The sequence below is a fragment of the Haliotis asinina genome, chromosome 11, assembly GCF_037392515.1.
Source record: "Haliotis asinina isolate JCU_RB_2024 chromosome 11, JCU_Hal_asi_v2, whole genome shotgun sequence".
NCBI lineage: Eukaryota > Metazoa > Mollusca > Gastropoda > Lepetellida > Haliotidae > Haliotis > Haliotis asinina.
This window is the reverse complement of record NC_090290.1, coordinates 45751850-45865125: the sequence shown is the minus strand read 5'-3', so window position 1 is coordinate 45865125 and position 113276 is coordinate 45751850. Positions and strand designations below refer to the sequence as shown.

Sequence of the window (113276 nt, the reverse complement as noted above, 5' to 3'; positions counted from 1 at the left end):
AGATTAATGTTATATTGGGTGTTTCAGAAACAAATAAAAAAGAGTTGACGCTTGTCAGGCGATACAAACACAATCGCTTCTATGGACAATGTTTTGGCTTCGTAGTGTAAGCCCTAGGTGTTATGTAGAGCAAGAATGGCTCACAAGGTCACACATGCATGAAACTTGGCACAAATGTTAACAAGAACCTACTAAACCATTTCAGTGGTGGAGCCACTCTGATTTCAGTGTTGCATAGCAGCACCATCGATACTGTCTCTTTAATAGGAGGAAAGTACACCAGAGTAGCCCCTGTCTCTTCAGTAATTTGCTCAGGTGCATTGTGCAGCTCATAGAAAGTTGTTGTGAATTCACTATGTGTCTCCCAGATTTTGGACTCTTCAGTCCAAAGTGGACAAGATGGGAAACAGTATGACAGCTTCTGTAAACGTGAAACAAGGATCTGTTGAAACAAGTGCCAAGGGTATTTGTAGACTGAGTGAAGCAGTGGTGGAATGTACCTAAAATCCTTTCCACAACCAAAGGCAATCCAGGGTTTATTATGTCTTCGCTATAGCTAGCTGCAACTTCTGTCAACGCTACAATCAGAATCTACTAAACGAACAGGGATCCTGTATAGGCCGTGCAGAACAGCGTCTCCGGCATGCCCCATTAGCCTGGAATCTGCTTCCTCGTGGTTGCAGGGAGCTTCTTGTATAGATGCAGACGAAGCACTTGCCATTTCTGGGGATATTCAGATAGACTACTTGACTATCACAGCCAGTTAGTACGTCACATCTACACTGCCACACCTACAAAATATATACTAGGCCACGATCCGGACGTCCACGTGTAACAACGCCAAGACAGGACAGATGGATAAGAGTGACCCATCTTCGCCACAGATTTCAGACTGCAGTGGTGACTGCCCGGACCATCCCCAGACTTCGCCGTATTCACCCCAACACAGTTCGACAACGTTTACGTCATCGCGGGATCAGACCACCACGTCCCGCCATACGATCTTTCCTGACACAACGTCATCGACAAGCTCGCCGAATGTGGAGCCAAAATCATGTCCACAGACCCCTGTTTGGTGGAGAAATGTTGTTTTTACAGATCAGTCCAGGGTAAACATAGTGATGGATGTGAACGTGCCTATGGCCGCGAGGGAGAATGTTATGCCTGTGTCTTGGAGAGGAATCGGTTTGGTGGTGGTGGTTCCGTGATGATTTGGGGTTGAATAACAGCACGCCAAAGAACTCCTTTGGTGATTGTTCATGACCACTTAACTGTAAGCTACGGGGATCAGATTCTTCGACCTGTGGCAATTCCTTTTCTGCAACGTCATGGCCCTGAGTTATATATTTCAACAGATCAATGCCGCCCTCATACGACAAGGGTTGCTATGGATTTTCTGCAACACAACAACTGTGACTTACTGCCTTGGCCTGCAAATTCACCTGATAAAGCATGTTTGGGAAGAGATGGATCGACGTCTACGCCGTTTTCCTTATCCGTCAGATAACGTCCTTGACCTTGCAACAGGACTTGGGAAAATCTGGCGTGACATCCAACAAACCTTCCTTGCAAGTTTGATAGGCTCTTTGCGTCGTCGAGGTACTGCTAGTGTCTATGTCGATGTGGACAAATCCGTTATTGAGCTTGTTACATGGTCTTTTTACCCCTGTCCGGGTTGAGGACACGTGACGTCATTGTGATTGACTTGACTCAACTGAAACGACTTTATGGTCTCATGATCCTATCATTAAAGTTTACGTGTACCTTTGACATAATTATCGTACTTATCCACTGTCATAACGTTTTGACAATGCACAGTATCTTCATGTAGCTAGAATAGGAACTTAATTTGATTAAGGACACATTAAACAAATAGCACACATTCATGTATGAGATACAACTAAGGTCATTCACCGTGGACGTAGACCGATCAGTCAAGTGTCATTGAAGTCCCGTGTGATATGTACATCGTTCTGGTAACTGAAGTCTCATTACCTATGTCTCGGCTCAACATATACTAACTGCAGGCAACTAACTAATAGACATGGGGCATGTAGACAGTCTTTGGGACACTTAACTAAACTATACTGCAACAAGTCTAAAGTGTTAGTATGATTATCTAGATCAGCTGACACTGAGCTCCATGCAAGGTACACAGCAGTGACGTGACCAGTGTGCCCTAGTGTTGTGCGGACATGCACTCTATTTATAGGCTTTTACTAAGGCATACAGAATTCATGTTTTGTCTTTGATATGATCATCTTTGAGCTCGGGGTCGGAATCTTGTAGTGCTGGGCATATACACTTAAAATAGAGGCAGGACTGTGATATACCAGCACTTCATGGCCAGTATACCTCACATGTGATGTCTTCAAGAAGAACAAAAGCGATGATTTAACTCATAGTTTTCATATTAGAGCAACAATTCAGGTGACCTCACTGACATCACATATTGTAGTATATGACTTCTCCAAGCATTTTACAGTGATTTTAGTGAGTCAAGATACGGATTCACCGCGCCTCACAACTGTTCATAAGCTGGATCGTTGGTGCTGGTTGCTAAAGAAAATGTTTTGCCTTGCAATGTTTGCCATGTAACACTGAAATTAGGGCGGCTAGTGGCTCCATCCCTGAAATTGTTTAGTAGGTTCCTATCACCATCTGTGCAACGTTAGATGCTTGTATCACCTTGTGAGCAATTCTCTCACCAATTACCTAGCCTGTAACACGAATTCTTACCCTCATCTTGGGTTCAAATTATCAGATTTGCATATGCGTCTACCCTTTCCTTGTGTGTATGTTGTCTAGTGCTGCACACAGCTATATTCCACCTGTACGTAGCGGATCTGTAAATGATCGAATCTGATCCAAACAATCAAATGATTAACATCTTGAACATCAATCTACGGTGTTGGGATACGATGGCGTGTGTCAACAGTCTAACACGCTCAGCCACGGCAGCTTTCAAGCTATATAATCAGGCATTACAGGTTCATGTAAGTATATGTTTTTTGTCGTTCAGGTGAAAACAGAATACACTGTACCTAATGCTCATTAACAATGTGGAAATACCTTAAACCATTCAGTGATATTTATTCATAAGTACTTGGTCGCCGATGTCTGACACTATAAATGCGTAAAAGTTTGTGGTCCGCTGAGTTAACTGTTAACTGTAAGATTCCTACATAATTCATATTCCAGAAATGTGTGTGTGGGAATGTCTATGGAATGAAAAGATAAGCATATGGAAGAGAAAGCAAAGGCCACACTGTGAGTGTATATGTGTATATGATCACAGATACGTAAATAGATATTAGAACGTACATCCTTGAAGCAGATGTTGATGACGTGCACCGCCATAACAACAGGACAACAACGAGTTCATGGCGTAAAGCAGCAAAAGTCGGTGGACAGCGTATCTATGCTAGACAGGCATGGGCTTATATAGCTGCCCTGTCTTAATCCAAACGAAGGACCATGTTTTGGTTACTTTCTCCTCGTCATGGGACGTCAGGTTTGTCCCTTAGACCACAGTATCTGGGCAGCGATGACTGTACATCTATCATGTGATGAAAAAATGCGACTGTTATTACAGCATCATCAGGCTTTTGTTTCTCGGTGGTACAAAAACCATCTATTGAGGTAGACGATCTCCAAGCCAAGGTGACTATGTGGCTGACCTAACATTCACACTTTTACCAGAAGCGTGATGTCGCGATTGCTTACAATAGTGTAAAGATCGGAACAGATGGAAATGGAAACTGTTCACAGATAGAGCACACTTGTCAATCGATGTCAGATCAGTAACATCAGGTTCATCTTGGAACTGTCAACATCAAATTGAACGGAACTCATAAACACGAGCTCTGGAGTGTAGTTCTAAAAAGTGGAAGCTGTCTAAACCGCCACTCACTGGGACTGAAGAAATAATCCGGTTTAGACAATGTGCCAGATTGTAGAGCTGATGATAAATGTACAAGCCACAATGAGACTGAGAATATGTACCAGTGTTGACAACTTGCCGGATTGGACAGATGGCGGTTTTGGCAGAGACTTCAGTCTATTCACTGGACGAAACTCACAAACTGTATTCATATGAAAAGGATTCCGCTCACTATACTGTAACTACTGATAGGGGAATACCATCCCCCAGGAATTTACAGATATGGTTAATCAAAACTAATACATTAAGTCAAGTAAAACTTAGAAATAAAGAAATAAATGTACGTTGGCATTCCTCACTCATGTTTTCTTTACTTTATAATCACTGATCGAGACTGTACAGCAACAATGTATACTATAACTAACTACTATAACTATAACTGTATTCTAAAGAAAAGGACTCAGTCTGACTCACTATAATTCAGTTCAGAAAACCATCTCCCCAAGAATACAAGTATTCTTATCACAGAAAACAGGGGGAAAACGTACATTGCACATAACATGTTTTTGTTTCTTCACATAAGTGTGCACATCCTTTAAATTAGTTCCTGTCTACCTGATATATAAGCCTGTCAATATATGATACAATTACATGGATTTTACACATGGGGCGCCACATTGTCAAATTAGATTTTTAGAATCAAAACACATCATGCAATCACTACCATATCTCAATATTGTATGTGGTGTGACAAAGTTCTGACACCAGACTAGAAGCGTGGTAGCACTGTATTTGAAATCATCAACAATACTCACACTCAAGTGGGTGGTATAGTCCGGTTGAATCAGCCAGTGACAACTGGAGGGAGTGTTCAACACACATCCTCTTGCAACATCCGGATCGTATTTTTGTTGCACTTACATGTTTGCCTGAGTCAATATCTAAAAAATGTAGGAGTTCTCGATACATGAAAGTTATGATCGGCCGCCAAACAACGTGAACGGTATTTAAGTACAAAACGATTGTAAGTCGCAAAGGTTTTAGAAACAAAGCCACCAGATGATCACGTTAGAAGTCAATGGCAAGCATTGTGACTGTAAACAATTCATACACGCTTCTTTACGAGTCGTAAAACGACTGATCTAAACACTTTATTAGGAGCTGAGTGAATGTATATATATCTTGTCGAAATATTCAAGTGTCTTTGTCCTGTTGAAGCACAATTAATGATGCCATTTTTTCAGTTGATGAATGGTACCTTGCATTAGTTACCTTATCAATCTGAATGGTTGACTATGGGTTTTTAGCTACATTCCAGCCCGGCGGCACAAAAAATGGGCTTCGGCATTAGTAGCAATCGCTTGAACCTCCACCCCATCAGCCCTTTACACATGCAAGCACGATCAGTCTGTGTGCATTTCAAATAAAACAGAGATCAAATTTAATTGGCTAGTAAGGACAGGACGAGCTCCGCTTCTTCCACTTTGATGTGAAGGTACAGTCTTACTGATATATATCAGTACTTTCAGATGATCATTCAGTCTTTGTACAGATCACATGAACAAGATCAATCTGCGTTAGCCAGCACAGACAGGACGGCCTACACTTTAACCACTTGGATGTAAAGAAACATGAAACAAACTTCTCTCAAGATGGAATAGGTTTTATAGAAGATTTAGTTTACAACAACTCTGATAGCAGGAGCTGGTTCAGAAGAAGCTGAAGTAGCTGTTGTTGCTGTTGCTGTTGCTGTTGCGGTTGCTGTTGTGGAACAGGCAGAGCTGTAAACAAAGAAATATTCAATCAAAATATATCTGTCCCTAATGGGTAACGAGCACAGATATTATTTTACACAGAGGACTATGCCTTAATCATTAATGCACATTTACATCGCCCTATGCCAATACAAGTACAAGAGGTAGGTGGATTGAACCATCCCAAAATATTTTTACTAGCTATCTTGAATGATTTGTAGGGCGACATGGAAGCCAAGTGGTGAAAGCGTTCGCTCATCACGCCGAAAACATGGGTTCGATTCCACCCCTATTTCCAGGGCACGTGTGTAAATCCCATTTCTAGTATCCCCGGCTGTGATGGACCTGGAATATTGCTAAAAGCGTCCTACAGCCATACTCATTCACTCACATATATGAATTATACTGACGTGAGTTAATAAGTGAACTTGACACAACTTACGGAAACAAGTCTTGTTGTCGAAGGATGGCAGGGATAGGTTGGGGTTGCACTGACAACTGTAAGACCCGGCATTGTCGACACACCTTCCACTGTCGACATAGGTACGAAGATATGGCTCATAACTCACCCCACAGAGGTAATTAAATTCTGAACACTCGTCAACATCTGAAACAAAGGAATACATATTCATGATGAGACTTGCTTGGATTGTCACAAAGCAGAGTAATCAGGAAAGGATCCCGTGTTAATGCTTCGCAAAAGTAAAGACTGTCCACGTCTTGACATGTTTGTTCACACGTCTTGTGCTACGACGTAGGCGAAATGTCATGTTTAAATACAGCTTAAGAATTCATGTATTGTCTACTAAACGATTTTGCAGCTGGAAAATAGATACAGAAATGTATATCGTTAACATATCTGATGTTGTAAACGGACAGCCTAGTGATCTTATTGTTTGCTGGGGAAGAAAATGAATCCATTTTTAGAATGAATGTTGAAAGGAGTTCTTGTAGGTATTTAAATGGCAACATTTCTGAAACACCCATCAGATGGTTGCGAAAACTGTATCAACACTGGGGAGGTTACAGAATATATACCATAAGAACACCATCAGCCCATTTACTACAAAATGAATGTACGTATACTTTTCTTGGTTATTACTTAAATGACAAGGATATCTGTGACATATTACTTACTGGCGCACAGAGTCGGGTTGGTTACAGACAACCGGAAACCTGCAGTACAGTTACAGGTTGGAAAAATTGTAACTGGTGGCAGGACACAGACGCCATTAGTGCAGCCAGCGGTATCGCACAGAACTGTCAACAAAAGAAGAATCTTTACTCAATTTTCATTTCTGGTAGACAAATCAAATTGTGTTTCCTGACATCCCTTCCTGAAATGCTGTATTTTCAATCATTTGTAAATAAACATTACATAAAAAAGAGAGAAATATATGCATTGTTTTGTGCTCGCACAAAGTTTCTAAAAATATTGATTAGATAGCAGGTTCAAAAACAGAATTTACGTAGCTGAGATGAAAAGCAATATGCCTGTACCTAATGCTAATCCACGATAAGAAAATATATGTAATCTTTCAATAAATTATTACAATTATGTATATATACAGCTTGATCCATCATGTCTGACATATTGAGATGCGAAAAACAAACTAAAATTTGTGGTCCCTTTGAGGTCCTCGTATTATTGAACTGTTCCTATTGAGACTGAATTCCTGTCTTACCCTGAGCAGATGTTGACGGCATGTATACCGCCATGATAACAGCAAGGGTTGACAGCGACGAGTACATGATGTAAAGCAGCGAGCAGAGGACACTACATCTATGCTAGACAGACATGGGCTTATATAGCTGCCCTGTCTCATTCCAAACAAAAGAAAATGATTTTATTTCTCCTCGTAATGGGATGTCAGATATGTCCATAACAGAACAATAGCAGTATATTGACAACTACGTCTACACATTCTTTATGGGTAAAAAAAGCTTAGGCCAACAGGAAGGTATTACAAAAAACGGCCAGACGGGTAATCCCCTCCCGACAAAAGTGATTTTATGACTGACCTCAGATTCACATTTTACCAGGAGAGTGATGTGATTGACCACAACAGTGGAAAGATCTTAACGCATCGGAAGTTGGTCCTGTTAAGAGTTTGTCTCGGCGTCTGAATGAAAGATCAAGAAGGTAACAGGTTTTCTTAAAAATTGTACAATACTCGTCTTTGTTTGAAATGTACAGGGTATGTTTTAGAAACTTTCTTAACAGCAATAGAAAAACACATCAGGCCGTTGAAATGCCATTATTGTGGTCTATAAAATACGATACATTCTGTTACAAATAGCACAATGTGTATGTAACCGGGATTGTGATCGGATGTTAACGAATCCAGGACACTGGTTACAGGTGTGAGAGTATTTATTCCATACTGATAACGTCAGCCTGAAACAATACATGATTCAATAATTACAGAAGTCATAATATATACATGAGGTGTAAAATCAGCCATCACAATATTTAGATGAAATAATATTATCATCACTATCATCATAATATTATCAGGGGCGATCACCCCTTGCGTAGTTGCCATAAATATTAAATTAGTGAGGCATATGAATACAGTAAACATGTCCAAAAAGGTATATAAAGTACACAATACAACATAAATATATGCAATCATGCTACATGCAATTCCTACCCGGTGTATGACACTAGGGTACGGAGTACAACCGTGTCAAGCAGCCAAGACAGTTAATCGCACGTATAATCTGTGTAGATAAAAGATAAAGTTAGCATAACGTAAACTATACATATATACTCTACCATTTCAACACCTGGGATATAATATAACTAGTTCAAACTTATATCACATTCATACTTACAGCCACATACACACCATACTTTCTCTCGTATATAAAATCAATCAAATATCCAAAAGTGCAACCTTTACACATGGATGACTGAACACTTCAATGAAATAGATAACTTATTTGAATTTATATTATTAATACACTAAAACATTATTGAATTATTTGTAAGCATTTTTACCCTAACAAGCCGGAAGTAACTTGTACACATACACACAAGTTACAGTTTATATTAAGGCATAAACATCAACAATATAGCATTTAAAGGTATACACACTGATTACACACTATAATTGATATAATGATTAAAGTGACCTTTGGTGATGTTGTATGATCATGTTATTTTCCAGCACAAGATAAATGTCTTGTCAGTGCCAGCAATGAGAGTGGAGTGAAGACTTGGGTTAGTAAAAGAGGACAAGAGTTTGAATGATCCAATCAGACTGGATCAATTAAGGGCACATAATAATGTAATGACCCTACCTAGCCATCCTTAATGAAACTAGAATACCACTGACCTCGTGGCGATTAATAGATGTTTCTGACTGACTATACTGAGTATAGTCAGTTTGAAAGTGACCAGAACTGTTCATAGAAAAGCATTCATTACTATAAATAAGAAATGTTATACCTGCAATGCAAAGCGATTGTTATACACTTATGTATAAATATCCAAATATGAAGTGATATCTCTGCAACTGTAATAAACTGTAAACATACAAACACTCATAAAATTGTTAAAATAATATGTACATAATTGTGAAAAGTACAATATCAAATATCTGCCACATTTATTGAAATTGTCAGTATGAACATCCAACTGCCACTTAATGTCTATAATTTGTACCGCGCTTTATCCTTGGAACGTGGGGAATAATACACATGCATTGATGCTCTTTCATTGTCGTTCACTGTTCAGGTACCTGTTTGAAATCGAAGTTTAAAATGAAACGTTCATCACACTTGCCGAATGGGCTCAGACTAGAGTCCTTATGAAATCTGGTCAAGCTCGGCGTCAGGTTGCTCTCCCTTTCAATATCAGTAGGTGTGTGGTTGGTAAACTGTGGCCGAGGTTTCAAGCTATTTGATCAGTGGAATGTGCACGTCGACCAGGTCTGAGTCCGAAATGATAGACACATGATTAACACTGCGTCACGTAACAGATTAGTTCGGGCTCTATAGTTTGAAATAGCCGGTCATGCCGGGTGAATCGGTTCGCGAAAACTGTTACGCAATATATGGTTTTGAGAAGTTGCAAATTGCAATATACCGTTTAACTGGTACTTTGGCACACATCCTCGATCCTGTAGCAGTACCATTGCTGCAAACCATGAATGGCGTCTATGGTCAACCCTCTCACTGCAAGACGAGAACGCTAGACCTAAAAACGCCAAGATTGTCACGGAATTCATAAGTCATCTGCAGGTGTAGAGCGGATGAACTGGCTAGCATGCGCGCCAGATCTCAACCCAGTTTAGCATGTCCGGAACACAAGTCACCCAGTATCAGTAGATGAGTGGATTTCCTATGATCTGGAGGGACTCAGCAGCGTTCTAGTAGAGCTTTTTCATGATCTTGATAAGGAGCACAAGAAGAAGGTGCACCTGTGTCCTGGGCGCACGACGTGAGTACACAGTATATTAAGTGACCGAGTGTTTTATGTTTGTTTATTTAAATCTAGTCTGTAAACACATCAATCACACTCTGTTCTGTAGAACAGCATCTCCGAAAGATATAAAATATCCATAAAATAAACGGCACAAAGAAAGAAAATAGGAAAAAAACGTACATGGTACATAACTCATGTTTTTTATTTTCTTCACAGATGTCCACACCATTAAAATTAGTTCCTGTCTACCTGATATATAAGCCTGTCAATAAATGAAACAATTACATGGATTTTACACATGGGGCGCCAAATTGGCATATTAGATTTTCAGATTTGCGAGGTAAAAACACAGCATGCAATGATTACCAGGGCCCTATTGCGCAAAGCAATCTTAGTTACAATCAGTCTCAGGCCCCTACAATCGACTTTACAATCACCATACAATTGCCCTAATCCACTTGCACAAAGACGATCTTAAGACAGTATGGACTTAAGATCGCAATCTTAACTATAGATCGAACTCTTCAACGTTGGAGGTAGAAATTTCTTAAACTCGACTCCTGTCTACAGTTCTCTGCAAATGCACATAGCATGCTGCGCAACTAAAACGTGAAACTGGTTACTGCACACAACTGACATTCTTATGCGCAGAAAGCGGTGGCTCATGGGCCAATCTTGTGGAGTAATTATTTATAATTCTTCTACTGGAGTATATCATCCGGGTATCCTTGGTGCTGCAAGCTGGAGGCCCGCTTGCTTTAGCATCGTCCTTGTGATACTCCGTGGTGGGTGGGGAGCTCGGCTGATGAAATCTACACAACTAACCATGACTTACGAAACCCGAACTAAGAAGAGCAAACGTCCTCTCGAAAATGATCCCGTTGACGACCTCACACCGTCCAAACAAATTGATTACTGGCCACGTTTCCTTGTCATTGAGACCAAAGATAACACACCTTTGAAGCTGAACCCGTTTGCTGTGTCTAAGGGTATCCAAGGCATTGCTGGCGAAGTAAAGAACATTAGAAGATTACGTTCTGGCGCGCTGCTGATTGAGTGCACATTGTCTGTTGTGTGTGCTCATTGTAGTGAAAAATACACACACAACAGAAGATTGTAACAGCCATGATAAAAAGTGCACAAACTGCGCAGGGGATCACCCATCTTTCTCTAAAGAATGTCGTGTGTGGAAATAACAAATTGCCATTAATAGAATAAAGTTTACACATAACATCAGTTTTGCAGATGAAAAGAAAATGGTCCAGAGCTCAGTACAAACAGAAAGCTATGCTTCCGTTGCCAGACCAAACCCAGAAGCAGCATCCACAATAATGAAATTATCTGCAAGCTGTCAGACAAACTTGACTTGGGTGAACACGGATTCCCTTCAACCTTTGTCACCTGCCATATCAACTCAAACTGCAGAATCACTTCCTGGTACATCTCAGATTCAGTCAGCAACATCCCCTGATCATGACATATCTTCTCAGTCATCAACAAGATCTCAAGCCAGTACAACAAAAAGTAAGAAGCCAGATTCTTTGAAAAAGCTAAGCGGCAGAGCCCCAAAAGGTTCAGAGAATAAAATCCAAATTTTCAACAAATATGGATCACTCGAAGACATGGACGTGTCTGAAAACGTCCACTCTAGGGCACACAGCCTGTCGTCCACCAAAAACGTGCGGGGTAGATCCCCAATAAATCCCACCAAAAGATAGGCTATCAGAATAATATTATTCAGTGGAATTGCAGAGGACTAAGGACTAATTTTAATGAATTGCTGCTTTTAATCCAGGATTTTACACCGTCAGCAATCTGTCTACAGTAAACATATTTAAAACACACTGATACTCTTGACCTCCGTCATTTCAATGCATACCATTATTTTTTTCCTCCAGGTGATAGGGCAAGTGGAGGATCATCAATCTTGGTACGGCAAAATGTTATACATAGTTCAATAGCGCTTAAAACAAATCTCCACGCTGTAGCTGTGCGACTTACATTACAAGTTGCATTTACACTTTGTTCATTGTATATTCCACCTTCATCCACTGTCCAGTTAACTGATCTACAAGCTCTTTATAATGAACTTCCTAAGCCATGTATAATCATGGGCGATTTACATGGCCACAACCCACTCTGGGGTGGTACTACTACGAACACCAAAGGTAAATTACTTAAGGATTTTCTTTCAAATAATGATCTCTGTATTTACAATGACGGGTCACATACATATTTACATCCTGGCACAGGAACATATTCAGCTCTTGATTTATCATTTACTGACTCTAATCTCTTAAATGAATTTGAATGGTTGGTTCACGATAACCTGTGTGGGAGCGACCATTTCCCTACAATACTAAAACCTGTGAACCCATGTGATGTACCTCCATCATCACGATGGAATTTTAAAAAGGCCAACCGGACTCTATATCAATCTCTCTGTACTGGCAAACTTTTATTACTGCTCCTGATGCTATTAAATGTGTTTCAGATGTACTCAGTGATTTTGCTGACGAGTGTATCCCAAAGTCTTCTGCAGTTCCACACATAAGAAAAACATGGTTCACTGATGAATGCAAACAAGCTAGGAAGGCAAGGAAAAAAGCAGAACATTATTTCCGTCGAAATCCCATGGTTCATAATTTCAATAAATTTAAAATTTTAAATGCTAAAGCGCAACGTACATTTAAACAGAATAAACGCCAATCTTTGCAAAATTCTGTATCTAAAATATATTCTCGGACACCCATGTCCAAGGTATGGAACATGGTCCAGAAAATTGAAAGTAAAGGTACTAAATCTAGCATCCAACATCTTAAACATGGAGATCAATTACTTACCGAGGAGTCAGGTATTGCAAATAAACTGGGTGAAACGCTGGCTAAACACTCTTCCTCTTCTATTTACGTGCCTAAATTCCAACAATATAAAAAACAAGAAAAGAAAACTATTAATTTTAATTCAGATAATGGGGAAGATTATAATGAACTATTATCTGTTCATGAACTCCATACTGCTCTTGATCAAGCTCATGATACTGCTACAGGAGCTGATAACATGCATTATCAACTTCTGAAGCATTTACCAGAACCCTGCTTAGAAACTCTTCTAAATATTTTTGATGATATTTGGACATCGGGTAACTTTCCTCCCTCATGGCGTGACGCCGTAGTAGTACCAATACCTAAACCTGGACGTGATCATACCGATCCGTCCAATTATCGTCCGATTTCATGAACTAGTTGTGTTTGCAAGACCATGGAACGCATGATAAATAATCGACTTCTTTGGTACTTGGAAACAAATAACCTTATCACAAATATACAATGTGGTTTCCGTAAAAACAGAAGTACTGCCGATCACTTAGCGCGTTTGGAATCATTTGTGAAAAACGCGCTGATTAATAAACAACACGCTGTGTCTATCTTTTTTTATCTTGAGAAGGCATATGACACAACCTGGAAGAATGGCATTTTGAGAGATTTACATGATTTCGGTTTGCGAGGTCGTTTGCCTGAATTCATAGCCAACGTTTTAAATGACAGACAATTCCAGGTCCGCGTGGGTTTTACCCTGTCTGATCATTACAATCAGGATCAGGGTGTTCCACAAGGGAGCATTTTGTCTGTCACACTTTTTAGTATAAAGATCAACAGTTTATCTAAAGTTTTAACTGATTCAATCGATGGATCATTATTCGTGGATGATTTTAATATTTCTTGTCGTGGGAAAAATATGCATAGCATTGAACGGCAGCTACAGATGTGTTTAAACAAGATAGATAAATGGTGTGTTGAAAAAGGCTTTAAATTTTGTAAATCAAAAACCAGTTGTATACACTTTTGCCGTAAATATAAACCCCCAAAAAGACCCAGAACTATTTCTAAGTGGCACCCCAATCAAAGTTGTCACGGAGGCCATGTTCTTGGGACTTATTTTCGATTCGCCTTTGACCGTTTTGCCCCATATTAAATCCCTGAAATCTAAATGCCTGAAGGCTCCCGATTTATTAAAGGTTGTCTCAAATTCTAAATGGGGAGGTGATCAAGCAACCCTCATCCATCTGTATCGATCGCTGGTCCGTTCCAAACTTGATTATGGCTCCATCGTCTATGGTGGAGCTTGTAACAGCAACCTAACGCTGTTGGATTCTGTGCACCACCAAGGTCTAAGACTTTGTCTTGGGTCCTTTAGAACCTCTCCTGCTGACAGCCTGTACGTAGAGGCAGACGAACCATCTCTTACACAACGCCGAATAAAATTAGCTTTACAATAAAATATCGCATAATTATACGCTAACGAATCTAACCTCGCACATAACTGTGTTTTCAATCCTCTCTATGAGGATTTGTATAACAAAAAGTCGCCTCTTGTTCCGCCTCTTCGGCTCAGAATACAGCCATGTATTGCTGCTGCTGGCATTGAGCTGGAAAAAATAGCTCCTTTCCGGCTTCTTTCTTCTCCTCCCTGGCAGTTAGTTAGGCCACAAGTTGACCTAACATTAACTACATTTAAAAAATCAGAAACTAACGAATTACAATATAAACAAGAATATAATCAATTAAAAACTAAATATATTAAAAACCCTTATTCACAGATGGTTCCAAGGACGGTGGTGCAGTAGCTTGTGCCACTGTCATTTGATCCAGAACAATATCTTCTAGAATTCCAGGTAGCAATTCTTTTTATACTGCAGAGGCAAATGCCATATTAACAGCTCTCAAATATATTCAAAGACACCCTAAACGTAAACAATATATAATCTATTCAGATTCTCTTTCTTGCCTTCAGGAGATTAAAAATATTTCTTGTAAACATCCACTTTTGATAGAAGTTATTGAATTGTATAATGATCTTGCTACTGGCCAATACGACATCGTCTTTTGTTGGTCACCAACCCACGTTGGCATTTCTGGGAACACACTGACTGACCTTGCTGCTAAAGCAGCACTCAACAAATCTGTGACGCCACTTCTTATTCAATACACTGATTATAAAGCTATCATTAGATCTTACATTCGAGCTCTGATGCAGAAGAGGTGGGACACGCAAGTAGGTATCAACAAATTACATGAAATAAAACCCTACATTGGTTACACCTACTTGGGTTGTCAGTCCAGATTTGAAGAGGTCATCATGCGACGATCTCGTATAGGCCACACACGATATACACATGAATATTTGCTTAAAGGTGAAGATCATCCGTTTTGTATCCCTTGTGATGAAAGAATCACAGTCAAGCATGTCTTGCTTGACTGTGTTGAATATTCCATCACAAGAGATAACTTTTTTAAATCTTTGCGTTTTTAAAAGAATTATACCTGTTACATGACTTGTAAATAGATTAATATTTTATGACTGAAAGTTGAATTAGGAACTAAGATTGTTAGTGGCTGTATCCTCGAAGGGGGTTGAAGTACCGTAAAATCCTCCTGAGAGGTCCCAAAGTCCCAAAACAGTTGAAGTTTTTAATCGTAGAATGTGTGTCATTTTAAATTGTGGCTAATCTTGCATACAGTCGCCAGCAGCTGAGGGGATGGTGTAAATCCGGCTAGGGATCATGCAGGTAGCAAAGGTACTGTGAGTCCCAATGGTCCCTAGTATGGTGATCTACCTTCTGTTGTTGGCGATCTATGGCTGTTTTTATATTGTACTGTCCACATAGTGATACAAGTTTTAACTTTCCATGCTAGTTTTAATTGAAATTGTGATATTCTAGTTGTTTTACTGTCCTTTGTTGACAGATTTTACCACATGCATATATTTCATTTAAAGGTTCTCGTCACGATATGCCGACGTGACGTTACATTTTAACTCACTCACTCACTCACAACTGACATACCTTCCTTAATCGCACCTTGCAGCATTTTCATGGAAAGAAAACAAAACAAAAAAGCCCCCCAAACCCCAACCTATAAATCTGTGAAGGAAATGATAACGCTGAAGAAGGGTCTTGAGTTATTGACTGAATCATGAAATTAAAAGATAACACATAAATAAAAAATCCTCATTATATAACACCTAAATGTACCATGATTTGTCAATGGCTGTAAATTGAACATAGTTTGGCATTTGGTCGGTGTTATTTGGAGTAAAATCCCAAATATATCCCACAAGCATTAGATGTGTAAAGATGTGAAAGTGTGACATGAATGTGGAGGTGTTGTGGAAAATACATGACAGGGAAATATGAAAACGTTATTATTTCGTGTGTGTTGTATGTGTTGTTAAATGCTCATCCACAGTATGTTAATTACTTCATGCTATTTTGTTGACAATTATTTTTTCGTTCTGTTAAAAATCTTTTTGCGCAAATTTCACATACCTCAACAAGTGTATTTTTCCCGTTTGAAGAATACTTGTAACATATTTAAAATACATAGATCAAAACTCTTGTCTCTCGTCAGATTCAATTTTTACCAGTAGAAAAAACATAATTTTTGTACGTTATCCAACTGTAGATTATTTCAAAGATAAACTAAGACAAAATCATCGACCGAAAAGAAATACGTGGAGATCTGCGCTGTCACAACAGAACATGCAAATTGTATTCTGGCATCGCAGATTTCACGGCAACGGCATAATATGCAAAGGGAAACCACTCCCATCTTGCGTAAAAACTAAGATTATCTGCCCTTGAGTTTTTGAAAAGCTCATGGCCACTGCTAATTGCATGCAGACATCTTGCAGACATCGTTACTATCCTTTTCTTGAGTATCACAAAGGTATGGTGTTCATACTTTTTCCAATAATAGAATCGAATTGTACTCTATGATATCGACTCGATAATGATGTTGTTCACTACCTCAAATAACGATATTTCAGACGTTAAATCGATGTTGTATTCTCCGTGTTGTTGAAGTGTCAAGGCGAATCATACAGTTTTATGCAATATAAAAGCAATCCCCAAACGTAACGCTAATTATTCGCGTGAAACTGGCACCAACTTGAACGCCTTTTTGCTAATGACTACAATAATCTTAGCTCCTTACAGTTGGTTCCGACCAATTGTAAGTTCTAATTGTAACTTACAATGATCTTAGCCAACAATCGTTTTGTGCAAGTGGATGACGATTGTAGCTGAAGCCTAAGATCATAATCTTAAGGATTTACAATAATTGTAGCTCTAAGATCGTTTTGTGCAAGTGGCCCCTGATCTTAGTATTGTATGTGGTGTGAAATAATTCTGATACTAGACTGTAGCAGTGTATTTGAAATCATCAACAACACTTATACTCAAGTGGGCGGTGTAGTCCGGAGGAATCAGCTAGTGACAGTTGGAAGTTCTCTTGCAAAGTTCGTATCGGATGGAATATGAATTTGCGTTGTATTTACATGCTTGCCTGTGTCAGTATCTAAAACTCTAAAAACTGTAGGAGTTCAGGATACATGGAAGTTATGATCGACCGCTCAGTATAAAACGATTGCCAGACACAAAGGCTCTAGAAACAAAACCACCAAATAACCACGTTAGAAGCCAGTGGCAAGCATTGTGGCTAACGCATCTTTACGAGTCGTAACTGATCTAAACACTTTATTAGGGGCTGAATGAATGTAAGTATGTCTTGTCGAGATGTTCAAGTGTCTTTGTCCTGTTGAAGCACAATTAACTGATGTCATGTTCTTATAAATCTGACTGGTTGACTATGGGTTTTCGCCCTTTTTAGCTATATTCCAGCACGGGGACACCCGAAATGGGCTTCGACATTAGTAGCAATCGCTTGAACCACTAATCCACCACCCCTGTAAACATGCAAGCATGTTCAGTCTGTATTCATTTCAAATTAAAAAGATCAAATTAAACTGCCCAGTATGGACAGGACGAACTGCGCCCCTTCCACTTTCATGTAAAGGTACAGTCTTAGAATTGAACTTCAGTAACCCATGCTTGTCGTAAGAGGCAGCTAATGGGATGTGGTGGTCAAACTCGCTGACTTGGGTCACACATGTCATCTTGTTCCAGCTGAGTTGATAGATGATCATGATGCTGATCACTGGACTGTCTGGTCCAGACTCGATTATTTACAGACTGCTGCGTCACAGCAGGAACATTCCTGCTACATCGTAAAACGTAACTCACTCACTCATATACCTGCAGGTACAGTCTTACTGATATATCAGAACTTGAAGATGACCGTTCAGCCTTTGTACAAATCAAATGAAAAAGATCAATCTATATTCGCCAGCATAGACAGGGCAACCCGCACGTCATTCACTTGGATGAAAATATACATGAAACAAACTTCTCTCAAGATGGAATAGGTTTTATTGAAGATTTAGTTTACAACAACTCCGATAGCAGGAGCTGGTTTAGAAGACGTTGAAGTAGCTGTTGTTGCTGTTGCTGTTGTGGTTGCTGTTGTGGCACAGGCAGAGCTGTAAACAAACAAATATTAAATCAAAATATATCTGTCCCTAATGGGTAACGAGCGCAGATATTATTTCACACAGGACACTATGTGCGAATCATTAATGCAAATATACACACCCCTATACCAATGAAAGAACAAAAGTTATATGTACGGACCCATCCCCAAATATATTTACTGGTTATTTTATCTTCAATAATTTGTAGGGTGGTATGGTAGTGAAGTGGTTAAAGCGTTCGCTCATCACGCCGAAGACATGGGTTCGATTCTTCCACCATCAACCGTGCACATATGTGAAGCCCATTTCTGGTGTCCCCGGCTATGACGATGCTAGAATATTGCTGAAAGCGTCCTGCAGCCATACTCATTCACTCACTTCTATGAATTATACTGACGTGAGTTAATAAGTGAACTTGACACAACTTACGGAAACAGGTCTTGTTGTCGAAGGATGGCAGGGATAAGTTGGGGTTGCACTGACAACTGTAAGACCCGGCATTGTCGACACACCTTCCACTGTCGACATAGGTGCGGAGATAGGGCTCATAACTCACTCCACAGAGGTAATTAATTTCTGAACACTCGTCAACATCTGAAACAAAGGAATACATATCTATGATGAGACTTGCTTGGATTGTCACAAAGCAGAGTACTCCGGAAAATATCCAGCGTTTATGGTTCGCAAAAATAAAGACTGTCCACTCCTTCACATGTTTGTTCACACGTCTTGTGCTACGAAGTGTCGTAACTAGGATTTAGGTGTTAGTAAACCCTCATACCGGTTACCTGTTACGATGGCCGTTCTGCATTAGTAGGGGTGCTGTAAGCTCTGGTGGCATACAATGAATGGTCCGTCCGAGTTGCTGCATCTAGGAATGAGTGGTCTGACGACCGGGATTCCTAACTAACGCATAGCATTCATGTCATGGCACTCTGGCGCACAATGAATACCTCAACACAAGGTTCTATACTCTATTCGGTTTACTCGATCCCTCTTTTCATAACAATCTGACTGGGTCTGGACAGGGTAGGACAAGCTCTTTACTGATCAACCGGGGTGTGAACGTTCTGCTGACTCTTCAACCCGCACCGCACCTCGGACTTTTTAGTGCTGACGGTATCTTTTTAAGGTGTTCGAGCCTGCTCTACCCTTGTCACATGACCCTCTACAATCTGTCTGATTCGTTAGAAGTTACATCATTCCCTGGTCTTATGTCGTATCTCGTGATTGGAAATCTCCCTTAATTCTAATCAGTGACTCAGCTTTAAGTGTTACTTGACTAATCTATTCTGTTCTGTTTCTTGACATTTATTCCCTTTTTCCATCCCTTAGTCTATTACCCAGTAGTAATAGCATTGGTGCTATGCCGATCTAACAGCAAATCTCAAAAATGGATGTGTAATTCGTTTCTTGTATATGAATGCAATTTTCACCTTATAACTGAAGTAGGCGAAATGCGATGTTTTAAGAAATCTTAAGATTTCAAGTGTAGTGTGTATTTATCGCATTGATAGTAACTACATGGGAATTTGCAGCTGGAAAATGAATATATAGAAATGTATTCGTTAGTATATCTGATGTAAATGGACAGCCTGGTGATCTTATTGTTTGTGGGAAAGAATATGAATCGATTTGAATTGTTCACACATCTTGTGCTACGAAGAAGGCGAAATTTCATGTTTTAATACAGCTTAAGAACTCATGTATTGTGTGCTAAACGCGTCGATTTTGCAGCTGGAAAATAGATACAAAAATGTATTCGTTAACATATCTGATGTTGTAAACGGACAGCCTAGTGATCTTATTGTTTGCTGGGGAAGAATATGAATCGATTTTTCGAATGAATGTTGAAAGTAGTTCGTGTAGGTATTTAAATGGCAACATTTCTTAAACAACCAATCTGATGGTAGTGAAAACTGTATTAACACTGGGGAGGTTACAGAATATATACCTTAAGAACACCAAAAGACCATTCATTACAAAATATATTTTTCTTGGTTATTACTTAAATGACAAGGATATCTATGAAATATTACTTACTGGCGCACAGAGTCGGGTTGGTCACAGACAACCGGAAACCAGCAGTACAGTTACAGGTTGGAAAAATTGTAACTGGTGGCAGGACACAGACGCCATTAGTGCAGCCAACGGTATCGCACAGAACTGTCAACCAAAAGAAGAATCTTTACTCAATTTCCATTTCTGGTAGACAAATCAAAGTGTGTTTCCTGAAACCACTTCCTAAAATGCTTTTGTATTTTCAATCATTTATAATCTAAATATAAAACGAGAAATATATACGTTATGGTTTCTGCTCCTGCAAAGTACTAATGTTTCTAAACATATTGATTAGATAGCAGGTTCAAAATAAATGAATGTATGTCACTGAGATGAAAAACACTATACACGGTGCCTAATGTTAATTCACGATTAGAAAATATATGTAATCTTTCAATTACAATTATGTATATATACGACTTGATTGATTATATCTGACGTGTAGAAATGCCCAAAACAAGCAAAATTAGTGGCCCCCTTGAGTCCCATTATTGAGATGTTCCTATTGAGACTGAATTCTCGGTAATATAGTCTGTAAAAGTGGAAGAAGGAAAACATAAAGCATAGAAAACGTCTGACACACTTCGATTGTAAATGACAACCACTATTCATAATATTAATAATGTTACGCTTACCCTGAGCAGATGTTGACGGCATGTATACCGCCATGATAACAGCAAGGGTTGACAGCGACGAGTACATGATGTAAAGCAGCGAGCAGAGAACAGTGCATCTATGCTAGACAGACATGGGCTTATATAGCTGCCCTGTCTCATTCCAAACAAAAAAAAATGCTTTTATTTCTTCTCGTCATGAAACGTCAGATATGTCCATAACAGAACAATAGCAGTATATTAACAGCTACGTCTACACATTCTTAATGGGTACAAAAAAACCGCTTACGCCAGCAGTAAGGTATTACAAAAAAAACGGCCAGGCGGGTAATCCCCTCCCGACAGAAGTGATTTTATGACTGACCTCACATTCGCATTTTACCAGGAGTGTGATGTTATTGACTACAACAGTGGGAAGATCTTAACGCATCGGAAGTTGTTGGTCCTGAGTTCGTCTCGGCGTCATGAATGAAGGATCAAGAAGGTAACACTTTTTCTAAAAAATTGTAAAATATCCGTTTTTGTTTAAAATGCACAGAGTATCTTTTATAAACTTTTTTTTAAACAGAAATGGAAAACGCATCAGGCCGTTGAAATGCCATTATAGTATTCGTTAACATCCGATATATTCTGTTACAAATTGTTTATTGAAATTGTCAATATGAAAATCCAACTGTCACTTAGTGTCTATAATCTGTACGTCGCTTTAGCTTTGGAACGTGGAGGACAATATATGCATTGATGCTCTTTCATTGTCGTTCACTGTTCAGGTACCTGTTTTAAAACTGAAGCTTAAAATGAGACCTTCTTTACACTTTCTGAAAGTGGTCAGAGTCCTTATGAAATCTGGTCAAACTCAGCGTGGGGTTGCTCTCCCTTTCAATATCAGTGAGAGTGTGGTTGGTAAACTGTGGCCGAGATTTCATTCAATTAGTGGAATGTGCACGTCGACCAGGTCTCAGTCCGAAATAATACTAGACACATCATTAACACTGCGTCACGTAACAGATTCGATTTCTTTCGGGCTCTATAGTTTGAAATTGCCGGTCATGCCGGGTGAATCGGTTCGCGAAAACTGTTTCGCAGTATATGGTTTTGAGAAGTTGCAAACTGCAAATATACCGTTTAACCGGTATTATCGCACGCATCTGTTTATTGGGCGATATTCTCGATCCTATAGTAGTACCATTGCTGCTAACCATGAACGGCGTCTATGGTCGACCCCTCTTTCTGAAGACGATAACGCTAGACCCCTTGTGTTGATGCAGTGATAACATCATGCACAGAAAGACTCTCTGGTGGTATAGTGCTCTTAATTAAGAAATGCTTTGCTGACTATGTGAAATCTGTGAAAATAATTGACAATGTTGTTGTTGTTGTACTCGACAAGACTGTGTTCAGCCTCGACAGGGAAGTTATACTCGCTGTCGTATATGTTCTCCGTTGTATAAGTCCAAACACTTTACATGTGGTTTATCATTTTTCTTTGGAGCCTGTTAAATATTATGTGTGACCTATGTGACCCCATTGTCATTATAAGTGGAGACGATAATGCTAGAACCAGCGAAGAATCAGATGATATTGATATCACACCATTGCAGACATCTTGGGAGATGACGGCGTGGATACATACTTTCATACAATAAATACTAAAAAAATATTCTTGCGACAAAATGATTAACCATGCTGGAAGAAAGTTACTTAATTGGCGCGCTTCTCTAAATGTATCTATACTAAGTGGTCGTTGCGGCCAGGGCGCTAGTGTTGGAGACTTACATTTTCAAGCCATACGGGCAAACGTGTAATTGACTATGTGAGAGATATCTCTTTCTGCCAAGACATATCTATTTCCCGATTTTAAGATTCAGAACGAGTAATCATCACCTCCCTGTAGAAATTGGTCGTTAGGTAAATGTTCCTAGAGAATATCATCGGTGCTCTTCATGTAATTCTCATTCAGTGGGAGATGAATTTCATTATCTGTTCAAGTGTGATGTTTTATTACCGTCTAGACAAGAATATTTACCTTCGTACATGAATTCTGTATCCCTGTGGAAAGTTGTCAAACTGGCCTCCTCTAAAAAACGCGCAATCTTAAATAGCTTGCTGTGTACATTAATGTAATATTTAAGTCGACAAAGAAAGATACCTTAACTTTTTGCTCTTTTTTGCTTTTTATCTGCCATCTTGTCATATATATATTGATTCATATATTTATATGAACTTGTATTCTCATGTACCACCGTTGGTGGTGTTGAGTAATAGATCGAATTGACCTTAATTGACTATGTGATTGGTTCACGTCTCTCCGCTGGCCGAACACCGGTTTGTTTGGGATGAAACCAAAGTCAAAATATTTAGAGAACGGTTACTGTCCAATGATAGTATAAACGATTTTGATAATTTTCGTGATGTTGTGACTGAAAATATTACTGAAGCTGTTGACTCATTTGTAAATTTGATGTGTAAAGCTGCCAACTGTACGAGGCGAAGTAATTCAATTGTTTCATAGTAAATCTTTTTGGAACATATTTGAAATGATTTTCAGGATCGGTGGTACTCCATCCTAATGTATCTTTGCAAGAGTGGTATGAGTATTTCAGTAATATGTACAGGGACGCGGCGGGTTTGCAAGATTTAAATACAAGTTACATGGGTGATTATCAGCCTACGGATAGTAATGTTACAACAATTCTGGATTTTCGCATAACAGCAGATGAAGTTACCAAAGCAATAAAATACTCTCAAGTGCACTAAATCTGCTGATGATGATACGTTAATCGCTGAATTCTTTAATCAAATATTCTTCTGACATTCTTGTTCCGTATTTAACAGTTTTATTCAACATGATTTTTGAGAACGGTGTGTTTCCTGCTCAGTAGCCTGTCTATTGCCCCTATTCATAAAAAGGGAGATCGACATTCAGTTTCAAATTATAGGGGAATTACTATCCTCATTGTATTTAGTTTTTGTACATATCAGTTATTAACGACGGATTATGTTTTTCTATTCTCTGACACCATTCATGGGCTACAAAAACGCATTAATGTCCTTGAACAGCATTGCTACATGTCAACTTAGATAAATCCAAAATTGTTGTGTTTAGAAATGGTGGGACCATTACTAAGCAAGAAAAATGGTATTTAGGAGGTAAGCTAATTGACTGTGTTTCATCATATAAACATCTAGGAATAGTCTTTTCACAAACATTGTCATGGCACAAGCACTTTGAAAGCTCTATCTTACAACCCTAAAAGACTTTGTTTGGCATTTTAAAAAGTTCATCAAAGTTTGAACATATTGAATGTGATGTGTTCTTCAGAGGTTTTGACATTAAAGTAAAGCCTATTTTGCTTTATGGTGCAAAAGTTTGGCATCTAGACTGTGACAGTAATTCAACTATTGAAACAGATCATACCCTAGCCTGTAAATGTTATCTCGGTGTTAAACTGTGTACTCCCAGTCACGCTGTACGTGGCAAAATCGGCCGCGGGACATATCCCATGTATATCTTTGCATACAAACGTTGTATTATGTATTGGTACAAACTGTTAAAGGCCACATGCAACGTAAAACACAACTTCGCAGATTCTGATACTTTTCGGTATGCTCTTACCGAAACAAATCATCAAAAATGCCCATTCAACCTATAAAGTTGAACAAAAACGTGATGAAAAAAAGCCCGCGAAATCGGAGTTCAGTCGATTCCCTAAATTTACCCCAGCGCTGGGGGAAAAAATTGTTTCAACAGCTATGCTGCTCTGTGCCCATATCTTATGCGCAGTGAATAGGTTCGCCTAGCTTTGCCCTGAGTATGAGGTCGTGAGCAGAAATCTAATCTTGGTTGTGTACACAAACAAGTAAATAATCTTAGACTACTAGTTACATAAAAAGAAACTTGTTGATTGTGGTAAGCAGCCTAGATCACAGAGAAAGGTAAATGTCTGGTTTCTTGACACCTGTATGTCTGCATGCCTGTCTACTAAAGACAGTATGCAATACACAGTTTCAATCATTGACCACATGCAATTTGAATTTAACACCTATCAGGCTATACGCCATAAACAAAATAAATTGATTTATGACTCGTGCACCCGAGTCCTGTCTCTGCCACATTATGCAATTAGGCAGGTGTGATACTTGTACACATGACATGTTTTCATGTCTGTGAGTTGCAGACAAACTACATCCCATTTTCTCGAATAACTGGATCTGACGGAAACTGTTGCAAACTGGTGTCAGTTTCAAGTCCTGCTTTGTACCTGGACGAATGACAGTTTCCAGCCATGCAGTAGTTCACCATCTCTACTGAGATGATGTTTGATTGGATCGAACGCAAATTCAAAGAACATGTATTTACAAAACCCAACATCTCTGATGCATTCTTTATTGATAACAACTTCTTCTAGTGCATATGCTTTTGTTTGACAACGGTGTATGAATCCATACTAAAACGACGCATCAAGTTGTTACCCATAAAGAATCTTACTTTCTTGTGACTCGCCATACGTCTAAAATGCCCATCAAACAGATCATCCTTCTGTGCACATCCAGTGAGCCCTCAGCGTATCAGCAAATGAACCAGCCAATCGGTAGCCGTCGTTACACTTGAGTGCACAAACACCCGCTATGACTGGGTTCAATCTCCCGAGGGCTTCATATCGAGGGAAGTAAGCCCAAGTACAAAATATTGCACTTTTGAATCGCGATTGTACGCTTTTGTTTTTTTACAAACAGCAATGTATATGCATAAGTGATAATTGTGTTTTAATTATGTTTGATTTTTTGGTTGCATGTGACCTTTAAACATGCCTTCTACACGTTTTCCTAAGAAATGTTACAATTTACTACTGTTACATACTGATTCAAATGGTACAATTAACTGGACATCAAAACTGAAAAAAACTTATTGTATACATTGGGTTTTGAGTACGTATGGGAAAATCAATCCATACCCTATGTAAACTTTTTCATTTCTTAGTTCACAGCTAGAGCCCGAAACATATATTTACAGGAATGGCATTTCGCGCTGTCTACTGGCCCTAAAGCCCTTTCATATTCTCAATTTAAACCTCTCTTTGGTATTTAGCCATATCTCCATTGCATAGCTATCACGACATTCCGTATTACTATACCTAAATTCAGGTGTAGTTCACACCAGTTGAATATAGAAATGGGTACATAGCAGAGTTCTAGTAGAACTTTCTTAATGAACTTGATAATGCGCATGAGAGCAAGGTGCACTTGTGTCTTGGGCGCACGAGGTGGATATACAAGATATTGAGTGACCGAATATTTCATGTTTGTTATTTATTGTTTGGGGAATGGTATATACAACTGATAGTTGCAAAGGGCTGTCCGAACTATAATATTTATTTTTGTTTGTCAACACATTAAACACTCTAATGGCACTCTTAGTTCAGTTTCAGAGAAAGGTGTCTTTACATGTGCAATATGTCATTGACCCTTTATTAATGACACCTGTTATATCCATATATACTTTTAATCACAATTATTCTCCATGCCTACTCATATCGTCGTACATGTGGATGACAACCCTGCTTATAACCATATATATAGTAACTCAGACACCAATATGTAACTTAAGAAGGAAGTGTTACAATAAGGAACGTGATTATGCATGTCTTCTTAACATTAATAAACAAATGAAATTGTCTTAACTACTCATCATCACACAGAGAGTTGAGGGCACAATACTAAAGGTCATTGGACAGAATAAGAAATTTGAGGTTGATTTGGTTGATGGCAATGAGAAGACGCTTCTGGACGCTACAGTGATATGAGTAAACCAGGTGAAGTCATTCAGTAAGTCTGCCTGTAGAAACGTTCTTAGAAGCCATTACATCGTGTGTACATGCAGTGCGTGGAACAGAATAGCAATCCCACCGACTCCTTCGCCTGCATAAAGGCGGCTGGTCATAAAAGTGAAACTGAGGGCTTTCTTATTGCTTCCCAGGACCAGTCATTTCCCACTCTTATTCGCCAAAATGCCATCGCTCTTTGCTTCGACGATCGTCTTCGCCATGCCTGCGGCTTTGAATCCGATGTCCATCTATCGTACAACCTTTGGGCGTCATGTAAAATGATGCTTTTAAACGTTTTTGGAATATCCCCATATACAAACTCAGAAGAATATTCCAACCAGCAAACCTGATCTTGACCTCTTTGATAAAGCCAGTGAATTTATTCATATGCTACTCAAAAGAAGCTAAGGATCATGCGATATGCAGATACCTGTGGTGTCAACAGTCATCATGTGGTACTGCTTTAAAATAAATAACAAATTGAAACATTGAGTGCTTCACAAAAACGGCGAGATTTAATCATCAACAGCAATTGCACATGTTGTTCGTGGGATTAGAGCTGTGCATGCTTATTTTCCCTAAACATCCAGTTGTGCCATGGCAACTGTCACTTGAAATTCAATAATGTCAGGACGTCAACAGAGCATGATAGACTGAGGAAGAACTCTAGCTTGGCTTCAAGAAGGTGAAACTCAAAGCAGTGTGGCTCAGAGACTAAATGCTAAATGCTGATGCTAAATGTGAGTCATTGGGAGGTTAAGGCAACGGTTTCGTGTCACTGGAACGCTGAATAGGGGATCATGATTTGGGTACGTTTCCCTGTCATTAATGGCAACCTGACCGGAAATCGCTATCAATGGGAGATTATGAGACCCCATGTTTTGCCATGTTTACAACGCACCGGCGGAGGATCCATATTCCAAGATGATCATGCCCGACCACTGCATGCCGAGGACGTGACGGTCTTCCTTGGACAGAACAATGTTCAGCACATGGAATGACCGGCATATTTAACGGATACATCGCCTTCGTAACAACCACGCCACTCCAGACAACCGTGCAGAAGTGTTCCTTTCGGAAAAGAATACGGGCCTCGCCTTGGAAGTGTACATGTCCTGCTTGCATCTCAAGTACACTGTCGTCGGGCTCCCCATCTGTCTCGGTGTCCTTGGTTTGGTATTTCCTGATATCTTGGCTCAGAACAGGAGAGTAACCGGATTGTCCACTGGGAACGGACCACTTCTGCGTAGTGCAGAAGGCTGCCGTGTTGTGGAGTCTACATCTTCTCCGTACCACTCTTGGTGCGTTAGAGTATGCATCGTTTCCTCATTCGCTGTCTGAGCTGCCTGCAGAAGGGGCAAGGCCCCTGAGCTGATGATGAACTTTACCAGCTAAGACTGTGCTAAGACTGCATATTTCATTTTAATGTGTAAATAATAATAACACATTTACACCGCGCATTTAGCCACGCTTAAGCAAGATCAAAGCGCACAAAATAAAATGGAATTTAGTCGCTACTATTGAATGGCTGTCATGAATATGTGTGTCTTTAGATTCGATCTGAAGGTTTCAAAGTCACAACAGTCGCTGGGGCACTGTGGGAGGTTGTTTCAGGCCACTGATCCTACATGGACAAAGGACCCGTTTCTATATTGCACTGTCTCTACGATGGGAACAAGATGCACGTTCGTATCCTGTGAGCGGAAAGATCTTGAAGGCGTGCACAGTTAGAAGATAAGAAGGTGTAGTTCCAGTGAGACCGCGGGAAACAATACATAAAAGTTTACAATTAATCCGGAACTCGACTGGAAGCCAGGGGAAAGGATACAGTGTAGGATTAACATGTTCATGTTGCCCAGAGAGAGTCACAATGCGGTCGGCGACGTTCTGCGCCCTCTACAGATTGGCTATCTGCGTTTAGCATGCTCCGACCAATAAACAGTTACAATAATCACGTTTGCTTATAACAAGTGACAATACAAAAGTCCTGGCAGATTCAACTATAGTAATATTGGCGAATATTTTACGGAGTAACATGAACAGGTTTTGACAAGATGAGATTGAGGGTTTTGACACAGTTTGGACACAGGCCTGGAATTGCAAAGTTTGTTGCCGTCAAGGTTTAATTTCTTCAAGAGGGGTGTCACTGGCGCAGATTCGAAAACTGCTGGCAGTTCAGGCAGTTCAAGACATGCGTTGATGATACTAGGAAGTAATGGTCTGATATTTGAAGGTCGGCCCCACTTAGATCACAAACACAGTATGTATCCTTCACCGTTGCAACCCAGTCTAGGATATGTCAAATCTTAAGTGTAGCGTTAGGAACTAACTGGGCACAGTGCATGGACGCGAGAAAACCTTACATATTTTCATACTTCATTTGCTATTGAAATCAATGTTAAAATCTCCAAGCATGATGAATCGGAACCTGCTGTACATTATACAGGAAAGCAATGGTTTTCGCTCTGCATATTTCCCAAGTAACAACTGAGTTTAATCTTCTCAGAAAGGATGTAGATCAGAACCGGACTGAGCGTTTTTTTCTTCAGAGATGTGAATTAATGCGACCAGCGTCTGGATTTACTGATAAGGGACTGTGACATTCGGTATAGGATATGAAATCTGATGCTTGTGATTACTCACAGCTGAACTTGAATGGAGGAATAAGGTCTTCTTTTGTGAATATTTCGGTTTAGATAACACTATCTTCACATGTGAACTGTCAGCTTCACTCTGAACTGAGTATATAAGCACGAGCGCTGGGGTGTTGTTCTAAAGAATTCATTGACTGGTCGAAACTCACAGCCTGTATACTAATGAAAAACAATGGTTGCACTGTACTGCAATTCAGAACACCAACTCTCAGGGATTTACGGATATGGTTTTTCAAAGCTAATATAATAAATAAAGAAAGAGAGAAATAGAAAAATAAATATACGTTGTCATTCCTGACTTCTTTTCTTTATATATTTGTGCACGTTCTTAAAAAGGGTCCGTGTCTAACACAGTCTTAAACCTCTCTTTTTTAAATTTTTCTCCTGACGACACTTTGCATTTTTTTAACTTTGGAAATATGCATTACTTAATAGTCACCATGACCATGTCTTAATCTTTTATGAGGTGTGATAATTGACTAAAACTAAGCGAGACGTATAGTGCAATTGTAGGTGAAGTCATCAATAATGTTGATTCCCCAAACAGTGGTGAAACATTATCTTTAAGTACACAGTATAGCCCCTACAAAAATTTAATTTAAAATTAATTAATTAATTAATTAAAATTAATTTTAATTTAATTTAATTTTTTTTTTTAAATTTGTTTTTTTATTTATTCGGAATCTTCCACTGACAACTGGAAGGAGTGTTCTGCCCACTTTACCTTGTAACTTTTGGATGCGTTGGGACAGAGTATTTTCTCCCTCTGTAATGTCCGAACGGGTTAGAATGGGTTCTTCAGTAAGTCATGCTTGTCCTAAGAAGTGACTAACGGGATCTGGCGGTCCGACATGTTGACTTGTTGACACATGTCATCGCAATTGTGCAGATCGATGTTCATACGATTATTTACATACTGCTGCTATATACGAGGAGCATACGAGTCCTGCGTTTTACAATCAATCAACCAATCAACAGTGACCTTTGATCAGTATTGGTTTTAGTTGCAGCTTTGTTCCTGTAGGGGGTTGGTGGTCATTATTCAAAACCATACATATAATCTAACACAGTTTGAAATCCATACATTCTGTTTGACCTATACATTCTGCATTGGTGGTGGTATAAGATTCTGAACATTCTGAACTATAAGACTATTTGTGCATTTTGCGCGCATATTTGTTCAGGTCTGAATGGGCTGGAGTTTCATTAACCAAAATATGCCTTATCCAAATTTACAAGTGTCTCTGACACTACTGAATTAAGATGATGAACGTGTTACCTCATGTTTTGGCTAATAAACAGTAACTTGTATCAAGGATCTTATAAGACCTGTGAACATCCAACTTAGAATTGATCTTTAGTAAGCCATGCTTGTCGTAAGAGGCAGCTAATGGGATCTGGTGGTCACATTCGCTGACTTGGGTGACACATGCATCGTGTTCCAATTGCGTTGATAGATGATCGTGATGCTGATCACTGGATTGTCTGGTCCAGACTCGATTATTTACAGACTGCCGCCATACAGCAGGAACATTCCAGTTCCGACGTAAAACTAAACTCACTCATTCAAAAACCTGCAGGTACAGTTTTACTGAGATATCGGTACTGGAAGAAGATCCTTCAGTTTTGTACAATTCAATTGAAAAAGTTCAATCTATTTTAGCCAGCACAGATAGGGCGACCTGCACTTCAACCACTTGGATGCAAGGAAACATAAAACAAACTCCTCTCATAATGGACTGGAAGCTTTATTAGCGATTTATTTTTACAACTCTGATAGCAGGAGCTTGTTTAGAAGACGCAGAAATAGTTGTTGTTGTTGTTGTTGCTGCTGCTGCCGTTGTTGAAAAGGCAGAGCTGAAAGCATCAAATATCAAATTGAAATATATTTGTCCCTCATGTTGAGCGTGCTTTACATAAACTGTGTGTTTATGCGGAACACCGCTCCGAATGATCAACGCTAATTTACATTACCTTATGCCAAAGAATGCACAAACATTAGATGAATTAATGCACCATCAAATGTGTACATGTTTACTGTCCAGTATATCTTGGTAAACAGGTCTTCAATTATTAATAGGGTTACAGTGTTCGCTCATCACGCCGAAGGCCCGGTTTCGATTCCCACATGGGCTCATGTGTGAAGCCCATTTCTAGAATTCCCCGCTGAGATCTTGCTGGAATATTGCTGAAAGCGGCGTGCAATCATACTGACTAAATTGATGTATATCGACGTCAGTTAATAAGTGAACTTGACACAACTTACGGAAACAGGTCCTGTTGTCGAAGGATGGCAGGGATAGGTTGGGGTTGCACTGACAGCTGTAGGACCCGGCATTGTCGACACATCTTCCACTGGGGACATAGGTGCGGAGATAGGGCTCATAACTCACTCCGCAGAGGTAATTATTTTCTGAACACTCGTCAACATCTGAAACAAAGGTATGAACATTCATGATGGCGTTTCCTTGGCTTGTCACATACGATAGGTATGTTTCGGAAAAGTGAAAGGATGTCAGATATTGGACGAGTTGGTTTACACTTTTTTGTACTACAAAGAATACAAAAGTTCACGTAAGAAGTGAGTGAGTTTAGTTTTACGCCGCACTCAGCAATATTCCTGCTATATGGCGCCGGTCTGTATATAATCAAGTCTGGACCAGACAAGCCAGTGATCAACAACATGAGCATCGATCTGCGCAACTGGGAACCGATGACATGTGTCAACCAAGTCAGCGGGTCTGACCACCCGATCCCGTTAGTCGCCTCTTAGCACAAGCTAAGCACAGTCGACTTTTATGGCACACATGGGTTGCTGAAGGCCTATTCTACCCCGGGACCTTCAAGGGTCTCACGTAAGAAGTCACATGAGTTTATGTTTTGTGTTTCAAACGCATTGATAATAACTATAAGGACACTTTGCAATTAAATAATAAATCATGTAAATGTATTCATTAGAATATTATGAATATTCATTCATCTGATGTTGTAAATGTGAAGCACAGTGGTTTTATTGTACTTGGGGCAGAAAATGAATCGACATTACGAATAAATGCTGAAAATAGTTCCGACAGGTAGTCAAATAGCAGCATTTCTGAAACAGCCAATCAGCTGTTACTGAAAACATAAGAACCAGCATCTCCATTTCCTTGTGGCTGATAAATAAATACACACCGTCATGACATTCACACACGTCGTTATCATCACAAAATGAATGCGGGTATATTAATGCTTGGTTATTAATAAAATGGCGAGGTTGTGTGCGACATATAACTTACTGGCGCATACTGTCGGGTTTTGTAGCGTCACCTTGAAACCTGGAGTACAGTTGCAGGTTGGAATAAGTGCAACCGGTGGCAGGACACAAACGCCATTAAGGCAACCAAAAGTATCGCACAAACCTGTCAACCAAACGAAGAACATTCTTAACTCAATTTACAATCACAAAATACCCCTGAGATTTTGATATAATGTTCAGACATAATTACTCAATGCAATGTTTTACGTTTTAACCAGTTATGTTGAAAATAAATACAGAGTAAGTCAAGGATATATTCTGAGTCCTCTCTTCTCTCTTTATTAATTAATTAGCCATACAAATTCAAGAAAAGTGCGGGTATGGAATATTACTATACGAATGGGCTTTTCTTACTACAGATTCCAGATGATGTTAAAATATTTTCCAGCAGCCAAATAAGTTTTGTGAACTTGATTACTTCTGTGACGATGCAAATTGAGTGAATACATGAACAAAACTAAGGTGATTGGTTTTTTTTTAAAAAAAAAAATGGAGGTAAGTAGCGGAAAGTGAGTTTTATAACGGAGAGATGTTAGAAAGGACCTCTTTCTGTAAATATTCAGGTGTCTATTTTATAGATCGCCTCACATGGAACTTACCTACTGAGGAGACGTCAAACCGAGCTAAGAAATACTAATAGGCATTGGCAAGAACTACTTTCAGACACAGCTTATTATACCTTGACTCCAAAGTAAGCTCCATACTACTCTATGGGTCAGAGGTAAGGGGACTTAAAACTTAATGCAGTTGAAAAGGTACACGTATATCCGTGTAAAAAATACCTAGTAGGAAATCAAGCAAATACTCATATTTTAATGCAGTATGGAGAAACCGGGCGTTATCCCTTGTACATATATGCTTAAATAAAAGTTTTTAAATACTGGTTAAGACTTATCCATATGCCCCGTACAGATACCCATGAAAATACTATGAAATGATGTCAGTATGTGATCAAAATGGTAAACGAAACTCGGCCACATACGTGAAGGAGATTCTTTTTAATACAGACTTTAGCTGCATTTGGTATGATCAACATGTAAACTGTTCTCCAAATTTCATTTCATTTCATGAATATCATTTGCTTCCTATGGAATCATATGTCCATTTGATTCAATAATAAGAAAAATATCTTACGTTATACAATCACAAATTTTATCTACTGAGTGTGCATACTTCTCTAATTCTGCGAAATGTATCAGCATTCATATTCAATGTTTTAAACTATAGAAAGACTGTCGTATCTATATTGTGTTATGTAATACCCACGTTAATGGTTGCTTAACTTCTACCATAACATTCATAAATGTTGTAAATGCACGACAGGCCCGGGGCCTCTTTGGTACTGAATAAACGGAATGAACGCAATTTCAGTTGACAAATCTTTCAAAGAGTCTTTCCTTGTTAACAAGTTTTTGTATTTGGATCAATTCCTATGTAGCAGGGTAAATACGCAGAGTGTTTATGTTTGTAAAGAAATGGTCAGGTATTGTTTACGGATTAAAAACACTTGTCTGTATCGTATGATAGATGAAAACTTTGCACTGTAGCTACTGCAAATCTATTAGAAAATGTATGTAATTTTTCAATTACAAGTGTGTATATATAGGACCTAATCATGATGTCAGTCAGTGAAAATGTGTATAACGAACAAAACTTAGAGGACCCCTTGAGTTCCTTCTAATAGTAGGTTATTGTAGCATTAAAATTGAGTTCTCGGTAACATACTCTCTAATGTACACAAGCATGTAGAAGAGAATCTTCGGACACACTTCGAATGTAAATGACAACCACTGTACATAATATTAATAATGTTACACTTACCTTGAGCAGATGCTGACGGCATGTACACCGCCACGATAACAGTAAGGGGGGACAACAACGAATACATGATGTAAAGCAGCAAGAGTCAGTGGACAGTGCATCTCTGCTAAACAACCATGGGCTTATATAGCTGCTTTATCTTATCCCAAACAAAAGAATGTGATTGGTTTTATTTCTCTTCATCATGGGACATACGATATGTCTACAACACCACAAAACAAGTGGAGCATATGGACAGCTATATCCATCATGTGTGAAGAGAATCCTACACCTACAGTAAGTTTTTCTTCAAGTGTACTACAAAAACCTCCAGTGAGGTAAATGGGCTCTCGACCAAAGTAACTTAATTGAACGCACGTTGACACTTCACCCAGAGCGTAATGTGTAAAGTAAGATAGAGTAAAGATCGCAACGTATCGAAACTTGTTGGTTCTGTTGAGAACCCGTGTGTCAGCAGTTATTACCTCTGCTACTGTCCTCAATATTCCTAAATAGTTGAGAATCATATTTGCTATCAAAAGGTTGTGTAGAGGTAAGCGTCGATACCAAGTGCCTAGATAACGCCGATGTAATAATGTGGATACAATTCCTTGTACCACAGATATTTGATATTTTTTATGTTACACCAGAAGGCTTACTAAAGTGACGTAATATTTTCTGTGACTACTCAACTTCGAAGACTGAATATGAATAGCAGTAAAACTAGAAACATCATATTTGCAAGAGGACCAGCTAAATACTCAAAAGTAACATCCTCTTTATGAAACGTTTACAGAGTTGATATCTATACATATCTCGGGATTAACATGCATAGAAATAGACGATTTAAAAGCGGAATAATATATTGTGTGATTATGCACTAACAGCAAAGAAGGCCCGATACTGTATTAGCATTGTCTGATACCTTGGTTGTTCCTATCCTAACATATGACCCAAGAGGTTTTGTGTTTTGAAACTATTTACTCAACTGAATGAATTCACGAAAATTTCGCAAACTTGATGCAGATTTTAGAAACTCTGTGTCATATTTTATGTTATATGGCGAACGTGGTAGACAATACGTATATATTAAGATATATACACGCGCATGGTAGCTTTTTGACATAAGTTGAATCCTCCAAAAGAAGTAAATTATTCCAAGTACTTTATACATCACATTAGGCTCTCAAGTCACTTCTAACCAGTATCCGTGGTTCAGTACCATTAGGCGCATCATAAAACATCTTGGACTATGCAATGTTCTAAACAATCCAACTGGTATTTCACTCTTTAGTCTCAAATGTTCAACAAATCCTAAAAGATACGGCCCCGATTTCTCGAAACAAAGTTTGGTTTTTACTCAAACCTGAAACTGAGTTTGACAATTTGAAACCGCTGAAATTTAACTCAACTGCATTTTTGAAATGAAAATGACCATATGAAAAATATGAACCCTAATATGTTCGTCCTAATTGACGATATTAAACGATATTACACTGAACAACGTTTACTATTATATTTAGTACTTACCCAGAATTGGCAAAATAGCTTTCGAGCGATAGATACCAAACCATTAACTCGTTTCATAAACATGACATTACACGCGACGCCGTTTGGTATTCTCTCTACTTATACATGGATGTAAAAAAATATCGCAACACTAAGTATTTTTCATATTATCAATATGTCACCATAGACCACAGAAAAGGAACTCATACAAATCTTAATTTAAATTACTATCTGGGTAAATTAACCCTCGTAGAATAATCAAATGGCAAATGTAAGTGTATAAATAAAGGAAAACTGTTTATTCAAAGAAGCAACAAAAATGTACTCGTTCTTTGGTACCGATAACCATGGTCGTGTGACGGTAACAGGCACAGTCATGTTCAAGACTCTGGCATACAATCGTCAAGACAAAAGTAATAATAATAGTAATAAAATAGTGCTAACTGAGCACAGAATCAATATCTGGCGTAACCTCCACCATCTGCAATAACTTCCCTAACCCTCTTCCTCGATGACTGTGTCGGGCGTTGCCTTGAACACAGTGCATGTTTCATTACTTCAGCATCATGTACAGGAGGATGACTTCCTCTTGTTCTGCTATTCATGAGTAACACACACATACTCTATGGGACTGAAATATGGACTTATGACAGGCTACGATATAGCTGCCCGAACCTACCGATGTATGAAATCACTAACGGAACATACACAGATATGATGAGAATGACCTTGTGTTCAGAAGACTCGTCAAAATATTGCACAATTACCCTGCGTACAGTATACCGTTGTCTAGTTAATATTCAAATATCATAAGGTAAATTTTACATTCATGTCAGAAGCAACCCCACACCATCAATGAAACTCCGCCAAACTGTATTCCGCCCCAAGATATTTGGTATATACACTATCCCTCCGTCACATTAGTGAACCCTTCACCATGACGTCTCGATGTCGTCGCGTTTTTATACCAAGCTGGCCGTGCCACTATGGGTTGACAACGGACGTCTGACAGGTCGCCCGGTTGTCGGCCCTTTCGGACCTATCTGTAGGCTAAATGACGAGATGAATGCCACACTGTGTCTAACCATGCAGCTGTTTTGTATCATTCATAGTAGTTGTCACTAGTGGTCGGCCTGAACGCTAGCGGTAATTAGCGTTTTTTTAGGGCCAATCGACAGATAGACGATGAATGACAACCAACATCTCTATAGCCCCCTCTATGTGACACCCTTCAACAACATACTAACTTTACAACTTGAGCAGATGTTAGTTAAGAAGACCAACACTTGATTATCAACAACGAATTCTATTGATTTTCCACGGAAAAGAACGGTTTACAGGAACGTCATATTTCCTTAATACAGGATACTCATACTGGACGTAAAGCTTCCCTTCCACCATAGCTCTTACATAAACAAAGTCACGGTACATCCGACTGATCAATATAATCATAAGCATAATGATGAGATCAGTATGGATGGCTACATGGGGGATCATGGATTTGCGAAACCTTTTTCAATGTCTATTGTTCTAGATCTGCAGTCGTCTTTACGTACAACTGACTTTGTTAATGGATTTTCAGGAAGAATATCGATTTGGAGCTTTTCTCAAGAGGTAGGGATGGTTATATCCTACCTCTGGCTTAACCACCGACGTTCTGTAATACCAAGTTATAAAGTCTGATATTGCTGAGATGGTGGACACCAGAAACAGGCATCACTCATTTCACTCTTGTGTGACTGGGCCTTATTACAGCATGGTCCATCATGCATGTATTTTCCACGTGAGCTGATGCATCGCCATTTTTCTATAAAAAGGATATTCGTTGGTCACCATCCGTTGGCTGCCGTAGTACATGCGTTGTATAGGACTCGAACAATAGTGTCCGTGCAAGAATGTTCAAGTGGACGGTACGGCCTGACTCCTGAACTCAACTGGAATGACTGTTCTGTACTTTTCTGCGCATTTACAAGCGGATAATATAGTGATAACGTTTTATTTCCCTGTGTGTGTACTGTGTATGGTTTTCCCTCATAATGTTCATAAGATACTAGGACGAATTGAAGTTTTTTGCAAGATTTGTCCTTTCATTAAGCATTTACAATGCCGTGTTCGAGCCTGATACAGTGAACCATGACAAGGACTGGTTTAGTTATATTTATTTAGCATGTTCCTGAAGCAGGTTGCGGGTTAGGTCGATTTAAAAATAAGAAACATGACAAAACAGTTCGTAATCCAGACACGGGTCACCGTGTTATTTAAATGAGTGAGTGAGTTTAGTTTAACGCTGCACTCGGCAATATTGCACCGGTCTGTACATAAGCGATTCTGGACCCGACAGTCCAGTGATCAACAGCATGAGCATCGATCTACGCAGTTGGGATATGATGTCATGTATCAACCACGTCAGCGAGCCTGATTATTCGACCCCGTCCGTCGCCTCTTACAAGCATGGGTTACTGAAGATCAGTTCTAAATGATCTTCATTGGTAGCTAGCTTAAGAGACATAAACCACAATCAATGACAACAATTATTAAATAACACCTCTTATACGAACATTTGCACTTTATATACATTCCAGTAAATTGACTGACTCAGTTGTAGGTCCTGACAATCAAGCGATGACTCCATCGTGTTACCAGATTATTACCTGGTGATTGTCGGTCTCCCCTATCCGGGAATTCTCTCTCTATATATATTCTCTCTCTCTCTCTCTCTCTCTCTCTCTCTGTGTGTGTGTGTGTGTGTGTGTGTGTGTGTATATATATACATATACATATATATGTGTGTGTGTATTCTATATATTCTGTATATATGTTTATATAAATAGAGAGAGAGAGAGAGAGAGAGAGACAAACACCAATAGGTGGTATTTTAGGTTGTGTGAATTTCAAATGAACATAAAGATCAAATAATTCTGTTGTCATGGTTAGGAACATCAGCGCGTCATCTGCTGGAACGACTGGATGTGATAACAAAGAAAACATACCACAATATCAACAGAACTGTTTTATTAAAACTTTAGTTGACACAAAACTATAGAAATATTTACAGTGCAAGACAGTTGTTATAAGTCCAACAAGCCAGATAACAGGAGCTGGTTAATAAGCAGTTGAAACTGTTGTTGTTGTTGCTGCTGTTGTTGTTGAATAGGCAGAGCTGAAAAAAAAAACAAAGGTGAAATTTGAATACATCTGTGCTTTGTGTGGAATATGCTTAATGCTATGTCACAGTCTTAAAATTTCTGTGCCCAAATACTGAGTGATGCTATCACTAATATCTAATTTGTTTTTGGTGTCATGGTGGGCGAGCTGGCTAAAGCGCAATGCTAATGAGCTAGCGAGCTTAACGCGACGGGGTCGAATCCACCTGTGACCGGGTGTGAAAACCTTGGAGTCAGCTTTGTGCGCAGACTCTTTCCGCGTTGTCACAACCCCTAGTTTACACTGCACAGCCATATGCACTTAAACGAACCCACGAATCCGTTGGTATATGACCAGATGGTGACCACATGAATATATGCATACGCCTAGTTGCGGGTACAGCAACGTGCAGTGAACTTTGACAAAGTACTGTGGCTAAGTGTCCCTGTCCACCCAGCTGTGAATTGGGTACCTCGTTAGGATGTATTCGTTATTTGTTTCCTTCAGTATATATCCGAAATTAATTTACTGGTGTGTACATCATGGTAATATTTTTCACTTACATACTGACGTCGGGTAGTAGGAGCACATGACAAAACTTACGGAAACAGGTCCTGTTGTCAAAGGATGACAGGGATAAGTTGGGGTTGCACTGACAGCTGTAGGACCCGGCATTGTCGACACATCTTCCACTGGGGACATAGGTGCGGAGATAGGGCTCATAACTCACCCCACAGAGGTAATTATTTTCTGAACACTCGTCAATATCTGGAAAAAACACACAGTGTATTTGTTTAAAAAAATAGAACACGGCACAACTGAATTCGCGACATTTGGACATTTCTGACCATGGATTGAACAAAATGAAGCATGAAGTTGTTTAGTTTCTTTGGGAATTCATGTTTTTGAGGTAGTAGGTGAATGGAAACATGTTTAAAATATTACTACACAAACTCTCTTTTTCATTTTTTGTTGTTTTTTTAAAAAAATCTCGTCCACGTGCAGCGAACAATTTGGCCCATACGTGAGACGATCTTTTTTGGATCAAAGTACATATTTCAGTGGTGATCCGATTAATTGGAATAATCGAAGACTGGTAAATAAACGACCAAGCAATCAATCGATCGTGTTTTCTCATAACTGAACACAATCAATTTTGGATCACTTGTTTGCACTAACAATATGTTTCACAAGTTTGGTTTTGTGCTTGTCCTTCTGTTTACACTCTAAGCACTACAAGTCATGAAGCTCGATCCAAGTCATGGTCGAATTTAGCTTAAAGACTCAGGACCATTTATGTTCCTAACATAAGATGTGAAATTTCCAAATGCATTTAGTGCAATTTGCCTACAAATCCATAACATTTTTGTGCATTAGCAAAATAATAACAGGGAAATTTGGTAAATGACGCTAACCATTTATATTCGACGATTGATCGGTTGTAACGCACAATCATACATTATGGGATTTTAAACAACTCCCAACACTTTATTGTTTTAGGGATGCAGTGAATGAATTGCATTTTCACATGCAATAGCAATATAAAACATGTCCTCTTGTATGCTCAGCAAAAGAAAAGACTGTCAAATACATGGCAGTTGTCTGACATAAAGAATTAGCTGCGAGCTTTGGGTCAAAATATGCATTCTAATTATACAGAGAAATTAGGAATATTGTTTGACAACTATAGAAATTGATCACATTTGGCCAGGTGTCTGTCTGGTCTTTCAAATAACCAGTGATTTGCATGTACAAGCCGATAGCTATTTAACACATCGTTTCGAAATACTCAAAAAGAGTGAGAAAATTCAGTTTTACGCCGCCGTCAGCAATATTCCAGTAGCCCGACGAGGAACACCAGGAATGGGCCTCAGATATTGTACCCGGGAATCGGGAATGCACCAAGCCCATACACAAAGGATAATACGATTCGAAGATTATGCCTTGTTATAACGGCATACACGTACATATCTCGTGATAACAATTTCCATGACGGGCGGTGGGGTAGACTAATGACGAAAGTGCCCGCTCATCTCGCCGGAGACTCGGGTTCGATTCCAAGCACGGATACAATATGTGAAGCCCATTTCAGATGTCCCCTGATATTGCTACAAAATTGCTAAAAGCGGCCTAAAACCAAACTCACTCATGTCGATACGCACATCGTCATTGTTTAAAAGGAATGTTTTGTTATGTCCCACTGATTACCAAGTGGCAAGGTCATGTGTAAAAGGTAACTTACTGGAGCATACATTCGGCTCGGTTAGAGTCGTCTGGAAACCTGCAGTACAGTTGCACGTGGGGACTACTGTAACCGGCGGCAGGACGCAGACACCATTAAGGCAGCCAGCAGTGTCGCACAGAGCTGTCAACCAAAACAATTACAGTATTAATCACACCTATCCAATTCAATATCACCCTCATATCGAAACTGTCAAAACGTTTCTCCTATATAAATCATGACAATTCAGTTGATTACCTGTATGACATACATTCGCAGTTGACCATCAAACATAAAGAAGAATATGTAATGATACCATGTATTTCTTTCAAAAATCCAGAAAAATAATCATGCTAGAATTAAAAATCGTATGTTTGATGAAACAGTTGTGTATTCCATGTACGTTCATGCAACTTACAGCGCAGTAGTGAAATGAATACACATTGTACATGGTACTAATTCTCATTTTGTTGCATAGATATTGTCATTCAATGACAATTTTATGATCCGATCCAAGATGTTTGACAGTCGAAAGGCCTTAAACTACAGATATCACGAATACAAATTGGCAGGTCGTTAAAACCATAGATTACTGAATAATATAATAGAGAAACTCTCCCAAGTGTATGCTGATACCAATTACTTGAACACGTGTTCATAAAGTCAATTTTGTTACCTTTATTAACGAGGGTTGACATAATGGATAACAGTAGGCATGAAAATAGATTATATTTATCATAAAAATATCCGCAAAATATGCATCTCTGAACATTGTATTACCATTACACTTCCAATGACATAACATTTCATGACGAAATAGCATTGTCAGGCCATTGTACAAAGACTACTGTCAAAACGATATCTCTTGGGGGATCTGACCCAACACTAGCAATATCTCTTGTGGAAAACAGTTTTGGATGATAAATATATATGTATATATGGTTCAGTACGGCTATTGGAAAAAAATACACCTTGAAAAAATCGCGTGTGAATGACCACCATCATGTGTTATAATACCAAATTTAACTTACCTTGAGCTGATGTCAACGGCATGTACACCGCCAGGACAAGGGTGAACAACGACGAAAACATGGTGCAAAAAAAGCGAGTCAGAAGACAATGCATCTGTGATAGACAGGCGTGGGGTTTTATAGCTGCCCTGTCACACCCCAAATAAGGAATAATATGTTTTTGTTTACTTCTCACCTCGTCATTTGACATCAGATATGTCCAATCACATCACAGAACAAAAGCAGTATATCCACAGCTATGTGCGCACATCCATCATTTGTTACAAGAAATGCTGCTGTTATTATATTGGGATTAGAATTTTTCTTTCATGGTATTAAAAAAATGTCCATTGAGGTAGATGACCTCCCTGTGACTCCGCGAGTGACCTCCCATTCACACTTCAAGTACGTGATGGTATGAAGGACGCAGGACATACATTCTTATTGATAATCTGGTAAATACACTGTCACACAATACACGATAATGTGAATCAATGTCATTGTCTCCTGATGACTGAAGAAATTATGGGTTGAGTAGGTCTTGTTAGATGTGTCAATGTGTGAAGTCCAGTTCTGGTGTCCTCCGCCGTGATATTGCTGGAACAATGCTGAAAGTGGTGTAAAACCATATTCACTCACTCACTTGTAGGTGTACTGCAAGGTGGCATCTTGAACCATTTACCTTTTATATTTATTGGGTTACATGCATTAGCTTACATTACACTACATTACATTAGTAATGAGTTGGGGGGAGGGGGGCTCTAATTGTAAACTTCATACATTACATTACAGTTCACAAATGAACCGCTCTATTATATGATATACCATCCTCCGGAACGAACATAATTAATACGGAAACAGTGTTAGTCAGGTCTGCATTTAATATTGAAACAGATGATCAGTAATATATGATATTACCAATCTGATAACAGAGTATTCCTTATCAGGTGGAAAACAATAACCTTCCTTAAACCACTGTTTACCTTCGCAAAAAATTATCATTTCTCCAATAAGTAGTTTCATATCATTTGCTATAATTTACAACATCAAACCAAAATACTCTTGGCAACTGGTCTGTTCTATTCCGGAAGATAATAATATTACTAAATAAATGGTTTCGCATATATGTCGCTCATAACCTGCCACATTGTCCGTTCACGGCGCTACGTACATTACTATCCCCGGTCATAGGACACCATCGTACTTTCCTATGTTTTTTTAACTCTTTGGGGATCATGCAGCTATACGATGTATTAAGCACTCGCATTGCCAGCACATCCGCACGAGTACCCATTTTACCAACTGGGTGAACTAAATCAATGAAGATCTAATTTAAGTATCTTGGTCACGTATATACGCAAATGCGCACACCTCGGGACCCGAACCTAAGTGCCTCCTACGGTATTCTCATCAGGGCTTTCAGCGTGATGGGTGGACGCCTTACCACTGCAATATTGCACTCCACACAGATCATTGTATATCGTATATTTGTTCAACTCACCATCTAGTAGAGACGAATATGTCTCTACTAGATAGTGAGTTAATCTGTGCAAAAAAATACCCATTCTTGGTAGTCCTCAGAAACAATTTCCGTTTGGTGTCAAGGGGAAAATGGTTGTCAAAGCTTTCCTTTCGAAAAGCAAACTGGATATAAAAGCGAAAAATCCCTGTCCGCAATAATACGTTATTTATTCTTAAAACAGTTTTAAAATAAGAGCGAAAAAATCTTCCCTTAATAAAAAAAGGATCTCAAGTAAAAGCAACGAACCACTTAGAGTTTAAAAAGCACAGGACTTGATTTTAAGAAACCTCTGCTAAAAGATGACTGTCAAAGATTTCGTAAATGAATCACTGAAAATCAGGGATGACACCGGGTGTTCGCAACATGTGTAAGGCTGTCCTGTCATGGGCAAGGTAGCATAGCCACAATCAAATATTCCTTGGAATGAAGGTGACTATGCAACATCCCCAGGTATGAACAATTTATGTATGTCGATAAGAACAAACGTGAAATCTTTTATGGATATTTAGAAGTGGAATACATAAGAACAGAAAGATTTATTGATCTCAAGGTTAATATTGCGAATAACCCGACGTTTCGGAACGGATGCATACGCTCAGAAACGTCGTGTTAGTCACGATAAATTGACATCCATCAATCTTGCCTTTCTTGAAAAAAAAACACAGCTTACAATTTTTATTCTCACAGAGATAAACGTAGCTCGGAAATTAAGTTCATACAACTGATATTTCTTACTGTAAAATCAAAACAGTTTTACAACTTGTCACGTGCTTTATACAAATACATATTATGTCAATAGCACGCATGTGAAATTTGTTCTTTGTACCACAGTGGCAGTGCTCAGGCATTTAGTGACGGTACAGTTTCACATTCATCCCATTTAACACGAAACATTCTCGAAACATGTTCATAAGGTTTCAAAAAGGTTTTTCAAAACCATTTTTCACAAAATGTTTTGGGAATGTTATTTAAATGTTTCACAACAAGTCATAACGTTGAAATGTTTCCAACTGTTATTCAAAAACATCATGCTATAACATGGTTGAAACTATTCCATAACATGCCGTTGAAAAGCTTTGGAAACGTTGCAGAAATGTTGTGCACGAACATGTTTAATGAAATATGGTCTCCGCGTTTAAAAAAACCATTGTGGACACATGCATGTCATATCATAAGAATAATGTGCAAAACAGCTACTGACCAAGCAGCCCAAGGCTAGTAAAAATCCCCACTGGCAAGTGAATTTTCATGGGATCATTTTGTAAATATGTCATTCTCTCCGACTTGTTAATTTATAATACACTTTGAAATCATGCGGGATTATGGCTTGATGAAAATTTTCATAATATTAACAGCCTGACGATGAAACCCGTGCCATGTCATACAATCAATATGTACATCTCTGAAAAATACTGAAAATGTTTTGGAAACGGATCCAAAAATAGCATGCTATAACAGGTGCGAAACTATTTCACAACATATCATTGGACTGATGTTACAACAGTGCAGAAATATTGTGCAAGAACATGTGTAATGATATATTGTCATCACGTTTTATAAACATTGTGGAGACATGTGCCAAATCATTGAAATAACGGCTTAATCTCTCAAAAATACCGAACATGTTTCTGAAAAGCTTTCAAAATGTTCTTAAAAAATGTCATGTTAGAACATGGGTGAAACTATTTCACAACGTCATTTAAATGACACTTGATGTCATTTCCATAGACCAAGTTTTTTCAGTATACAGTCGTAAGTAACGTGCACGTTCGCGCCAATGCTGGCAAATGTACGCCACCTCCATCATCGTCGCCCTAACTCGTTTTGAAGTTGGACCAGCAGAGGGACGATGCCAGCTAGGAGACTCTAACTCTAGCCAGGACCGCGTCACTGGGAACCTTTACTTACCATTCCCTCTGCTAATGCGGTGGCATATTATATTTCCATAGACCAAAATACATATTTCATATTTAATGTCTTTCTATAATCTGTCACTTTCGTGTATTATACAGTATACTATTATTTGTACATAATTTGTAGTGTTGGCAGAATTTTTCACTCATCCAAATCATGATCATATAGACTTATATGTATTCAGCCTGTGGTCTTGCCGCAGTTACTGATCTCGCACATTCCCAAGTTCTGCTGTGATCGTACTCGTGACAGGGTACTGTGCTCTTGTTCTCGTCGCAATAAACGTAAGCAGTTTATGTACGTTGTATTGTGTTTTTAAAATTTATGTGTGCATTTATAGAAAGTTTATATGATTCCGAGTAATAAAACAGACGCATGATTGGTCAATTATTTAGTTATCCTAGTTTTCTTAAACTTGTTGGAACTAGACCTCAGATTTTCCAGTTTTGCTGTTCTGAAATGTTAAAAAGTAAAGGTTTGTTTATAATTGTGTTTATCGTTCTTTTTTCAATAACAAAAACATATATCAGAATATATTGATCTTTACTTCCAACAAATATTTAGTTTCTGGTAAAACTGGTAATTCATGTTTACGTAATAAAATAAAATGAAACATTTACAACAAATATATGCATGGTTTCTACCACATCTTTTGCCGAAGATGTTAGAGACGATTCACTTAAAATCATCTGGACCCTTCATGTGACACAGTTGCCCTGAGTATACTGACACTCCGTGACTAAGTCGACTTTCTTTTCTGTTTTTAATGCAAGGTTAGGAACTGGTGAATTATATTGCTGCATCCACTGTAAGACACATTGTTACTTAGCAGAGGCCACCTGGTGCGTGTCAGCTCGTACTGGCAGATACAATCGTATCATATTACTGCTTGTCTCTTGTAACAGTTCGACTGATCATGACGCTACCGGTGCATATTTCTTTTGTTGCAGTGTTTTTTGTTACAGTCTAATAACTCTTCTGCATTTAAAAAAAGTCTGATTTATATTTAAGATTTAAGGCAATACATGGGGCAAAACCCGGGTGGTGTTCAGACGGGTACTGCGTAAATTCTATACAGATAGGAAATCGGTGCAAGGTGCCTGTAAATATGAGCAACTGCTATGCATTCAGTGTCACATGAGGGTGAATCATTGTTCCTCCTTACGAAGTGTGTCTTATGTTCCCTAAACCCCGCTATTTTCTCACCTGGCTCAGGGTCTTAACCTCCCATCTCACTGAGGCGCCTTCTGGGTTTAAACGAATTTATCTGTTACTAGCCAAATTATGTATATTCAGTGAATCTCCCATCTCAGTTGGGCGCCTTTTCAAATGGAAGGAGTTATTTCTTATGATCAGAATTTTGCTTTTAAATCCTGAACAAAAGCGGAGACAAGAGACTGGAAATGTTGGGGTACTGCCCAACATAAAGGGATAAGGTGACAGTTGAAAAATTCAAATTATCCCTCAATTATACAGTCTTGTCGAAAATATTCTTGTCTCTTTTTTCACTCTCGGCGCATAGATCAAAATATGAAACAGATCAGTAGGTTTGGTGTTTCCTGTTCATGCTGGTAAATCCGCGGAAGGGAAAATAACATCTGTAACATCTGTTCTATTTTAGTACAGTTTCTCGCGTACTGCATGTGCCCCTGACAAGTGTTAAGTGGCACAGCTGACGTAGCCCAAAACTATGAACACCGTCATGAGTGAGCTGGACTACCTCTGAAGAGAGAGAGATAGAGAGGGGGAGGGAGGATAGCTAGATAGGTAGGTAGATCAAACGATATACTGAACAAAAATAGCTAAGGATATTTGTAAATTTTGAAGCTATGAACAATGATGTATTTATTCATTGACATTCTGATAAAATACGTCATAAAAATACCTATATACTTAACTTATTTTGTCCAGGACAGACAGACAGACAGACAGACAGATAGATAGATAGATAGATAGATAGATAGATAGATAGATAGATAGATAGATAGATAGGAATATGAACTATGACTGTATGTGAAGTCGTGTCATATATTGCATGTAGTTATTTATGTCCTCATGATTTGATGTACACAACCGGAACTATGACGACAGGAGAGGTATTTTGTGTTTCCTGAATGAGATGTATTGCGGGACAATGACAAGGAACTGGGGAACCGCCAGCCATGTAGCCCCACTATGAGGACAACACCATACCTGTTGCTCTGTATATAATGTGTTTATAAATCCGCAGAATGTGGAACATGCAGCTGCTCAGGCCTTGTGTACTGTTTTATAAACTTATCAGTATCAAGTAAGAAGTGCATTAACAACGAATACGTATTCTATTCTCTTTGTTTTGTTTTTTTCTTGACACCTTTTGATACGAACCAACCAAAGCGCAAGGTTTAGGGCGTGAATGTGTAAGCCGGTTTTCAAGCTAGCCTTTCTCCTAGGCTGTACTGCATGCTGTATAGTAATCCTATCCTTGGAGGCGGCAAGCTCATTTTTTTGTTAAATATATATATATATATATATATATATATATATATATATATATATATATATATATATATATATATATATATATATATATATATATATATATATATATATTGATTAATTAATTAAACTGTTCGATCATTTTCATCCTAGGGAATTGTGGATGTCTGGTCCCAGGCTTTCAATGTACAGTAACAGTCAGCCGATGAACTCTCACCTTTGTGAAAATGAACACCGTACAATCGCGTGTCAAAGGTCACAGTCACAGCTCGTTGTGTAGCAGGATGAATGCACGAGCACTGTGGGCTTGTTTTACAGGTACGTTTCACACATTTCATACGATATACGTTATATACGTTATTTGTGTTGTACGTATGATAGCTGAACGTACTCGACAACCGTACGGTGGCTTTGGAAGGGAAACACGCGAGACTTCACTGAACGCCACCCATTCAGCATTGCGTACATACAAATGATCGCCATTTTACTATGTTTTGATGTGGCGTGGGATCAGTCTGTGTTGTGGAAACGTGTGTGACGGGATGTCCGGCTTATATGTAGGGGATTATATTAGTAATTAGGTTTACATCGAGGAAGGGAGTGGCATTACTGTGGTACTTCAAATGAGGGAAAGATTTCTCTAGCCCCCGATTTTGTATTGTATAAATGTTGTTGTTTTTTCTGTTTCACATTGTTCAAAGGTTTATGTAGATATGTCATTAGTTTCTTTATTTATTTCATTATAGTCGAGATGAATTTCCATCTAATTTCTATTACCCTACAACACCAAATTACATTTTGACATTTCAAGTGAGAGTACTTGTTACAGGCGTGGCGCTCGTGAATCTGAGTGAGGATGACACCGTGCTCTCTTAGTATTTTCAATAGGAATATACCTACCGTGTAGATCTGAGATTGGACCGCGATGGTCGAGCTGTCTGAGGACCCAGGTTAGTGATCCAGCGAGCTTAGAGGTGCCGGGATCGAGCCCACCTAGCTGTTACCGGGGGTAAAAAACCTTGGCGTCAACTAAGTGTGTAGACACTTTTCTTCTTGTCACAACCCCTAGTCTACAGAACACAACCCTGTGCACTTAAACGTGCAGTGTACTTGGACGAAAGCGCTGTGACTACATTTGTGTCCACTAGTAGGCAACAAGAGGTGTATTATTCCCAAGGAGTTGAGTTGAGATTGACATCCACTGATAGAGGGGAAAACAAAGCGCCTTTGAACAGCTGAAACGAATATCGGCGTTGTACACACAATAACAACATATTAATAATGTTAATAATAATAATAATGATAATGATAATTTGTCTCAGTCTACTCACAGCAACTACTGTTGCACACACGTCGAGGATGTAAACATGTCACGCTGAGAGTTCGTCTGAGTTTAGATCAAGGTGGTTAGGAATGGTATAGAAACTGAAAGAAATAGATCTGACAACTCAATAACAGGTTTGCTTCCTTGCCTTGAGATATAAATACACAACACAATGACAGGTTTATTTTCCTGGCCTTGTGCTATACATATACATAAATACGTCGCTTTGAATACAAGTCGATAAACATGTTTTTTGTGTTTTTATTCATATTTCCTTCTTATAAACTATTGACGTCGCCATTGAGAAAGTGTGTTTTTAAGTCGCCCTTAGCAATATTACAGAAATATCACGGTAAGGGACACCAGAAATTGGATTCAGACTTTGTACCCATGTGGGGATTCAACCCCGCGTGACGAGCGAACGCTTTAACCACCAGACTACCAAACCACCACCCGTATGTCCCGCATCTCATCCATCATAAGCATTTTTTTGTAGATAGGATGTCATTGTACTATCAGATTCCACTGCTCCATCGGTTCAAAAATCAATCGATATTGGTCCTTAATTTTTCAGTTTTCATGCTGTTGATCACTGGATTGTCTGGTCCAGACTCGATTTTGGACAGACCGACGCTGTAGATTTTGTTTTCACTTGTCTGTCCATTTAACATTTTCAATGCACCGTTATTATTGTTCAGAATTCAAAGTATTTACCGACTGACAGGCAGCCCTCACATTACGGTATGGTCAGCCTAAGCCTACAGTCTCCCGCTTCTCATCCACATGCAACCGTAAACTTCCGTTGCTAGTCGTGCACAGGTTAATTGCGTGCAGCTGACTAGTCCTGTTCCATGGCTGTATAGCAACTCTATCCTTCGAAGGGCCAGATCTAGACAGGCGGACAGTCTGTGATTAATTATCTCCTAGAAACTGTCATTTAAGCTATCAGTTTTGACCTTAGAGCCTCGTTCAAGTCCAGCAGCTGAACTGTACATAACTGATGGTCAGATGGCCATGATAATAAGCTGCGGGGTTTCTTTGATAGTGACAGCACTGTGAACATTTAAATGACCTATCTCAGGGAATATAACGTATCTAAATTCTCTGTTTAAGCCCGTATCCCATTAAAGTGATATTAGAGCTCCTGGGGCCGTTGTCGGGGCGGGTGCTGCAGGTGTGTACATCAGATATCGTTCTGTATACAGTCAAGCGTAAACAAACGTACCCTTGGATGATTCCATTCCACACAGTCGGATTCTTGATCGGAACTGTCATCCCGTTGCATTTGATGCATTTGATTGTTTTATATAAGAAACGACCATTCCTAGTAACGGGACACAATGCCACTCACAATCAGCTGAATGGGAACTACTAAATATAGTTTTGGGTTGCGGAATATTGACTCGTCCGCCGTGTACAGTACTGGGTGTGTTTCTGTGTATTTTGACTTTGTTTGGAATCATACGATTCAGCAAACCCAAATGTACAATAGGTACATCTGCAGTACCTGTGCCGACATCGATATTATTTTCAGGAGTCTGACTTTTCTTCGTTGCCATGCGACAGATTTCGTTTATCATATGGCAAGCACTTTTAAACGTGGTGCCAGTTCCTTCATCACATGTCAGGTCCCCCCCCCCCCCCGCCACACACACACACACACACACACACACACACACCTTAACACCTTATTATGTCTGTTCTTTATCAGATGTTAGTCCCTTATGCTTCCACTGATCAATTAACTTACTAAATGTTACATCATTATATGGTGAGATACCCGTGAAGATCCGTGTTAGCATTGATCTTCAGCAACCCATGTCTGTCGTAAGGGGCGACTAATGGGATCGGTTGGTAAGACTCACTGACTTGGTTCACATCATATCCCCACTGCGTGGACTGGATGGTCAGCACCGCTGGCTTACTTCACACGCCTTTTTATCCCGATTACGTAAATCGGTGATCATGCTGTTTATCACATGATTGTGTGGTCTAGACTAGATTGTGTACAGAACGTTTGTGAATTGTTAAGGGGCGGTTATGTAGTTCGCTCGTCACACCGAAGACCCGGGTTCGATTCCCTACCTGGGTACAATGTATGAAGCCCACCTTTGGTGTCCACCGCCGTGATATTGCTGAGATATTGCTAAAAGCGGCGTGAAACTAAATTCACTGTTAACCACAAGATCCTGGCACAGGTAAGGGAAACAGCTCCATAGGAACAGGTGTGTGTCTTGGACTCAATCATATGTTTCCGAGAAGTCATTCACGTTTTCAGTTGTTTCACAATGTAATAATCATTTCCCGTCTCCATTTTCAGTTTCTCTCACCGTCCCAATAGTGGCGGGGGACGCCGCATTTGTACGGACAGCACTTCAAGATTATTTTGCAGAGGCCAGGCATCACGTGACCAATCCAGATTATAAACTCAAATGCAAAAAATGTATTTCAACTGAATTCAGGAATTATGGCCTAGAGACGCACGAGCATTCTTTTACCGGGGAAAATGAGGTAATATGTTAATGAGTTGTAATATGCAGACTTCCTCCAGTCCTGAATATGTCTGGTAATAAAGACCAATGAGGTCACGCTAAAACTTTGAATTACAATAATGAGTAAGTTTAAATTTACTTTTAACGATATTCCAACAATTCCAAGACGGAGAATGGGCATCCATATGGGACATATCACGACATGGGAGTGAGTGCGATGGTTTTACGCCACTTTTAGCCATATCCTAGCGTTGTCGCGGCATGGGACATTAGAAATAGGCTTCACACATTGCATCCATATGGGGCATCGAACCCGGGTTTTCAGCGTGACGAGCGAACGCTTTAACTTCTAGGCTACCCCACCGCCAGTGATCTGCAATAACACATTAAACCCATTTTTGTGTCTTAACAACGACGCGAGTTGGAAGAATGTGACCCTGCTGATTGTGTATGAATGGTTGTTTATTTTATCAACCACTAGTTTGGTTATATTTCATAATTTCCAGTGCTATGTCCTGGTTTCAACAACATAACTGATAATATTCCAACGTCGATGGGAACTTGTCACTTCAATAACAAGATACATATATAATGGATTTCAGTTACACTGGACGCAGGGGTAGCCTAGGGATTAGAGCGTTCGCTCGCCACGCCGAAGAGCCTGATTCGATTCTGTACATGGGCACAATGTGTGAAACCCATTTCTGGTCTTCCTCGCCGTGATATTGCAGGAATATTTCAAAAAGTGACGTAAAACCATCCTTACTCACTCTCTCCGATATATTCATTCGGGTCGTCACTTCATTACTCGAGAGCAGGTGCAATGGGGAAATTTCAACGAGTATATTTGGCATGTGTGGGATACTTTTTGATAGTATTTTGGTAATTGTAAAATGATAAACTGTCATCATTTTGAGGAGTTGCGAAGAACAGCGTTCACTACCATCCATCACCACCAGAAGTGCTAGGATGGGCTAGTCGTGGGTTCGAATCCAACATTATTTGAGACCCATATACTTGTCCAAGATCCCACCAAGTGGTAAACGTTTAAACAGTAAATGTTTCACTTCATAAACTGATACATTAGAATTTGAAAATAATGTGACTATTCATTCCCATCCCCTTGGTGCCTGTTTGTAAAGGTGGCTGCAGTCAATGTCATCGGTATTTTGAAAGGTGCGATGTTCAACACTAGGGATGACAGGGTGTTCGGCATCGCGGCACACTACGACACAGTGCGAAACACGGCAGGTGAGTAACTATGTTCTCCTCGAGATCAGACCCGTGAAGGTCCGGGTACTAATTGAACTTCAGCAACCGATTCTTGTCTGAAGAGGCGACTAACGGGATCTGGTGTTCACCCTTGCTGACTTGGTTGACACATGTCATCGGATTCCAATTGCGTAGAGCGATGCTCATGCTGTTGATCACTGTTAATCCACACTCGATTGTTTACAGACCGCGGTTATAACAAACAAATCAACCTTTTTTCACAGGAACCACTGAAATTAAGATTCAATCTTCCTGGAGCACATACTTGTCGTAAGAGGCGACTTTCAAGATCAGGCTTGCTGACCTATTTGGTGCATGTAATAGCATGTTAGCTGGATTGATCGCAGCTGTTTGTTTTCACTGTCTAGCCATGACTCTATATTTATATACACCAGGAACGTTGCTGGATGAGACATAAATCAACATTCAGTCAGTAAGATGGGGATACACTACCGAAGTTATATGGTCTGTTGCTATGGTTTATTCTGCTGTATTGACAGGTGTCGATGACAACGGAAGTTCAATGGTGGCATTGCTAAGCGCTGCCAAAGCCTTGTCGACACGTCAGAGGAACTATACCCTCTTGTTTGTTGCGTTTGACCTTGAGGAATGGGAATATAGTGAGTACCCTGTTTCCAATGCTTCAGTACATTCCGTTGTTGTACAGGTCACTGTCAGTTCATCTCAAATCTAAATTAGACAATATTGTTAACAACGCAAACTAAATCGCTGGAGCAATATGTGAATGTTTATTAGCAATATATGAGCGGCAAATCGCGAAACAAGAAGTCAAAATTATTTCTGACCCAATGCATTGCTTAAAATCGGAACACAACCTCCGCTTCCAGTTCAAAGTGCAAAGTTCCATTGTGAAAACAAAGAGAGCCCGTACATCCTCTGTTCCAAGTAAGATATACCTTTTAAACAAATGTGAACATAGGAGCGGCAGATTTCCTCAGATGACGGAGCAAACTTACGCTCAGACACGTCGTGTTATTCACAATAAAAAGTTGACATCCATCAATCTTACTTTTCTTATACATTCCATTTCTAAATGCCTTTCAAAGATTTGAAATGTGAAGATACTTACATTCATGAATTTATAAATATGTTATGTATTTGTATCTTTCTGATATGTCAGCAGCTCTGTTGATGTAACACACGTTCCAGGAAATTCTATTCTATAATAATTCTATTCTATTCTATTCTATTCTATTCTAATCTATTCTATTCTATTCTATTCTATTCTATTCTATTCTATTCTATTCTACATAGTGTTAGATTGGAGGTCCAACAGTTAATATGGCTGAAACACTGTAGCTGTGTTACATAAAGATGAAACGCGATGTTTGACTGAAACGTTAGTTGTCGTGTTGGCTGGATGGTGGATTATATACTTATGGACTTGACAAAATAAGTTAGGGATATTGGTATTTTTACGACTGATATTTGTAGGTATGTCTGTCTATGTGTCTATGTCTGTCTGTATGTATAGAGAGAGGTGTGTGTGAGAGAAAGAAACAGAAAATGAGAGGGGGAGCAGATGCACCTGTCTGGACTTGTAACAAAATATCACATACACGTACGCATACACACACACACTCACTCACTCACACACACACACACACACACACACACACACACACACACACACACACACACACACACACACACACACATACTTCCTTGACAACGATACAAGAATCTATACTGGACAACATAAGCTAGGGATATTGGCATTTTTATGATTGATTTTTCAGCAATGTGTCAATGAACAGGTTAATATTCATAATTTCAAAATTAACATACACCCCTAACTATTTTTGTCCAGTAAATATCGAAACGTCGCATTACCTGAAGTTGTTCATCCACACAATTTCTCCTACCATTTTGGTCAACTTCTTGACAGCTCCATTCTCAATTGTATGTGTCAGATGCTGACAAGGCATGTTCTGTTATTGGATGCGGAAGTGAGGCATTCATCAGAGACTGGATCCCAACCTACTGGGCCACAACCCCCGACATCGCCGGCTTCGTTGTTATGGACACCATCATGAACTTTAACGAGACGGAGGAGTCTCAGACACTCCCAGGATCTCTTGAGTTGGTGAGAACAGCCTGTGAGCACGCCAGAAACATGCTGTTGTGGGTTGGAACTCCGGTCACCCTGATTACGCTTAATGTTTGTCAACACCGCGCATGTGCTCCTTGTATATCTAAGTGGACGTTTTTTTTATTTTAGTGAAGTTTCATACCTGCATGACATCTGCTTTTCGTGCTACATTATGCTAACACGCCACGATGTGACTCAACCAACTCTTCACTTATCAGCTCACAACAAATACATAAATTAGGTTCAGTTCCTCATGCCTCGGGACATCCTGGTTAGAATAAATCGTCAGGAACCAATGCTTGTCGTATGAGTCGGGATCGGGCGGTCAAGCTCGCTGATTTACAAAACACGTCATCGTATCCCAGTTGCGTAGATCAATGCGCATGCTGTTGATCACCGTACTATCTGGTTCTCCTTTCACGAACCACCCTTTACAGAGGGTAACCTTAACTCCCGTTCTTTAACATTTCACGAAAGTTACCTTTATGACTTTGGGTCATCTGAAGTAGTTCTTTGTGAAAGGACACCCTGGTTCTTATTCCATCATTTATATGTCGTCAGCTGACAGCTGGAATATTGCGGCGTTAACCTACAAACAAAAACGATTGTGTGCATTGATGGACCGTGTGATCCATGTTCCATAATTAACATACCGCCGTTATATATCTTGAATAATATCACAATTTTAAAAAAATAAACAAAAAAAACCACAGTTTCATCACTGCCTTACAATAGCAGAATTCCTTTTTTACAGCTGTTTCCTAAAGCCAGCCAAAGCATCAAATCTGATGACCGTCAGGGGGATTTCCTGGCTTGCATAGCACGTGCCTACGATGCTTCTTTGGCGCGGGTATTCCAAGAAGCATTCAACCAGTCTGGAGATGCCAAATATGAACTTGAGGTTTTGGTCATCAAAGGCTTAACGGGGCAGACACTAACGTCTATGGAAGCCAACATCTACACGGATGCTGTCCGTAGTGACCATGGGCAGTTTTGGAAAAAGGGAATAAAGGCAATATTTCTGACAGATACGGGTAAGTGATAGTCATAGTCCGCTTAAGTGGCGCAGTACACAATTCTTGCGCAACATCTTTATGAAACCGGTTTCGGTTTGAAACCTTAAAAATAACAAAATAATATATTTTGTAATTTTAATGCATGTTAGACTTGGGTAATAAATAAAATACAACACCCGGTCTCATTACATACGAACTGAACGAAACTCGTGACCTTCCCATGGTATGGTCAGATACCACAAGAAGGACACTCGTCCTTATGTAATGAGACCTCGTGCAGTATCTTCTGTAGCCCCGGTATGGGACGCTATCGTATGTGGGGATAATTCAGCCATGCTAAGAACTAAACACTTACATTGCCGGCACATCCTCACGGGTACCCATCTAACGGCTGGGTGAGACAGTGTGAATCTAAGTATACTGTCCAAAGATATTACGCAAATATCTTTTCTAGTTCAGATGTTTTAGATTTTCATACTACTTTTACAGTTGTAACTCTGATATTCTAGCTTTTTTAATGTCCTTCCCCGACAGTTTTTGTACTGATTTATTAAGGCAGTAATGCACAATACCATGAACATGTGTATAAAGTTAAATAATGTTTTTTATCTTGGATAAGTTTGGTTTGTTTTTTAACGGTGCATTCAGCAATATTCCAGCTATGTGGCGGCAGTCTGTAAATAAGTGTGTCTGGACCAAACAATCCGAGGATCAACAGCATGAACACCAGTCTACACGATTGGGACACGATGACATGTTTCAAGTCAGCGTGCCTTTTCACCCAATCCCGTTAGTCGTGTCTTACGACAAGCATGGGTTCCTGAAGATCAGTTCGTACCCGGATCTTCACCCGTCCTTGGATAAGGTGTCAGTGGAGTTCTAAGAGATGGGAAAACGTTGGAGCGATTTCACGTTGTCACGTAGGACAACATTGATGTTTTATGGCACTGTATTTTCTTCAGCAAACTTCCGTGGATATATGAGGGCGTGCTACCATCAACAATGTGACGACATGAGTCGTGTTACCGACAACATGATTTTGTCAGTTGTCAAGACAGCACGTGCACTCATAGCAACTGGAAACAAGATGGCGCCTGCACTGCCTGTATCCCCTGGACCAACAGGATCTGGTAATTCACTCATTCTTTGTGATGATTTGTTTATTAACTATCAAACTGCCAAGTAACCCATACATTGCATAGGTTTTTCCGTCGCTCTTCCCGTCTTCCCAATTTGTTTCATCCCCCTATTAACTCCCGTACCACTCACTCTACCATCTCTACTTCCATTGTCTCCTACCTATAATCTCCCCCTCCTACTATCCCTCTCACCTGCCACCAACCAACCACCTTCCTACAACCTACCATCCACCTATCACACACAGCCCTTTCCGCCTACGTTCCCACTGACCTCCCTCTCACCTACCACCAACCAACCTTCCACCTACCACCTACCTACCATTCATCACCCCTCCCCCCCTTCCCCATCTACCACTTTTCCACTCATCTCCCTCCCACCTACCAGCCGTCCATGTACCACTTTTCTAATCAACCACCCTCCCACTCTCCACCTTAGCACCTATCACTCTCTACCATAGACCACACCTACCATCGATCACCCTCCCACCAACCCCCTTCCCATATACCTCCTACCATCCCAGGCCCCCCTAAGTAACCGAAGGAATTACGGCAAATTTGAAGGTACCACGGACCTACAATCCACCCAAAGTTTGTTTTACACTCGGAAACAATTTGAGTAAAATGCCATAATAATTTGCGAATGTTGATGCTTATTAACATTTTGAGAACTTGCACTCACATATCTGTGTTTCAGGCGATCGCATGGGGATTTCTACTATACTAGGAGTTGTTCTGATGCTCCCGGTGTTGATCTGCGTGTAGGAACATCAACTGATCTTCATTATATTATCATACAACAAGGGTCGTACTGTCTGGTCCAGTTTCGATTATTTCCACCCGTTGCGATGTTTAACAACAATTACCCAATGGTGAAAGATCGATCTCTATCCTGCAATTAATTACCGCCACTTTTGGTTTAAACTACAAGCTGTGCCCAGTGATCGACATCCTAAAGCATGTTATTCAATGTTTTGTAGTCTGGACAGTTTGGGGAGGAAGTCATGGGCCTCCTCAATTAGATGTTTGCCAGCGGTTTTGGTATATCGTGTAGGTAAATCATTATTTTTAACCATCTTAAAGCAGAGAGTCATTGACTGCTGGAGACAAACCTGGTCAGCAAACACGAAAAAAAGCACTAGGTTATCTCTTTATTGCTGGTACCAAACTTCATTTGAAATGGAGTTGTATGTTAGTGTAGTGCAAACAGACAGATACAGAACAACTCTAACCATATTCAGATGTACAAATCATGATCTAGCTATTGAAGCTAGGAATTACTAGAGAAGAGAGAGTGTGCAAGTATTGTTTGACTGTGTCCAAAAGTAACGTTCTTAAGGATGAAATTCATTTTCTTATTACCTGCCCTCACTATCATGATCTTCGGTCCCAACTGCTGAATATTCATCATTATCTCTCCTTTATAGGAAGTTTATTCACACCATGATGTGCGAGAACCAGTCAATAAGACCAGAATACATATTCAGGGCATCAATTGTGAGACAGAGGTTCCTCAACACCTGATACATAGGAGATAGTTCAGTCACTTTTCACATGACATCTTGTCTACCTAATACTGGTATAGTTCAATTTGTGACTTGTAACTTCTATAAAACTTTGTGCTTATATATATCTATAACTATCATTTTTTTGTACTACCATATTGTCAGTTCATAAGTTCTACTGCTAGACAATGTGCCTGCTTGAATGACTGTCATTCACACTCTTATTTATGATTCACTACAATAATTTTTTGTGTATTGTATGTACTCTGACTCTAAGGCCCCTATTACCGTAAAGAATTGATTGATTGAATTAAGTAACGCCATTGTGGGTTAGAATCTCCTATTCTTCCATGCCCCGATTTCTCGAAACAAACTAAAGAGTTTTAACTTAAGTTAGCGTTTTATTCAAAACACATGAAAATGCATTTCCTAGTATGAACTAAAATGGATATTTAACGCCAACATAGTAGACAATTTGATATTGAATTAAGCCGCTTCAAATTTTCAAACTTTGAGTAAAAACTTAAGTTTGTTTTGAGAACTCGGGACCTGATTATGATCCATGTTTTGTTGTTACTTCCGCATTTCTCTTTTTTTATCGCTTGTTTTGCTTGTTTGGTTTACGTTTTTTGCTTTGTTTTTGCTTGCTGCTGTGGGTTCCGGGGTTTTTTTTTGTCTTTGTAATATTGATTTTGTTGTCCTGAAAATTAATTACCGTTCACTGCGGGGTTAATCAAAGCAGTCATTTTAATCACTTTAATTGCATTTCCACTGATCATCTGCATAAAATGAATTCGAAAGCTTTACTGAAAATGTTTTGTTGTTTTGTTCAAAAGTGCAATGGTAAGAGAAAGCAGATATGCCTTCGACGAAAACGGCACTTTACACTGAATACACTCAGTCTGCTAAATGACTTGTATGTCAAAGCATTTGGCGTGGTCTTTCCAATTCTTGCAAACAAAGCTCATCCAACTATCGCACGCTACAGATTAAGAGCAACGGCCGTTCCCAATACAACGTGTCAGTCAATCTCACACCGGCTGATGAACGTAGGCAATTCGAGTCACGTCGAATTTGTCACATGGGGATTGCTGACAATGCATACATTTTAAGGTTTAATTTATTACATAGCTTGTGGATATTTTCTCTAATTTAAAGTTCATGGTTGAGAAGGAACAGCTGTTCCAACGTAATATATGGCCTGTAGGCATTAAAATGTACAATTCAGTGTCACCACGATCTGATCATTAATGTGACCCGTGAAAGTCCCGGGGTAGAATAGACCTTCAGCAACCCATGCTTGCCATAAAAGGCGACAATGCTTGTCGTAAGAGGCGACTTACGGCATCGGGTGGTCAGACTCGCTGACTTGGCTGACACATGTCCTCGGTTCCCAATTGCGCATATCGATGCTCATCTTGTTGATCACTGGATTGTCTGGTCAAGACTCGATTGTTTACAGACCGTCGCCATATACCTGGAATATTGCTGAGTGAGGCGTAAAACTAAACTCACTCACTGGTTATATAATATATTTCAATACATGCTTCAAGACAGGTCTACACCTAAATATGACATAATAATATGACTTAATAGGAAGGCTTAAATAAATGTTTGTGTTGTTTAATGCCGCAATATTCCAGCTATGGAGCTGGATCATAGCTTTGTTATGCTGGTATTTCATTTGGTTTCGAATCCTTTAGTGTGTTGGGGCGGTTTTACGTCGCTTTTAGCATTTGTCCAGCAATATCACGGCTTGGGATGTCAGAAATGGGCTTCGCACATCGTAAAACATGCGAAATCGACGGCGTAACGAGCGAACACGTGAACCACTAGGCTACCCCGCAGCCCCCAGTCGTCCCAGATCATGTATAACAAGAGCGTGTCCGATGTATTCCCAGGCCTTCTGTGTAAAATTAAACATGAAGTCAAGATCGCTAGCAAAACGTTTCAAACGGAATTAAACATTTTGTCACAAAACAAATACATAACAAACCATGGAACACAAACATTAAACCATGAAACGATGAATGGTTACTCAGAAGTTTCAAAGTGATTGATGCTTAATTCCACATCAGCACCGATGCGCTACATTGGCTCTCACACTTGTGTTGAAAAAGTGCTTATTCAGAACAGTTTGCGTGTCTGGTTGGGGCCCGCCAAAATGAAAATCTCCCCAAAATTCTATTTTCTCTATTTTTGAAGGATTCGGAACCATTTCCCGTTTCTCACAACTCTCTTAGACTTTCTGCGGAGTCAAAGTCACTCGACGGTCAGTAATACTTCCGTCGTGTTATTCGCGCTTCTTTATGCCGACGACGCAGTAGTATTAGCCTCCTAGCCTTCAACAGCCACAATTTGCAAAAGATATTTGACGCACTTTCCCTTTACGGTAAAGCACGGGGTTTAGCCATCAACTGTAGCAAAGCAAAAACTTAAGCTTTAGGCGATTCAAAAAGAGTTGTGAGTAAAGAGATAGTAATAAATGGTACACACATCGATTATGTCAAAGATTAAGAGTACCATGGAACTCATTTTACACACAATAATTCTTCATAAACCTCTATAGTAGACTATAGCAAATCTGCGACTAAAGCAATACATTTCGTTGTACAGAAAGGTTGCATCTGTAACCAATTATGTCTCTTTGATGCCATGATAAATTCAATTCTGTTATATGGTTGATAAATCTGGGGATTTGAAAAGTGTAAATTTATAGAATGCGTTCATATTAACTTTTAAGCAATTTGCTTGCGTTAAAAGAAGCACGCCATTGTACATGCTATATGGAGAGGATGGAAGGGTAACTCTAGTTTATCAAATGTCGTATTGTGCGATTATAGGCTACACTCCTATCTGGTACGACCCGTGAAGGTCTACCCGGGGTAGAATAGGCCCTCAGCAACCAATGCTTGCCATAAAAGGTGGCTATGCTTGTCGTAAGAGGCGACTAACGGCATCGGGTGGTCAGGCTCGCTGACTTGGTTGACACATGTCATCGGTTCCCAAATGCGCAGATCGATGTTCATGCTGTTGATCACTGGATTGTCTGGTCCAGACTCAATTATTAAAGGACCGCCGCCATATAGCTGGAATATTGCTGAGTGCGGCGTAAACCTCAACTCACTCACTCACTCCTGTCTGGTACAGAACAATAGCAATGTATGAACAATAGCAATGTATGAACAATAGCAATGTATGAACAACAGCAGTCAAAAATGGATGAAATCTGTGGAAGCTAATGAAACCGGCTACAGCTGCTACTGACTAGGTCTGCCCTTTCTTCAAACATCATCGGAAAACGTATATCTCAAACCATTATGTTGAAAATCCATAAACTCCAAACGGTTGTTATAAGATTTAACGAATTGATTCACTGTAAACGAATTTCATTTTTTTTAAATGTGTATATTTTGTAGCACTATCACGAAAACTGCAAATCGTCCATGCAAACCATCCCGCCATCCCATGTATTCTCAACAGTGATTTCGTAACTCTTTGGACGAGTATCCCTGCTTGGGATATAGTTATGTTCTGTTACGTTCTGCCTGTAATTATTATCGAGTCAGAATAAATGGTGTTTGTAACGGACACTGTATAACAATTTTAAGATCGTGTTCAAGTTTTAAGATCAAGTTGTGTTCCGTGCCCACGCTAACATCTGCTTTGACAAAAGAGAACATGAAACACGTTTCCGGTTAAACACATATTAGTACCATTCAAAAGATTTAAAATGCTGATAAACATGACACCATGATATATTTCCTGAGTGTCATATTTGAATGCGCCCGTAACCCTAGCCGCTTGTGATTTAAAGGCAAAATGCCACGCCTTTTGGACAATGTTTTGGCCTGTATCTATGTATTGGGGACATATGTCGTCACTTTAGCTCACGGTTGGTGCAGTGAAACACTTATTATCCCTTACGACTTGCCTGAAATCGATAAATTAAACTTCGAGGCGAACAGTTTCCAAACAGGTACATGTATATATAGTGAACTTGAACGACTGCTTCATACATCGCAAACTGTCGCACGCGGTGTTGTTGGTGTTCGCAGAACTGATTTGAAGTTGTACGTAAGTATTCGGATAGAGCGCTCTAACGGCCCGTGTCAAATAACAAAGTTAGAGTTTGACCCCAATGACACAGATAGAGTGATTTCTGTACACTGTGGATAGACTGCAAATCTTTATCTACTGGTGACATGAATTTCTGGAGAGTAGTGACTCCAACAGGAACGTCGCAATACCGGACTGCGTCATCTTATAGTCTTTGTTTACAAACAGTGCAAACAAGGGAGATAAGTCTTGACGATACGTTACTACGGACGCGCTTGCCCCAGTTTAAAATAGAAAAATATACCTACGGCACGTGACCTTTGAACAATGGGTAACCGACATTGCTGTGAAAGTGGAGGTAAAAAACTGTAGGGTTTCGCTTGAAATAATTTTCGACCGACCGACCGAAGGAGCTTGAGTCGACTTAATGCAACGTTGCATTAATGCATTCGGACTTTTTAATTTCATGTTGTAATCTAAATACGTATTTTAAAAATACGTGGTAGCTTCCCTGAGTTGATCGTTAGCTTATTTAGAGAAATGTGATGTGACATTGTGCCTTTAGGATCATTAGAAATCCAGGCGGTCACTTAAACACCATCCAGTATTAGTAATATAAATACTGACATGGCATACGAGATGGGCCTCCAGTTTAAATACATCCTAAACAACAGTTAAACGGAATACAAATACTGGCATGGCATACGAGATGGGCCTCCAGTTTAAATACATCCTAAACAACAGTTAAACGGAATATAAATACTGGCATGGCATACGAGATGGGCCTCCAGTTTAAATACACCCTGAACAACAGTTAAACGGAATATAAATACTGGCATGGCATACGAGATGGGCCTCCAGTTTAAATACACCCTGAACAGCAGTCAAACGGAATATAAATACTGGCATGGCATACGAGATGGGCCTCCAGTTTAAATACACCCTGAACAACAGTTAAACGGAATATGATACTACACTGATCAGTAGGTCGACATCCTGTGTATACTAGTATTCCTCATTGTATCTGGATCATCCGTTTGTGAATGTATGTCTTGAGTTACATGTTATAACATGCTGTGAGTGTTTCCACTAATATGTAATGGTATCGGGGTTTCTCCCTTGATATGTCTGCCACTATCACAGTGCAACAAATTCACAATTCTAAATCGACATATAGAATATGGCCTAGCCTTGACAAGATATACTATAAGAAAACTTTGACAAGGTGTTGTTTAGCCCGGGGCGGGAAATGACTCGGGGGCATAAATGTGGGCTCTGTCGATCTGTCCGTGTGTCGTTACGTTCTCTGGATCATTAGTGGGCTTGCAGACCATAATGTCTGCGAGTTGCGGTGGGGTAGCCTAGTGGGTAAACTGTCCTCTCGTCAAGCGGAAGACCTGGGGTCGGTTCCCCGCATGGCTGCAATGTGTGAAGTCATAGTCCTGGTGTCTCCCGTCGTGATAATGTTGGAATAATGCTAAAAGCGGCGTTAATATACACCAGTATCACCTATGGTGTGTATCATCTACATCCAGCAGGACACAGCTCTACATACCGTGGTCTCACCAACGATGTATTTGCTGACAGGATGTAGTTGTTGACAGGATGTAGTTGTTGACGGTTGGGCGCTAAATTCATGACGGATGGACGTGCCAGCTTTTGCATATGGTCCAAAATTGAAATTTGAAGTGACTTATCAGAATTTTTGGACTCGGAACTGTGCAGAACAAAAGAACGGTACTTACTTATTCGACCGAGAAGTCTTGAAGAGGTGGACGTATCACTTTTTACATTTCGTCCAAGATTGAAATAGGAACCCTGCAGGACCTTCTTAAGAGAATCAGTTTCTGCTGTATTAGTGAGCAGAGAAGCGGTCATAAAATCAAAAGCATTCAGGACAGTCCTAGATTGTCCAATGTGGGTATTTCTCAATGTCCTGGAGTGAAAAGACATGCAGATTTTAATGTAGTTGAAATCTGTCTTTGGTATGTGTGCTGTTTTGTTTTTGTGTATTAGTTTTTGTTTTGTTTTGTTTTGTTGTTGGTTTTCTTTATATTTTGTTTTGGATATGTATTGTGTTTGATCAGCTGAAGGAGCTAAAGAAATAGTTTCCTTCAAGATTATATTTCACGATTATTTTCTTTAGCCTTTATCATATGTTGACTAAAACTTTGTGTTCAGCATGTTAATAGGCCCACACATTTGAATGAGGATTATGTCCTTGATGTTCCTCCAAACTCTGCTGATTTGTCAGGCCACTATCCCACAGCACTGCCAAATGGTCATTTCTACCTACTGTGGTGAAGTCACAGACGACGACGTCGTTCCGTCAAACGCTAGTGTTCGCCAATACAAAGCAATGGAAGTTTCAATGATTCAAGTACCTGGATATTTCTCAACACAGGAGGAAACGAATTAAGCCTTCCTATTAAGTCATATTATTATGTCATATTTAGGTGTAGACCTGTGTTGAAGCATGTATTGAAATATATTATATAACCAGTGAGTGAGTTTAATTTTACGCCTCACTCAGCAATATTCCAGCTATATGGTGACGGTCTGTAAATAATCCAGTCTGGACCAGGCATTCCAGTGATCAACAACATGAGCATCGATATGCGCAGTTGGGAACCGATGACATGTGTCAACCAAGTCTGCGAGCCTGACCACCCGATGCCGTTAGTCGCCTCTTACGACAAGCATAGTCGCCTTTTATGGCAAGCATGGGTTGCTGAGGGCCTATTCTACCCCGGGACGTTCACGGGTCTATATGACCATTTACACCTAAGCAAACATGATATATATACATATATACTCATACTCTTATTATTGACATCAAACGTTACAAATCCCTTTCCGAATCATAACAGGTCTGTGTGAAGATCCAAATAGTATGCAGACATTTCCAGTCATGATTTAAAACGTTGATACCTGTGAAACTGACCTGTGAAAATCCGATTAGAACTGATCTTCAGCAACACACGTATCTTCCAACAAGGAACTAACTGTCTTGATGGCGTAGATCTATGCCCGTGCTATTGCTGGATTGTCTGGTTCAGACTAGATTATTAACACATTGCTGGAACACTGCTGAATGCGTCTTTAAAAAGAAGCTAAATAAACGTAACAAATCTCATTCCAAAGCAGACGCCACTGCATGAATTCGTGAGCATACCTTTACGAATCACGTTCAAATAGTGATGGTACAAGGTATCCACGTGAAAGACAACTCCTGCTCAAACCGTGTCTCCCATCATAAGGATAAGTAAAGGTAAGCTGAGCATTCACCAGAACAAACACTGCAACGTGTGGCATTGTTTAAGGAAGAACTTGCATTTGACGTCATGACAGAGAGGCAGGCAGAATAGTTTATTTTTGCGTCACGTGAATCCATATATCGATTAAAATGACAATGGTAACAAAACATGGAAAATACAAACAATATATAATTAAAACATAAATACCATATATATGAAAGAATTAGGATCAAATGTATGGTCACTTATGCTTCAAATTGTGAAATTTCCTCCTCATTGAACCATTTATTTCAGTATTAAGTAATATTGTTTTCCAACAGCATATACAGAGATTATTTTGATCATGAGTGCAAGTGTAATTAGTATTTATGGCGGTTTATCTGTAATATACTTTGCAAAGATGATTTACTTACATCGGAACATTATTACGGCATTGCTGTTAAACTCTTCTTTCGATTAGCATAAACGTTAACTGTTTAGCATTTAACATTTCATTAAACGGTTATTTACAAATGCGGTGAATATCAATACCAATGATTGGCATTTGCAATTACACGTAAGTTAAATATTGGACAAGAACATAGTGTCTTAGTGTCTTAGTGTCTTATCAGAAACCATTTTCTTCCCAATAGTATGCATACACCCCTAAATTGAAGTTTATTTCCTTTTGAAAGCGTGTTTAACGTCAACGTCTCAGATGTCAAGGAACTCTGCAACACATCTACCATAAACTCTTCATGAAAGTATGAATAAAACCTTCAACCGACAATCTTTGAGCAAGCGTCCAATGACTCTTTTTGAACTCTTTGTATACAGCTCGTTTCATACCCTGGATTTGCTCCCGAGGTCATTATTAATGATGTGAATAATCATATGATTATCCGGCACTTTGTGAATGGCAGTGGAAACGCAGTGAAGTTCCTTACGGGCATTGACTGCGAGACACGCCCGCTTCCTTTGCTAGACGCCATGATATATTCACCTCTCTTGATGTCAGACTTCGCCACATGTTCCCATTTGAATAAGGTCAATGTCGTGAACTCCGCACAGTGACGCCTTTCAGTACAGGTTAATAGTCAGATTAAAGCGAATATCATTTAGCCCCACGATTTGTTGCCGTCTGAGCCGTTCAGGCTATTCGTAATCCTTATGAGCAAGTATCTTCACAAATTGCCTGAATTCTCAACGGCACAGTCAAATGAAAATGTGTTTGTTGGTCCCTAAACGATGCGAGGATGTTTTCTTTCTTTTCCCTTTCATGATTTACCAAACACGTGGATACGAGAACAGAAATGTATAATCACAGCGTAAGACTGGCCTTGGTATCAATACCTTTGAATCAACAATGACACTGATGATTCTGCCCTTCATAATAGCTAAACTTTTTTCCATGACACTTGTGTTCCACGTTTTGTTCTTGATTGTTTTGGTTTTTTTTATAATTTTTCAAGGTTCCCCAGGACCATGTCAGGTGTACATAGTAACAAAGTTCCCCCAACACCGTGTCAGGTGTACACAGTAACAAAGTTCCCACAACACCATGTCAGGTGTCCATAGTAACAAAGTTCCTCCGGCATCGAGTAAGGTATACATAGTAACAAAGTTCCCCCAACACCGTGTCAGGTGTACACAGTAACAAAATTCCCACAACGCTACGTCAGGTGTCCATAGTAACAAAGTTCCTCCGGCATCGAGAAAGGTATACATAGTAACAAAGTTCCCCCAACACCGTGTCAGGTGTACACAGTAACAAAATTCCCACAACACCATGTCAGGTGTCCATAGTAACAAAGTTCCTCCGGCATCGAGTAAGGTATACATAGTAACAAAGTTCCCCCAACACCGTGTCAGGTGTACACAGTAACAAAATTCCCACAACACCATGTCAGGTGTCCATAGTAACAAAGTTCCTCCAGCATCGAGTAAGGTATACATAGTAACAAAGTTCCCCCAACACCGTGTCAGGTGTACACAGTAACAAAATTCCCACAACACCATGTCAGGTGTCCATAGTAACAAAGTTCCCCCAACACCGTGTCAGGTGTACACAGTAACAAAATTCCCACAACACCATGTCAGGTGTCCATAGTAACAAAGTTCCTCCGGCATCGAGTAAGGTATACATAGTAACAAAGTTCCCCCAACACCGTGTCAGGTGTACACAGTAACAAAATTCCCACAACACCATGTCAGGTGTCCATAGTAACAAAGTTCCCCCAACACCGTGTCAGGTATGCATAGTAACAAAATTCTCCCCTGATCGTGTCAGTGTACATAGTAACAAAAATCAACACCGTGTCAAGTGTACATAATAACAATGTTCCCCCAACACCGTGTCAAGTGTACATAGTAACAATGTTCCCCCAACACTGAGTCAAGTGTACATAATAACAATGTTCCCCCAACACAGTGTCAGATGTACAAAGCAACAACACAGCATGAGATGTTCAGTGCACTCTGCTTTCATCAAAGTTTCCCTCTGGTTAAGTATAAGGCCTCATTACTTGTAAAAATGACCGTGTTATATGAGGACTGATTAAATGATGATACACGAATATTATTTCTGGCGTGTGTGTGTTACATGGAATACACACCTGTTTTGTTGTGTCATTCAACCTGTGATATACTCGTAGAATCGTAATTTTAATATTTCTATATTTAACAAGTCCACTCCAGTTAATTGAAAGGGTATGGAAACAGTTTTCTGGTTTAGGTCGATCTTACAAACGTAGTAGAATGTGACTTAAAACTTCTGTTGAGTCCCATCCGAATCCCTCCAAAGTGATCAGCAAAATCAGTGGTTTTGGTTACAGGTTGTCCGCCTTCTATTTTAGTGGAAGCAGTGGTGGCTGAGTGGGCAAGACGGCTGACTTTGTGTGCTTGCAATTAGGTGCCTTACTCTGCGGGTGTTGGTTCGAATCCCGGATAGGCTCAACTCAACAAACGTTCTTTGCTTGTAAAATGTAATCCCGAATATAGAGCAGAGTACAGTAATAGTTCATTGCCCTTTCAGGAATTTGTATTACATTTGCCCACTTTCTGAATGATATTGTGGGTTTTTTCATGACGAACAATAACTGGCGGGACCAAGAAGATACTTCATCACATCCGACAGATTGGTATAAATGTGTTCATTTTAATATAGTGCGTCGTAAGTTTAAATATTCCTTTATGTTGATATGACTCCCTAACACTTCTCATTATGTGAACGAACCTACATACACGGCCAAGTTCCACCTACAAACCCATTTTCCATACAAATCTGAACAACCCATTTCTCTGGAAGAACGTCTCGCCACCCATAAAATCTTTGACCTCTTTAGCAAGATAGTTAACGATAGTGACCACCGAGAGGTTCCCATGTCTCAAGTGTTGCAGACCAACGAGGGGGTCCACACGTTAAGTGCTATCGAATGAGTGGTTTGTTCGCCTGACCGAAATACCTGAATACCTGACAGTACGTGCAATGAATTTCATTGCAAGGTCACCGCTAACCCTATGTCCTTATTGATCTCACACACTCACTCACACATTCCACGTTCTGTGACGGTGTTGAAGAGTCTTGTCGCGGTTTGTTACCAAATGTCACGCTTCACTACCTCTGTTATATGGTCGGCCTGAGTCATCGCCTCCATTTGTGTACTTGAATAATTACACTAACGGGAGAATGCCAGCAGAAGTATACGCTACGCCTAGAATGACAAGGAGAAAGCAGACCTTGCGTTTAACAAATCCCCTTTGCCATTTGTGACCAAGCTACAAATTATTGACAATTTTGTGAGCCAATATGGTTTTACGCCGCCTTTTGCAATATTCCAGCAATATCATGGCAGGCGAACAGCAGAAATGGGCTTCACTTATGGAACCTTGCTGGTTCGAACGTTTTAAACACAAGGTTACCTCACCGACCGATTCTTTAGTGAAAATAGTTATAACTGAGCTGACAAATGTCTTGGTCAGATTTTCTTAAATGAATAACAGTTTGACAGTCGTAAAACGTCGTAAAAACGTTGACGTCATGACCATGCGAAAATGTAGTAAAATAAGTAAGCATATAGGCGGACGCATAGAGAGTGTATAGACTTTTAAGAGTTAAGAGTCTGTCATACGCTGTAATGTGGGTGTGGCTGCGTGTTTGTTTATTATTGTCTACGTTTGAATGTTTATTCCTTAACGACCCAGGCAGCGACATTCCAGTGGCCCATAAATCCTGTACCTGAGAATCCAGTGATAGACATAATGAGCATCGACCCCCAAACGCAGATTATACGACGTGCAACAGACAAATCTGGCCACCTAATTCCGTTAGTTTCTTTACGACAAGCATGGTTTCCTGAAGATAAATTCTAACCTAGAGAGTGGAAGGGTAGCTTAGTGGAAGAAGCGTTCGCTCGTTATGGCCAAGGCCCATGTTCTACTTCCTGTATGGGTACAACGTGTGAAGCCCATTTCTGGTGTCCTCCGCCATGATATTGCTAAAATGTTACTAATACAACGGAAAACTAAATTCACTCATTCACTAATGCACCAGTGAGTTCTTACGATGTGGTAACCTCTATGGTGTCATACACCTCGTCCACTCCCAGCGCACGTCAAACAGTTCACGTACAACCGTATATTTTGTATCCAAAACAACCAGAGAGTGCCAAGGTGCAACAACATTAACCGAAATTAATGCATATCCTCGTAGATCACTTGCTGTGATACCAATACGTCATTACACAGTCAGGCTCCAAGTTGGACATTAACCTGCAATACCCGGCAATAAACTCAACTTTCCGAACTAAAGAGATATCAGAGCGAGGGCGACACTTTTCATACATCGCCAATCACTGCCATTGAACTGTCCGTATGAAAAGATTTAATTCAAAGCTTAGGATCCATTAAACGCGCAAAATCTCCATTATCTAACAACAATAATATACTCCATAAAAAGGCGTGCGTGAATATTCCTTTGTCAGTACCTCCGTTAGCTTAGAAAGCAAAACTAAACACATGATAACCACCGAAGACGACAGCCTGAGCCTTCCTTTGACGTATGGATCGAGGATATTGATTGGTGTCCATTCGCGGTTACAACAGAGACAACCAATCAGAGACGACGTACTGTTCTGAGGCGAACGACTGCCAATAAATGATGAATCGATGGCAATAGGTTACCAAAGTCAGTGTTGACTTGACTGCACGAGAAAAGTGAGTCTTCAACATTTATTGTGAGAGTTTTTACGACGACATATGTTTCTTGAATACTGATTTTTTGTCAGTCGAAAATGGCGTTTGAAAAATCAGAACGTGGCTGGAGGCACATCGGGTGATAGGGGAGACTTGGAATGGATTGCAATACATGTGCGGTGTTTAAGTGACCGAGACAACGCAGACATGACAGACATCAGAACCTCCACGCCAAAGTCCAGTAGTTCAGGGTAAGATAGTGTTAGCTCGCTGATGCCTGTGAAAGCGTGTGCATGTGTTGTAAATTGTATAGTACACGAACGATGCACGATTGATGTCAATGTCCACCTGCCAGGGATTATCTTGTCACACTATACATCTAACAAAGCCTCTAAGGTGTCATGCCGCTCGACAATTAAGGCCATGTAGGTTGTCATTCTATTTCCAAAATGACTATCTAAACTATCCTGTTGCTCATGAAATATGCCTGCCCATGTTGTCTTTCTATATCAAGCGTGTCTGGCCAAGAAATTGACTGTTAAACATTGATACAGATGTGATTTCAGTTATTACAGAGATAAGCACGCAGGGAGCCGTCTTCAAATTAGTCATGTCACATGGAGTCATGTCAAAAAAAGGGGAAGTTCATTCACAGTCCTATCACGTCAAAGACATATACTAATATATTCGACTTTAAAACATTACTTTTAGCATGTAAAATATATGATTAATACTGAGCATAACCATGTTTACACATCAACCACTGATATCCATGAGGGTTTATATGGCAACAACTGATATCCATGAGGGTTTATATATCAACAACTGACATCCATGAGGGTTTATTTATCAACAACTGATATCCATGAGGGTTTGTATAGCAACAACTGATATCCGTGAGGGTTTATATATCAACAACTGATATCCATGAGCGTTTATATATCAACAACTGATATCCACGCGAGTTCATATATCAATCACTGATATTTACGAAAGGTTGACATATGACCATTGATGTGTTTAAACATATTTTATTCGAAAATGAAATGGATTCGGCACAAGTTATTCAACTTAGGAACACCCCTCCCCTGACCATAGATATCCATGAAAGTTCAGGTATAGACCATTCATATCCATGAAAGTTCATGTTTAGGTATTATATATGAACCACCGATATCTATGAGTGTTCACATACCGATCATTGGTAGCCATGAGAACTCACATTTAGCATTAATGACACATTCAACACTGATAAACAAACAGACCGATCCCCCTGTGATTGTCATATTTCACATCCTTACTGCCAGCGGTTAATATGTTAATATAGATTTTTGATTTAGCTGTCATTACAGGTTTATCTGATATTATTGACATTGCCTTCTACATCTCTTTCCCGTAATTCTATGAAAGTCGCTCCTTTGTCAAGCTGAAAGCAACATGTCTGCATTTGATCTTTAGGTTATGTAGTCATGCAATCCCCCTGAGCTTATCGCAACACATGATCAATACACAAGTACTGTTAACGATACTTTAATATCAATAACGTATCGGACACTGCACATGCGACTCGATTTACAAAAGCAATTTCGTTGAGATTATATTGTTTCAACGGAAAAGGCAATACTGATTTGATTATTCAAGGACAGCAGTGAATAATATGACAACCTTTACATTCGGTAGTTATTAGTGTTTATTTTTAACACCGAGAGACCGGGGACTGAGCTAATCAACATTCCGTCAACTCACTGTCAGAAAGGCTGTATTAGACAATGACAAAGCACCCATTCCAACATTAGGCGAATGAACTTCAGTGTCAATAACTGAACGTCTTGTCCAAGAATAGAATAGGTGCTTGACGTTGTTAGTTCAATCGTCAGGCAATGTCAGTATGATGTATTTCAAATGGAAATAACTTGTTTAAGTTGCACGTACCAACTCCATATCTAAGTACATATCTACATAGGCGAGGTATTTCACCCTCTGTTTTATTAGACCCGGGAAGATCCGGGTTAGAACTGAACTTCTCTAACCCATGCTTGTCGTAAGAGGCGACTAACGGGATCGGGTGGTCAGGCTCGCTGACATGGTTGACAAGTCATCGGTTCCCAATACCGTCGATCCATGCTCATGCTGTTGATCACGGGATTGTGTGATCCAGACTCAATTATTTACACACCACCGCCATATAGCTGGAGTATTTCCAACTGCAGCATGAAACTAAACTCACTCACTCATGATTTGTTATCATTGTTTAGACAGGTGTTTCTTCAACAATATATACACAATTATGTCACTCCTGAATATATATTTAACATGACAATAACAGGAGTAAATCAAAGCATCATAAACACCAACATAATCGTACCAACCCAGTCAATGAGAAATAAGGTGTGGTGGCGTGTGGTACTCGATATCCAGGCACTGCATACAGAGGGGAATGGCGACAGAGTGATTATCTGTCCCCAGAGAAATATAAAGTCAGCATGATTAGCGTTCACTTCATTGCATATTATTGAATCGGGTTGGCTGATGGGGTAAAGAGCATTGTAGTAACTCCCACCGTCATTCCGCATCTCAGTTTTTTAACGGAATGATCATGACCCTGTTTCTGTTATGAAGGATCTGTTGATGCAGGAGGTATCTAATGATGCGGACACAGCCGGTCTGAACTGACATGGACGGCCTAGTACTGAAAGTAGCTCTCCATGTTCGATGGGGGATAGAAAAAATGAAGAAATTAATTTTCATTTGATATATCATAATCGTGTCTTTGACTCCGGTGTGTTTCTTTTAGGTTTGTATCTGAGGTTTGTAAGTTTCATTATTTTGGGGTTATAATCACAAATCCGATGCATACCTTTTTGCCTGATTGGATTATATATTGCTTGCTCAGGGTATAATAAGGAGGATTTCGGTGAGATTTTCACGCGGCGATAACACGTTTGGATATAAGCATTCTTTTATATCCCCACTCACTCACTAACTCACTCAACCCTTCACTCACCCACTCGCTCACTTACTCACCCAACCAACCAGCCAGCCAAACAAACATCAACTATCACCCTCACATTCGCTCATTTCACACTTCCCTAACCTGATGATCTTTCCAATCAGAATAAGTGACAGGCCTTACATAAAGGGTAAGACCTCCACGCAGGTACCGTCCGTGGGAGACCAGATCGATAATTGGCCTTGGTTATCGACCTTCAGTCTGTTTGATTGATCAGGTGTCAACACTAGGGAAGTTAAGTAGAGGCAGTTTTTTTAATCTTCTTATGCTCTTTGACATTAACGACGCCATCATCCACGAGACGAGGTACAGTAGTCATAAAGACGGTAGTGAGCCACTGCAATCTGCAAATCAATTCACACTTACAATGAAGAGCAAAAGAAACTTAACCTCTCACTGTTTATCACATGTTAAAAATATTTTTAGGTAAAGATATTGTATCCAAAACGTAATTGCACTTACTCATCAATACGGCTCCATTGTTTTAGTTTCTAAAATTTAAGAATTAAAACATTGATAAATACAAATTTAGCATGATATATAATGTATACTTGTTGGACTATCTTTTAATATCTAGCAATTTCCAATCAGGTGAAAAAGGCTCGTTGTACCATCTTTTGTTCATCTCGGGCGGTGGAGTGGCCTAGTGCGTGGTGAAAGCGTTCGCTCGTCACGACGAAAACCAGGGTTCGATTCCCCAAATATGTACAACGCATGAAGCCCATTCCCGGCGTCCCCTGCGGGAATATTGCTGTAACATTACGGAAAGGTGGCGTAAAGTCATACTCATTCCTCATTTCACCAGTGAAATGATTGACAAGTTAGCTCGGGGATCCATTTCATGTTTCCACGTTTAGAATGAAAATACTTCTGCCTGTATAGACTTCATCTATTCATATTGAAGATTAATGATTTACCGTGCGACAGTGGGGGAGTGAGTGGGGGAACAATGTCCATTTCACAAATATGCTACATATGGGCACTGTACGAGGGTAATCTACTCTCGGTATTCAGCGTCAGTAGCGAATGCTGAATTCGCTCTGTTTCCTACCAATCTAAACGAGTGATGGACATCATGACAGTCAGGGTGTAATCATGCACAATCACTCTGGTATCCAAAACCAGATTCTTCTCCCTAGATTCATCCCAAGGAGGACAAGCAAACTTGTTCTGAAATCCGAGGCTCCCAACTCTCATAGGCCCAAGGACAAACAACCATAGGGTTCTGATTATTCCCAAGCCCCACAGGCCCGTAAGTTCGTGGGCCAGTAGATCTCTATCGTCACTGGTTCGATTCGCTAGTGAATTTTCATTAGGTCTTTTCAGTAAATATATCACTCTCGACGACTTATTAAACCATACTACACTTTTAAACCATGGCAGGTTATGGTCTGGTGATGATGACTACGCTAGGATAGTTTTCCAGGCGGTAGTACTCGAGGCGTAACTCCAGAGAACAAAGTAGTAGCACATGTATGTCGATGACAAGGTTGTTTGTGAGCTAACACAGGTAAACCCAGAGCACAGTACACGTGCACTTGTAAGCTGTTCCAACATACATGCTGAAACTCCATGTTCAGAATAGTACGGTCACGGCTCTGTTGTTAGCATGACATGACTGGTCCCACATGTTGTACAAGGTATTCCATGTGTGAAGTGGGGACACACTGCAGCTTTACATTATAATTGTAAAGACCAGCAGATGAATGGTAGATTTTCTAGTGCAGACATGTTGAATGTACTCACGTGTATCACGTTTACACATATATGTGCGATAGAATGTACACACGGAACACGACGATGTAAATACGATGGTTCATTAGCCAGCATTCATTCTTCCTTTTCTGTGTATACATTGACTAGAATCTTGTTAGCTTGTTGCTGTCTATGTGTGTGTCTCTCTCTCTGTGTTTCTGTGTCTGTCTGTGTGTCTGTCTTCTTGTCTGTGTGTTTAAATGTTTGTTTGTCTGTCTCTGTCTGTCTGTGTGCCTGTTTGTCTGTGAGTTTCCGTGTCTGTGAGTATCTGCCTGTGTGTCTGTCTGTGTCTGTGTGTCTGTCTCTGTGTGTCCCTTTGTATATTTGTGTCTCTGTCTGTGTGTCTCTGTGTCTGTCTCTCTGTCTGTGTGTCTTTGTGTCCCTGTGTGTTTCTGTCTGTGTGTCTGTTTGTGTGTCTCTGTGTCTGTCAATGTGACTCTATGCCTGTCTGCCTCCGTGTCTCTGTGTCTGTTTTTTTTATATCTGCGTCTGTCCGTGTGTCGTTGTACCTGGATGTGTGTCTCTGTGTCTGTATGTATGTAGGTATGTACGTATGAATGTGTGTGTGAGTAAGTGTGTGTGCGTGTGTGTGTCTCATGGCAGTACGTCTTGGAGACAATCTCTTCGACCAAAGAGTATCGTATCCTTAGTTTCAAAGGTTTGCCTAATGCTTAAGAGTAACGTGTGTTTATGAATCACCATCAAACATGTGGTGACACCTGGTGTTCGCGTCAAGGTGAGCGGATCCTGCTCACTGATGACACCCGCCATAAACTTACGTGAACATCAACTCAGTAAACGCATAACCTCAAAGACCAGTGAGTAGATACACGCGGCGCTTGTCTTCAAATACGTCTGCCTAAAGACGGCCACTGTCTCGAACCTATTGCGCGAAATAATTTCCAAATTTGCTAGTCAGTGGGGCTAAAGCCTGAAAGTTACTAGTTCACAAAATGATTCACTAGCCCGAAATTTGACAGATGGCATGGGTTTCATAATTAAACTTTATTATGACAATATATTATCATTCCAGAATCGTGCATGATTTGAAAGTTTGTTGTAATTTAATAAGTAGGAGAGAGTGATACGTCACAAGATGACACCATGAAAATACTCCAGACCTTTGGGCCAGTCACTGTGTAGATGTAATGGCATCGGTATACCGGCCAGTGGCTATTTTGCACACTGCACAGACTGACAGGGGATTCCTTCTGATTAAAACGTGACTGGAATACCAAACCATTAGCTAATGCCTTGTTTATGGCCACAGCCTACCAGGAAAATAAAATACTTTTTTACTCACAGATGTGCATATAGAATAATAAACAAAATCGATTTAAGAATTAATGAATTATTTATATTTAGCTTCGTTGTAAAGAACGCAGTTCAGGTATACAGGCGATAGTAATAAATCTCGGGGACGCATAAAAATAAACCGATTAAAGTCAGTTGTCAGCCTGTTAGTGTCACTGAACGGTGGGGGCATTAACTGTTATCCAATCTTCAATGAAAGCCTGTTTACTGTTACACGCTTCAGTCATGTAAACATCATGTGGTCATGTCAGAATACGGTGTAGGTAAGTAGGATTTCATTGGCCCCATACTGGCTGGGTTCTAAGGTTTGAATGCCAACTAAACACAATGAATGCCAACTCTGAATATTCACTCCAAGTTGTGATGATTTAAAAGTAGGATTAGGCAAGGCTGTGATTACGAGAGGGATCGGCTGTTAAAGAGGCATTACGCTCTGAGACCCCGAGGCTGGGATAAGGGTGTCTTAATTTCTGACACCAAGGCAAATGACCCATTGTTTCAGGTATTAACGTAAACTGTAAAGAACACCAAAATAGATTAAACTTGTTTTGATTTGATTGTTTGTTTGTTTGTTTGTTTGTTTGTTTTATTCTGGATGAAACCTCTTCTATATTGTAATACTGAACAGCAAAAGAAATCTGAGATTCGAAAAAATGAAATCTCGTAAAAGTAAGCGTTCATGTTTATGTTGTCTATTTATGCACTTGACTAAAAGCCAAAGTTTAACACAGCAATATTCCGGATGTATTGTGATTCTGGATCAGACAACTCAGTGATCAACAACATGAGCATTGGTCAACACAACTGGTAACCGATGACACGTGTTTACCAATTCAGCGAGCCTGACCACTCATTTCCGTTAGTCGCCTCTTATGACAACAACGGTTACTGAAGGCCACTTCTAGGTTATATTCTAGCGAATATTTATCTGTATATAAAACTTCTCGAATGATTGTTTGTATTGAGGTAGGTGGGTTAGATAGACTTTAGTTTCTTTTTCGGGTGGTAATGAATAATGTGCTGACCTTGGGCATTTAGGTTTAGTGTTGGTTAGATGTGCATGGATGCAACAAATCAGGGTGGGATCGCCTTGGATATTTCAGTACTGTTGAATATATGTAAATATCTGTGATTATTGGTCCAAGTGAAGAAGCATTTTACGTAGACCCTTGAAAATACCTATTTTGTTGAGGACAGAACGATCTCTATCGCGTTTATAAAACATACCACCAATGTGCTTCCACTGCCAGCCACGTGGAAGAGCCGACACTGAGGGGGACTAAATCCCGGAGGATATAATAACGGGGACAGTAGGTGGGATTCTAGGTGGGAACAATATGTCTGGATATGAGACTGATAACATTATTTTTTAGTTCTCCTTCCACAGAATAGGACATATGACTTTTCATTCAGGGGTAGATCGACTCGTCTGGTTCATGGTGAAATTATTTGTGTTGGCTGGCGTAGTGCGACAATAGCTCATTGTAATCATGGGGTGTATTTATATGGGGTTTATCAGGATTATAACGGCGTGCATGTACCTGTGTGTAAAACCAGTTCCGATTAAACTGGTTCCATTCTGCTAGCCCAAGGCCAGATGTCACGTCCACGTTCACATGTAGATGACGCTCAGATACCATACAGATTCAGAAGCCACCAGTCTGTTTTAGCCGTTGCTGCCGATTGGCAGGCAGGATAAGATGTCTGGTGTATGATGTCACAGACGTTTCGCTCTCTGAACTCCCTGAGCTCTCTGAGCAGACATTCTATTCACTGGATCAGGGAGATGGCTTTCACACCATCACCCCAACCCATGCTACATAGAGAGGCGTCATATCTCAGGCACATGCTCTCAAGGTGCGAGTTTCATGTAACAGTTTCTGATTGTATTTTGCCTTGATGTTAACGCTGAGCATATGCAAATAGTGCTTTTGTTTGTTCCAGATCCATAAAGATGGGTCGTGCTCTGCAAGCTGAAAAACTTCAGGTAATTTTCGCATATTTGCTTTTCGTTGTAATTTGAGCTAGATATTGTAAGGTTGATGTGCCGTATAGTGTGAATGAGCAAATATGGTTTTACGCCGCCTTCAGCAACATTTCAGCAGCGAGGGACACCAGGAATGAGTTTCCCCTCTGGGGTACTGAGGTCTGTAGGCGAACAGGCGAACGCTTTAACCACTGGGCTAATCAAAAGGCACAATAACTTCAGTGGTTGTCGTCATATCTCAATGCCAATCACATGATTATCTGGTTCAAGGTCTTTATGTTCTGCATTTATATACTATTAAGTCATAATATTGCCAGGTGCAGCATTAAACAATGCCAGAAACAAAACAAGCATGTTACAGTTGTTGCACGTTGATAAAATAACAGTGTTTTGAGTGTATAGGAAAACCGGCTCTGATTGAATTTTGAAAATATTTCGCAGTTTTGTTGATTGTGTGTTAAAACATAAATGGAGTTCGATCAAGTGCACATAAATATGTATCATATTAGTTATGTAATGGTAGTGGGTGGGTACCCGGTAGAGAGTAAAGCTAATCTCCTTTACAGTAGTGTTTGTTAGTCGGCAGATCATTCTGACGCTGAATTGTCACTTAATATTATATATGTTATATATACGTTACTTGTTGATCAAATGTGTGCAGACATATTTGCAACATATAAGTTAGCAAAGGGGTGATAGTGGAAAATTATTGTTGACTTTGTTCATCATTATGTTCCCCGTTGACCGATAAGTGTCTATAAATACCGAATACCCCATTCAGTTAACAATACCTCAAATCGATCAGTTCGTGTTACCATCATTCTTGGCCATGCCTTTGATAAAATATATGTTGTGCATTCACTAGAGAATTCTTTATATTCATCGTTCGACTGTTTCAGCTACGCCTGTTACTAATAGAGGACAAATACAGAGGTCAAGTGATGACCCAACAAGTCGAAGCATTCGAGGAGAAAGTGAATATGAGTTTCAAAAACTTTAACATCGACACACTGGTGAATATGATACGTATTCTGAGAGGTCGCACCGATCCGCCACGTGTCATAAGTTCATTGGATAAGCTGCACAATGCCATGATCCAAGAGGCCAACAGAAACACAGCTGCCCGCAATCGCGAGGCTAGAATTCGAAAAACAAAATCAAACGTTGATGATAATTGTGTCAAGTATTTCATGTGGTTTTTCGAGTATGTGGACTACCTCCGTGACCTAAAGGTCAATTTCACTGACAGGATTTTCCAGCCACTGTTTAAATACTTCTATGAAGGTTCCGATAGTGTTGGTGACACGAGAAGGGGGTCGTCGTCGACATTGTCTTTCTCCAAGTTTAGTCAGTTCTCTTCAGACAGTGGTGATAGTGGTGAGAACCTGGACGACGATGGTGACGAAAGTGTAGCCACAGCTCGTCAAAGAGCGCAAGAGAAAACTGCTCTGATGAAGCTCAGTAATGAATTCACGGACATTAAAGCTCTGTACGACACAACTGAGGTCGACAAGGTGGCGAAGAGTCTTTCATTAGTGAAAGAACAAATGGATTTTCTTCTGGACAATGAAGATTCCGTAGACAGTGAACTGTACAGCCACGAAAGTGAAACGTATGTTTATCACCTGACATTGGACAGTGCCACCGTGAACTTGATTCGGTTTGTCCCAGATGTGTTGACCAAGTTTCAAAAGTCAGCCAGACTGGCCAGACGATGGCTTCAGTTAGATGGCATGAGAACAAAAGATTTAAACAAAAAACTGGAGAAGATTCTAGAACTGGAAAAGAAGCTGAATCAGCGAGTTTCATTTCTTGATGAGGAAATTCTGCGGAACGAGGCAGAATTGGAAAGGGAGATGATGGAGCTGCAGAATCTCCTAAAAAGGGAAGACAGGTCCAATGATTTGAGTCTGACAATGTTCGACTTGGACGACAGGATAGGGAGACTCCAGAACAAGCTGGAAGGCCTCCGGAAGGAGAGAGACCGGATGACTGGAAAGGCGATGGATGCCTCCCACATCAAGAGCAAACGGCAGTATGATGAACTGAAGGTGAGGTACGAGTCCAATAAGTTTCAGCGTTACATGACTGAACGGATGCTGGGAACCCTGCGTTACCATCGAGACATAGTGGAGCAGGACATGAGGGTGGAGCTCAGCATTAAGCCAAGCATCATCCACAACACCAACAGCATCCAGGACCACTGTGAGCGACTGGAGCAGATTCTTGCTCACGAGAAGAATGAGAAACATACGATAAAGACTGCTCTGGTTCCCATTGGAGAGGACAAGAGGTTCATATCTCAGCGGTTGCTGGAGAAACGCATGTCCGAGCCTCATCCCGACTTCACAATGGCGGATTACATTGGAACCCGGAGGAAATATCATAATGGTCAAGCGTTCTATGTGAAAACACATCGTCCACTTCCGGCTGGTGCCAGACATGTTCGAACATACAGACCCAGCACTCCGGAATGGTGACCCTTGACGACATAGTCTGACAAACAATGATGACGTCACCGTTGTGACTGAGGACGTCATAGTACTCCTAAGATGCTGAATTGATGCTTCATGCAACATTACGAACAAGCTTATGGATATGTCTCACGATATTTGCCACCTGTCTGTGTACTACTGTGTCTATTCATTTAATATTGTTTCAGGTGTGGGTGGGTAGGGGTGGGTTTGGTATGAGCACCCCCAATAGAGTGCATATGGTCGATTCCATAGTTTAGTTTAGCCAATATTGTTTCCACAGCTGAAACTCTTCGATTTCTCTGAGAAATCGTGGCATTTATCCAATTCCGATTCCTTTATTCTCGTTCAACCACCATCGGTGGTACAAGAGAAGGCAATGCATACAATTTATGCACACAAAAACAAAGTGAAGGTTAGTTTGGGTTATATTCGGTTAAGTTTTTTGAGCGTTGAGTTGGTGGTAGATATACGTCTGGAAAACCTTTTCAGGATTCACATTTTTAGACGTAAATACTGATTTAAAAGTATACAAATTTGGAAATGTTCTGAATTTATGGGGAATATAATGGTGTCGGTCGACGGCGAATTTCTTACATCTAAAAATATAGTGGAATTCGTCAGCAAATTGCTGGGCTTTCTCAAAGGCGTCTATCTCAAGGAAAATAGACATCAATTGGAACATTTGTTCGTACGAATTCAAAATTTCACTGTAATCATTCAGAACAGAAATTTAGAGATGGGGAGGACGTTAAATAAAATATATTCCACACATCACCACTGACGTTAAACATTAATATTTACTGATGTTTTGAAAACTCTTTTCTCAACAGTATTCCTTGTTCGGGCCCATTCCTTCTGTACTCCAAAAACTGCCATTTCAGGAGAATAATGTATGTCATTAGGATCAAAATATAAGTTTTAAACCTCAGTACAACACAAGACATAAGGGTTATAGCGCTGGTTCTGACAAGAACAGCCTTATTTTAGCCGGCTCACCATATCACACAAGTTAACTACTTCCTGGAAAAGAACGAATCCAGTTGACAGAAGTCACTGATAAAGGAATAGATGAAGAAAAGGCTCAGCAGTAAACTGGAAGTGAATGCATGTACTAAATACAACTAAATACGATTCATAATGATATAGAAGGGCAGGGAATGAGTGAGTATTATTTTACGCCGCTTCCAGCATTATTCAAGCAATATCACGGCGCGGGACACCAGAAAACAGGGAATGACGTTCTCCAATACCGTACACGTGTTCTAACCAGCAATGCACGTGACCAGCATGGCACACACGTGCGAGCAGTAGGTGCACACGTCACCCATGAAATCATTGTCGACATGATCAAACTTTCCATTGCACATAGATTCTTCCAATTGGCTGGTGTGTGTAACAAGTTATGAATATGATATGAATACTTCTGCATCAAGATGCAGTAAAATAAATGTGAAAGTTGTAAATAAAAATGTATTGTTTGTTAACATCTGTTTCCTACATTTCATGTTTGTTGTGATTCTGAACACACACTGAGTGAGTTTAGTTTATCGATGACTTAAACAGTATTCCAGCAATATCACGGCGGTGGACTCCAGAAATGAGCTGCACCCATTGTACCCATGTGAGGAACCGAACCCGGGTGTTCGGGGTGGCGTGCGAAGGCTTAAACTACTTGGCTGTTACACCGCCCCTTACGAACAAAGAATGATGATGATGTTTATTATCTTCATATAACAAACATTAGAAAACTACAAGAGATGGAAAGTACACACAGCTATTATATATCAACATGTTTGAGTGGGTGAGTGAGTATGGTTTTACGCCGCTTTTAGCATTTAGATTAGCGTAAAAATTGGTCTTCAGTAACCCGTGCTTGTCGTAAGAGACGACGAATGGGATAGGATGGTCAGACTCGCTGACTTGATTGACACATACCATAATGTCATGGTGTTAAACTACAACCAAACCCCAAAATTGCAGCTGGTGTCAAAATATGTTTTGATCCAGCGGCTGTTTCACCACGAAACGCGTTCTGGTAAGGTTTATAAGTTGGCAGTCACATCCAATCACACGCAAGAGCTCTTCATTGTCGCCTACAATACAATATTGTATAATTGCAGTACTGTTATTGTCACTGCTATTTATTAAATGTTTTTGCGCGCTTATTCCAGAACCTTGATTTCCAATGAAGATAAGTCTTCGTACGATAGACATATAGATATAATCATTGAGTTACATATAACAGAGCTGCTTTTGTGCGAAAATGGGAACAGCTCAAGCCTAATTTACACACAATCTGCATTGATTTACACTTAATAATAATTCAGACCTGTTGTGTAACCCGACATGCCCTACTTTGTATGTTATCATTGTTATCACCGATGTGTCAGTATACTAGAGATAGCAGTTTATGTCGCCTTATCCAACAGGAAAGTTTACTCAGAGACCACCATTACTCAGAAGTCATACCTGGCTCAACTTCCAGAGGAGAGATTGAAGAGTTGCGTCCCTTAGATGAGGCGTCTGTTGCCGCACGTTTGGTCCTTTGCACATCTTGACAGTGTGCGAAAGAGTTTCCAAGTTTGTTGTAGCCAGACATGCTAGCTATGCCTGAAAAATACTATCTCACAAAAGAATTCATGATCCCACAAAATAATTCAGCAGCCCGAAATGTGAATGTGGACACGGGTTTCATCGTGTTGTTGATTTTATTTGGGTTGGTTGATTTTCAAACAGCATTCCGTTAATCCAGATTTTTGTAAAACCTGTTGCAAAATAGTTCACAGGGAAATATTTGCAAGTTATCTATAAGATGTAATACCAGAATATATAGTTTCCTGCAGTATCAATTTAACAAAAACAAATCCTAAAATATGTAGTAAGGCAAGAAGAAACAATATTTAAAATTGATCTGCACTATCATGTATTCCAGCAATATTGCTGCGGGGGACATCAGAAATGGGCTTCGTACATTGTACCCATGTGTAGAAGCAAACTCGGGTCATCGACGTGACGAGCGTCCCGATAAAAAAGGAGCGTTAATTTATCCATAAAATTGCTTTAAGTGTAAGCACTATTGTTATCAATCGTGGTAAGAGAACACTGCACATGCACATGTATATGTATTCGAACGTCATAAAACCTAGTTGTGGCCAGCTATGCATGATAGCGATATCTCCCCATTGGTCAAAACGGGTTCACGCGGGAAGTCCAGGGTTTTAGATCGACCACTAGCATGTATGTTTATATGTTTCTGGAAGGTGTATTTGCATGTCATTGATACATCTTTAATTCCTTTGAACGAAAGTCATAAGGGATCACAACGTTGAAGTGATGCCCACCCTGTGCTGTGCTCCTGTGCTTTAGTGTGGAAGTAAACTGTAGCGCTTGTTTCTTACAAGAAACTTGGTTTACAATATTGCAGATATCATATGGATAAACTATTATACTAACTATTATATATGTATAAACTCTGCTTGTGTATGACTTATATATACAGAATAATCCCGTTATAACGGCTTCGACTTCTTGTTGATTGTCTGAGCGTACTAGCAGTATATCCTTTACCAACTCTAGAGTTCATAACAGAAAGTTAATCTGAATATGCCTTATTGACGTCCGTATTCGTGTTCAATTTTACGAGTACTTCCAGTTACCTTTGGGACGGAAATCTTCACTTTGTAGGAATTCTCATAACTTGATATGAGTAGTGCTGTATCATATCCTGACTGAGCTAAATCGTGTGTCAACTACACACACACAAACACACATACACACATTCACACTCACCCCCTCACACACAGAGAGACAGACAAACTCTCCCCCCCCCCTCCCCTCTCTCTCTCTCTCACACACACACACACTAAACACACATATAATTACACATCACAGAAGAAAATACTCAGTGCAGTTGGGACTAGCCATGGATCCTATAATCCAATCAACGACTATATCATTTGCTTCAAATCACAAAACATCTCAGTCATTTGCTTGCCTCAGCCTTCAAACTGAAATAGTTCAGTCTCAGAAAGCGTAACACCCCGGACACCTGATCAATAGCTGATCGACCATGCACGCAATCATATCGCGGTTAACCGCAGTAACAGCGCACCCAGAGTAAGCTCCCCTTGTTGCCACTGTAAACAGAGAGCCCTATCTTGGCGACGTGGCATTGCAACACGCGGGTTGTGCAATAAAACTGCTGTATTAGCATTCGTGATTTAGCAATCATCTTGTGCGTGGGTAGTTGCTGACGTTACTGTTCCTCTCGGGTATAAAAGCTGGTAGACACTTCACCATCGTCAGTATTGCTATCCCAAACCGAGAGAGATTGTTGTCAGGTTTCTGCCTGGTGACCATCTTGTCCGGGGTGATACTCGACCAACATGTCGCTTACTTCGAAGATGATCAGGTACAGAGACCAACGCTTACTTCGCAATTAGAATGCTTTCAAGCGTTCTAACCAGCACATCGTGACCTCGTCACAAACCCCGGTCTGAGGCATGACACTCCCACAGCGACCGCGCAGTCACCCCCCGGGGTGCTAGGCGGTGGGGGTGGAGTGCCGAGGGCCCCTTCTGTCACAGGACTTGTGGGTAGAGTATTACAATTCTCACCCCATACTTGTCACTGACGGGGCCGTATTTTCAACAAGATGCATTATATTTTACGCGTCACAGCTGGGAAAAACTTACCAGTAAGTATATATATAGAAATAAGGTAGTTCTCTCTTGGGTATCACCTTAAACTTTATTCATACATATATGAGGATGTGTTTCCGTTGATAACAATGTCACATTGCTTAACTTATAGTTGTTATAGATCACAAAGGTTTAAAATGCTGAGAGGGGCAATTCATTTCTTCGCTCTGTCATGGTCACGCCGGGGTCGATTCCCCCACATGGTTACAATGTGTGAAGCCCTTTTCTGGTGTTCCTCCGCCGTGATATTACTGGAATGTTGCCAAAGGCTGGGTGAAAAACTTATTCATACATTGAAATAAATACGTTTTAACCACCGATACCAATTACAATTCATTTCACCGGTGATGTGACAAGGAGTGAGTGGGCTACATTCCAGTATTTCACGGCTTCTCAGCTGACTATTACACACAAGCCTGAAGTGATGAGGTTCAACGGCACTACTTTTGAAAAACCCACAAGTGCAGGTATGGTGCTGTTGTACCCAGCGCAAATGTTTAAACCCACAGCGAACAGACGCTGCACCCACTGACAAATCTGATTAACTGTCAACAAGATCCATACAGGCAAAGGTAATAAAAGACAAACCAAGGGATGCTTTTTAAGGTTCAGGATTGAACATGCAACGCAAAACACAACTTTGCAGATTCTGATACCGTTCGGTATGCACTTAACGAAACAAATCATCAAAAGTTGCCAATTCAACCTATAAAGTTGAAAACAACGCGATAGAAAAAAATCCCGCGAAATCGGAGTTCAAACGATTCACTAAATTTCCCCTTGCGCTGTGGGGGGAAAAGTGGTTACAACAACTGTGCTGCGCTGCGCCCAGAACGCATGCGCAGTGAATAGGTTCGCAGAGCTTAAAACAGTAGGAATGCCCTGAGTATGACGTCGTGAGTAGTATAGTCTGGTTCATAATTATTGAGAATTTTTCTTCTTACTTTGAGCTATCCTAACACCTCAACTGATTCACTGATACTTAAAACTAAGTAATGGTATAAGGGAGGTAACTCATCTTGGCCTACTGAGTATAGTACAATTAGAGTTACCTCCCCTGAATTTGTAGCAGACGTCATTTTCCTCAGCACTGTCAACAATGTCTGCTGAAGATAAAAGAAGGTTGATTTTTGAGTTGTGTAATTAAGGAATTGATGATGTAAATACATTGGCAGAGAGAACAGGAACTCCTCTTTCTACTGTGTATAGGATTAGGAAGAATTTTAAAGAGGGAAAGGATTTTGGGCACCAGAAAGGAGCAGGGAGACCCAGAAAATTGGACTTCTCAGATCGCGTCCGGCTGGGAATTTTAGCGTCTAAAAAGCAAAGGGCAAGCATCTCCAACATCAGGTATGAAATGATAGAAAGGGGATCAACAGTTGTATCAAAATTTACAGTTAGAAGAAATTTGATTGATCTTGGATGGGAGAAAAAGACTGGAATTCCTTCTCCTCTCATGAAACAAGAACATAAAGACAGGCGTGTTCACTGGTGTTTGGCACATGAAAACTTTGACTTGGAAAATGTGATTTTTACTGATGAAAGCTCAATATGGGTATATCCCAATAATGTGAAAATATGGACAAATTCTGCGTCAGCACCGTTGTATCGACGACCTAAATACAGCCCAAAGTTTCATGTATGGGGAGGGATATCCTTATTAGAAACGACCCCGCTGTGTGTGTTTGAGGGAAATCTGACAAGTCAACGCTACACTAACATATTAGATAATTTTCTCCTTCCAAGTGCACATGTGTTTTATGGAAATGACTGGATTTTGCAGCAAGATAATGATCCTAAACACACCGCAAAACATGCCAAGCAGTGGTTTCAGGAGAAAAATGTGACTGCATTACCATTTCCTGCATATAGTCCTGACTTAAATCCCATTGAGAACATTTGGGGGATGATGAAGGAATGTGTGAATCAAAAGGGGTTGACAAAAATTGAAGACATGAAGAGAGAAGTGGTCCGATACTGGGACAGCATAACTCACGAGACACTAACCTCTCTGATAGGAAGTATGCCTACCCGTCTTAGACTGTGCCGTGAAGCTCAAGGAGACTTGATAAAATATTAAATTGTTACCTACACAACATGAAAAGGTCAGTTCACTTTCACAATACATTCAATTTTATCTGATTTGTTCTTGTTTAATAATATGAAATGCTTTAGCAATTCTCAATAATTTTGAACCATACTGTAGTCTAATCTTGGATGTGTACACAAACAAGTAAATAATCTACTCGTTATGTAAAAGGAACTTGTTGATTGTGGTAAGCAGCCTCTGTCACAGAGAAAGCTCAATGTCTGGTTTATTGACACCTACATGTCTGTCTGCCTGTCTGCTAAAGACAATATGCAATACACAGCTTCAATCATTGACCACATTCAATTTAAACTGAACACCTATACGCCATAAACAAAATAACTTGCTTTTTGACTCGTGCACCCGAGTCCTGTCTCTGCCACATTATGTAATTAGGCAGGTGTGATACCTGTACACAGGACATGTTTTTATGTCTGTGAGTTGCAAATAAACTACATCCATTTTTCTCGGATGACTGGATCTGACGGAAACTTGTGCAAACTGGTGTCAGTTTCAAGTCCTGCTTTGTACCTGGACGAATGACAGTCTCCAGCACCTCTACTGAGATGATGTTTTGCTGCATCGAAGGCAAATACACAGAACATGTGTTTACAAAACCTAGTATCTCTAAATACATTCTTTATGGATACCAATTTCATCTAGTGTGTACGATTTTGTCTGACAACGGTATATGAATCCATACTGAAACGACGCATCAAGTACAATAAAAGAAGTTGTTATCCACACAGAATCTTAATTTCTTGTGACTCGCCATACTTAAAAAAACAGCAAATGGACAGGCCAATTGGAAGTTGCCGTTACACTTGAGTGCAGACCCACCCGCTATGACTGTGTTCGGTCTCCCGAGGGCTTCGTTTCGAGGGAAGTAAGCCCAAGTACAAAATATTGCACTTTTGAATAGCGATTGTACGCTTATAACTGTGTTTATTTGTTTTTTCACAAGCATCATTGTATATTATATGTCACGAATAAGTGATAATTATGTTTTAATTATGTTTGATTTTTTAGTTGCCTGTGACTTTTAACAAATCCATTTATTGTAGGCTACAGGGCCATACCATACCAAATGTAGCCATTAAAAAGTAATTACCTCCAAACGAAAACTGCTCATTACAGACTCAAAACCTATGAGCCAAAATGTAATATCATATAGGTCATAATCTCTGAACTAAATCTATGCATTAAAGGTTCACAATATCTAAACTAAATGGAAACATTATAAGATGATAATATCTGAACTAAATCAAGGCATTATAAGATGATAATATCTGAACTAAATCAAGGCATTATAACATCATAACCCTTGAGCTAAATTTAGGGCTAATAGGATCAAGACGTCTATACTAAATCAAGGCATTACAGTATCGTAATCTCTGGATTAAATATAGGAATCATAGGATTATAGCATCAAGGCAGTAAAGCCATATTATTTCTATACAGCCGGCAGAGAGTTGTACACTTGTCCCAGATACGTCAGCTCAGATACATTTGGTTTCAGCAGGTTGACTGCAGATGTGAGATAGTCTGTGTCCGGCTGTCGTGTGATGTACCACGCATACCGGAATATAAAGGGTGCTGCTTCGAGTCGAGGTACTATCTGTTTCATATAATCCAGTTCTTTTTGTACAGACATTGTCTTGGGACAGGAGAACTCCGTCAACCATATTTGTTTACCGTACCGCCTATACAGAGACTCCAGATAGCGCATGTCATTATCCGGGTCACAGTTGTATGTGTGCGCGGCCAAAAAGTCAACCCGGCAACCTTTACAAGCTTTGAAAAACTCATCCAGCCAATCAGTGGGCTCCTTGAAGCAGAGGTGCCAGCCATTACAACGAGCAGGAGCGGGGCTTACGAGCAGCTTTCCCTGTGCGAGTCTTTCGATTTCTGGCCAATGAGAAGCAGCTATTTGAGGAGTGATATTTGATTGGTCGCGTTCATTTGGTTCATTATATCCAAGGATGTAATGAGAAGATTGGGGAACATGCTGTGTATAGTTTGTCTGGAAACTCCACACCATTGGAACAAACTCTCCCGTCGGGCTGCAGCCATCGTGGATGAAATCGATGTAGTTTGTCCTCCAGTTGTACCTGAATGAAACATAATGCAGTAAAAGTGAATCGTACTTATAATTTTTAAGCGTAGGAAGGTAAGAAGGAAATACGAAAAATCTCTTGAGGTCTCACAGGTGGGGTAGTTTCACGGTCAAGCCGTTCGCTCTTTACGAATATTAGATGAATTTAACTTCCTAAGCTGCAGGACGTGAAGCCTGTCAATGATGCCACCATCAACCCTTCATGGATAGTTGAAAGAAAGTACGATTCCATTATAAATCGTCAAAGACGGGCAATAACTCGGACTATCCGCAATAGAGTTTTCATTCAGCACAAATTAGTGGTAAGCTCATGGCTCTGTTCCACGTAACAATCTCAGAAACATGGCGATCAGAAATCCCATTTTTACCATAGACCTCCGAATAACTGACAAGGTTTTGTAGAGGGGACCCTAGACCTCAGTGACTCAGAAAACAATCACGCCAAAGAGGTGGTTCGAGAATCACGATAGAAGAAAGTTCCAGTCAGTCAGGAACAGTGTTCTTGTCAAAGGGTAACATGGATCAGTGTTTAATTATTGACTATAATTATAATGATTAAAATGATGTAACTTGTCCTCGGTGCTATTGCCGGTACGTTGAGCGGAGCAACATCTATTGGAGAGTCGAATATAAGAAAATGTACATAATAACATATTTTTTGTTCTCGATGCATGAATTATCAAGGTACTTTCTCTGACTAAGTAACTCCAAATTGAAACTGTTGAATATGCGTACGACGCCTCAAAGATCATCTCGACTAAAGCCCTAAACAATAGGGTCATGATTACAGATCTACATAGAACGCTATTGTCTTACCACCATGAGGACTCCGTTAAAGAGTATGAGTCGTTACAGAGGAGGACATGGTTGTTGACGCCGTATCCCCTCTTCGTTGTTGCAGCTGACGAAGAAACCAGAAGGAATAACACAACAATAAAGATCCCCATGCTCAGAAGTATGCTAACCAACCCAGCCACCAGCTCGGTCAGCGGGACAGATAAGGCAAGAGTACTAGTGGTAGCTGATATCAACAGAAACGAAAAGCGAAACAATTTGGTTCACCACAAGGTCAAATCTAGGAACGAGAGTGCACTGGCAGACGAAAGTGTTCTTTGGGAACCGTAAAGTTGGCACGGAAAAAATATCTGATTATAATGTCCCCGGAAAAACCGCAAACCACAAGTAACTCATTTGATTAGTATCCTGGGAGTTGGTGTGTCAAAGATGAAACATACACATGTTTGGATGACAACTTCTTGTTTATGTGTTAAGTGACGTTTAGATGTAGTTTCTTAACTTGACAACGAAGTGACTAAGGGAATCGACATCTAAACATCGCTTAATCCAATAAACAAGAAGTTGTCATCCATAAAAGTTGTTTGTCACAAGCAAATCGTGTCTCCGGTGTGACAACTGTATCAATGGTATTGCTATACTGTCACGGCCATTCAGTGTGAGACACCACCGACCTACTTAAAGGAGCTCCTCACTCCTTCACTGGTTCTTTTCCGCGAAGTAACCTTCGGCCTTAGGATCAGCTACACGTCACTGTCACTAGAACTAGAACGCAGCTTGCTAGCCACGCCTTCAATGTGGCTGCCCAGGACTGTGGAAAGCTATCCTTAGTGAAGTCAGATCTGCAAACTCACATTTCCCTCTCTGCCAATCCTTGAAAACATTCTTATTCTCAAAGAACTTTTGACTCCCGTGTTAACTTTGTTCATATTTGTATTTATGTAAAGCGTCGTTGAACAGCTTTTACGTGGATATCAGGTGCGATGGAAATGCATTCTTACCACAGGAAAGAAATGTTGAGGCGCCATGACAAGTTATTGGCAACTATCGACACGGTTTAGCAAAAGATAAACATGAACGACTGATCTATATGTTAAGACTGGGAAACGTTTTCTCAAAAACTGGGTTTTACATACACTCTCAGGAAGAAAATAACTCTTACAGCCAAAAAATGTATAAACTACTCACGAACAGAATGGTTAAAGAAGTGGTCCTATCTTAGACACAACCGAAGCAGGAAGTGAGGCATGTTTGTCTGATTATATGTGAGCGCGATTATATCTACACTAGAGCTTGTTCAGGCCTCATTAGATAGGTCTTCGTTTCTATACGGATTGCAGTATTGACCTCAAAGGCTGAGGTGTGTTGGATAATATTTTATTGTACACTCTATATTTTCTGTTATTGCTCTGTGTTGTGCATATGAATAGCAACAGACAGAAGCAACCACAAACCCTCAATAATCATTCCATATATGTGCAAAAGACAGTCAATATGAATATCGCTGAGACACTGTTTCAGAATCTACGAAGGGTAGTGTGTTATATTACCAGAAACTATTACAAGAGCTGGTCTTCAGCAGAATCGAGTGGTCAATCTAACATGTATCATTTCAACTGCCAATATCGACAGGTGCAATGTTGATCACTTGACTGTTCCATCCAGACTCAAATATTTACAGATCTACAGATCCAATATACGTGCTCTGCGGTGACGAGCGAAATATCACCAGAAACATTCAGATCTTGAAATAGGAATTGCTTCTGCTTGACAAATATTAGATGAGCCAGCACATCGAGCGCGTTTGTGACAAGCAGGCGAGGCAAGTAATGTGGACGAATACACTCGGTTGCTACAGGTAGATTGGCGATTACGCACCTGCAATACATGCTGACCTTGGCGTCAAATCAATACCGCTACTGTTCAACACGTGTCTCGTAGGGCGATTTAGTTCAGCAAAACACCATCACGACACGATTCGAACCAGGAAATTTGACTTTTCAATATTTAGACGAAACAACCTGTTTCCCTCTTGTTTCAAATAAAATGTTCTGGAGGGTGTTCCCATGTATGCAAATCGGGGTCATTTGTCAGGTCGTGGCTCATCTAATACCTGTCAAGCGGTATGTAGCTTTTTTTTACACCTAACTCAGCCACTGAGTGAGTGAGTGAGTTTAGTGCTTCATTACTGTTCGGAACATTTTATGCCATACCAAAGAAAGGCTTATATATATAAGACATATATATATATATATATATATATATATACCATGAATGTACCAAATGCATCTGCGCGTGCCAAACCCTACCACCCAACTTCATCATTAGACCTAGGATACAAACGCGTATGTGTATTCTCTAAGCAAAGAGGCTGTCGAGTAGCCTGGTGCTTAAAGCGTTCTCTCGTCAGGCCGAAGGCCCCTGTTCGATTCCCCACACGTGTACAATGTTTGTAGCCCATTTCTGGTGTCCACGTCGTGATATTTCAGCAACATTCCTAAAATCGGCGTAAAAGCGTACTCAATCAGTCAGTCTTTCTGAAAACAAAAAAGTGAAGGATTCTTAAAGGATGTGTTAGCAGATTCGTGAACTGAACACAACTGCTAGCTTGTTTCGCGTTTTCGACACGTTGTCAGACGCCGCTACTTTTGGGTAATACTTTTTCCGTTTAGTCGAATGAACATAGTTAAGACTGAATGTAAATCCACTGAAGATAGTAGTACGACATAGTTGGGATTGCACACATGGCACTGCTTCAAGCACAGACTTCTTTTGATTATGGAAAGGGCTCTGTTGTTTTTCTTCACCCTATGTAGAGATGCCTCTTCAAGTTTAAACAGTTTATCCAGTATTGTATGTATTCCGCTTGGCATTCTGACCCGATTCTTGTATTGGCCACTCTGAAACGTTAGTAGTCCAACCAGTACTCTTCGTTTCTGGATTTGCTTCAAAGGATCACCGCCGACAGTGTTTACCCCCCATAACATTCCTTCTTTCAGCGATAATGTAACCTCGACGTGATATTTTGATCTCTGGCAAGATCTTTCACGAACTTGTTGTTTTTTGTGTCACATGCCTATACATTAGTCTGGTGTCTTGTAATGTTACTGTAATTGAGGTGTCAAAACGATTGCACTGTCTTGTACAAACATCCGTACTCAACCAAGAATCCACATATTTATGGGAGTCCGTGAGTGAGTGAGTGAGTGGGTCATGAGTAGAGGTTCTGGTGGAATGACCATATTGTTTTACTGCCACTCTTAGAAACCTTAAATCTTCTCTGGAGATAGGAGAGTTTTGCAACAGAGTATGCCTGTCAGAGCTTCAGTTTTGACAAATCACGACGGGTTGGCATGCCAGAGGTCTGCCTTTGTCAGAGCAGAGCTCCACTGTGAGACATACCCGAACAAGAATGTGGTTGCCCAATGGTTTGCCCTTCACGCCAATCACTTGATAGATATCCTCTCTTTTTCTAAAGTCTCACTCATCAATGTTCCAGTTGTATTACAAGCGTCTGTTAAAAAAATGGATCTAACCTGATGTTAATTACAGCATAACAGTCAGAAAGGAACGAAGTCAGTCACCCGATCCCCCGACCACCCGATCTCGCGACCACCCGATCAGTCATACTCGGTTAAATAAGAAGTAAGTCAAAACAGATAACGCATCAATAAGTCTTACATACGTTCACAGGTCGTTTACAAATTCATTTTATCACGCTGAGGTGCAATTTGCCTTTAACTCAAGACTGCCGAGGCCCATGCGGGGCTGACCTATTTTGCACTGACAAGAAGTCGCTGGGTCAGGTTGATACACCTCGCCCATCTTGATGATGACGTCACCGTGCCTGCAGTTCAGGCCTGAAAGACAAAACATGGTGAGCACGTTACGCTAGTAACACGACATTTGTATATATGCTCAAGCAAACAGTATTTTAAGTACAGTAGATATAGTGATGTAGTTTGGTGCGTTGTTGCACCAAATCTACCCAAACAATATTCCTCAGCGCCAACCATTGTTCATAGGGCAAGGAAGACTACGTATGTAGCTCACATTTAATTGTACAAGACAGAAAGACTCACCTGCCCGAAGAACCAGACTGTTAAGAAGGAGTAACATTCACCTCACGAAGGGCCAGATTCATAAAATATCCGGATAATATCTTCCTTACATGCTTGGACTATTGAACTGTTACACATCTCCCATCTAACATTACAAGATATAAGATGACCAGAAATTTTGCGGAGATCATTTTACCACGGACACTCGGCGTAGTCTAGAATAGCCAATAGTGAAATATGTAGTGAAATATACTAGTGAAACGAGCATGAATATATTTTATAGATAAAAAATGTTCATAAGAGAAAAATGTATAACATATTCAAAAGGGGCCCTGAAACTTTCTTCGTTTCCAGAAACTGAACCTTTGGGAATCAAGACTTGGCACTTATTCTGCATTTGCTTGGTTTTTTCCTTCATATATTTGTTTCAGGGTCTGTTCAATAACAGACTAAGCCTAAGTCTGTTTCGTTTTAAAAATACTGGAGCATTGTTGCCATGAGTTGAGTATTATAATCTCTGTATTTACTGATGCATAAGCTTCGAGTTTATATTGTCTTAATGTGTAGACTTAGTTAATCTGAGAATATAGTTGTACATCACATCTCGTTGTGTGTTGCTACACATCGGGTTCTTTTTCTTCCCGGTTAGCTTTTGATTTTAATTTTTAGCTTTGGAATCAACGTGTAACATGTTACTGACATCTCGACTTACATGGCTGACACGTGATAGTTTACATCTAGGGTTAAATCTCTGCTTACATTTGCCTTTTTACATGTTTTCTTATAACACCGCTTACATTGGTGCTTACATGACCACTTACATGGGTGCTTACATGACCACTTACATGATTACATGAACGATTACATGGCTGCTGATATCTCCGTTTGATTGGTTGCTTACATAATTGCTCACATCACTGCTTACGTCATTGCTTACGTCATTGCTTACATTTCACCATTTGAAAGAAGTTGCACAGCGCATCATTCCATAACTGTCACTTTACATGATTATTTAAATCACTACATTCTCATATTGCTGTTTATGCCATGATTGCTAAGCATTCCTGTAGGCGTAAGTTGTTTATATGCTGAAGTTAACAAACCATTTGGGCAAGTTGGACAGCACTGGTCTGGTGTTTTCACAGCGTCCACGCACATAGCAACTGCACAGTCAACGAGCAAGCAGGTAGCTGGGCCGGAAGTTCCACAGAAGCACTTCTCACATGGTGTTGGACTGAAATGATCGCCCACCAAGTAAAATTTACCACGGTGTAGGCATCCGGCGGGCATGGTAGTGTGGATGTATGGATAAGCGGTGTTGATAGCCACCAGGCAACTCAGCAGGCAGAGCAGGATACGGATCATTGTTCTCCTTGGGCAGCAGACAGGTGAAAATGGTCGACTGTCAGAAAGGCAGTTTCGGTGTGACATTCAATATCTGGATTTCGATTTATAACCAATGGTTTGATGGCCACGTGGTCCGTAGGATGTGTCAGTTGTTTTCTTATCAGGTTGATAATGGCACTCGTGTAGGAAGAAGATAAGTGTGGATGAATAATATGTTTCAAAGACTGGCATTCCAGAGTTATATTATCTGAATGTTTCCAAATGTTATATTAACCGAGTATGTACCTCTCATAATACCATAAAATCGATGCCTCAGCCTTAATAGAACCCAAAACCATAGTTCCGCGCAACCTTTCATGATAATTCCGCATGTATGGGGCACAGACTCTGTACTTTCCCTTGATCCCCAATATGGCAATACCCGGATGTACATGTTCATACATGTCAGTGAGTGTACTGTGCATCTCTATGACGCGTGTTTGATGCATCAGCATAAGACGTTTTGTGCATGACTTTTAAATATGACTTCATCCGCTTCGAATGAATATTGTCTCACCTATGTGTTAAAATACAGACAATGTGATATTTAGGGTCTCAGGAAAGTTCCAATGATAAAGGAGTTGATTATAGTTATCGACAACGTGGTTTACATCAGAAACAGACTGTATAACACAACTGTATATGGACAGGTTGTGCATGCTCTGAGTACGCATACCTATAAATGATTGTCCTGTGCATCTCTATAGCAGTGTGTTCGATGCATCAGCATAAACTGTTCAGTGCATGACATTTACTAGTTCTTCATCGACGTTTGTGGCATTTTGAAACTCTGATATGTATACAGTTTTTCACCTTGTAGGCCGGGTTAGAATAGGTCTTCAGCAACCCATGCTTGCCATAAAAGGCAACCATGCTTGTTGTAAGAGGCGACTAACGGGATCGGGTGGTCAGGCTCGATGACTTGGTTGACACGTCATCGGTTCCCAGTTGCACAGATCGATGCTCATGTTGTTGACCACTGTATTCTTTGGTCCAGACTCGATTATTTACAGACCGCCGCCATATAGCTGGAATATTGCTGAGTGCGGCGTAAAACTCTACTCACTCACTGAATTTACCTTGTGAATATATAGATGGACAAAGAATTTGTTTCAGACACCGCTGGCGAAGTTGTTCCTGTCACGTATAGTATTCCCAGAAATTATTGAGAATCATGTTGCGTCATGTAACTCATTACGTTTATTAATTTCTGGCGTTTTACTTACATAAACATGTTAAAACATCATCCTTTTACAGTCTCAGTCTTGTTTTAGTATTTTGTTAGACCTCCTCGCTCAGCAATGCATGCCTGAATACGCCTAGGCACACTACCCATCAAAGTTTGTAGGTAATCGTGTGACAGGGTATCCCAATATTGGACCACCTCGGCCTTCATATCTTCAATATTTCTCAGTCCCTTTTTGGTTTATTCTGTCCTTCATGACTCCCCACACATTCTCAATTGGGTTTAGGTCTGGGCTGTAACTGGGCCAGTCTAAAACTTGAACATTTTCGCCCGACAACCACTGTTTTGTGTAGCGCGCAGTGTGTTTTGGGTCATTATCATGCTGGAAAATCCAATCATCTTCATACAATGTTTGTGCTGTCGGAAGAAGGTGACCATTTAGAATGTCAACGTATCTTTCTTTTGTCAAGTTTCCCGTGAAAACACACAATGGCGTCACTCCGCGAGCCGATATGCCACCCAACATGTGAAACTTCGGGCTATGTTTTGGTTGCTGGTAGACAGGTTTGACAGTATCTTTGGTCCAAATTGTCTTACAATTAGGGAAAAGCCAAACAGAACTTTCATCCGAAAAGAAAACATTATCCCAATCTTGATTTTCATGAGCCCAACACCAGTTTAAACGTTTTTCCTTTTGTGCATCTTTCATCAACGGCGAGGGAATTCCACGTTTTTTTACCCAATTAAGTCTCTGTAATTCCTGCCTAACTGTTTCATTGCATACCTGAGGACTTCCTCTGCTAATCATTTCATTTCTGATGTTCTCAACACTTTTCAAGTTGCCCCTACTCACAATCTGCCCACGTCTTCGGCGATCCACAACACCGAATTTCCTAGGCCGACCTGCCCCTGCTTTGTGCTCTATCCCGGTTCCTGTTTGAATATTCTTCAAAGTTCTGTATACTGTAGACAGAGGAATACCATGTCTACAAGCTAACACTTTAGCATCAGCCTCACCCCTTTCAAAATCATCTAGAATGAGCTTTCTTTTCTCTCTTGCTGTAAATTCTGCCATGTCAACACAGGAAGCCGTCTGCTCAGACAAGGGAGATAACTCTTGACGAAATGAGCTGCCTTCAAGAGTTGTCTCCCTTATTTAGTATGCTTAGTGCATAGTGAAAGCCCTTTTTCCAATCTTAGCATCATTAGAAAAAAAACAAAGATTTTCTCAATAATTTCTGGGAACACTGTATCACTGCTGATCGGCATGCCAATAGTCTTCAGTATTGCTGTCACAAACCTAGAGGGAGATATTCTTGTCAAGGTTCCACCCACCTGCTAGTCATTTTGTCCGGCTAACACTGAACTAACTGCATGTCTCCTAACTGATGATCAGATTCAAATACAAATGTTCACTTCGCCATTAGAATGTTTCTGTGCTGGCAATCGTTTCATCATTTCAAGTTTCAAATGTACATGTTCAAGTTCATTTGTTCACGAAGCCACTGAAATGTTGATGTTTCTGGAGCGAGAGCAAATTGTATCTCCATGCAACGTAGTGGATGCTTAGATATTTCGGAATGGGCAGGTTGTTTCATTTCAGTTAACCGCTGATGTGACAAAGTGTGAGTTAAACTGTATTTCGGCACTTCACGGCTTGATATCCCGTTCGCTTTATACGAATATTTCAATTTACCACGGTGCAAGGAGTGAAGCTCATAATCATAACACCCTTCAAGAATAGTTAGTAGTACGGTTTTATTATTAAACTACAGCGAAAGAGAATAACTGGTATTATCCGCCAAAGAGTTTCCATTGGGTAGTAGGTAGGCCAAGATCCCTGTTCCACATAGCAACCTCATTGATAAAACAATCAGACCTTTATCAAAGACTTCTGACAGACTTCAAAGATTTTGGAGAACGGCACCCACGAAAATAATACGCCATACAATAGCTGGAGAGTCGTATGACTATAAACTGAGCGAGGTGTTTGGGTCCACAAAACGTAAAGGGGTAAAACTCCAGTTTTAAACTATTAAATCCGCTGTATAGAACAAAATTAGGTGGTTGATCACATGCTGTATACTTAGTGGATATGCGTATACCAAACTGCGTCGTATAACGAGGTTAATTTTGTCGTGGCCATGTACTGTATAGTTAAGTCGATGTTCTATAACTATGTATTTTTCATAACGTGTCTGACACCTACATCTTTGATGGCACAAACTGCAGTCCTTCATGTAGCAATCTAATTTGATTTCGTGTAAGTCCGATAGGTTGGGCAGCTTTATATTTTGATAGTATTGAGGACTTGTCCAACCTTTTTAACAACAATCACATGTAGGCCTGAGCTTTTCATTATGATGGTAGCTTCGCCCCTGGCAGTTAATCTTTGGTAATAAACAATACTACACAGAAATTATAGTTTTAATTAGCACTCAAAATATTATAGCTAACGAGACGAAATAGGTGTCCATCGTTCACACTACTAAGTCCGTCTCACTCCAAGAACCGCATATTTTGTCCTCGGCCAACCCTATCGACGATTTAAAAGCTCCAATCAATGCAAGTGTACATCTATATTTTTATACCTTACAAGAGCACTATCGCCAGCATCACTTACCACACCTGTCTTCTACCTACACAAATGCCATTATCATTCTGATAGCAAAAGAAGTGACACATCCTACGCGTCACGTGATCATCAAGCCATTGGTTATAAATCGAAATCCAGATACTGAATATCACACCGAAACTGCCATTCTGACAGTCGACCATGTTTTCACGTGTCTGCTGCCCAAGGGGTACGATGATCTGTATCCTGATCTTCCTGGTTACTGCCCCCTAAAGATATAACGTTACACACATGGATCATTATTATATAGTCACCCACACATGAAAGTGAAGACTCAGCAATTAAGTAAAAACTTAGGTGAATGAGTTTGTTTGGTTTGACACCACTTTCAGCAATATTCCAGCAAAATCACGACGGGGGACACCAGAAATGGACACATTTTGCCCATGTGTGAAATCGAACCCGGGTCTTCAGCGGGACGAGCGAACCACTAGGCTATATCACCGCCCCAGTAAACACTTAAGTAAGCAGAGTTCTGTTCAGTAGTGTATGTATGTATGTCGTGAATGTTAATCTGCTACACACACACACACACACACACACACACACACACACACATCCACACATAAATAATAACATCATACCTTACGATACCGTTTAGTTAAGCAACTGTATGTTTACGACGCTCGTGCCTAAATGCCGGTATTGTTCGCGCAGAATCTAATATTTTTATCAGTTCATTGTATGCAGTAGGGATGAGTTATCCCCGATCTCTGTTGATTGAGGGCTTGTGTCTCCTGATTTGAACTGCTTCTGCCAGTTTTCTTTGGGTGAAGTCCTTGTAGTTTTTGGATAATATCTCTATATTGTCCCAAATTATGTTGTGATTGGGACATTTGATGATGTGGTCGGATATAGCAGATTTCCGATCTGATTTGGTTGAAGATGAAGATGAAGTGTTCTTTGATTCTGATGTTTACGGGCCGGGAGGTTTCACCTACATATGCCTCGCCACAGTCGCAGTTGATTTTGTAGACGACACCTTTCGGTAGCTGATGTTGTTTAGAGGTGTTCCTGCCATTCGCTTTGAGCAGGGTTTTCAGCGATGTAGAGCTGGTAAAGTAGGTTTCAATGCCTGCTTGTTGCTTTAGGAGACGGCTGATGTGGTAGGAGGTTTTTCCAATGAAGGGCAAAGCGGTGCGGATAGGTGCTGGTTCAGGTTTGTTGGTGGTCTCTTTCCTTGTTGGGTGGAGCGATGTTATAAGCAATTAGACAGAAAAATGTAAGCCAAGCCAAGACGTAAACATTTATATGTCAGCAATGTTAGCAGAGATGTCATTAAAGTTACGTAATGACATGTCAAGCTGAAACGAAACGTTAATGTCTGTAAAATAACCAACCCACAACAACCAGATCTTATGTACAACTGAATTCAAAGATTCACGAAGTTAATTTTTGTCTAGCACAAAAGCGTTCAGCAAAACGGGAACACAAACAAACCCATTGTATGTGATCCTGGCAACAATAACGTTCTACAAAAACTATTATTCCGACATAAGCGAAACTAACATACTGCCATTATAGATCCTTGCCCTTTGGACCATGCTTGCCACAAAAGTAAGTGGAGACAAACGGGATCAGGAGGTCAGACTCTCTGACTTGATGTACACGTGATCGGATCCCAAATGCGCAGATAGATGCTCATGCTGTTGATCACAGGTTTGTCTGGTCCAGACTCGATGTTTCGCAATAATCGAACAGGCTCTTAGATTGTATGGGCAGCAATACAACTATTTTATCATAGATACTGAAACCAGCTTATCGCGTTTCGATCGCTATTCGGGGCAAAGCAATATACAAACGGGCTATAGATCGCCAACAATTGAAGGAAGATCACCATACTAGGCACCATTGGAATTTACAGTACTTTCCTTGCCGGTGTGGACCAAAGCTGGATTTATATCATTCCAGTGGTTACTGGCGATGATTCAGAAAATTAGCCAAACATTAAAAGCACATATATTCTACGATTCGATGACGGTGGATGACGAATGCTTTGAATGAAAAGGGACATGCGTATCTGAGAAAAAAACTGCTACTTTAACATCCCTTGAAGGTGCAGCTACTATCAAACGAAGTTATTTACTCATTCTAAAAGGGGCGGTGGATTGGGTGAGTGAGTGAGTGAGTTTAGTTTTACGCCACACCTAGCAATATTCCAGTTATATGGCGGCGGTCTGTAAGTAATCGAGTCTGGACCAGACAATCCAGTGATCAACAACATGGGCATCGATCTGCGCAATTGGGAATCGATCACGTGTCTAAGTCTAAGTCATCGAGTCTGACCACCCGATCCCGTTAGTCGCCTCATACGACAAGCATAGTCGCCTTTTATGGCAAGCATGGGTTGCTGAAGATCTTTTCTACGCCGGGACCATCAGGTCCTAGGGCGGTGGTGTAGCACAGAGGTTAAAGCGTTCACTCGTCAAGCTGAGGACCCGGTTTCTGTTCCGCACATCGGTGAAATATGTGAAGTCTTTTCTAGTGTCTACAGTTGTGATATTGCTGAACTATTGCTAAAAGCGGCGTAAAACTAAAGTCACTCACTCACTCATTTACACAAGTTAACAATCACAAACTACTTGCATCACATATTATCCACATTTATTGATTATTTTAAGTTATGATTTAAATGATAAACTTCCTTAAAATATCCTTTGAAAATAAAATTGTGAAATTGTTTATCACTCAAGATAGACAATCCAGAACAGACAAACATCACCACGACTCTATTAATACAAGGGACACATACGAAGGATCCTCAATTTCGATGAATATTTCATCTATTTGTATAAATCTGCTAGGGGCATCAGGGACGGTGGAGTGGCTTTGCGGTTAAAGCGTTTGCTCGTCACGCTGAGGACCGGGTTTCGATTCCCCACATGGGTACAATGTAACGGTGTCCCAAGCCATGATATTCAGGATTATTGCTAAACGCGGCCTAATGCCATACTCACTCACTCACTTTGGCCAATACGACATCGTCACACGCTGGCCTATCAAAAAACCTGTCAGAAAACCAAGTAGGTGTTAAGGATAATTCATTTAGTTTTACGTCCTTTATTGATGACCGGCTTGAAATCGGTGTATTGTATCAAAAATGGTGTCACAATCCACTGGCTAGTTCTGCGAGGTGCATCACCCTGATCCGATGACCTACTGTCATGCAACAACCATCCTTTCAGCCTGGAAGTCGGGATCCTTGGCTTGAAGCAGAATGTGGGCGGTGTGAATATAAATACATAAGTATCGCTCTGTCAAAGTATTTAGGAATGACTGATGAGTTGCAGTAATTATTTAGCCACATATGGCGGACCAGATGGGCCGACTCGGTGATAGACTTCATGCTTTCGAGTGAGTGAGTTAATTTTCAGTTATGTTGTGACTACAATGCCTGCATATTTCTGATGCGTGGATCGCTGTTGGTCAGTTAAGGTCAGGTCTGTTTCTGGTCTGGACTGGTCGTTTCTGGTCTGGTCAAGTCTGATCCCGGTCACAGACCACAGGTGTGGAACAGGAATAATGATGAGTTTCCCGCAGGAGCAGACAATATAGCAGTACGAATGGAATCATGAGGAATATAACAAGGAGGTCAGTTCATCTAACAGATACCTTCTATTTAATCATCGATGTAGTTCGGTTCTAAGATAGTGAAATGAAGGTAACTACTCGGTGCCAGTGACGCCAGCTGCCTTATGCACACACACTGCTTCGTGTCCATGGGGGCCGAAGAGATACGAGAAGTCAGTAGAGCAGCTGCACACAGTGTTGGAGTCAGGATGGTACTTATCCCCGGACCTAATGACCACGTCCTTATATTTACAGTTGTTCCCTGAAGAAAAAAAAATAAATGAAAAGATGAAGTCAGTAGCACAAAGCACATCCTCGATATCTGAAGGCCATTCGTTCCGACAAATCTCAACAATACCCTGGATGCATCCATGGTAATTTTATTACCTCCCTTGCCTGGCTCCGGTTCTGACAGTAGCCAATCAACTGAGCTGCCGTTACAACCGAGCTTGTCAGTGTCATCAAAGATAGCGGTCGCAGTCGCGAAGGTTTGTTCGCAGTTGGACTCAGGTTTTGGCGGAAATCATCCACACAGGTCTAAACTTCTACCTCCTTCTACCTCTTTCAGATTACCTCTGCATTATTTGTGTTGCCAATTTTAATCGGTTAGACAATTTAAGAAGCGAAAGTGAGTTGTGACTGATACGGCTGATCTATCTGATATCGGCATCAAGAAAAACTCACTCGTTCGCTTACAATGAAGGTACGAATCCTACGTGTGTCATTTGTGTCGTAAAATGATCGTTTAAATTTCCTCTTCAGAAACTGCTGCAGAAACTGCTCGATACGAAAGTGAACCTTATTTCATTGTGTGATGAAAATTGCGTCACACATACTGACCATAACGTTTCACATGTACTGAACATACTTACTGAACATCGGCACGTAAAGTTTATTCAACAACGGCTTGTTACACGTGCTGAACGATGCACGTCATACGGAATCAACAACGGCACAAGTTGAAAACTGACGTGTCACGCGTAGTACATAATGTCACGTCTATTGTACTAAACAACAACATGTCACACGTGTTAAACAATGACACGTCAAATCTACACCACAATGACTCGTCGCACAGACTGAACAATGACGCGTCAAACATACTGGACAATGACACGTTGTACATACTGAACAATGACTCGTCGCAAGTACTGATCAACGGCACGACATACGTACCGATCAACGGCACGACATACGTACCGATCAACGGCACGACATACGTACCGATCAACGGCACGACATACGTACTGAACATCGGCACGTCACACACACGGGACAAGGACACGTCAGACGTGTTGATAAATGGTTCCTTGTACATACTGAACAATGGCAAAAATCACGTGCTGAACAATGACACGTCACTCACCATCTGGACACGTCTGACAGCACTGATTTGGTTTCCGCACTGGGTTGACGCACATTGGAGGAGCACAGTCAATGATCATGCACATCATCTTGCCATTGCTGCACGTGCAAGGGGAGCATGGGTTCTTATTTACTTGTTCCCCTTCCTTGTAGGTGACCCCATTGACTTCACAGCCATTCTCATGGCTGATCACCGCACCCTCTATCATCAAGGGAAGGAGTGCCAAAAGCAGGCTGCAGACAGTTAACCTAATCGCCATCATACAGGCAGCCCAAAGTGAACGTGCCTTCGTCAGCTTAGACTGACAGCTGTGTGTGGGAAGAAATTTCAAATCTATTATCAGGAATGGGTCATGTGACTAGACTCCATGATTTTTGCTAGCATGTGTTGTATGATAAAATAATCACAAGAAAACTTTAGCTTCCGGAGTGAAAACCCAAACAAGGCAAATAGTTATCTTTGGAAACTATATCTCTACGTTCATTGCTGAAAACTATTTTGTTTGAAATTTTGTTACTAGGGAGATGAGCAAAGAGAGGAACAGCCCGGTGTCCGAGGAGCACGTGCACAAGTGTCGACAAAGTAGTATAGAATTATTTATCCCTGTTGTGCTATCTTCTTCTTTTCTCGCACACCTGTCCGTTCCTCACTTTGTACTCCTTCTCCGTAACAGTGAACTGCGTGAATACTTTAATGGAAAGTTTGTTAAACAGCTGTTGTAGTTGCGCGACAGAGTTGGTCTGATGTTCTAATTCTGATCAGCGTTTCATTGCGTAATATTTGCTTGTTATTTATTTTATGAGTTTGACTGCAATTCATCGGACAGATTTTGAGCCAAACGAACTATAGGTGATGACCGCGTGTTATTAGGTCGATGTTTTCTTTCTTCTAACGGCACAGATCTGGAAACATAGCTTTCAAAAGGAACACAACCTCATTACATTCTTTAATTCAGGTCTGAGGCAATGGGAATTTACCATATCATTCAAGACTTGAAATAAGACTATATTTAAAATATTTTGAAGAGTTTGGGACTAACGTTTCACCAGATTCCTTTTATCTGTTCATGAAAAGGTCATCAAATTAATTAGCAGATAGATCTATAGATAAGAAACTACTATACAAAGTTAACGTCTCAATATACCTGGTCACTTGCTGCAATGATCGGAACACTCGTGTCGTCTGCTATAATCCTGGCGCTCGTCGTCTGCTCCTACATGGCATCACTTCCGGCGGTTGCAGCTGCAGGTGACGAATGCGTGTATCAAAACAAGACCTACCAGACTGGTGAAAGGACCGGAAGTGTGTACATGCCGTGCACGTGCATGCAGGGTGGCCGGATGTCCTGTCTGGCTATAGACTGTTTCTTCCCTTCTTTCTCCTATTCGGAAACCGGGGATGTGCTGTCAGATCTGTCTATATATCTGGGCCCACTTGCACAAAGCGATCTTAGCGCTACAATGATTGTAACCCCCATTCTCCAGCATAGGCTTAAGATAGTTGTAGCACTAAAATCGCTTTGTGCAAGTAGGCCCTGTTTATATATGATATTCTGCTTCGTTTTCTATCATATTCTATAGATTTAAAGCTGTGATTATAATTACCGATAAGCACAAGATACGGTAGTGTCCGTTTTGTGTTTTAGCGGGAATGGTGTTATACCAAGACATAATAGCGGGCATCTCTCGACTTTATTTCACTTAAGGCGGCAGATCCACACGGCGACATGTACACACATTGCGCATGCGTGGTCCCGAAAAAATGTACAGGTTAAATCTTTCGAAGTGTTGGTATAAAATATAAGATTGTGATCTGATTGCTCGTATATCGAGCTGTGATTATAATCATTGCTTTGAAATAATTTTGACAATTTCTGTCAACGAATAACTTGGCACACTTTATCTCAGATCATTTCACAAAACATTGCTAACTAATAGCTGTGTGCTTTGTCTTCCGTCAGTTACCAGCTGTTACATTCAGCAGGACATGTTCTTCCACGTTACACATATATCACCTTGTCCATGAGAGTTACCTCCAAACAATCTGACTGTTATGTGACTAAGTTATTGTTTTGTCCGAGTGGAACTAACACTACCTTCTTACAGAAAACACTTTAATTATTAAGAATGTCACGATGCATCATAGACAAGCGTCGGACGCTCTGTCCTGCAGTCGGGGCTCGTGTGCAAAAAAAAAAAACGGAGATCAATCGGCACCTACTTACGAACCTTAAACACAAAAGAGAAACATGAATATAGCGAAGCGTCCCTAAAATGGCCACGACTTAACCATAGTGAAAAAATGAAATTGCCTTTACGGACACTGTCCAAATACGCTTTCTGAGAACTTGAGATCTGTGAAGGTCCGAGTTAGAATTGAGGTGACAAACGGGATCGATTGGTCAGGTTCGCTGATTCGGCCATCCAAACTACTTAGATGGATGCTCGTGATGTTAAGAGTAGACTATTGCTGAGTACGTAAAGCCTAAACTCACTCACTCAAAGAACATGACTTCGATGTGTCCAATACTGCAACGTATTGTCGTACTTAATGGTGGTTCTCATATATGGAGCAACGACTTGCAGCATGACGTATTGAGCCTGCCAGTGTGGCTTGAAACTACTCCCGGTATTTTGCGCGTGCAAACTAGCGAAATGCGAGACGGGGCCAAGTTTATTTCCGGTACAAGATTTCCGATGACAGGTGTATTTTTAAGAACTAGTTCGTTTGCTTTGAATGGTCAGTGTCAGACAATTCTGAAAATTGTGGTTAAATTATGCGTCAGTTCCGTTTGGCCAACACGCTTACGGCTTACAGGCCAATGAATCCATTGTTACATATAGGGGAAGTGAAACATAACGATGTAATCAGAATATAACATATACTACCCATCAATACTTTAGACCCACTAGTGCAAGTGTACCCACTACCTTCAGTCCACTATTCTAAAATAGGTTTTGCAAAATATTCAATTCCGTCTACAGATACTGTTTACACATGAACGTATGCATTGTAAAACGAATTCGTAAAAATGAAAAGATTATTGTCATGAGTTCAATAAATGATGAAACTCAGTGAAAACTGGCGAATTCTTAACACAGTTTTACACCAAAACACAGCTGTTCACATGCACGGTATTTGTTCATACCTTCCATAATTTGATGTTTGATGCATGATCCTCGTGCAGTCCACCTGCATAAAGTTTGCTGTTGGTTCCCAAACAAGACCAGAAGGGAAGCCACCACTAGTTCGCATACAAAGAACCCAGTCATTTGCCCATCTCTGGAAGGATTATCGTATCTGTATGTAAATTACTCCTTTGTTCCAAGAAAGTATCAAGCCAGTATTGTTTGTTGTCCGATCTGATACAAGTAAACTAAACTATAAACATACTGTATCTTTAACTGTAAACCAATGATACTGGCGACACAGATCCTCCATGGATTGAACCTTGTTTAGATCCCACCCATCATTATGATCATCATCATCATCATCATCATCTTCGTCATCATCATTACTACGATCATCAATTCGGGTTTGAATTGATCTTCAATATCCCATGATTGTCGTATGAGGTCAGTAACAGATCGGCTGGTCGGGCTCGCTGACGTGGTTGACATGTGGTATCCCAATTGCGTAGATCGATGCTCATGTTGTTGATCACCGGATTGTCCGGTCCGATTTCTATTATTAATATATTCTATAACTGCTTGGGTGCTCAGGCTTGCTGACCTGGTTCACACATGTCGTATTCCAACTTTGTATGTCGATGTTCATGCTGTTGATCACTGGATCGTCTGGCCCAGGCTCTGTTATTTAAAGACCGCCGTCATCTAGCTTGAATATTGCAGAGTGCTGTGGTAAAAAATCAAATAAACCACTCCCCCATAATTAAAGGTGACTGATAGATATCCAATGTACTCCATTATGAATATCAAAACAAGATTCACTTGTTACGAATCTCGGTTCAAATGGATTAAAGCCAGAAACTGGAAGCGTCCTTGTGAACAATGTTACTGAAAGAGTTAGATTCGCTGGTGTTGCGGTTGGGGACGTAGTGTGAATGACATTATTCTTGGCCCTCCATCAAAATGCATCTTTGTTCCTTGAAGTCAATCCCAACGTCATGCAATTCGTCATACTCCCATTTCTCGTTAGCATCACTATCTACAGCCATATCTATAGGCGAAACAGTGCCAACACACAGACTGTGTTTACTGTCATTTCTAGCCATTATCATTCTTGTCATGTTGTGATATCTCAGGAGATTCGGGATGATATGGATTAGAATTACCCTGATTTAACTGATGAATCGCCTGTTTGACTTAGAAACATGATCTGACTAAATAGTCATAGTGGAGAACTTAAAAGCCTTGGAAATACTCTCAACTGTTACTTTCCACTAAGGAGTAGCCTCTGGGAGTGATATGACAGCAAGCACCATACTGAGCATACATTCTGTAAAAACTGGAAAGTTTATCAAAGTAGCAGATGTTTCATTGGGTTTATGTTGGGTATTGTAAGAAATTGCTAAATCATGTCTTAGAAATTCACACAATTTTGTCAACAGCGACCCAAATCAAAGGTGCTTCAAGTGCCGATTTCAAAACGTTTTCAAATCAGTTTCAATGTACGATCACATGAACATTGTCGCCATTCACTTTCAGCAGGTAGATCTGGCGGATTTATGTTTTTGAACTCGTGGTTCTTTCTAAGAATCCGCCAGCGACCATATATACCTCGATTCTATTTCATTATCGTCACAAGTCCCTGTGTGGGTGATTCTGTGCAGGTGAGGCGTTACTCCAGGGTAGGCGATGTGATGGTAATCAGTCCCATGGTGGTTTCACCGAATTCGGATTATCTGACCTAAAACTTAGAACAAGAAATTCCTATAGATAAGACGACCTACTATAAATGTAGTGCCTCAACATTATCGCTTACTTCTCCCTCACAATGATCGGAACAGTCGTGTCGTCTGCCATCTTCCTGGCTCTTGTTATCTACCCTGAGTCTGCATCACTTCCGGTGGTTCCAACTGCAGTTGACAAATGCGTGTATCAAAACAAGACATACATGGTTGGAGAAAAGACGGACAGTGCGTGCATGCCCTGTGAGTGCACGCAAAGCGGTCGTATGGCTTGTATAGCGATTGACTGCTTCTTCCCGTCGATGTGTGTCGACCCTGTTCGGAAACCAGGACAATGCTGTTCGACTTGTCCAAACGGTATTTATACATATATTTCTGTTCAGCTCACATGCCAAACTTTTCATGAGGTGTAAACCTGTGACCAAAATTACTAGATATGATGGATAATTGTGTATACCCTTTAATGCCCCTGGCGTAAACTTTTATCTCAAATTATTCCATAGAATTACACAAACACACTCCAGACAAACCATCGATACCTGTGTTTCCATTACTCAAATTATGTCTTCCTATAATAACAAGCTCGTAGTTAAAATTACAATGTGAAGCCAAACACCACATTAATTATGGGCGTATATCTCGCAGAGATTTCCGAGCCAAGAATACTACTCAATGCATACTCGTATGACCTAGTACTGGAGAGTAGAGGAGCCAAATTTTCAAAGCGTTAACTGCTGGTAACTGCTTCAATACAATCACGAGAAAAGCAGAAGTTCGGTTTGGGGTTGCTGTTTTACAAACTGTCACGTAGACGTGGAGAGTTATTTTAAAACACTTGGTTGAGGATATTTTCAAAGCGTTAACTGTTGTGCTTTAATAAAATCGTGCTTGAGAAAAGTCGTATTTCGGGTTTGGTGTTGCTGTTCTAATGAAAGGCAGCATATTGATTTAAGGACGAGACTTAAGTGTGTCCCAGCAGTAGAAGTGGTCATTACTACATTAAGCCCTGTCATCATGGTACACTTTACGCCAAAGGTGTGACCTGGCCCTAATAGGCTTCCGTACTTTACGCTAACGACTTAGGTTTGTCCCAGCAGTGTTTACAAGTGGGTCATGCTTTGCGCTAAAGCCTTGCACCATACGCTTGACTGTTATTGTGAGAACCGGAGTCACGTTAAGGATGTTGCAACCGTTTTCACCTACAACCACTTCATTTGTGACAATCGTCTATTACAGAACGACCATCTGGTAGCTCTAGATCTATTGGTTTTATACAATAAATGCTTAATGCGGTCGAGTCGTAGTTAACAGTTTGGCTGTAATTAAATAGCCATGTTATAAAGTGTGTACACTGCACCTTACGTGGTTGTTAGATGAAATGCTTATCAGAGAGTTTTACTGTGACAGCTAATCCGAGAGCGTATGTATAAAAGTTAATCCGAGCTGTCGTATGCATATCAATTTAAAACCATACTTCATAACTATGGCAAGTCGTTTGGGATGAAAACGGAGGTTGCCTTTCAGATACACGTCTTACAAGGATACAAACTAATATATCACCACCTTCTGGGAGAAAATCACAAACTTTGTAAAGATGCGCTGGTGCGTCGACAAAACTTTAATGAACGTCTGTTTATCTGAACACATACTGGTGATTTGACATCGTAACATCTTATACCAGATTTCATACCCTTTGTGTATTTAAAACTTACCAACGTCCTACTAATGTTGCAGTGTTTGTATATTCACCTGTTATAATGCTACTAAAAGGTCAAGGATTTATCTTGGTGTTCAAATGTACGTTGCATGTGTGCATACTCACACGTAAAGCATCCCCTGGTTCAGTTACCATATGGCTTATATAGAGGCGAGTCGTTACCCCAGTCTAGGCAACGAAATTGTTTGGGTTTTTTTAAGTACCATGATAGTTTCACCAAATTCAAGTTATGTGACCAATATATGAAAGCAAGACTTTCCTATAGATAAGGCAACCCAGTTTCAATGGAACGTCTCAACAGTATCGCTCACAATTGTCGGAACATTCGTGTCCTCTACCATATTCCTGGGTCTTGATGTCTTCTCCAAGTCTGCATCACTTCCGGTGGATGCTGGTGCAGTTGCCAA

The 113276-nt window shown here is 40.2% G+C and overlaps 7 protein-coding genes across 8 annotated transcripts; 2 read left to right on the top strand and 5 right to left on the bottom strand.

Annotated features, from left to right (window-relative positions):
• Window positions 1-5563: 5563 nt before the first annotated feature.
• LOC137255470 (latent-transforming growth factor beta-binding protein 1-like) lies at window positions 5564-7389 on the bottom strand. The gene is made up of 4 exons (XM_067792906.1): window positions 7323-7389; window positions 6775-6897; window positions 6080-6244; window positions 5564-5664 (listed from the first exon to the last, which is right to left on the bottom strand). Exons 1-4 carry the CDS (start codon window positions 7387-7389, stop codon window positions 5564-5566), a joined length of 456 nt encoding a protein of 151 aa, XP_067649007.1.
• Window positions 7390-18353: 10964 nt separating this feature from the next.
• On the bottom strand, window positions 18354-21202 carry LOC137256576 (latent-transforming growth factor beta-binding protein 1-like). The gene is made up of 4 exons (XM_067794445.1): window positions 21136-21202; window positions 20483-20605; window positions 18869-19033; window positions 18354-18448 (listed from the first exon to the last, which is right to left on the bottom strand). Exons 1-4 carry the CDS (start codon window positions 21200-21202, stop codon window positions 18354-18356), a joined length of 450 nt encoding a protein of 149 aa, XP_067650546.1.
• Window positions 21203-31358: 10156 nt separating this feature from the next.
• On the bottom strand, window positions 31359-34779 carry LOC137256561 (multiple epidermal growth factor-like domains protein 6). Its single transcript, XM_067794419.1, has 4 exons — window positions 34713-34779; window positions 32872-32994; window positions 31860-32024; window positions 31359-31450 (listed from the first exon to the last, which is right to left on the bottom strand). Exons 1-4 carry the CDS (start codon window positions 34777-34779, stop codon window positions 31359-31361), a joined length of 447 nt encoding a protein of 148 aa, XP_067650520.1.
• A 4489-nt stretch (window positions 34780-39268) lies between these two features.
• LOC137255469 (fibrillin-2-like) lies at window positions 39269-42657 on the bottom strand. The gene is made up of 4 exons (XM_067792905.1): window positions 42597-42657; window positions 41587-41709; window positions 39948-40112; window positions 39269-39360 (listed from the first exon to the last, which is right to left on the bottom strand). The coding sequence occupies exons 1-4, from the start codon at window positions 42655-42657 to the stop codon at window positions 39269-39271; spliced, it is 441 nt and encodes a 146-aa protein (XP_067649006.1).
• Window positions 42658-48739: 6082 nt separating this feature from the next.
• On the top strand, window positions 48740-60153 carry LOC137255692 (uncharacterized protein YfbL-like). 2 transcript variants are annotated; one of them, XM_067793182.1, is made up of 9 exons: window positions 48746-48807; window positions 49319-49439; window positions 52134-52324; window positions 53448-53556; window positions 54078-54197; window positions 55512-55684; window positions 56445-56724; window positions 57669-57836; window positions 58540-60153. In XM_067793182.1, the coding sequence occupies exons 2-9, from the start codon at window positions 49415-49417 to the stop codon at window positions 58605-58607; spliced, it is 1134 nt and encodes a 377-aa protein (XP_067649283.1). In that variant the 5' UTR covers window positions 48746-48807; window positions 49319-49414; the 3' UTR covers window positions 58608-60153. The 2 variants fall into 2 exon arrangements, with proteins under 2 accessions (XP_067649281.1, XP_067649283.1); XM_067793180.1 differs by lacking the exon at window positions 49319-49439 and having other exon boundaries at window positions 48740-48807.
• Window positions 60154-72042: 11889 nt separating this feature from the next.
• On the top strand, window positions 72043-82381 carry LOC137256633 (putative leucine-rich repeat-containing protein DDB_G0290503). Its single transcript, XM_067794536.1, has 3 exons — window positions 72043-72086; window positions 79859-79901; window positions 80801-82381. Exons 1-3 carry the CDS (start codon window positions 72043-72045, stop codon window positions 82379-82381), a joined length of 1668 nt encoding a protein of 555 aa, XP_067650637.1.
• An 8239-nt stretch (window positions 82382-90620) lies between these two features.
• LOC137255468 (uncharacterized) lies at window positions 90621-106541 on the bottom strand. Its single transcript, XM_067792904.1, has 4 exons — window positions 106283-106541; window positions 95867-95938; window positions 92100-92184; window positions 90621-91278 (listed from the first exon to the last, which is right to left on the bottom strand). The coding sequence occupies exons 1-4, from the start codon at window positions 106539-106541 to the stop codon at window positions 90621-90623; spliced, it is 1074 nt and encodes a 357-aa protein (XP_067649005.1).
• Window positions 106542-113276: the final 6735 nt, after the last annotated feature.

Bases quoted from the DNA above. Each gene is read 5' to 3' on its own strand.
- LOC137255470 (XM_067792906.1), bottom strand. From the start codon at position 7,389: ATGTACTCGTCGCTGTCAACCCTTGCTGTTATCATGGCGGTATACATG. The intron at 6,898-7,322 runs GTAAGACAGGAA...TTTTGTTGACAG, and splicing joins GCCGTCAACATCTGCTCAGG to TTCTGTGCGATACCGCTGGC. The intron at 5,665-6,079 runs GTAAGTTGTGTC...CTTTGTTTACAG, and splicing joins CGACAACAAGACTTGTTTCC to CTCTGCCTGTTCCACAACAG.
- LOC137256576 (XM_067794445.1), bottom strand. From the start codon at position 21,202: ATGTACTCGTCGCTGTCAACCCTTGCTGTTATCATGGCGGTATACATG. The intron at 19,034-20,482 runs GTAAGTAATATT...CCTTTGTTTCAG, and splicing joins CAACCCGACTCTGTGCGCCA to ATGTTGACGAGTGTTCAGAA. The intron at 18,449-18,868 runs GTAAGTTGTGTC...GTTTGTTTACAG, and splicing joins CGACAACAAGACCTGTTTCC to CTCTGCCTGTGCCACAACAG.
- LOC137256561 (XM_067794419.1), bottom strand. From the start codon at position 34,779: ATGTATTCGTTGTTGTCCCCCCTTACTGTTATCGTGGCGGTGTACATG. The intron at 32,025-32,871 runs GTAAGTTATATG...CCTTTGTTTCAG, and splicing joins AAACCCGACAGTATGCGCCA to ATGTTGACGAGTGTTCAGAA. The intron at 31,451-31,859 runs GTAAGTTGTGTC...TGATGCTTTCAG, and splicing joins CGACAACAGGACCTGTTTCC to CTCTGCCTTTTCAACAACGG.
- LOC137255469 (XM_067792905.1), bottom strand. From the start codon at position 42,657: ATGTTTTCGTCGTTGTTCACCCTTGTCCTGGCGGTGTACATGCCGTTG. The intron at 41,710-42,596 runs GTAAGTTAAATT...TTTGGTTGACAG, and splicing joins GCCGTTGACATCAGCTCAAG to CTCTGTGCGACACTGCTGGC. The intron at 40,113-41,586 runs GTAAGTTACCTT...TGTTTTTTCCAG, and splicing joins CGAGCCGAATGTATGCTCCA to ATATTGACGAGTGTTCAGAA.
- LOC137255692 (XM_067793180.1), top strand. From the start codon at position 48,774: ATGAATGCACGAGCACTGTGGGCTTGTTTTACAG. The intron at 53,557-54,077 runs GTGAGTAACTAT...CTGTATTGACAG, and splicing joins CACAGTGCGAAACACGGCAG to GTGTCGATGACAACGGAAGT. The intron at 57,837-58,539 runs GTAATTCACTCA...TCTGTGTTTCAG, and splicing joins CCCTGGACCAACAGGATCTG to GCGATCGCATGGGGATTTCT.
- LOC137256633 (XM_067794536.1), top strand. From the start codon at position 72,043: ATGACAGACATCAGAACCTCCACGCCAAAGTCCAGTAGTTCAGG. The intron at 72,087-79,858 runs GTAAGATAGTGT...TGTTTGTTCCAG, and splicing joins CCAAAGTCCAGTAGTTCAGG to ATCCATAAAGATGGGTCGTG. The intron at 79,902-80,800 runs GTAATTTTCGCA...CGACTGTTTCAG, and splicing joins TGCAAGCTGAAAAACTTCAG to CTACGCCTGTTACTAATAGA.
- LOC137255468 (XM_067792904.1), bottom strand. From the start codon at position 106,541: ATGGCGATTAGGTTAACTGTCTGCAGCCTGCTTTTGGCACTCCTTCCC. The intron at 92,185-95,866 runs GTCAGTGCAAAA...TTTCTTCGTCAG, and splicing joins ACCTGACCCAGCGACTTCTT to CTGCAACAACGAAGAGGGGA. The intron at 91,279-92,099 runs GTAAGACAATAG...TGTTTCATTCAG, and splicing joins TTAACGGAGTCCTCATGGTG to GTACAACTGGAGGACAAACT.